General features: G+C 38.6%; 2 protein-coding genes across 2 annotated transcripts; one reads left to right on the top strand and one right to left on the bottom strand.

The window, feature by feature from the left end:
* Nucleotides 1–7,223: 7,223 nt before the first annotated feature.
* On the bottom strand, nt 7,224–63,053 carry Oprm1 (opioid receptor mu 1). Its single transcript, XM_058583188.1, has 4 exons — nt 62,535–63,053; nt 26,857–27,209; nt 25,562–26,082; nt 7,224–7,685 (listed from the first exon to the last, which is right to left on the bottom strand). Exons 1-4 carry the CDS (start codon nt 62,822–62,824, stop codon nt 7,647–7,649), a joined length of 1,203 nt encoding a protein of 400 aa, XP_058439171.1. The 5' UTR covers nt 62,825–63,053; the 3' UTR covers nt 7,224–7,646.
* A 31,894-nt stretch (nt 63,054–94,947) lies between these two features.
* LOC124100951 (sperm motility kinase Z-like) lies at nt 94,948–96,183 on the top strand. The gene has a single exon (XM_046456606.1). The coding sequence runs from the start codon at nt 94,948–94,950 to the stop codon at nt 96,181–96,183; it is 1,236 nt and encodes a 411-aa protein (XP_046312562.1).
* The last annotated feature ends 25,713 nt before the right edge of the window (nt 96,184–121,896 follow it).

The raw sequence follows: 121,896 nt of genomic DNA, 5'->3' as shown, positions 1-121,896 counted from the left end.
GATCAGGATTAACCCCACCCCCATGTTTTTCCTGCGAATAAATGGATGGGATCTATTTAAAACAAACAAAAACCAAAAGCAATGGAAAGTTTTCAGGTAAACTCAAATTTTTCTCAAGTATTTTTTTTCCCCAGCCTTTGCAGAAGTTATGCAATTGATTCATAGATAGAAAGGGGATTCTGAGAACACTTGCCCAACTACTCTTTCCAATACTGAGTTTATAAATCCTGAAAATAACCTGTTATTTGAATCTAATTTTATAGATGCAGTAGCTTGCATGGAAAATACCAGCTGGGTAGGAGGCCTGTTGGCTTTCTCTATTCCCTGGTGGAAATAAGGGCCCTAAATTTCCATAAAGCAAATGAGTTTTGAGTTAATACAGTAGTGATCAGTAGCAGCTCCCCACTGAGTTTGAGCAGGGGTGAGCCTGGGGGCAGATGGGAACAAATTGTATCATAGCCAAAGGAGTAACAGGAAGCCTTGTTATTCTCCTGTTTTCCGAGTGGACCCCTGCAGAGGCAGGAGCAGGCAATTGGAGTCAGGTTTCCCACCTGCAGAGAGGCAGGAGAACAAGAATCAGCTGATGGGCTTCTAGTGCTGGTAGGATATTGGACATTGAATTCTGACTGGCTCTATCAAAATGATGGACAGAGGGAGACCTCAGGAGGAGAGATGGGGACTGTGGGTGGCCTGCTATGGTGTCAAGTCATGGCATAGGCACCTCTCAACTGGTGGCATTGACCTCCCACAGAGGTCACTGCAAAAGAAAATCCATTCAGGAGAGAGAGGAAAGGCTGTTGGGTCTTATTCTAAGGAGAATATTGTCATGTGATGAGAGGCATTTTAGGGAGAAGGGAAAAACTCTGAATACAAGGACAAATAACAAACAACATCCACCTCAAATCTCCAAATCAAAAAGGAAACAAAGGACCACAAAAACCTCTCAAAAACTGGGCAAATGAGGAAGAGGCCTTTGGAAACCCCTAATGGCTCCTTTTACCCAAATGCACATTAGAGATGGGGCCGTCTCTCTTTTGAAGGTCTCTGGTAGTCAGAATCCTTAGACAATAATGCTCAGTAATTTTAAAGTAAGATGTCTTGGAACATGGCAAAAGAAAAACCCTGTGTACCATCTGGGGGTGGAAGAAAAGCACAGAGTTTAATACTGCTCTCAAGTCTGTGTTGTGTAATGGTGTTTTCTCATTAAGGGAAAGTGAGGACACTGATGTCACTCAGAGTCCAGAAGGGTCCCCTGGCTCACCTCTTCTTGGAGAACTTCAGAGGGCTCACAGAGGACCCAGCACCTGCAATTAGGCTTCCTAATGCAGAACTGCCAAGAACAGGGCCAGCAACTCCACCCAGACTTGCAGATAGAAAAGGCATCTGCTAATTCATAGGCATGGTTGTTTTGATATCACAGAAGTGAAGGGTGGTGACATGGCCACAGTAACCAGAAATGAACTAAGAAAAGCATCTCTAAACCAGAAGCCTGTCTCCAGAGGCCACCAGGGCAAGGAGAGCCCGGCAAATATCATGCAGTGGTGGGGCACATCTGCTACCCTCCAAGGGGAGAAAAACAGTGGCTGTTCTCTTTCTCAGAGTCCTCTGCTTTGTCTTCTTGGGTAGGAAAATCACAGCCACCAGGTCACATACATGTAATCTCCTCTCCCTTCTCTCTGGTATTCATTGACCAAATTAATTAAATTAATGAATCTCACTCTTGCTGATGGGCATATGTGTCTATGTTCAGCTTCACCGGGGATCTTAGCCATCACCTCTGCCCTTCCTCTTCTACTTATTTCTTCCTCAGTTCATACCACTTCTTCTCTCGTCTCCAGTTAGTATTTCGTAACTCTGTGTATTCATGGGAAATTTCCTAATATCGGGTAATGCAAATTTAACACTTATGCATTTAAAGCAAAAGGTAAGAGCCTGCTTTAAAGATCTTGGTCTTTTCAAAACCCAAATTTCAAGACAAGAAGGAAGTGGTAGACAATATTTTAAACAACCTTTTCCTGAGACACCTTTTGTTGCTAAACATTTTTATTATGGTGCACGCCAAGAGGTGAATTTCCCCTGTCTCCAATGTGCTTTAGCTAGGCTCCCTCTCTGAAATCTTAAAACTAATGCATTTTTCTTTACAGGCAATGCATATATTGCTAAGAAGGTAATACTATTAGTTGGAACTTGAACAGTTGATCTCTTTTTCAACGAGACAGGCTAGATTTCACACACATGATGACGGGCTGAGAAGTAAAGTACGTTTGATTTGTAAAACAGTTCTGGGTGACCATAGTGATTAAGACATACAGAGACAGGCAACTTCAATTACCACAAAAATGGTGGTTATCCTCCTTTGCAGGATATGATTAATATCACCATTTTTTCAAAACCAAAAAGGAAGACACATCACCTGAGAATAGAGTTACTTTAAATTAGGTAGAGGGGAATGAAAGGAGGGGAGGGGGTAAATAGGTAGGAAGGATAGTAGAATAAATCATACATTATTAGTCTATGTACATATATAATTATATGACAGATAGGATTCCACATCATGTACAACCAGAAGAATGAGAAATTATATTCTGTCTGTGTATGATGTATAAAAGTGCCTTCTATTCTCATGTATAACTAATTAGAACAAATAAAAAAATAAAATAAAGTTTTGAAAAAGTCAGTTGAAATTTTTTTCTAATTAGATTCAATTGGCTCCTGGACAGATGTTCCACAGTCAGGCCCTTTGATGGGCTTTTGCCTTTGACCTTGATGATAGTATTCTTAAACACAACCTGGTTGAATTGAAACATCTGGAACCATTCTGATCAATCTTGGTAATTTTTACAATACCAGAGGACTGGGTTATCTTCTGTGGTGTTCTAATAAGAACAGAACTTTTCCTGAAAACCCGGTCAGTAAAACCATCTAGTGAAGCTGCTGGTGCTCCAATGTGGCCCTGAAAGATCTTACAGAATCTGTGCAATTTTGACTAGATGGCTACCTACTCTACAAAACAGCTGAGTACTTTTAAAGATGATTTCTTTGGATAAAGGGTGATCATGCCAACTATTTTCTTTGAGTGCAGTAAGGTGTGAAGCTAACTAATTCCAAGGGGAGGAAAATAAAAATGGCAAGTGCTCCCTTCCTTTCTTACCCTGCGTTGGTTCTACTTGGTCCCCATTCCCATTTCCCAAATACCCAGTCCTGCCTGCCTCAGACCCCATGGTGTTTCTAGGAGCATCTCACTCGGTTGCAGCAGAGTTTTAATTGTCTCAGCGTAATGAAATGCTCTCAGTTGTGAATGGATCAGAGACATGCTGAATTTCTAGAGTTTGGGAGATAAAGGGGAACTGGCTTCCCTGGGTGCCGAGTCCAGGACTTGCAGATATGAGCATTTTAAGCATTATTTCCAGGTGGTTTGACTCTGAAATGCAAACCTGAATCTCTCAAAATGCAGAAGAAGCAGGAACTGTCCCAACTTCCTCTGTAGCTTTGTAAAGTATAAGTGCAATTCCATGTGCAGACTTCAGTGAACTTCTTGGTTACGCCAAGCTAAGAGGAAATGCAAAGTGAGTTGAAAAACATGTGATTAAATTTGTATCCAGTGTGTGATGAAAAGAATGCTGGAAGATTAATCTACCTTGGAATGTGTGCCCAGGGTGTAGAAGCATCCATTCATATATTTGAGTTAAGAGGTGCTTTCAAAGATTGATATATTTAATTTTAATGTTTTCAGAGTGCCAAAAATTCCTTTAAAATGCGTACACAGCATTTATTCAATGTTATTTGAAAAGTACTTTGTTACAAGATACGCATCTTCAATACCCCCTTAATCCACTTCTCATTGTCCTAAATCTCAGTGTCAATGGTGCCTAGGTCCTTTTGTTTGTGATGCACCTGCACATGGCACTGTATTGGATGAATGAAATTAACTTGACCATCTGCTTCCTCATCTAGGAAGTGCCATGACAAGAACTTGAATGCTGCCACACACTGTAGCACATGGAGCTGTTGGCATCTGGGTTGGCTTATTTCTTATTTCTTTGCTTATTTATTGATGTTCATAATTCCTTATATTTTAAACATTTTGATGACAATGGAGAACAATGACTGTGGGTTGAAATTTTTTTTCTGATTAAATTCAATTGGCTCCTGGACTGATGTCCCACAATTGGACCTTAATGATAGTCTTCTTAAATGCAACCTGCCTGCCCCGTTCTCTCACTATGATTCTGAACCATCTCAAACAGGGAGAAAAGGAGGCACTTCTCAGGGTTTTGTGCCAAAAGTGATCAGGGATGGTTCCCAGGGATGATTTCCTTGAGGTTTCATCTGCCTATTGTTTTCTTCAACATTGATAGTTTTCATTTATAATTTTCACGACACACAGGGAGCATTTACTGGTAGGCCAAGCTTTTTATATACGTTTGTTATGGTTTGGATGTGCGGTGTTCCCCAAAAGCTCACGTGGGTGACAATGCAAGAAGGTTTGGAGGAGAAATGATTGGGTTATGAGAGCCTTAACCCTGTCAGTGAATTAATCCTCTGATAGGGATTAACTGAGTGGTAACTAAGGTGGTAAGGTGTGGCTGGAGGAGGTGGTTCACTGGGGGCCTGCCTATGGGGTATAGATTCTGTATCTGGTGTATATCTGCTTCCTGATCATCATGTGAGCTGCTTCTCTCTGTCATACTCTTTGGCCATGATGTTCTGCTTCACCTCAAGCCCTGAGAAATGGAGCCGGTCTTCTATGGATTAAGACCTCTAGAACTGTGAGCTCTCAAACAAACTCTTCCTCCTCTACAATTATTCTGGTTGGGTCTTTTAGTCACAGCAGCAAAAACGTTGACAACGTTATCTTCCTTGATCCTGATCACAACCCAAGGAGGTTGCTGTTATTATCCGTACTTTTAAGAGAAGACAGAAGCTAGGAGAACTGAAATATACTGTTCAAAACCACAAACCAAAACACTTTCACAACGTGTCTTCAGATGCAGATCTTGTAGGACCTTAAAACCCAAGCTTTTAGTATCTTCACAAAAAACATTCCATGTCAACCAATTAAGATTAATCCAGAACATTACAGCAAAATGTTTAAAATAAAAGTGTGACCAGTCCCCTTCTGAGCTGCTCCCCAGGCTTCCTCCATGGATCCCTGGAGTCACTCTTACCCCAGCTGGGTCTCCCCCCTCTCTTCTTTCCTTTCTAGTGACTGGTTGGGAGAGAAGGACATGGGGGCAAGACAGCAGTGAGTTGAAGGCAGAGAGGGGAGCAAAGGCCACCACTGCTTTGGACACAGCCAACTAGCCCTCCTACCCCAAGTAATCAAAGTAGCAAGACTTCTGCTTCCTATCTGCAGTCTGTGTCCCTGGGAAACCACCCTAGGAAGCAATCCCATCCCTAAGGGGTGAAATAAGAAGGAAGAACAGATAGAACTCTGTGTTTTCTTTATCTTCATATTTACAAGGAGCTGTAGCCCACCTAAGTTGGGGTTGTTACCTCTCTGCTTGTCATGAATTTTACAACAAAAATGGTTTTCCAGGCAAAACGTCAACAATGTGTTATTTAGAGTGTCCTGTTTGCAAGATGAAGCGCTTCATTGTGCGTTCTATGCAGCATCTAAGAGATGGCATGGAAGAGCCTTTTGCATACATATGCGCTTGTAGGAAAAGTTGGACCAAGTCCTCTATCAAGACTGGACTGCCTCAACCATGTGCTGGACAATTCATACTGAGAGAGGCTCATCAGGCAGAAGGAGGATGGCTGAGAAACAGCCTTCTGCGCAGAAACCATCTCTTGAGAGAAATTCTATTATCATGGCATGTTCAAAGCAAGAATCCTCCTCCCCAGTACTTATGTACAAATACTTCATTCTCCCTTAGTGTGCTTCATTTGCAATTTTCTGCTTTAAAACTCTAAATCTTTTTCAGGCTCTGATTTTAATTACTTTTATCAGAAAATGTGAAAAAAATTAAACATTATGTGTTTCTATCTACTTGAGAAATGGAGCTCACTAGAGACCAACACAAGGCATCGTCAAGAGGAAGCATTAAAACATTTATCTTGGCTTTTCTTTTTCTCCTGTAGTGGATCCTGGGCTTGGGCCCACATGATTACAGCTGGCAGGATCTGAGATGGAAAATTCAGTCCTTCTGATCCCTGACAGCTGTCTCCTGTGTGCATTGCCTGTGGATGTCTGGAGTGAATTTGTGTCTTGTTAGATTGATGAAAGGATACACATTTTACAGTCGAGTCTCTTAGCAGCTCATGGGCTCCAGAACACTTGCAAGGGAAGCAGGGGCCGTGTTTTGTAGATAACTGCAGTGGCAGTGCCCTGGATGTATTTAGACAGAGTGCATCGTGGCTGCTCAGCAGGGCCGTCCAGCTCGCTGTCTACACAGATCAAATGAAACGGGCACTCACTAAATCTCCACTGGTATCATCACAAAGAAAGCCAGTCTAGGAGAGGAATTGTCTTAGAGAAACCACTCAGAAGACTGATGTTTTACAAAGAAAACTTGACTGTTAGCAGAGCTCAGAAAAGACCCAAATATTGGTGATGATATTATTACATAATTGCAGTGTTCAGGGAAACGGTTTGGGGCCATGGTGAATATTTCACATCCAAGTAATTAAACAAGGTTGGAAAGCAGATTGCCTGTTTGCCTCTGTGGTTGTTTGAGTCTTTCATGTTTTGTGATTAGGTTTATCGAGTCCATATTTTTTTAAAAAAAACATTTAAACTATTCTGGCACTCAACAGAAACATCTGTCATTTTATCACATCGATTCAAAAGGCGTATGTATTTCGAGCTGAGTTTTAAAAAAGGAAAATACTGTGTACGGCGTGGAGAGAGGAGTGAGAAGGGAAGAGTGTGTTCCAGCGTTCTGCTTTCTTGGGCATGAAGTGATGAGTTGGTGGGCTGACTGTTACCCTCCGTGAGCACTTAAATGAGAGCCAGCGAGCGAACACCGACAGCCCAAGGAACTGTCACCTCCTGTGACTCTCAGGAGGTGCTTGCCCTGTGGGAGATCAACCCTTCTGCAGCTGGTCTGAGCTTTTCTGTTCATCTCTTGCCTTTCCATTACTGTCTCTTAGACCACAGGAAACCAAGACATGGAAGTGGAAATGGTGTCTTAACCAGACGGCAATTTTAAGGTGAACATTGGGGTCACAAATAGATTACCTCACAAAAGATTAGAGAGACTGGGACTTTCCACCAGACGTGCGTGGTCAGAGGTAGCGTTTACTTTATGTGTTACTGTGGTGGATTTAACAATTGGTGGTTTTTCTTTGACCAGGTCATAAATATTTGCTGGCAACAGAATAGTAAGTACAGAAGGGTCACCATCAACGATGACCCCAATTCACATACCGCGGCAGACTGTGGTCCCCTTGGGAGACTTCCTTGTGATTATGTACACAAGCCAGGATCATGGGTGTGATGTACCCTTTTCCTTTCGAGGGCTTGATAGAGTTTGCATGTCCCTATAAGGTGCAGAGTGGGGAAGCCAGAGAGGACAGACTGGATGACTCGGAAGCAGGCGCTTGCCTAGGAATCTCAGGCTCCTGTGCATCTCACAGTGACTCGTTTCCACATAGATAGAGGCTTCTAAGCTCAGGGAGGGTCTGAATGGTGTGAGACTCCATTAGGGCAGAGGAGGGGTTTCTGCTTCCAGATTTTCTAGCTGAAAGGAGAGAAAAAGCAAAGACCGTGAGCACTTTAGATTTGTTGTAGCACATGTTAATTGAGCATCTTCTGTATGTAAGAACTGCATTGAGGGCCCTTATGTATACTTTCACCTGGAACCCTCGGATTTTTCCTAAATGTCAAGACATCAATTAATCCTTTCAGTCATTAGGAATACCTCTTGGGTCAGTATGAATATGCTTTAGCATTTGTGTGTGCAACTGAAGAAGAACTTATGCTGGCTATCACAGGGCTATTAAGGATGGTTTCCTTGAGAGAATACCTATTAAGCCAAACACATTTTCTCCCTCTATTCTTTACTTTCTTCCTCTTTTCTTATCTTCAAATCATTTATGACCTGGCCAAAATTTTTAAAGGAAAATCAAACCCTTTCTTTGCAATGCTTTTAGGATTTTTATTTTTATTTTTATTTCTAAATAAAATGTTCTCAAAATTAATGGATTTTTCCTTTGAATAACTGATTCAAAGTGCATCTGCTCCCCATCTTTACAGTAAAGCCAGTGTATATGTGGAGAATGACATCTGTTCAAGCACAAGAACATGTGGTTTGATCTTTAAAAAACAGGAGAGAAACACTGTGGAAATGAAATGTCTTGCAATTAGCAAATAATTGTTGACACCACTATACTGTAATTTTGGTGAGAAGAAAAGGAGATGTTTGCACAGTAAGCAAAAAGGATGCAAGATTATTATTTTTTAAGCTTTATTTTCATAGATTTCAAGTTTTAGTAAATGTGCAAAAGAATTCTGTGGTGCAAAGAACACTTTTCTATCTGATGTCCTGATTCATCTACTATGAACGTTCACTTAACTGTTGGCTTTCTCTTTCACTGCCCCCCCCCAATTGATACCAAGGTGACTCTTTACCTCTAAATATTCCAGTGTATATTCCTGAGAATAAGGAAGATTGGATCACTATCACATCAGGAGAGGAAGGCCACCAAGAGCCGGCACTGTCTCTGTACACACTTAATGACTATGTCCCAAAGCCTGTGACACTGGCCATCTTCGCAGCTAGGACACATCCAGGGAGCACAGCACTGACCCCCATGAGAGTGCTTGGTCCTGGAGAAGGCTTCTTAGGCTTCTTTATTGCTCCCCCAGGTGCTGTGACTTTGGCTTTGGGTCTCTCAACTGTGACAGAGCCACACTGCCCTGGGGTTGCAGGCGTCAGGGGAACTGGCACCACTATGCTGATGCTTCCCTTGCTCACTCTGCTGCCATGAACAGTCATTTGTCTTCCTGCTACAGTCTCCAGAGTTGCAACAAGGCACCCTGCTCATTGCTTGGTCATGTCCTTTAGAGTCTTGTTACTTTTTGCCATCTCTTGAGAGCCTGGGATTTTTCCCAAAGTGGCATAAAGTTCAGGATGCCAAGGTAGGTAACCCCTCTTTGGAAGAAAAAAGGCAGAGACGTTGGAAACTCCCTGGGGCTGCTAGCAATTGTTATTGCCCAAATGGTACAGAAGCAGGCTGGAGATGACCCACCTCTGTCCTACGTGTGAATGAGCACAAGTTGGAGGCTCCATGGATGGGACTGGAGGTGAGGGATGACATTTAATCAGCTGCCCTGGTGGCACATGCTCTCCTGTGGGACGATACTCACGGAGCATTCTGGGCCCCATCAGAGAGGAAAGCATAATTGTGCCAAGTTTTTTTCGCAACCAAGAATATCTGGAGGGCATTATGTCCCACAGAGCACATCCATTATGAGCGGGGAAGGAGGAAAGTGCAGGGGTGCTGTCCTCAACACTGAAGAGCTGTCAGAAACTGGGCTGTGGTGGTGGTGTGCAGAAGGAGCGAGAAGGTGGTGCTTCTTGGGTCAACAGTAGCACCCAGGCTGTGCCGTGGGGGACCCTGTGCCTTAAACCACTGTATAGATTCGTCTATGAGACAGATTCATGCCTCAGGTGGTGTCTGCTCTTGTAAATGTCTGTTTTAATGACTACATATGGCCAACCCAGGAGGCTTTCTTGAAGTCAGTGAGTTGCACGAAACACCACAGAGAGAGCAATTCAAAGCCTGAGGATGCCACTACGAGAGATTCTGTCTGTCCTGGCCACCAAGATCCAGGCCACAAAGACCCCTCACCAAGAGCATGACTGCTGAGGATTCAAGACTGCCCTCCTCTCTGCAAGCGGAAGACCCCCCTGCCTTTGTGGCTGCAAATCCTGGACTGGGAGCTCCGCTGACTCAGGACCACTGACGGCCAGGAGAGGGGCAGGCTGCAACCCAGGCAACATCTCTGCCGCCCAAACAAAGCTCAGGATGCAAAAGCCTAGTCCCCAAAGGCCCCAATCACAGGACAGTGTGGATATGCGTATATCCACAGGTAGGGCTTCCCAGGGAAGAGACTGACAGTTGATCTCCAAGGGAAAAAAAAAATAAGCATCAGGTTTCAGGCTATGGTGAGTCCTGCAAATGTGGTGTGTTCACAGATGAAATCACCTGCTTCTGTAGAACCGGATTCCTCTGAGATTAATCTCCTTCTAATGGAGGCACTAGGAAGTCACTGGGCACTTCACTCTGCTCCCCCAGAGGCTCACTGCCTGACTCTGCAGAGATAGGGGCCTGATATCATGGGAGGGCACAATGGAGGTAGGGGTGGGGTGAAAGTGAACTTTTTATGTCTCTTTTGTTTGTTTGGGTAGTAGGGATTGAACCCAGGGTCACTTAACCACTGAGCTACATCCCCAGCCCTTTCCATTTGGTATTTTGAGATGAGGTCTTGCTAAGTTGCTTAGGCCTCACTAAATTGCTGAGGCTGGCTTTGAACTCATGCTCCTCCTGCCTTAGCCTCCCCAGTTACTGGGATTACAGGCGTGCACCACCATGCCTGGCTTATATCTCTTTTCAATATTCCTGGTCAGACACTAGGTTCTGTTGAGGGGCCAGGGCCATGCATTTAACCGTCCAGATTAGAAATGGAATAAAACAGGGAAGGAAGTAACTGTGATCATTGTGCAGGACTGATTGGACCCCTGTGACACACTGCTTTTGCTGTTTCCATGGCTGACTGTATAATTGGTACCGGTAATTTATGTGCTTGGTCTGTGAATGCTTATGATGTCCAGGGGATTTTTTTCATGTTTTTCAAGAGCCACTTGTAGACAGATGATAGTGGGACATGTGCACGACAGGTCACAGCTTGGCTTTCGGCTCCCTTCCATGTTTTAAAAAGAAACAATTTAGAATTCTAAATTCTAAGAGGAAAGGCAACCACAGCCTCGATTAAGGACTTCAGTGCAATAAGACCTAATGAAAAAAAATGCAGTGTCTCTTACAATGGCCCTGTGTGGCCAATAACAAAAGCTGATGGGACCTGGAGGCTTATGATGCATGATTGTCAACTGGATTCACATTATAGTTCTGGCTGTTGCAGACGGTGGCCTGCAGTACTGGGTGTTCGGACACCGTGATTGCAATGAACCTATTGCTCAAGATGACACCCGCCTGGACACAGGTCAGGTCATTTTGCTCATTCTTTTTTACTTGAAGATAAAGACCCTTCTCCTGGTTGAGCCTCCAAAAATACGATGCCATGCTGCTGAAGAACTACTTGAATTCTCCGGCTATTTGCTACTAAGGGATGTTTCAAAACACAGGCCAAGTCTCTTTTTTCTGCAGGTGAGTTGGTCCTACTGAGTGAAAATATTATATTGAGAGGCCACAATAAACAGTAGATGCTAGATCACATGAAGTCCCAGAAAGTCTCATTAAATCTGACAAAAACACAGGAGTCAGCCATCAGAGTCAAAAGTCTTAAAAACAATGTGGTCTGATCCCAGAGACAGTTAAGAAAATGTTCTTTGCCCTGTGGTTCACCACTGTCAGACTGGAAGCCTGGTACTCAGTTGGCCTACTGAGGTATCAGAGACAATCTGTGATTTATCTAGTATCCATTTTGTTGAGTTGTATGTATAAGTTGATGGAAAATTAGTCAAATTTGACTGGGGACCTACATAGCAGATGACATGGAATCAGGGGACAGTAGACCAACCCTGTGGCCCTTCTGGGAAGGAAGTCAGCTTCCATCTGGATGTATCCCTAGAATTCCAGACTGGATTCCTCTTCAGTACCACTGCCCAATTCATTGAGGGAAGGAATACATTAGACTCCCAAAGTGTGGGAGAACAGAAGAATTAACATTTCTTTTTGCTCTTGAATTCCTGTCCCTCAGTCTGGAAAGACTATCACATGGTCCACCAGAGATAAGCAGCGGTCTGACAGTCCAACTGTGCCACCATTGGATTTATCACCTCCATCCATCTCCTGTGGGAGAAGCTCATGTCGGCCGCTTGGTCCTGAATTATTCTACCATACCTGATGTTATCAAAAGCAATTCCTGAAGATGAATCTCTCTTGTACATGTAGAAACACTCAGAGGTAACTTTGTGCTAATTAAGCTCATACAAATTTATGTGCTTCCCCTGACACCTGAGCACCTGGGGATTATGCCATGTATGGCTGTCCAGGCTACAGGTACTTGGTGACTCTGCCAATCTGATTTAGCAGAACTAATGTAATGGCTATCTGAATCACCTTAATCAATAAATTCTGGGAAGGAGTAACTTGTCTCCTTTATGCTTCTATGTGGGAGAGAAAGTGCCACAAGATATCCCTTCAAGGGGGCTGATTTTTGGCTCATCTTTGACTCCTTGCAATTATTGGCACTATTCCTTGGGTCATATTCCCTCCTTTGGGCCCCAGGTAAAGAGGGATGTTCTACTTGAAGGACACAGTTTTCTGTTTCCATACAGCAGTGTGAGTTACCTGTTACCTGGTCTCAGAGAACACATTATAGAGACAGATCAAAAATCTCTGTTTACGTCTAATCATGATAACCAATGAGATGGAACCAACCTAGAAATCAACAAGTCTGTCTGAACTCCCTGATTGTAGATGGATCGTTGATTGGCCTTAGATTACATCCTGAGCAGCAGGGAGGGTATGTATCTGTCTCAACTGGATGAATACCAACAGTGTGGTGGCTCTATCCATGAGTACCCTAAGGAAGGAAGCTACATGATTGTCTGAAATAAGACTTATTAGTCTTTTCTGGGACTTACTCACTTGATCCTAGAATACTGGAGTTCATGATTAAGTTTGATATTTCAGATTGACCTCATCCTGTGGATGGGATTCTGTTGATAGTAACCTTAATCCACTATTGGTTTAAAAAAAAAAGAAGGAAGAGATTTGGTCCTAGTGTTCATATGTTTAAAATAAACTGCTTATTGGGTAGCCAAATCATATGAATATTTAAATTCAACTACTCATATGCTGGGCTGACAGGTGAACTACTGGGAGACATAGTCCCCTGAGCATGGGATGCTGATCCTCTGACCCAGAATTGTTTCTACAGCTGGTCACGTAGTCAGTTTAGAACCTTCACTCCCTGCCTGGCCACATGAAGATGATCATGACCCACTGTGACCCTCACTTATGAGGGAGGAGGGTTTGCTTACTGCCCACTGCAAAGGCACTGACCCTCAGGTCTGGGCTCCGCAGAGGCTGTGCGATGCACTGTGTGCAGCAGCGATCTGTCTGATGCGTCGCACAGTGAGACGTGCCGGCAAGGAAGCTGGCATCACCATACTAATGTGCCTGCTGTTTGTTGTGCTGAAATAAACTCTTCTCTCTGGTCCACTGAGTCAGATTGTCTATTTTTTGGTCACCCATGGAGTAGTGACAAGCCAATCTGCTTGCTTGCTAAAATAATACTCCCTTTGGAGTCATGGAACTCTCTTCCATTTTCTAAGGCTGGGTTTCTTTCCCCAAAATAATCACAGTGCAGTCACACATTTCGGTGGATTTGACATTTGACATTAGATACCATACTTAGTGCATTGGATACATAGATATAATATGATTTCCTACCAACAGTTTTCCATTTTTTTTCAGCAGTTTTTTTAACTATAATTTTTTTTTTGCCCAGAAAGTCAACAAGCAAATCCTTTTGGGCTATCTTTTGGTCTATTAAAAAAATAAAATGCTTGAAAAGCTTTTATGCTTCAAACTGAAGCTGATCTAAGGTACTTTTAGTTTCTGTCCACACAAAGATTGATGTGTTCCTTCAGTTTCAAAGCTAGAGAAAATTTTTAAGAGATTATATTTTTTAACTTCATCAATCTATGGAAAAGACAAAAACCTGGAGAGAAGAAGTGACGTGCCCAAGGGCATTGGGTGAAAAAAGCCAGCTTAACATTATTATTTTGCAGTGACTTTCCTGAACTTCCGTTTTTTTTTTTTTCTTCCTTGATTGTGATGCCATCCAAATTTGCAATTGAAGCCAATCACAGAATTGGGTACTGTTGAAGCTGATCAGAATTTCAGCCAGTAATAGGCTTCAAAAATCTTATTCATTACAGAAACCAAAAACCAAAAACAACAACAACAACAAAAATAACCCAAATAACCAGAAAAACCCAGCAGAGCTTCACAAGAACCCCTTAGAATTGCTGACTCAGGGTAAAGATCTCTGAGTAGCTATGTAAGAGGGATCTCAGCCCTTCTTTCAAGCTCCATCATCTGAAGCAGACATATTGGGATCCTGAGCAGAAGAGTAGGACTTCAGTTAAGGAGAACTCAGGAGATGTGGAATAATTGATATCCATCCAGACTGGATTTGCCATATGCTTTCTCTTGCTTTTAATATGGACTTGTTGTGTTCAGTATAATAAATATTTTCTCTTGTAAAATAAAGATTTGGTGATTATTTTTGTGGTCCACTACAGAAACTGGCCTTCATAGTCTGAATGGAGCAATCAATCAATCCCAAATTATGGTCCTAATTCTTGGGCACTCAAAAGAAGCTAAGAAAATCCTACTTAGGAAGAGCTCCTTTAAGCTGCCCCTGGCATGGGATGCCAGACTCCCACAGGGGGTCATCATTATGGTTGGCACCAGAACACAGGTTCCCTGACTTCAAATCTTGTGTTATTTCACAAAAAAATATTATAATATTCAACCTTTGGTATGCTTCTGACAGTTTACTATAGAAGCCTTTTCAAATAAATGTTTCCTCCAAAGACATTTTATTCAAAACAAAAGAATATGTCAGTTCTAATGCTTACCCTTAGCAATGTGTAATTTAATTCAATAAAAACATATCCCAAAGCTATATAGACTCTTTCCCTTATAATTATAGCCAGAAAGTGGCAAGCTTCAAAACAAAGCAAGAGTGAAAACCCAAACAAAATACAGCCTTCTCTATTTTCAGAGAAATGACTTTTTAGTATTTTGTTTGTATAATGAAGTAGGCAGACCACTTATTTTACATGAGTGGGAATAAGAGCTCAACAGTTGAATTTAGGATTCTTGTCAATGTCATTAGACACTGAACTTTGAATAGATTATTCATAGCTAACTGGGAGTGATGGTCTACAGTAGATTTTTCTAAATGGCTTAGAGAAATAATTCTGTGAGATGGTGTAAGGTGTTCTGTGGAAATCTGGACCTTAATTTGAGAAACTTGGCTTAAAAATGAAATACACACACACACACACACATACAGAGAGAGAGAGAGAGAGAGAGAGAGAGAGAGAGAGAGAGAGAAACAATTTAAAACCCTTAGAACGCTAATACACAGTAACAATCCCCATAACTAAAATAAAAGCAACCTTCTCTGCGTTTTTCTTCAGGATCATTCTCCATGGACTACCTTACATTTCACTATAGTCATGATCTGCAAGAACCCAGCGGAACTAGTAAACCTGAAAACCTTAAAAACCTTAATTTGGAGAATCATTCCCTCTGATTTCTTAATTGCCAAATCTTAATACCTGACCTCTCTCTCAATGCCCCGTTGATACAGGCAAAATGCTGATGTCTGAATGTTAGAAACTTCTAGTAACAAGGAACTATCTATATTTCAAAGTAAGAAAAGGAAGTCCTTTCTGAACACAACGAATCATATACATTAGATAAGTTTATCTTTCTGTGTGTCAATCACACCACAATAAAGTGGTTTTAAAAAAAGAAAAGTTATTTTGGGTTGTATTGAAATATCTTTCCCTGTAATTTCTACCCTTTGGCTTTAATTAGTGGGGTTATGTTGGAAAGGGCAACATAACTGTTTACGTTCCTGTAAGTGTGTGATGACTCTCTGGTCCTCCGGGAGTCTCTGTTTCCTAGGTAGCCAGTGCAGTTCTAGTAATTCCCTTGGCCACCTCGTTTACTCATCTCTGAGCACAGTTTAATTTGATTACCTCATTCCTGAAGTGCAAGATTGGTCTGAGTGAGGCTAATATCTGATATATTCTAGACACTGAAGTTCTGTTAAAATAATCAATAATTCCAAAGGTTTGCAAGGCCTACAGCATTCTGTTGTCCATGAAGTAAAATAACCACGTTTTTTTTTTAAAAAAAATCTGTTATCACTCATATTCTATGCTTCTATAGGTGAATTTTTGGATTAAAATATTTCTCTAATAATACATTTTTAGTTTTGCCTTATTTTCTAGTATGGTTGGCTCCCTTTTCCTATTATCTGGGTTATTTCGCACTCCTCCATTGATAGAGACTTAGGGCAAGAGTCAGTTAAGTTTATAAACCTGCCTCATTGTACCACTACATGCAGATCATGACTAAAGACAGCACAATCTCATGGAAATTAACGAGAGCAAATCTCGTGTTGCAGACACTATTGATATTGATGCTACCTGGTCTCCCTGGTCAGGGATTCTATATGAAAATAAAATTTGTTTTGCCATAACTAATCTGATCTTGCCCTTAGAGGCTGCTGGCTTCCTTTCTGGGTGCTCTTGGAATAGTTTAATCATTGGATCTGGGTTTGAGGGCAATGCACACAAAGCTAGCTGTTTTGTGGTCTTCAGTTGCTACAATGTTCCCATTAATATTGGGGCTCTATTTCTTTGGGGAGCTTTCCAGGGCTCCTCTCATTCTTTGCTTCAGAGATTCTGATTTGTGTTTCATTAACTATGTTTCATCCACAAATTCTCTAATGTTTTAATATTGCAGGAGATTTGACCTCATTCAGGGCCTCCCAGGGTTCTCTAGCAATATCTTCACCTTTATTGGCCTTTAATTCTTTCTTAATAATGTTTCAAGCTGAAGATCATCTTCTCTGAGAGAAAAACCTAAAGTAACACATGGGTGGAGGAACTGTGTCTTCCTTCAGCTTGTCTTCCATGAATCCTGAGCCTTTTCCCACGCAACTGGGGAGCATGCCCAGGAAGGCTTTCTTTGGAGAGATCAGTGTGATGTCTCAGAGGAGGGTTCAGCTAAAATCAGGCCACCTGAAGTCTAGTTCCAGCTCTCCCAGGCACGGATTTGATGGCATCACGACTAATTTGGACCTTGATGCTTTTCCATCTGTTCAATGGTTGATCAGGTTGTATCCATGGTTCTCCCTGGGTCCCCTCATGTCCAGGAGACAGTAGACATTTTGGCTGACACAACTAAGGATGGGTGGATACTACTGGCATTTAGTGGGTAGAGGCCAGGGATGCTGCTGGACTTCCTGCAATGTATATCTGCCAAAAATGTCACTATGCTGAGGTTGAGAAGGCTTGGCTTACACCACCAATTGGCTTATTATTTCATTTCTTCGAAATATTCTTTACAAGAGATACAATTCAGTTATGGGAAAAAGGGAAGGGAAGAGGTGAGAATAGTAACACCTTGCCAAGTGGCTTGGCATAGTAGCAGCCAGTTACCTGGCCTTTGCCTGATCATCAGATGCCAAGCTCACATCAAGCCTAAGCTCTGGCCACTGTAGTCATCACCATTCTTACAGGTGGGGAAATTAAAACACAGAACATTTCAGAAAACTGCCCAGGGATACTCAGAAGATCAGTGGCAAAGTTTGGGTAAACTGAGCCATCTAAATTATTTTCGAGATTTTATACGATTCATGTATGTTATTCCTTATCTAATGGTAAAGTTTCCTTTTCCTGATTAAATTTTTAAATTAAATTTACATGCACCAGAGTATATGTAAAATCTAATTATCTGTTTTTTTTTTCTTTAGTTGCAAAAGTTTTCTTAAACTCAATTTGGTGTCTTTGGAAAAACTTCATTATCATTTTTTTATGTTTAGAGAAAAAGGCACATATTGAAAGTGTGTTTCTGGGCTACAGTTTCCCCATTTGTGAGAAGAGGTCTGGACAAGATGGGCTATACCATTTTTTTTTCAGTGCCAGTGTCTAAGCAATGTGACTATTTTTGCATCTGCTTGACAAATCCAGTTGCATTTTTGTCATTTAGATGTTGCTATTTACTTATCCTATAGCCATTTAAAAATATATTTGTCTCACTGGATTTCTGAGGCAATCAGAAAAATGTCTAGTTGGTGAAGAGCATGCAAGCCCTACAGCTACCCTCATTTGCAACAGTGTGAAATCCTGTGAAACACCGACTCTTCCATTTCCAAAGAGTAGCTCAAAGAAAGTTTTTTTTTTTTTAATGTTGATCCTTTGAATCTGAATAAGTCTATATTTAGTTATATTGAGGGATTTTTGATCATAAAGCTGTCTTAGCTGATGTGACAGAGAAACAGGAAGAACAGCAAGAGTAAGATATTCTTGCTTAGTTGTAAATTATAAGATGGGTTCAATAGGTGATTTTATTGTCAAATATATGGTAGTCACGTTCCACTCTATATCCACTATTTAATGCATTTTCTTGTTGTCAAAAGTTTAAAAACTATTTCAAGTTTTCTTGGCTGAAGTATTCTTATTTCATAACGTCATCTTCCATAGACTTTGCTTTTCTCACACATGTCTTAGAGGTACCCATTTCATCACAATAAGAAATCATCTATTCCTTCTCTTTAAAGGACTTGGGCATATCAATGGGGACTCTGGATTATACAAGTAATCTCATAAACATGTCTTCTTATTAAATTTTAAGACTTGATAATATTAAAAAGTAGAAACAATCCAGCTTGGATTTATTAGATTATTTTATATTTCTAGTATTCCTGAGACTTTTGGTTTCTGTCTGGAAAGCATAGCAGGGAGAAGTAGCTGGTTTCAGACACAAAATACTGGCAGGTTAGCTCTTTCCCTTTCTCCCTCTCTCTTTCTTTTTCTTTCATTCTTCCTTCCTCCCATCTTTTACTCATATAAATGACCCAGATTGTTCCTCTACATATTTATTCTTGGACTGAAAGGAACATTATTTCAAAATGTGATGAAACTTTCAGCTTCTATTTATTTGAGATTTAATGATTTTATGAAGCCAATTTATCTGGCTTATTATTTATTTGCCTGTGTTCCTAGTACGTTCAGGAGCTGTAGAAAGAAAAAAAAATGTTCCATTTTCTTGGTTTATAAACAGTAAAGCAATAAGCACCACATTAACTTCATACTTATCTACCATCCAGGTAAGGTTAATGCTCATGGATACTCACTCCCTGAGCCCACATCACGGGCAATGGGGGGACCAGACTCATGTGGGAGACAACGCGAGACCTTATGACTTCCACATATCATGAAAATAATTCATGTTTTGAAAAAGTACTGTTTAAATTATTTAGTACTTGAAATGAATCTTGTTTCTAGCCTCTCTCACCCCACATACACACATTATATAAATACATATACATGCATACACACACGTACACACATGTATGTATTGGAAAACAATATAGCTTTGATATTTCTTTCATTGTGAAAAGTTTCCATTCACTCCAACCCCATGAACTCTACTATAAAGGAAATATGTGAGTTTGCTAGGAGAGAAGGCTGACGAAATGCGTGGCTCCAGGTTCTTGATTTTCAGGTAAATAATTTGAAAGGGAAATGATCAGGAAGACATATTTCATTCAGCAAATCTGTAGTTCTCATGGTGTTTTTCCACATAACAATTTTTTCACTTTTTAAAGTCAAATTGTGTCAAATCACAATTATTTATTTCAGCCTACCGAAAGATTGGTTGTCAGAATGACAATCAAGAGTCAGGTGGGTTTGTGATAGTCACACTCTTTCAAATGGTCATTGAGTTCAATGTGAGGAAAAAGTGCAAATATTAAAAAGTACTAGGAAACTGCATTTCAAGTTTTTGTAGGTTTAGAAGTAAAAAAAAAAATGTGGTGTCATAGAAAGTTAAAAAGGAAAACTATCTACCTTTCATAGCTTCCCAAACTATGTGAGACAGCAAATAAAGATTGAGGTGTTTCAAAATATTAAATCTCAATAAATGAGAATGTTTTCATCATAGATGGCTATAAAATAAAAATTCACCACCTATGTTTAGTCAAATAAGAAGATATATTATTTTTAATTACTTTTTCAAAGAAAAATAGGCTGCTGTATTTTATGTTACTTAACATTAATTGGAACAATGAGCACAAGAAAATTCTGTACCAATTTTATTAGTTAACTCAATCTTTAAAATTGAATCTCCCTAAAAGATCAGTGATCACCCAGAGTGAAAACCAGACCAGGGGACAGTAGAGCATATTGAGTAAGAGCCTGGTTTATAAAACCCAATTTAATCCTCAGCCACTACTTTTTAACTATGGCCTTGGGCAAGTGACTTCCTTAAACACTGCTTTCCCTGACTGTAGGGACTTTAACCCATCCCTCATGTGATTGAGTAAGTATAGCTTCAGCTACAAACTGATCAGTAGATGCTATTAGTAATATTCTTAGAGCCAAATATTTTTTGAGAACAGGCATATTCTATTTTAACAATATTTTACTCACTCAGATTATAGCTAATTAGTAGAAAACACTAAGTTCTTATGTTATTTATGAGATATTATTTATTTCAAACTTAAACATACTGTAATTCCAATTGCTTAAAGGCAGATGTGTATGTGCACACTCATAACATGTGCACACACACACACACAAAGCGCAGATGATTGGAACCAATTTCCTTTTAAACCAATGAATTGACAGAATAGCCATTTGGGGTTCATTCACAAAATAGGCATTAATGTGGTCCAGTGCTGTAATTTTGAAAGCTATTCTCATTTGGGGCTTTTGCCACAGAAAAAAATGTCATTAAAATCATTTCCTTCCCAAATTAACTCTCCACAGATGTCTTGTAAAAAACCAATATCCAGCTTTTGTGAGTGATGTGGTTAATTTTAAAAGTCAGACTTCTGCTTTTAGTTTAGCTGGGAATAATATAGTTTTATATTTAATTCAAACACAAAGCTTCTGTTAATTTCCTGATCTGCTACTTGCATTGAAATGTCCAAAAAAGTGCATTAAAGATGGTAACGAGAGGGTTTAGGAATGGACTTGCCATAATCATGAAGAGGAATGAGCAGGGCACAGAGTGTTAAGTTGATTGCTGTTATATACTTTGTCCTATAAGGCTCAGTGACAGATACATTAGAAAGTTAAGACTTTTTCAGGGATGATTACATTGTTTTGCAAAACTCATAGTGTATTTGGTGAAGAATTTATCCCAATCAACTTGACGGGAAATAATTTTCCAGGTCAGAAAATAGTAAATTTAGTAGTGTTTGAAGATAAAGTAATAGTTAAATTAGAATTTTCGATTTTGTGTTTTATTCAAAATGCAGATTCTTGGCTTCTGTCTTCACACAATGAGCTGCAATTTCTTAAAGGTAATCTTAAGAATTTACGTTTCCTGAAGTCCATAGTAAGGTTTGAGAATCTCTGGTTGCAATCATACAATGCTAATTAAAAATGGCAGAACGCAGGCAAGTGGAGGAAGGCTGTGGGATGATGTTTGTCTGGACTTTGCCTCTTAGAGGTTGTTTGATCTATACAATTGTTTAACCTCCATGAGCAAGTTTACACATGTTTACACATCCTGATTGTTATAGTAAGCAGTTGTGATGGTGCTCATTAAAGTACTTTTTAATTGTACACTGTCATAAGTATGTATGAGAACATTATACTAAGGTTATAGTTTCACTAACTGCTTGAGTAATAATTCAACAGATGCAATAGAGTGGTTCTTTTTCTATGTAATGTTAAATATTTTTAAAGATCACCTCAATGCTGAGATAGGAAATGCATTATAAGTATGATTGGGCTGGAAACCAGTCGGGGAAGGCTGGTGAACAGTGAGCAGGGTTTCAGGTCTGGGTTGTGCCTGGATGGATCAGAGTGGTGGGGGAAGTGTTTTGAAGCACACTGGAGTTCAGTAGTCAACAGCAGGCTGGTGTGCTGTGTGGGCAGAGAATTCAGTTGCACTGAGAGCAGATGGAAAATGAGTGTCTATACCTGAATGTACCTAATAAAGATCAAGAAGCCATAAAGACAACAAGTTGAACATGAATCAGGCAGGCTTCAGCGGGAGCAGAAGCTGAGCCCCGGAATGAACAAACACCGAACGCGACCATGTCTTTCTGTCCCCTGAACACTCAACCTGGAAAAGACCTCTTTAGGGCACCAAATCAGCTCTTGGTCTCATCAAAACCACTTGTTAAAAATAAATTTAGAAGAGAAGCATACATATACCCAAGTTTTAGAAAAGTAGAACTTTTAATCAGAATACCAACGGCTGGGCAGGAGAAAACAAAGAAGCCTACCTTGACTATTTTCCTATTCGAACAGAGTGAGCCTGAAACCTTGCCAGAATCTGAAGCCATTGTCGCATTCTCAGTAGTCTGAACCAGAAAGAGGTCATTCCCATGTGCTCAGCGTGCAAGACACCATGAGCTCCCCCATCACTCATTCATTCAACAGATCTTTCTGGAGCACTTTTAATATGCCAGACACCGTGCTAGGTTGATTCTGGAGGCCTAAGAATGAGTCCCTGTGTTACCAGCTCCTGCATCATATGTCTGCTGTGGATTGTTAGCAAAAGTGGCCACAAGTAGCCACCCCTCCCCACCCTCAGCTCTTTGTGGGGTCCCTGCGGCTCCTATCAGCCCCCACCATTGAATCTAGGTTGAGGTGCTGACTTTACCTCACCTATAAAGAGCACAGAAATGGCTTTGTGCCACTTCTGACCCTGGGCCTCAGGAAGCTTTGTTCTCTTTTCTCTTTCTGAGTCCCTGGCCACTGTGAGAACAAGACTGGGCTAATGAGGACAAGAATCCATCTGGAGCCGGCCATTCCTTCTGAGGTCAACCCAAGATGGGCCGACAGCTGACTGGTGGCTGACACTGAAGTGAGCTCAGACAAGACTGGAAGGGCAGTCCAGGCAAGCCTGGCCCAAGTGACTCATGCGTCACAACTGTAATCAAGACAAGGGGGTGCTTCAAGGTTGGAATGATTTGTTAGGCAGCATAAACTTACAGAGATGCCTTTACCTACATAAGTCTGACTCCAAGTTTATTTGGGGCATAGCATTTTCTCATATGTCTTATCAAATTACCTTGATAACTGCCACATCGCCACTTCACTTTGCGCTGAATGGACGTGGCCACAGTATATAGTTGTCAGAAAACAGACACCCTGGGAAGGTTTGATATTGGACCTCTGATCTGCAGAATATGAAGTCGACTAATGTGTTTGAAACATGACATATATAGCATAATGTATTTCTTGGAGAAAATACAAACACAGAACATAAACCTGTATAACCACTGCAAACTTGTAACATGCAACTGAAAAGTTAACGCAAATCCAACGAGCTTTGTTTCCTTGCATGACGGCTCATGATGTCAAACAAACAGACAAAAAGATCCACAACAAAGACCAAACACCTGTTATCAGATTCTGAGTGGGTACAACAAATCAAATAAATCCTAGAGGCAAGACCGTGATGTCTCTGATTTCTCCTTCAAATCTAATTATGTCAATGTGGCCCTGAAACTATCACTATGGGCTTACATATGGTTCTAGTTGTCTGCGTGTAACTGCCTTCGTTCGAATGGTGACATATCAGTCGAGATCAGTGAAAGGGATCTTTGATTTATCTTGATTTTCAAATATGTCAGGGTGTCTTCCTCTTTTCCTGGCAGCCTCTCCTCTCTTTCCAGATCTCCCAGCTGGGCATTTGGGAAATGGCCAATTCCGGGGCTAATGTGTTTCTGCTGTTATCTGATAATGATACTGCTTCCCAGAGGCAGCAGTGAAGATAAGTTTTAATTGGGTGTATTTTTAAAGCAAACCTTTTAGTTACTTAAACAGAACTTCTCCAGTTAGCTGCAGTCTGGCTGTGCAAGAACCAAGCCTATGAGAAAAGCTGAATTTGGAAGGAAGTCAAGGGGAGCGTTGGGCTGGGAGCGGTTTCCATGTGAACAAGGCCAGTGAGGTGGCCGAGGCCCAGCAGAGGCCTGGGGTACTTTACCAAGCAGCTCGGCCCTGAAGGGTTTGAAAGAGGGGGTAGGTGTAGGCACTAAGGGAGAAGGAGCCAGCACTTTCTAGTTGACATCCTTTGCCCCAACAAAATATAGTACTCTAAAGCAAATCATCTTAACCCTAGCTTGAGACTAATTGTTTTATATGTTATCCCCATAATCAGAGACCCCAAATCCTTCCAAGTGACTCATAAGATTTTGAGAACCACTGAAAAGGAGAATTGCTTAGAAAAAGGAGCAGGTTTAGAGGTCTTGATGTGGAAAAATGAGAGAAGAGAAGCAGAGTAGAAAATCATTTCTTTCTGGCTTTTATTTCTGAGATGGAATTAAAAGTGAGACATGATAAGTTAATAATTTCCTTCTGGCTGGGGGTGGTTCTGCACCGCTACGGCACGCTCTCCAGGGTGCCAGTTCTTGGGTTCATTTTAGCATCTTTCCTATCAGGGTATGAGGATTAATGTCCCTTGAGCAGATCTAGCTGGGCCTCATTACATAAGTCCTGGGGTCCATTAGAAGGGTGAGCCTGGGCTGGCCTGAGTGGCAATAATGGGGACCCAAGGAGGGTCGTGAGGAGACGTGAGAGGGAGAGCTGAGCCCAGGGCTGCCAAGGCCTCCCTCTGACTCCTCCTAGACCTTGTTTCCTTCCCCACAAACCCTGCCCCTTCAATCTAGGAACTTTATCCAAAGTTCTGACCCAGATATTTACTTGACCGGAAGTTTGAATTTGAGTTCTGGGTTACAAAGTTATACCTGCTGTGAGTTTCAGATGCGGGGGTGATTTGGATGAGATTTTTGAAACATTTATTTATTTAAATGAACTTATGAGTATTTTAGTTATGTGTTTGATCGACTTTATAGGTCAGAGGTCAAATTTTGCAAAGCAGTGACTTAACAAGGGGATACTCTCTTGGAGACAGCTTTTTCTCTTTCCTTGTTACTGATTCCAATACTGTGTGTAAATTTTGAATCTTCTGTGCCAACCTCATCTTGACATCTCCTGGGCCTAAGAATATATCTCCAAAATACAGTCACTCTTTCAAATGTTAATTCCTGACTGGTTTGACTAGTGTTACACAATTAACTTAATTCTAACAATTAGGTAATATGTTTTGTATTTTTTCTAGAGTTCAGATATTAATATCTACTAACAAGAGTGGGAGTTGGCCATTTTTTCTCTTTTGTTGTGACACTGCTTTTCTGGAATATTTTGTGTCCCTGGCCGTGTGGACAAGGCTTTTCACCCACAGAACCCAGCAGGACTAGTTTTTGAGAAGCAACAGGGATACTGGAAGGATCTTTGAAATATAGAATATTTCTGGGGAAAATGATACAGATTTCTAGATCAGGATCACTTCCACAATATGGAAAGGTCCTTAATTTTGCAGAGAAGCAAAGGCCAGGAAGACAGTGATTTTTAGCAGTTTATGGATTTCTGGTTGGCATACCTCTTAGCCTAAATGAGCATATACAAACACACAGAGCACATTCTACCACAAAGCTCCTCTCTGCACCATGATCCCATTGTGTTCCCTCCTCCCTCTATTCTCCCCCTGGTTACTGATGTCCTAAGGCACCACAATCTTGGACCAGTACCAAGAGCTATCATGTTTATATCACCCCAGGAGGTATACCCAGCTAGAAAGCGCGTACCTGATGGTTAGTCCTATCCACCGTATTGGCTGTGGAGGGGTGGTCTCTAGTGTTCTGACGGATTCGAGTGGAGTTTTGTTGCTCGATGGTGGAAGAGGTTGGGATACAGAATTCTCTGAAGCATCGTTTGAAGTTTTCATCCAGAAATGCATAAAGGACTGGGTTCAGGCAGCTGTTTGTGTAACCCAGAGCAATGCAGAAGTGCCAGGAGACCGTCTGGAATGTGGTTTCTGGGATGGTGATCAAGGCCTTGATGATGACGTAAATGTGGATGGGCGTCCAGCAGACGATGAACACTGCCACCACCACCAGCACCATCCTGGTGATGCGCCGCAGGTTCCTGTCCTTTTCTTTGGAGCCCGAGAGCATGCGGACACTCTTGAGGCGCAGGATCATCAGTCCATAACACACTGTGATGATGAGCACGGGCATGATGAAGGCAAAGATGAAAACACAGATCTTCAGCAGGTTCTCCCAGTACCAGGTCGGGTGAGAGAAGGTCAGGGTGCAGTCTATGGAACCTGGAAGAAAAGCGGTTTAAGAAAAATTTAGCACAATATGGAGGTCTATCATCACATTTTAATACTGCCATTCTGTGCATGCGTTTACAGCCTTGATCAGGGCTAGGTTGAGGCAGAACCTGGTTGAGGCTATCACTAAGCAAGCCACCAAGGATAGATTGAAAGAAATGTGGAAGAAACTCAACTCTGCTGATTTTCAGGGAAAGTTAATTTTGGGGGGTTTCTTTCTGCAAATTTCCCATTTTGTGGTCTGCTTTGGGCATATTATGCATTCATTAAGTGAGTGATTATGGACCTTTCACCAGAAACTAGACACTCGGTGGGATTTGCATTGATGTAAAAAATACGAGCATTGTCCAAAGTTTCTAGAAGGTTCTAGCAAATGGATATTTTCATTCCACTTTGAGGAAGATAGGTCATTATTTTTCTGTTTGGTCTAAAAAGACAAATTTGTCATGTAGGCAACTGCCTGAAATTCTAAAACAAGCCTCAGTGGAATACTTTTGGGAGAGCTAGTTTCATATTTACTTCCCACTTTGATAAAGTAAGCCCAGAGAAATCAGAAACAAATAGATTATATTCTCTTTAAGATGTTTAGTAGGCTTAAAATTACAGGGGGGCTTCCCTCCTCAAAGGAATTTTGTTAGAAAGAATAATTAAAAATAATAATTGGAGGAAGACATTGGGCCACTCCATCCATTCTACTTGGCCCATGGCACTGCCAACATATCAAACTATTAGCCCTCCACCCTTCAGGCCTGCGATTCCACTTACCCTGCCTGTATTTTGTTGTTGCCATGAACATCACAGGCAGACCAATGGCAGAAGAGAGAATCCAGTTGCAGATGTTGACAATTTTGGCATTTCGGGGAGTACGGAAATCCAGGGCCTTGACCGGGTGGCAGACTGCGATGTAGCGATCCACACTCATGGTGCAGAGGGTGAATATGCTGGTGAACATGTTGTAGTAATCGATGGAGATCACGATCTTGCAAAGGATGGTGCCAAACGGCCACGTTCCCATTAGGTAATTGACACTCTGGAAGGGCAGGGTGCTGGTTGCCAGGGCATCTGCCAGGGCAAGGTTGAAAATGTAGATATTGGTGGCAGTCTTCATTTTGGTGTATCTGGGAGATGAAAGGAAAGCAGTGACAGTCAGTGTAGATGCCAGCCTGAAAGTCAGGTGAGCGTCCAGCAAGATGATTGCATGGATTAGTGGAGAACATTTGAGATTACAGATGCAACACTTTAGGTACTAGCTTGACTGCTTTCTTGTGCCTTTGGGCTAAATACAAAATTTCTCTATCAGTTTTCTTATCTGCAAAGTGGTTATAATAATAGAAAACATGCTGATTTCATTGGCAGGGTTTCTTTGTTTGTTTGTTTGTTTTAAATGTGGTGGTCCCTGCCATAGGTGTAATTGACACAGAGCTTTCTTTCAAGTTGTAGAGGCAGAGACTGAACAATAATTCTAAATATTTAACAGAACATTTTGCATATATATAGTTAAAATTATTGAACACTGCGCTAGTACAAGAGTATTGTGTATACACATACATACGCAGCACAAGTGCACATACACACACACAGAGGCCATCATGGGGAATGGAAATGAGCATCCCGCAGAGCACAGGCTAAGGAAATCAGACGAGTAGAAGGGAAGACATCCTGGATGTGCACATGCCTGGGATTAATCTGAAGTGTAAGAAAATGAATTAGAAAGTTGGTGGGAGGAAGTCACCTTAGGAAGAGAGGAAATAGTGAGAACCCTAACAAAGAGGTGGAGTTGAAATGGCATGATGTGTGTGCTGGGCACTGCAGGAGGGTGAACTTTCGCCAGGAAGAGGAATATTTCAGCAGGAATATGGAGGTCTGAATGTGCACAGATGTGTGTGCCACGGTAAAAGATTATGCTTCATCCAGCTGATGATAGGGAACCCAAATTTGTTTTGTTTTTATTTTTTAAATAGTTGTATTGAATTGTAATTGATATATGATTAGTGGCACATAGACAAAGTATAAAATTTGATAGGTTTTGACATATGTACACACCTGTAAAACCACCATAATCAAAATCAGGGATCAGAAAACTATAGGTTGTAGATCCAATTGGGCCATTGCCTCTTTTCATAAATAGCTTATTGAAATTCACTTACACCTATTTCTGTGCACTATTTTATCTATAGTTGGTTTGATGCTACAATAGCAGATGAATAATTGTAACACAGATCATGGGAACTGCAAAGTGTAAAATATTTAGTATCTTGTCCTTTAAAGAAAATGATGCCATCCCCTGATCCAGTTATTTAGCATAACAGCTCCCAAAAGTTTCCTCTGAAACTCTTTTTTTAAACATCAAATTGTATACTTTGTTTATTTATTTGTTTGTTTATATGTGGTGCTGAGAATCAAACCCAGTGCCATGCATGTGCCAGGCAAGCACTCTACCACTGAGCCACAAACCCAGCCCTCCTCTGCAACTCTTAAATCTCTTCCTCTTACCCTTCCCCTTCTCAACCCTCACCACAGTTTCCAAACAAATCACTTATAGATACATTTGCATTTTATAGAATTTCTCACCAAATATTATTCAATATGTGTTCTTTTTTTTAAATCTTCCTTGACTTTGTGTAACTATTCTGAGGTTCAACCATGTTGTTACATGCACCAGGGGTTCACCCCTTTTAGTTCTAAGAAGCACTCCATTGAATGGCTGTACCACAACTTCTTTATCCATTCATCTACTAATGGGAATTGACTTGTGTATGGCTTTTGGCTATTATATATCAACTGTTATGAACATTCATGTACAAATCTTAATATAGTCATATGCTTTCCCCCCCTCTCTGGCTAAGTATCTGTAAGTATTATGTCTTCAAAGCCTGCAGAAAGTAGAACTACCAACTAGAAAGCTAAGCAGGTACATTTGCAATAGAAAATTATGTAGAATGGTGGAGACATGTCTTGCAAATACTGAATATCTATTCTGTTTTACAGTCAACCTCTATTTACCACGATTCAGTGACAGAAACTCCATTTCTCTCTGGAGGGAGCACTCTCCCATTCTCAGACCATGTGCTTTGTAACAGGTTCTATTACTAGTGCAGGTGGGAAGACATTGAGTGAATACAGCAACAGTGAGTGGTCGTGTCATGTCTCAGCTGAGCTATTATGGTTTGGATGTGGTTTGCTGCCCAAGGGTTCATGTATCTGAAGCTTGGTCCCCAGTGCAGTGTTCAATGGCAGTGGGACTTTTAAGAGATACAGTCTGTGAGAAGTAATTAAATAATTGAGGTTTTGCTTCAAAAAGAATAAAGGTAGTTCTCTAGTTAGTTTTTGAGAGAGAGAGAGATGTTGTTAAAAATGAGCATAACTGACCTTTCCTTTGGGTCATATAGTCATTTGCCATGATGTGATGCATTTAGAAGACACCACAACAGCTAACTCCATGCTGTTTGGAATTTTAGTCTCCAAAATTGTGAACTAAATAAACTTTTTTTCTTTATATTTTACCCATTTTTGTCACAGTCATGGAAAATGTACTAATAAAAAAACTAACAAGACTTTTCTGAAGTGGTTTCTAGAGAAAGAGTATGTGAGTTTTCCCCACAGGGCTCAAACCTGATAGGAGATATGGTGTGTAGTTGCTGGAAAAGCCTAACTGCAAATGGACTCAACCCAGAAGATAGAGAATTGAAAGAACAAAAGAGAATCCCATACTTGAAGCCAAGTCTTCCTTAGACTTTTTACTTGCACAATACACTGAATTCTTTTAAACTTTAGCTGATGCTTACTGTTTTTAAGTCATATGAGGTTAAAAATCTAACTCATTTAACCCAAGGTGGTAGACCCATTGGTTTAAGGTCTTAATTCTGTGTTCGAGGAAAGCATTTCGGTTGCAGTGAACACCAGGAACTCAAATTATAATGGATTGCATGAACCTCCTATGGGGTAAGAGCTTGGAATTATTTCTTGAGCTCTAAGACTCAGATCTTGTATCTATGCTGCAATACATGGATGGAAAGTTGCCTTTACCATCTGAGGGGCTTCTGATTTTCAGTTTGGGGTTTTGTTTTGTTTTATTTTGTAAGTTACTTTAGAAATTTTACTTCCTTAAAGTATTTTAATGGGCAAAGGTAGGGAAAGCCATTTAACTTGATGATATAAATCAAAGTGATTTCAGTGAGGGCTATAAATAGGCAAATCTAAAAAGATAATTTAGACAAGATCATTCAAGACACACAAATAAGCAGAAACCAAAATTAAATCTGATTTTAAGCTTTTAAAACAACTGAGATTTCTTGAAATGTAAGAAGTTTAAACATTTTTTATTTTGTTTATAAACAGATGGTTCTTCCCAAAAGCAAAAATAAATAAGTAAAATAAATCACTCTTGCTAGATTTACTACTGATTGTAGACCTGTCTGATCCAAAGGCACACTCAGCTGCATCATCAACCACAATTGACTTGTTTGTGTGCGTCCTATTGAGAAGCCCTCACATTTCACATCTGATCTTCAATAGAATGTTTTATGTTAAATAATTGGGCTCTTTAGGGTCATTTTTTTTTTTTGATTCATCAGGCTTTGAACCTTCTCTTTTGGCTTGTCTGAGCCTGAGGTCTTCAAAATGTATGCTTATTTCAATTTAATAAAAATCAATTCTTCTTCTGGAATGAGGTGTTTATGAAACAAAATTAGGATAGGGCCCATGATGAAAGGAAAAGTGAGTGAGTGCGTATGTTGATCAGCTTAATTTAGACATTCTACAATGCAAATGTATTTCAAAATGTCATATTGTATATAATATATATATATATATATATATATATATATATATAATTTTATCTGTTAACTAAAAATAAAATAATACAAAGTGAATATCTATTGAAACTATTTCAGTGATCATTTTATAGGAACAATGCTGTCTGATTTTTCTCAAGTTATCCATAGAGCCTTCCTCTAAAGATAGTCAGCATACTGATCCCAATTACACATGCTTTGAGTCTTAGCAATATATTAAAGAAAGCTAAGCTGTTTTCTAAATAGGTGAGAGAGAATTATACAAGACGGGAGGTTTAGGAGTTTCAGTTGCCTTCAGCACACACCCAAAGGTTTTTATCTGAGATAGTCTAATTGGACAAGGGGAAACGGCATTCAACACACACAGGCTTCTTGTTCTGCTCTGCTCTGATGTGGTGGTGGGAATGTTGTCCCTGGGAAGTTAGATGCATGATGAAGACCCATTAGAAATTGTCCTAAGGGTATACACTTGGTGTCAGCAAGTGGGCATAGGATTTTGTGTTCATCTTACCCGAGTGGGTCTGAGTAGAACCATTGGAGATTTCCATCCTCTGTGCCCACTCCTCCCCTCTTGGAAAGTATTGTGCTACTCCCAGAGCCTTCCTGGCATTGGCTGCTCCCACTATACCGCTTGAACTTGGCCTTCTAAGCAGTGGCCCAGGCTACTTTTTAGTCACTAAAATTTTTTATAATAGATATTTCTTTAAGTTTGTTTTAGATGATTAACTTTTTTGTTCTATGAACCCCAAATAATTACCAAATAATTCTTAAAAAACAAAAAACCAACCTTGGGTTCTTCTTAGGACCTTCAATGTTTGATCCAGTGATTGTACAGAGTACAGGTGCCATGTTGGAAAGAGGCTTCGCAAACCCTCTTTCATTGGAAGCTCACCAGAACGCTTGGAGATGTCCATCCTTTTTATGTGTTTATCAAATCATTCCTATCTATCATCATGTTCATTCTTCATACAATCTCTTAAAACTATTCCTACTTTCTAAAAATTCATTGATTTTTGACCAACTTTTACCAAATGAAATTCCACTGAATAAATTATGGGGTCTTACCAATGGACAGTTTAATTTTGTTTTGTTTTTGAACTAATTCTCCTAATTTTGGTGCGTCTATCTCAGTTCAATAACAAAACTAACAAAGGGAGCCTAAAAGAGGGAGAATATAATTGAGAATCCAGCTTGTTAGTTTTATACCAAACCACACCCATCATGGTCAACTACATTTCAGCCCACTAGGATATCCGAGATTATCTCCTTGTGCTTTTTCTGCCCTTTTACATTTTTACCTAGTTGAGTGAAAAAGAAAGATATTTCATTTACTAAGGGTTCAATGAGCCTCTTTTATATATTCTGCGTTGTACTTGGACAGGCAAATTGCTGCCATGACTTTTATGTCCACTTACCTTTCATAGAAAACCATATTTTTGATGCTGAAATCCCTCTCTGGAGTATCTTTTTAATTCTCATGATTAGTTGGCGAAATCCATTTTAATAAAGTGCTTGTCCTACATTTTAGGGACATTCCTGAAGAATGTGCTCAAATGAGTACCTTTCTGATTTCTCTATATTATATCCCAGGTATCTCTGTGTCTGTGCACAGTGTGTGTGAGTGTGTGTGTGATGCACATGTGTGTGTGTGTGGGGGGGACCCCAAAATAATAAATCCAAAAGTAACTAATGATATAATACTCTCATTTTCTATTAATACAGAAAGAGACCATATATTAGTTTGTTATTTTCTGTTGTGCTCTCACTAACCCAGAGAAGGAGGGAAGGGAGGATTTCGCAGTTTGCTGTAAAATGTTCTGACAGATTTCATTTATATTTACTTCAAAGTGGTGTCACGTGTTCACTGAGCACAAGGAGCTGGCACCAGCAAAGGTCAGCACCAGAGTAGTGGCTTCACACACCTGAGCCATGCAGAAGGAAAGTGGTTATTGCTTGCCCGTTTGCCTCCAAAAAGAAGAAAGTTGCTAGTTTGCCTCAGAAGGGAAGAAAGTAGAGCCTTCCAGAAAACGAGACGCAGAGGAACCACCTTGCAGAGGTCAACTAGCTGTCCTCTGTGTGTCACCAGAGTGGATGATCGATAGTCTTCTTAGTCGAGTGTTCCTCTCTTTATCTACATCCTTTTCAATTTTTTTTCTCTCCCTATTTTCTCTACTTTCTTCCTTCCATGTCTATTTTTGACAAGTCATGAGAAAATTATCTTTCAGACAGAGCAGGGGAATGTTGTGCTTTTTTGGAGTAAAGATGAGCTTTATACCTGGAAAATGTACAATGAACAATTGATCACATTTTCATTTTTGTACTTGAAAAAATCAGCAAAATTTGTCTCCTCTGAATAATTGTGAAGAATCTAATGGTGCACACTGCTGTCATACTAACTCTCCTGCTAATTTCACCACTCAATTCTCTTTTGGTTTCTGTTTGCCTTTTTTCTTCAATTCTCTTATTTTACTGTATACCTTTTGTGATGCCCTCTTTATGGAATTGGAAGTTGGGTGGAGGCTGGGGAGGGCACATGTCCACATTTCAATATACCACTCCTCTTGGACATGGGGAAGGAAGTTTAGGAAAAACTCTGCCCATTAGGCCCCAAGACCCCAAAAAAACTGTTCTTTGAAGAGCCCGTTTCCTGTTTTATTTACTTTCTGAAAATTTTACATCAGGACATGACTAGCACTTGCCTCATTAGAAATTGATATGAATAATCATGTTTTGTCACTTTGATTTCTGTATTCTGTGATATTTGTATATTATAGAAAGGCATTACTATGTTACATTCTCTGATGGATACAAACAGTTATAAGTGCATGAAATGTTCTTATCTGTGACTTTAGGCTTTTTTGTAAATATATAGATTATTATTTTTTGGTTTAAATGACTTTAAAAACAGCATCAGAGTATTCATTTCTGGAGACAGAGCTTTGTGGTTCATGGATAACCATGTTTTGCTTTTATTCTAAAGACCTGTCTTTTAGAACTCAGATACAGCTTTCAAAATTAGAACTTCTAAGAGAAAAGGAAATATATTTTAGGATATGAAAGTTTTACACATAAAAATAATCAAGTGTACATTATTAGCAACTTCAGATAATGGCATCTTCCTGAATATTTCTTTAATATTTCAGGAACAGTAAAGAATGTGATGTTTTTAAAACATATGATAAAACAATGCCAGCAGTATTGACAGAAGTTTTTTTTTTAAATACCAACACTGATATCAGAAAATTTTTATAGCAGCTTTTTGAAGCTCAAATGTATGCTGTAGATGATAAATATTAGAAAGCATAGACTGTCCATAAAACTTTCTTTTCAACTTAATTCAATAAACACAAGGCTTCAGATATACTTTTGGTGATAATATGGTACCAACATCCTGTTTGGTGATGATCGTATTTTGGCAGTGTGATGTCAGCAGTCCATATAAGTAGAACAAACAGCAGCATAAATAGAACATCAAAGCAAACAAAAACAAAGGGTTCTTATCTGTTGGGCAACAAAACCCAGCACAAGAATAGTATCAGCAAATAAATGCTGGTTGAATGGAACTGAGTAAAGAAAGGAATAAGATTTTTTTTTCCAAAAAAATTTATTGTGGTAAAACTAAACAGATATTTCTTGGGGTATCAGCAACTTCTGAAGTAAAAAGAAAAATGGACTATTTTTTTGACCTTGACAAGCCATGGTCAAATTAAAAAAAAAATGAAACCAACTTGAGAGGGAGGATCCAAGTGACTGTCTAGACCTCTTGTCTAATCACTGTATTTTGGGGCAAAGGCCCTGAGGCCCAGAGAGCCACAAGTATTCACAGCGCCCCTCTGCCCCCACAATTTCTCCAGACTCCATCTAAAACTGAAACACACCTTCTATAGTCTATTGTGAACCATGCATATTCCTGAAAGTGCTTTGCCAATAATGTTGCAAATAGGTTATCCCAGAAAAACTCTGCCCACTGTGTAGCTAAGCCAAGGCCAGAGCGCCAAGCATTTTTATCTTCCTTTCAACGATGGCTGTGCTGAATGCATCCAGGACATCTTGAGACGTTTTCTCATTATAAATGTGGAAGGATGCTTAAGGAGAAAATACAGCCTCAGCAATTCAGAGAGGCCCTCAACAACTTAGTCAGACTCTGTCTCTAAATAACATAAAAAAAAAAAAGTTCTGGGGATGTGGCTCAGTGGTTGAGCACTCCTGGGTTCAATCCCTGGTACCAAAAACAGAAAAAGAAAAAGAAAAAAAGAACACTTAAGGAGAAAGTATGTAATGGAGAGGGGAGGGCCCAGGTGAAGTAACAAAGGAACAGCCAGAAAATGTAATAAGAAGCCCAGAGCTGGGATCAAGGAAGCCAAAGAGGAAAGAGTCTCATGAAGTCCTGGGTGGTCGAGTGTGCTGAATGTTGCAGAGATATTGTGTGACACAAGGATAGAGATAGGTCCCTGGGCTTTAGCAAAATGCACACCATTAATGACCGTGACAAGTTCTATGGTGTGGTGGGTTGAATGATAAATAGATTTGAGTTAAAAATCAAATGGGGAGTGAGTACCTGGAATTGGATGCTCTAGAAAACTTTCAAGGTATTTTTGCCTGAGGAGAGATAGAGATAACTGTGATTTCAAGAGACAAATCTGACACATGAGTTGATATATACTAGAGCTGTATGTATGCTATTGAATAATAATGTAATGGTGGGATATTGATGAACCAGGAAAAACTGAGGATACTAGTATGAGTGATGCCTTGAGAGACTGAAAAGAGATGGGATTCACGGCACAGGTGGTTTGAGTGGTTGGTCATTGTTGGTTATCAATGGCAACAAGGCTAAATGTACTGTCCAGAAAACTACTTCTTTGCATATATATATATATATATATATATATATATATATATATATATATAATTGAAAGCCCTCTCTTGACTTTATTGTCTGTTTTGTGATTTCCATTTCTGTTCATTTCCCCCCCCCCACCCCCAGCAAAGCTTCTAAAAAGAATCCATACTCACTGTCTTGGATCCTATTGTGGAGACACACAAAAAACATTGGTCAAATGAGTAAATGAAGACACTCCGTAGAGCATCAATGAAAGGAGATGGTAAAGCAAGGAAGAGGGGTGTCAAAAAGGGAGGAGGACAGGAAAATACATTGGTCAAAGAAGCATTTGTTGGGCAGTATTAAGGGTTCATTTGAGGTTTGTAGTTTACAAAACTAGAGGTTAGGATGACGAAATGTCTGTTGGGAGGGGGGCATCAGAAGAGGGTCTGCAAAGGAGGTGGGGCTGGACTGAAGGGGGCCATTCTCAAGGGGGAATTTTGGAGTTACTGATGATGACAAGTCCTAGGATGTGAAATGGGAGGCTGATCCAAAATTTAACTAGAATAAAATATCAGGAATGAGCCAATTCAAATACGATTTTTTTTCCTTGAGGTCTCTTGATAATTCCTGTGTCATTCCTCTGCACTGTTCTCCTAATATTGCTTCTGTGATCACTGCCACTACTGCCGCTTGTTCTTCTTGTTCTTGTTCTTCTTTCTTGTCTTCTTCTTCCTACTTCTGCTTTTCTTCCTTCCATTAAATCTGCTTTGCATTTTTGTTAGATGTTTACCATATCTCCTTAACACATGTAATTCTTGAAAAACAAGTATCATTATTCTTTTTTAAATCCAACCTTAAAGTTTAATTTTAATTAATTTGTGATACAAGCTCCAAATAAAACTAAAGACCCAAGTCCAATATCATGTGGATCTTTTCCTCCAAAACACGCACACATTCTTTGTGAATCTGGTTTGTTATTTTGCATTTGTAAATAATTGTAAACATATCTATGTACTTACAGAAAATATGCAGTGCTGCACGGTTAATATTCTGAACTCAAATATGGCTATACTTTATATATTATTTTTGAGTTTAATTTTTTAGTTAGCAATATCATCTTGTGGAATTTCCATTTTAATCATCACAGATTTGAGTTATGATTTTTTATGTGGTATGCCTCAGTTTATGTGATGTTTCTGCTGATTGCATTTACAGTGTTCATTTTTTTCAACATTCCTAACCATGCTAGAATGGATGTTGTCTGTTCTCACATTCTGAGGGAAAGTCTTTCTCTGGGCTGTCCTTAGGAGACCACAGAGGACCCTCCTTTTCTGATAATAGAGGGCTACCTGAGTCACCCGGTTCAGTGGTTGTATTCCTACCTGTGGTCCAGGCTTGTGACAGGTGGGTTAGTGTATTTCACTCTGGGATTAGAATTGGGAAGCCTTTATCATGCACACCTAAGCCACATACACCAGCAAGATATGTGTCAATAGAAAAGCTGATATTTCTTGTCCATCTACTAGTTCATTTTGTCTTCTCTTTTTCTTTTTCACTCATAGCCAAATGCATTTATTGCCTAAAATAATAATGCATTGCATTTATCACTTGTGTTTCTCAAAAATGTAGAGATACCATAGATTAGTTTTTGCTGAGACATTTTCTTTTCCCCCACATTTTCTATTGGTGCATTAGAGTCGTACACAATGATGGAATTCATTGTCACTTATTCATGCACACACGTGATATACACTATAACCTGGCCAGTGTCTCTCTCCAGCATTTCCCTGCTGCCTCTCCAGCTCCTATCCCCTGGTTCTTTGCCTCTATTGATCTCCCTTTGATTTTCATGAGATCCTCACCTTTCTTTTACCGTTTTCTCTCTAGATTCCATGTATAAGAGAAAAAAATACAATACTTGACCTTCTGCATTTGGCTTATTTCATTTAACATAATGGTATCTAGTTCCATCCATTTTTCTGCAAATAACAAAATTTCATTTTTCTTTATGGTTGAATTGGACATAACACTCCAGGGTGTGTGTGTGTGTGTGTGTGTGTGTGTGTATGTGTGTGTATATATATATATATATATATATATATATATATATATATATATATATCACATTTTTTTTACCTGTTCATGCATTGATGAACACCTGGTTCCATAGTTTGGCTATTGGGAATTGCACTGTATAAAGATGGGTATGCAGGTATCACTATGGAATGCTGACTTTGCTTATTTAGGATAAATATTGAGGAGTGGTACAGCTGGGTCATATGGTGGCTCTATCAGTTGAAGAATTTTCATTATGAGATATTTCCCAAATTATTCAAAGATGGTGTATTGTCATCTCTTCATTGGTTCAAACATTGGCAGTGTAAACAGGTGTAAACTTCATGAGTGCCCTGTAAAATGCCACACCATCCAATAAGAATTTATTTTATCATTTTTATAAATTTATATATAGGCATCACTAATACATTAATTTATGTTCCTTCAAAAATAATTTTTAAGGTATTTTGGACTTTGAGGGGCCAAGAGCAGAGTTTTCTTAAAAGTGAAAGATTGTATCGACTTTAAATAAGCATTTAGTTTGAAGAGTGAGCCAAGGCAAATCTTGTGTTATTAATGAACTTGAGAATATATTTCAACTATTGTTTGCTTGCCCTTGAAATCTTAGTGCTATACAGTGTATGTAACAATGGCAGTAGTCTCATGTGCTTGGTCACATAGTCTATAAGCATCATCTGCACTGCAGAACTCCATTCCATTCAGCCTGCCCTTTACTACCTGCATCACTACCTGATGGCCATGATGTTCTCCTGACCCTGACACTTGCATTATTCTCTCTTGAATTATGATATTCCTAATCATCACATAGTCCTAAAAGACTTTTCTCCTATAGGAAGAATCATACCTTCCCATCCCATGTCATTTTACCACTGCCGCGTGGATCCTTATTTTTATCCCTTCTCTATGCCGGAGGAGAATATGAGAAGACATATAATGGCAGTGAGGTTGAGTAATAGAAAAAGAAAACTTAATTGCTGACAGTCAGTGTGTGTTGTTCCTTTCCATAGAATATACAGAGGATTCTCCATAGCTGTGATGTGGCAAGGCAGAACAAGTCGACTTTATGAGTAGGCCTGCAACAGAGGCAATAAGCCACGACCATAAATACTAATTAGTCTTCTAATTAGACCTAGATAAGAAGTTGTTGATAACCATTCATCAAGTTACCCTTGTTTGGGACAGCGCCCCATCTAGATAGAACTTTGCTTCCTTCAATTCTGTTCTAGATCATCAAACATATACTTAAATCCCCGTGGCTCTCTGTCTTCCTTTCTTCAACGAGCTCAGTAAACCTATTTTCCCCCTTGACTATGGACATATTCCTTGTGGGTTTTGGCTGGTGAGTATCAATGGTAGAGTGTACTTGGAGAAAACAATGAGGATCAGGAGGTAGCAGCATCAGCAGGCCAACTAAGTTTACAATTGGAGTGAAGCATTAGGAATTTTCTAGTGATGTTCACCCACAGGTACAGGCCACTGAGGGGTGTGACAGGTCCAGAAGCTGCTGTTTGATTGGCATCTTAGCACCTAGACCTCCCAAGGTCTTTCTGTGGTAGACATGGGGGTTATAGAAGCTAGTGTTATGTACTATTTCACTTTTTTTCAGAATTGCTCTTCTCTTTCAGAGCTGATGACCCTGTGCTGTGCTGGGAGCTAGGTACAGAACATGCTCAAGGATGACGCACTCCATCCTGTCAGGTGTTAGCTGATGGGCTCTAGCCCTAGAAGTCATCACAGGAAATTTGATGAAATTCCCATAGCAAAGGGAGAGAGAAGGAAGGAGATACTGTTTAAATGAAGACCTGCTTGCTCATTCAGGATCAACAGATTATATTTATAGCGGGAAATTTTGATACCTTCTGGGGATATTTTACATTTTACAGTGACTTTCTAATAGTCCATTAAATAAAATATTAAATGTTGGGAGACTGAAGAAGAAAAACCTACCTTTGAAGGTGGAAACATTGCCTGAGTCATACTAACTGCACTCTAAGATCAAGACCAACCCCATTCAAGTGTTATGAACCCAGAGACAGGGAGTAATAAAAACTACCCTGATTTTGTTAATTTCCTCTAATTTGGTTTCTTAATAAAGTTAGGAATAAAACACTCTGGTATAGTCTAATGGGAAGAACATTGGGTTTGAAATGAGAATACATAGTTCTGAACACTGTCTGTGACACTAGCTGAGTGGCTGAGCCTCTATTCCCATAACCATAAGGTGATTGTATTACCACTAAAGTTGTCACTAGAATGACCTAAATGATAATGGAGATGAATGCTGGATTTTTTGAGCATTATAATCACAGGCGACATTTGTTGACTGCTTACTTTGTTAGGCATTGCTCTAAGGAGCTGACTTAAATTTTCCTTCTTAATTTCTGTTTCAAATTTATGAGATACATATTATCACTTCTTTTGTGGATGAACGAACCAAGATTCATGGGGACTAAATAACTGGCTCAGGAATGATGGTGGCAAGGAATCTATGCAGATGGCTGAGTAGGAAGCACCAAGTATCTCTCTCCCCCACCTAGATAACAATCGCAGTGGCATAATCTGTCTTATGTAAATATTTTGGAACTTCAGAGCACATTGAAAGCTTACAACTTCCAGAGGAACATTTGGGTAGTTAACTGTAGTTAATTTTGGTCCATGCAGCCCTTAGCAGGCTAGCAGCTTCCCAACTCCCACCCTTAGACTGGTGGTAGGCATAAGCTGAAGGACCAGCTTGCACATAGCTTTTGAAGAGTCAGGGTAGGCAATAAGAACCCTAGACACCAAATATCATAGACTATGTTCTGATGACTGACAGCTCCTCTGATCATACACTGAAAAACATGAAGGAAAAACATGTGATAATCTCATTTAAGGCAGAAAAAAGCATTTTAATAATTCAACTCCCTTTCATTGTAAAACATTCCACACAATAGGAATATAAGGAAAGTACCTCAACATATTAAAAGCTCTATATGAAATTCCCATAGCAAACACCACATTCAATGCTGAATGGTGAAAGCTTTTCTTCTAAAATCAGGAATAAGGCAAGGATATCTATTTTTTTTTTCTACTTCTATTCCGTATAATATGGCAAATCCTAACCAGAGAAAAGAGGCCAAATAAAGAAATAAAATGCATCCAAATTGGACAAAAAGAAGTAAAATGATTTGTTTGCAGATGAAAAAGGTTTGCAGCATGCGGAAACCCCCAAAGATTTCACAAAAAGCCCCTGCTAGTGCTGATAAACAAATTTAGCACCACTGTGGTAGTGGCCTAAAAGGTCACCATGAGAAAATCAGATGCGTTCCCACACTTCTCTAACAATCAACAAGCAGAAAAGAAAATTAGGAAAACAGTCCCATTTACAATAGTATCCAAAAGAATAAAACTTAAGAATTAACCAAGAATGTGGAAGACTTACACAACGAAACTATAAAACATCTCTGAAAGACAAATAAATGGAAAGTCTCCCTTATTTATGGATTGGAGAAGTAATATTATAAGATGTCAATAATATTCAAATTAGCCTATAAAATCAATGGGATAATTATCCAAATATCAATGAAGTTTTTCAGAAACAGACAAATCATCATAGAATTCACATGGAATTTTAAGGAACTGACATAGAATCTTTAGGCATGCAGGATAGCCAAAATGACCTTGACAAAGAACAAATCTGGTGGCTGTATGCTTTCTGTTTTCAAGCTTATTCAGAGCTAAAGCAATCAAAACAGTGTGGTACCAGAATGAAAACAGGTATATAGGTGAATGGAATAGAATGGAGTAATGAAAATAAACCTTTAATTTCTTTTGTCTTGTCTGATTGCTTTGGCTAGAATCTCAAGACAATGTTGAATAGAAGTGGTGAAAGTGGGTATCCCTGTCTTGTTCCAGTTTTTAGAGTGAATGCTTCCAATTTTTCTTCATTGAGAATGATGTTGGCCCTGGGCTTAGCACAGATGGCTTTTCAAATGTTGAGGTATGTTCCTACTATTCCTAATTTTTCTAATGTTTTGAACATGAAGAGGTGCTGTATTTTATTGAATGCTTTTTCAGCATCTATTGAAATAATCATATGTTTCTTATCTTTAAGTCTATTGATGTGATGAAATACTTTTAATGATTTCCATATGTTGAGCCAACCTTGCATCCCAGGCATGAACCCCACTTGATCATGGTGTACTTACGACTTTGTCAATATGTTTTTGTATGGGATTGGCCAGAATTTTATTGAGAATTTTTGTGTCTATGTTCATCAGGGATATTGGTCTGAAGTTTTCTTTCCTTGATGTGTCTTTGTCTGGTTTTGGTACTGGGGTGATTCTAGCCTCATAGAATGAGTTGAAAGGATTCCATCCTTTTCTATTTCATGGAATAATTTGAGGAGTATTGGTATTAGTTCTTCTTGAAAGGTCTTGGCTGAGAATCTGTCTGGTCCTGGGCTTTTCCTGCTTGGCATCTTCAATTCTTTGCTTGAAATTGATCTGTTTAATTGTCTATGTCCTTCTGATTCAGTTTGGGTAGATCATATGTTTCTATAAATTTGTCGATGTCATTGAGGTTTTCTTTTTTATTGAAGTATAAATTTTTGAAAAAATTTCTAATTATCTTCTGTATTTCAGTAATGTCGTTTGTGATATTTCCTTTTTCATTATGAATTTTAGTAATTTGAGTTTTCTGTTTTTCTTTATTAGTGTGGCTAAGAAGTTATCAATTTTATTTATTTTTTCAAAGAACCAACTTTTGTTTTGTCAATCAGACAAAAAAAATTAAAGGGATTATGAATAGGAAAAGAAGAAGTCAAACTATCACTGTTTGCTGATGACATGATTCTATATTTAGAAGATCCAAAAAATTCCACCAGAAAATGTCTAGAACTAATAAATGAATTCAGCAAAGTAGCTGAATATAAAACCAACACCCATAAATCCGTTGCATTTCTATACATAAATGATGGATCTACTGAAAGAGAAATTAGGAAAACTACACCATACAGATGGATAAAAACAATGTGGCATGTATACACAATGGAATATTACTCAGTAATAAAAGAGAATAAGATCATGGCATTTGCAGGTAAGTGAATGGAGTTGAAAAAGATAATGCTAAGTGAGGTTATCCACCCCCCCCCCAAAAAAAAAAAAACCAAACCAAACAACAACAACAACAACAACAAAACCAAATGCCAAATGGTTTCTCTGATATAAGGAGGCTGATTCTTAGTGGGGTAGGGAAGGGGAGCATGGGAGGAATAGACAAACTCTAGATAGGGCAGAGGGGTTGGAGGGGAAGGAAGCGGGCAGGGGATTAGAAATGATGGTGAAGTGTGATGGACATCATTATCCAAAGTACCTGTATGAAGACACGAATTGGTGTGAACATACTTTGTGTACAACCAGAGATATGAAAAATCGTGCTCTATATGTGTAATATAAATAGTAACACATTCCACTGTCATATATAAAAAATTAATAAAAAATTTAAAAAAATAACAAAATAGCCTCAAAAAATATAAAATACTTGAGAATCAATCTAACAAAAGAAGAGAAAGACCTCTACAATGAAAACTACAGACTACCAAAGAAGGAAATTGAAGAAGACCTTAGAAGATGGAAAGATCTCCCATGCTCTTGGGTAGGCAGTTACTTTTGTCAAAATGGCCATACTACCAAACCTGTTATACAGATTTAATGCAATTCCTATTAAAATCTCAATTTCATTCTTCATAGAACTCGAAAATGTGATCATGAAATTCATTTGGAAAAATAAGAGATATAGAATAGCCAAACCAATCCTTAGCAAGAAAAGTGAAGCAGGAGGCATCACAATACCAGAACTTAAACTATGTTACAGAGAAATAGTCACAAAAACAGCATGGTATTAGCACCAAAATAGACCAATGGTACAGAATAGAGGACACAGAGACCAACCCATATAAATTCAGTTTTCTCATATTAGACAAAGGTGCCAAAAACATACATTGAAGAAAGGATAGCCTCTTCAACAAATGGTGCTGGGAAAACTGGAAATCCATATGTAGCAAAAATAAATTAAACCTTTATCTCTCACTATGCACAAACTCAACTCAAAGTGGATCAAGGACTTAGGAATTAGACCACAGACCCTGAATCTAATAGAAGAAAAAGTAGGTTCAAATCTTCATCACGTCAGATTAGGCCCTGACTTCCTTAACAAGAGCCTCAAAGCACAAGAAATAAAATCAAGAATCAATAAATGGAATGGATTCAAACTCAAACACTTATTCTTAGCAAAAGAGACAATCATTGAGGTGAAGAGAGAGCCTACAGTATGGAAACAAATTTTTATCACATGTACATCAGATAGAGCTCTAATCTCCAGGATATATAGAGAACACAAAAAAAACTTAATACTAAAAAAACAAACAACCCAATCCATAAATAGGCTAATGAACTGAACAGACACTTCTCAGAAGAATATATATAAGCAATCAACAAATATATGAAAAGTATTCAATATCTTTAGTAATTAGAGAAATGCAAATCAAAACTATTCTAAGATTTCATTTCACCACAGTCAGAATGGCAGTTATCATGAATATAAGCAACAACAATTGTTGAAGAGGATGTGGGGGAAAAGGTACACTCATATGTTGCTTGTAGTACTACAAATTGGTGCAGCCACTTTGGAAAGCAGTGTAGAGATTCCTCAGAAAACTTAGAATGGATTCACCATTTGACCCAGCTTTCCCTCTCCTTGGTCTATATCCAAAGGATTTAAAATCAGCATACTGTAGTGACACAGCCACACAATGTTTATAGCAGCTGAATTTACAATAGTTAAACTGTGGAACCAACATAGATGCCCATCAATAGATGAATGGATAAAGAAATTGTGGTATAAAAACACAATGGAATATTACTCAGCATTAAAAGAGAATAAAATTATGGCATTTGCAGGTAAATGGTTGGAATTGGAGAATATTATACTAAGTGAAGTAAACCAATCTCCAAAAATCTAAAGGCCAAATGTTTTCTATGATTAGTGGATGCTGATCTATGATGGGGAGGGCATGGGAAGAATGGAGGAACTTTGGATTGGGCAAAGGGGAGGGTGGAGGGGGTTATGAGAATAGGAAAGATGGTAAAATGAGATGGACGTCACTATCCTAGGTACATGAATGATTCCACAAATGGTGCGTTTCCACATTGTGTACAACCAGAGAATTGAAATATGCTCTTCATTTGTGTACGATGAATTGAAATGCATTATGCTCTCATGTACAAATAAATAGAATGAATAAACAAATTTTAAAAAAAGAAAGGAAGAAAATAAGTCCTTGTGTGTCCTTGTGATTTTCAACAAGGGTTCCACTATTATTCAGTGGGGAAAATGACAGTCAACATCTGGTACTGGGAAAACTAGATATTCACATATGTATACTGAAGTGGAATCCTTACTTAACATGTTCTGTAGAAATTAACTCAAAGTTGATTAGAGCTCTAACTATTAGATCTAAATGATAAAACTCTTAGAAGAATTCATAGGGCAAACCTTCATGGCATTGGAACTGATGAAGAATCCTTGGAGGTGACACCAAAGGTATTGGCAACAAAAGCAAAAATAGACAAGAAGTGAACTTTTAAAAGTTAAAAGTTTTGTGCTTCCAAGGAAATTTCAAAGTAGTGATAATAAGTCTTACAGAATGGAGAAAGTGCTTGTAAATCATTTATTCGATAATGACTTAATATCCAGAGCATGTTAAAAGATCTCCTAAAACTCAGTGACACAAAACACTATTTAAAAATGAACAAAGGATTTGAATAGATGTTCATCCAAAGAAGAATGAGAATGACCAATAAACTCTCAATACCACCCAACATTAGGCAAATGAAAATTAAATCAACATTAAAACTATCTCATAACTGTTAAACAGAAAAAAATCAATTGTTGCTGTGAATGTGAAGAATGTGAAGTTCCTCTGCACTATTGGTGGTCGTGAAAAATACTGCTGTGGAAAGTTCCTTAAAAAATTAAAAACAGAATTGTCATAAGATCCATTTATTGCAGTTCTGGGTGTAGGTCCAAAGAAATTGAAAGGAATATATACATGGAATATATACACACCCATATTTGTGGCAGCATTATTCACAACTGCTGGCTCGTGGAACTCACTAGTCCGGAACTGGATGAGTGGATGAGTAAAATGTGGAATGGACATGTAGTAGGACATCATTCAGCCTTTAAAAGAAGGGGAATTCTGACATATACCCCAGTGAAGATGAATCTTGAGGACATTATGCTAAAAGGAAATAAACTTATGACTGAAAAATAAAGATGCAATGATCCCACTTACATGAGGTACACAGGCTAGTCAAAATCAAATCTGCAGAAAGTAAAATGGTGATTGCAAGGGACTGTGAGAAGAATGGGAATTACTGTTTGAGGGAACAGTTTTCATTTTGGAAGATGAAGTGAGTTCCATTTGTGGTGGTGATGATGGGGGCACTGGTGATAATGAGTGCACTTAAGGCCAACAGACACTGTGTTAAAAATGTTCACAATGGCAAATGTTACATCGTGTATATTTTACTCCAATAACAGAGGTGTTTGTGTGAAAAGAAAAGAAGCAATAGCAAAGACAAAATTTAAATGCATATCTGTAACCAGGTTTTGCTCTTTACTACTATATTGAAATCGCTGCAACATATGTGCTGTGTGAGACATGAGCTCCATGATAGTTTTTTAAAATACAGTTAAGCATACAAACTTCTCTCCATACATTTGCACAAATTTATGTTCTCAAACCCTAGCAGTAGCTAAGACAACTGATTATAATTTCTATTTTAAAAAGAAAATAACTGAAGCTCAGAACAATTTTCAAAACCAAGAATGTTTAACATTGCACGTTAAAATAGATGGTGTTTTTTGCTATGCAAGCAAAATATATGGGTAATCAAGATGTTTAATTTGTGCATGGGCACGTGTGTGTGTGTGTGTGTGTGTGTGTGTGCTATGTGTCCTGAAGTTACAGCCATGTGCAGTATTTAATAATAACACACGATAATAATTATGTATCAGGATAGATGAGCAGGGGGGTGAAATTGAAATAAAAATGTTCTCATTGCTGCTAAGTTTTGCCAGAGAGTTTTAATTAAAATCCAGGATGACTTAATTTCAAATTACTTTTGCAGAAATGATTGAGAATTACCTTCTTATCCTTTTTTATGTGTGCGTGCCGTGGTACCTGTTGATACATAAATATTTTGGCATTGCATGAATGCTTTCAATAGGAGCTTTCTGAAATCTTTCAGGTCCAGTCAAAAGAAAAATAAAAGTAATGCAATTAGTCCCTGCAGATCTTGATTTATTCATAATTATGTATTGATGAGGACTGTTTTTCATCCAAGAATTATACAATCCTTTATAAATGAACTCTCCTACTGACCTGAGATTTTTCTAGGAAACAGAAACAACTTAATTGAGATCTTTTTCTAAGTACTTTCAAACAGAGACATTTTTTTGGAAGATATTTTCCTTCCCTTGTGGTGAATTCAATAGCATTTGTTAGGAAAAATTATAATTCATGTATAAACTAGTAATTTAGCAATGCAAATAGGTCCCATTAGTTTTTAAAGACTGAAATTTTAGTCTGATGGTGCAATAAGGGTTATTAAATCAATATAGAGCTGTCTTCCAAGTTGGAATGAACTCATTTGGCACTAACAAAATTTTTAGTCACAAATTAAAGTATGTAACTCTGTTTTTAATGGGAAAACTTCAAACATGACCTTGATTTATATTTTCTAGAAAAGCTATCCAGTGCAATATTTTATGTCCTTTTAGTATCAACTACTATTTTGAAATTCCCCTTTTATTTATTTTCATGTAACTAATTGTGTTCTTTTCCTCCTTATATCATTGCACGTTCATTTTTGAAAATTTGAAAAAATACTGAACTATATAAAACTAAAATATAAATTCCTGTTAACATGAACAAACTCTGAGAACATCTTGGTATACTTAATATCTGGGTTTTGTGGCTAAAGTTATAAACTTCACAACTTCTAGTGAAAGATAAAATTTTTACTGCACTTTATGTACACAATAAATCATCTTAAATATTATGGGCATGCTTTTCATTTTCATAAAGTAAACATTTTTATAATTACTTTTGTTTCCCATGAAATCTTCTTAGTGCCTACACTGAGTCAGATATTTATCTAAATATCCTTCCTACTTTCATTTTTGGTGGGCACTGGCTCTCAAGTGAGATAGGTTCTGCTGCCTGTGAGCAGTTTGTTGAAAGATCAGAACCAAGTTATTTCTAACTTGTTTATTATATATTATTCCAAGTTTGGGGGGAGATAAGCAAAGGATGAGAAGAGTAGCTAAACTACATTTTAGAAATTTTGCAATTATTAAAATTTGTTTTTATTACGTGGAGAAGGCCCAGAGATATTCTGTTTGCTTCTTGGGGTCATATGTCTGACCCAGTATGCCAATTTTGTCTGTAGGATGGCAGGAAGCCAGGACCAACTCCAAATAAGCCCATTTATGTTGTTTTTCCAGACACAAATGTAAATCTAGTTTCTCTGATTAGCTTGTCATTGTTCATTTACGAGAGACACACTAAACCTCTGTTAAATATATTTGAATGCACACATTTTAATACCCATTTCTCTGATTATGATATTTTAGTACACTTTTCTGCCAGTACCTTTTCCTTCTGTAAGGGAAGGATTTCTTTTCTTGTTTTAAATTTTGCAGGTTTAGAGGTTTGTGAAATGGTTGGTGCATAGTAGAGGCTTGAAAGTTCCTTCATCACCTAGTGTAGCCTCCTGTGTGATATATCTCTCAGATGAATCTGAATTCTGTAGTCACACATTATTTTGCCACTTCTGTCTTCCCATTTCCAGGGAAGAATCCCTTTTCTATTATCCCTCTTTAATGCACATCACTCCCATCCTCCTTCTCCTGGTGAGGCATAAATCTACCAATTTTTTTCAGGGGGAAAAATTCACAACCAAGTACTCTTTCCTCAATATTTGTCAGTTTTCAGTCTATCATACTGATGCAATAAAGCAGAATCCCATTTAATGAAAATATCCCCAGATACCACATTTTCTCCAATCTGCCTCTCAGCCATGGAATGTGGAATGAACTAGAATAGTCTGTGGGAAGGATGAGCCTGGGATTTGAAGGTTATGTTTTCATACGTTTCCCAAGTGACTCCACCCACCATTTGAGAAGCGAAAAAACAGTTATGGGTAAGAGGCAGGAGTGACAAAGGAAGATTTCAAGTACTTTTGATGTCTGTTTATGCTCTGTAGTGGCACAGACATGCCCCGTGACTTTCTCTTGGAAATAATTCCAGCCAACTCACCCCCAGCCTGTCCATCTGGTGTTTTGCTCACCACAAAGGCAAGAGCATGGAATAGAAAATCTTTCTTCAAATTTAATCGGGTGGATGCTTTAGAAAAATCCTTGAGTGAATTTTCCCCTTCTTTCAGACTGATTCTTCATGATTTCTGCAGATTCAATTTTTGTCAATCATTATTATCTCTTCAGAGCCCTCTCCCATTTGTACTCATTGGGACCATGAAGCAGGGGGAGAAAATGGCAGATACTTTACGGGCTCATTTTCTCCTCTCAGTGTGAATGTGGGAAATAGCACAAGAATTTACCTTTGTTCCCAAATAGGTGGCTAATCCTTCTGTAAGAATTTTTCTTTTGAGAATTCCCAGTTTCTTTCAGCTATCAGCTCTGGAGGATCAGTAATATTTTCATAGTCCAGAAACAGGATTGTGAGATATAAGGGCTTAAATAGATGCAACATTATACTTAGTTCAATACCAGATCAGTTCAGCTGCCTTCTGTCCCTTGAGCATTTATTACTCTATTGGATTCTTAGAGTGGAAATGCAAAAATACAGTGTCTGTCCTCAAGGAGCTTACATTCTCCAAAGTGGAAATTTTCTGTTTCCAAATAATCTAGAAATGCATCACTGATGTAAAAGGAGAAATGAAAATGTCAGAGTGCTTGGCTGAATAGTGGACTCAGAGAGCCTGACTACATCTTCAGCCCTCACCACCCAGCCCTGCATGGTGGCTGCCTTCTGACCAGTTTATTGACATGAATTATTAGCATCCTCTGTCACAGCACAAGAAATGATGCTGTTTGGGATAGTTATGAGTAGGAGAGAATCTTTGGATCACACTGAGCTTTTGTAATTAGAAGCTGCACAAATAATTAATGACTTCCATTTTTCCAGGCAGAAAGGCAGACTCAATTAGAAGCCTAGATCTAGTTAGCCCAAGACAAAGGGTCAATTAAAAATGTCATAGCCTAATATGAAGAAAAAACTCTAGATTTAGACTTGTAAGAAGACAGATTTCCTATTTCCTCCATTCTCATTTCTGTGAAGCAGTCTATCAATAAAGGAAAAGTCATAACAGATTGCCTGTTAGGGAGTAAGATAGAGAAGCTGTAAATAATATACCTGTCAGCTCTTCAAATGAGTTCTCAATAATTGGCTTGAAAATCTTTCCTTGATGCAATAGGTTTTAAGCTTTTTTTCTCTTATTGCTATAATTTTTATTAGTGTGTTAGAACTATACATCATGGTGGGATTCATTTTGACATTCATAAATGCATATAACATTCTTTTCTCCATTTCAAATTCTAGCACTTTCTTTTTCCTTCCTCGTCTCCCTCCCCAGCTTCCCTTTCTATATTCAAATGGTCTTTCTTTGATTTATTTTATTATTTATTACTGCATTGTTCTTTATATATAAAATTGGAATGACTGTGATACACTCAAACATGCAGTTTTGAATAACCTGTTTTACTGTCATATTGACCTTGATTTGAATATTAGTTCCATCATTCATTAGCTAGACAGATATGGGCTTACTACTTAAATTGCCTGAATCCTATTTTTACCACCTATAATAGTTGGGAAATATTAGCACTTTCATTAAATCATTGTTATTAGGATGAAAAATTTTAAAATGGTAGTGTATTTAAGAATTGTTAGTGTGGAGTCTGGCATGCAGTAACTCCCCAAAACTAATGATGGCAACGATATGGTGATGATGATGATAGCCATGATGATGATGATGTTTATCATGGGTTTTAATTTAATAATGCAGACACATTCTCCAAGACAGATTTTTAGGAATCACGTATTTGATTTGGCTCATGTATATTTGCCTTCAGAGTAAAGGCCCATAACTATATTTACTGAATGTTCCTTTTGTTTTGGTGTTATTTCATTGTCAACAGATGTTATTCATGTGTGTTAAAGATAGTTAACACAACCTGATATGTAATTGTTCTGAAACCACAGCTGTTTTCAAAGGACTTCTTGCCCAATTATCTTTCAGAAATTATTTTGATTTTTTTAAAATTCCATGACTTCATCTATTTCAACTAGAATGCTAACCAACACAATTTGCTTTGAATATAAACTTCAAACCACTGTGTGAATTAAACATGGCAGCTACACCAAAGCACATTTTTATCATGGTACTAGAGTTAGAATAATTTTTGATATGGCCTATCAAGTGTAAAGTAAGAATAAAGGTAGAATATATTTAAAAGATACTTAAAAACAAGGGTATGTATTCATTTATGTATTATTATTTGAAGTTCCTAAGTTGCTGAGAGAATAATACTCTTTTGTGGGATGCTCATTGGTGTGGTTTGTGTGTATACATTATTCTTTGTGGCATTGACAATGTCTCCTCAAAATATGATGCATTTATTTATGTGCAGGCTCTTTCTCCTTTGTTAAGAATAGGAATCCCTTTTTAAAAGATGGCATTGATTTTTTTTCCTTTAACATTTATATCTTAAGTTTCACAAAACTTATAAAATAATTTAAAAAACAGAATTTTCAAGTCTGTTTTCCAGATGGATCTTTTCTCCTCTCCTGCCTGTGTTCACGGGGCAGGGTATTCACAAGTAGGCTGACCATTGTTTCAATAGAGTGATGTGCTAATTAATGAATGTCCCAAAAGATTAAATTTTGAGATTTGTTTCTTATGAGTTCCATATATTCAGTACTCTCTATTATTCTATTGAAATACACTTATTTGTAAAATGTTTACAATTTCGATTTTGAGAATACTTATAAATTATGGTTGATATACTCTCTTTAATTTTCCTATGAAAATTAACCAAGGCCCTTTCCACTAATTTTTCCTGTCTAGTCTCTGATATCTAAATAAAATCTTTAACAAAATTTTGGAACTCGGATAAAGATTGATAGAGGAGTGATCCCATTAATGAGCTTGGTAATGCAGGAAGATGAACTACATCTTGAGCTATCAACCATCTTGAGAATAGGGTTTTTATGATACTGTGGTTGGAAGAACCTAATGTTCTAGCAAGGATGTAGTCCTATCTCTGGCATCTATTAGCTGGTGACATGGCTTAACCATCTTCTCCACTAGACTGAACATTTGGAGGAGGAAGGGCCATGTCTATTCTGCTTACCTCTGTATATGGAACACATAAGAAAGTGCCCAACAAATGTAGCAAATGTGTTCAATCTTCTTTAGCATTAGTCTGGTTAACAATTTCTTCCCTGACTATACTCACAAAAATTTAATGAGAATCAAATTACTCAATATAATGAAAAATTTAAAGTTGTATGAAATTTTAAGCAGTATCTCCAGTCCTGAGATATTGGCTTTGTTTATTTTACAAAGAAATTAATTAAGCTGCTTTTTGTTATCAGAAGGAAAAGACTATTCCAAAGAGCTCAATTAGTGCTGCCTGTTTTTAATGGGACCACTTATTTTAGCGGACTTAGATCACCAACATTGTAAGAAGCAAGCTCATGTTTAATTTTATTCGACACCTGTGGTTTTCTTTCCAGAGCTGATGGGGGTTGAGTAAGTATAAAATTACACTGTCTGTCGATAATAATTTCCCTTGTTCTTCTTGGCAGCACAATCAGGTTCTGTTTGGGCTGTATTGCTGGCAACATTTTTCAATTAACATTTCATCCTCCCCCACAAAAAGCTCAACCTCTCACTGGCCCTGAACCCAGTGTTTCAGTGGGAAAGTGTTTAGAATCAAAGAAGGCCTCCCTTCTATTGATCTCCTGTTCCCCACAGCTTCTGTACTTGGAAGAGATTTAGTTCTCAGAGGGCACTGGAAGCCTCAGGGGTGTCTTTTCTCCCTGACACTCTGCACTTGTTTTATTCACAGAGTTTATTGCTGTGATTTTGGAAGTTGGCAGACATTGTTTTGCAAGTCCTGGAAAAATCCATTATGAAGGTGTTAGGAAGAGACAGACATGTGGACTCAGAGGGTTGTCACTCATCATCTTTCATGGTGCGTTCCATCTTTTGACCAACTTTACTTTGATTAGAGAATCAGACTCACCATAGGTCAGGATGATGAGTTGTGGGGTGGAATTTTAAATGCCTAAATTTCCAAAGCCAGAGTTCAGAGAAGACTGTTGTTATAAGTGGCTTCTTCTGAATCAATGAAACAACATTGCTGGGTAAATAGGAGTTTAACTGCAACACCCATTTGAAAGTGAAAGATTTAAGTAACGAAGATAGCGGTTCTAGGAATGATAGAATTTTTCAGTGGATAATATGTCACCCAGTTAAAACTCTCCTTCAACTTGGCTTTCCTTGCAAACTTCTTCCTGAAGGCCATCTGGATAATCTAAAGAATTTCTGTACATGCCAGACGGTTTTCTCTGAGCACCATTGATCAAAAGAGGAGTCATTTAGACAGGGATGGATGGGGGTTGGATTAAAGATGTGGAGCCAGGCAGGAAGGAGATTTTGGTGAGTTTTTGTGAAGACATTAAACAAAACCATGAACAGAAAGCCAAGAGATCACACACATCCTCAGAGCACTTGGGCCAACCCTCGAGCTTGTTTTGATCCATCTGGACAGTCTGAATTATAAAATATAGGAAAATAATAATTTTCAAGGCATCTTTTGACAACTGCAGAAAATAAATGTTTAAAATATGAACAAGTTAGTTATGTAAGTCAGAAAGAAAGAAAAAGAAAATAATCTCCCAAGCAATGAGCTCTTGTGTTTGAAATGTCATAAAGAGAGATTGAGTGAGAACAAACTGCCGCTCACCTCCTGGGTGCATGTGGTGGGTGCAGCATGGCTGGTGGGCGCAGCATGGCTGGTGGGCAGACATAGGTGGCTTCGAGGACATATTTTGTATATGCGAAAAAGTTAATAAGAATTTGCAGATGTTTCAGTTTTTTTTTTTTTTTTTGTGAAAGCTTCCAAATGATTGAAGATGGAAAATACTGTGAGAAAGCCTAGAAAATTGCACTGAATTGAGATAAGCACAAAGCATATTCTATAGAGAGAAATTCTTCAGAAATGCTCTTTCCTAAGACTTGTTCCTTAATCCCTGGCTAGGGGTAATAATGAACATTGCTAGTAATCTGGGCCAAATAAAAAACTAGGGATTAGAGATAGGGTCATGGAAAAACGTAGGAAGAATCCTGTGTCATTGCTATTAGACCTCAACTTTAACATCAATTTCCAGAAAATCAATATTCTGTGTCAGGCAATCTATGATAACTGTTGGTTTGTATTAACATCATATGTGTATTTTATTTTCTGAAGTTGAAAAATTCTGGAAGTTGTTGAAAGGTCATTTTAACAAAATTCTTTATCTTTATCCATTAGACAACGTGTAATCAAAATTGCCAAAGAAAATACTATGTTTTTATTCCATGACCATGCAAGAACATAAGTTTTGTTTTGGATCCTCTATACTTGTGTTTGGCAAATGAGAGGTTGTGGTTCAAATCTAACCCATTGCTTCTTTATATGACCTACCAGCTAAGAAGGGTTCTGCATTTTTAAATGGTTGGAGAATAATCAGAGGTAAAACATTTCAAAATATTTGAAAATTATGCAGAAATTAAAATTTCAGTGTCCATACGAAGTTTTAGTGGAATGCATTCGTGCCCATTCATTATGTGTTGCCTGTGTCTGCTTCTGATTGACAGGCAGGACTTAGTTACTATGATGGAGACCATCCGGCTGCAAGAACCTAAAATATTTACTTTCTGGACTTTTATAGGAAATATTGAGCACTCTTCATCCAATGTGTGTGAGTCATAGGTACTTCAAAATGGAGTAAAATGAGGTGAGATTCTAACCCTGAAGTCATTTAAATTCAAACTTTGCTTTAGCTAATGATAGTATTTTCTACCTAAAATAGATTTTAATGGTCCAGATTGAATCCCTAGTTATTCGTGCATTCTTGGGAAGGAGGCTAATCAGCAGACCTGGGGTCATTAAATTGTAGACAGAGCCCTTGTTGGTATACTATAAAAACTAGAATAAGGGAATCAACTTAATCTTGAGAATTTTATTTCAATATGGAAATAAAATTTCCAATTTTATCACAATGTTCCATGCCTGTTTAAAATTTGTGGTGTGCCCAAGTGTCTGATGGTAAACTGATGAGTGAATCATTGGAGAAAGGATTTGGTTTTCAAGCTATTTCTTCTGATTATAATAAATGGTATTAAAAACATAAAACTTTCCAAAGTCATCAATTTGCTGCCACATTTAATGTGAAGAATAACTTCCTGATTTTCTTCTTCAGTTGTGTTTAAAAAATACAACCAGCTTTCTGTATCTGGTGGTTCCAAATCCATGCAATTAACCAACTGAAGATCAAAACTATTTGCAAAAAAGTTGTGTCCATATGGAGCATGTACAGGATTTTTTTGTTATTGCCTGAACAATAAAACACAACTATATTCACATAGCATTTATACTTCATTATAGATATTATAATTAATCTAAAGATGATTTAAAGTATATGGGAGGATGCACATGGTTTTATGCAAATACTATGTCATTTTATGTAAGAGACTTGATCATTTGAGGATTTTGGTATCCACAGGGGTCTTTGGACTAAAGTGCCATGGATACCAAGAGTTGCCTACATTTCCTTGAAAGTTGTTGTATATATATTCAAACCATATCATATGAGGATTCTGTATTTGAGACTTGACTAAAATGATTTGGAATTCCAAAATAATACTTGTGGGCTTTTGCATATATTCAAGGGCTTGTGTGGACATGTGAAAGCAGTGAATGATTTAAACTGCTCTGTGTTCAAGGTCCCAGGTGTAGTCAGCAGGGCCATGCTGTGTCTTCTGGTTCCGCCTCACACTGGGAACAAGTGTCCTTTCTGCAAACTAGGTTTTGCAAGGTTTGTTGCATTGTAGTGTTTTTGTCCGTGATTTCACTGTTTATAATAACCCTGAGCACATTGTTAAAGTTCTGTCTAGTGTTCCTAATACACGTTAAAGAGAAAGTATGTGTGTGAAATAAGCTTTGTTCAAATAGAAATTCAGGCGCATAGTATTGATGCTGAGTTCAGTATCATCAAATCAACAACCCACATTCAATAAGGATCTTTAAACAGAAACACACATGAAACAGATTCAAGGATTGAATAGTTGGCTCAAAAGTTGCAACTTTTACTTTCTGTGTTTCCATTATAAAAATAAACAATCAATTCCTTATTCAAAGTTTATGGAGTTATATATGGGTGCACAGATGGATTTATACGTCTGTATTCGAGTTTCTGATTTGTAACGTCAATCCACAATATGAATTATTTTTCATGACAAGTGAGAAAAAAACTAAATAGATATGAACAAAACAATGAATTGGGAAAATTATCTGAATTAGCATTTACAACAGATTAATCTGAGGTAAATTTGAATTGCGTAAAACTTTGAATTACATTGTATTTTAGAGGTGCATCATCATGTTGGTCAATTTTGTTGAATTTCTTAGCTAACATGAGAATATATGTGTAGTTCAAGTCTTCAAGGACTATCGAGTGACATTTTGGAAGGCCTAGATAAAATGAAAAGATTTTTTCACAATAGTAGTAGATATTTTTGGTTTCACTACAGGAAAGTTGGTCCTATGAGTTCTCTGGGGAATCTGCAAAAGGAATAGATTATAGCTGGAAATTGAAAAATAAGAAAAATTTTGATAGGAAAAAAATGTAGAGAAATAATGTGAGTAAACAGGAGAAAAATTTAAAAAGAGTATAAGAGAGATTAAATTAAAAAAAGAAGACAATGAGTGGATCAGTTTAATTTAATTTATTCAGACATTACTTCAAATTATATTAATACTTAGTATTTTTGAAAGGTTGTATTTGTATCACTTTAAGATCAATTATATCTCCACAGAATACAGGTTTTGGAAACTAATCTCCAATCTGATGGTACTTAGAGGTGTCTCCTTTGGGAGGTGATTAGGTCATGGAGATAGCTAATGAATAATAAGTGCTTTTATAAAAGAGGTCCCAGAGAGCTCCCTGGCCACATTTCCCATTTGAGGTCACAGCAAGAACATAGCTGCCTGTGAACCCAGGGTGGACCCACACCAGGTAAGACATTTGTTGGTGAAGATTATCCTAGCAGTTTATGGTGTTCTGTTGGAGCAGCAGACTCAGACACCTACTTACGTACAACTAATGAGTGATTCATTAATTGAATTAAAAAAAAAAGAACAGTACTTGACATTATTGACATTTTTCATGTCTGGATAGAAACCCACCTAGAACAGAATGATCTCTCCCTTTATTAGAACCCCTCACACAGTGATTCATGTGCAAGAACTCTGACCATATTTCCTTGGAGGTACCTGGCAAGAGCCTCATCATGGCTGCTCAATAAGAAGACCTGTAAACAGAGGCCTCAGGTTAGGGCTGCATGTATGCCTAAGAGCATAGTCCCAGGGTGGAGGGCATGGCACACACTCTTCCTCCTTCTGCCCCTTCTCTTTTTAACTCATGGGAGAACATTTAAATGTTTGCTTTCATGTATTAGTTATATTCTGAATTTTGCATCTTAAATTGATGCAGAGAGTTAGTGGGCTTCACCAGATCAAATTAAATGGAACTTTGTAAACCAATTTTTCTTAGGTCAGTTGAACGTTTTCAGGAGAAATGGTAACCAAGAATGTTTGCTCATTGGTTTTTCGTTCTGTTTGATATCCAGCTTCTATCATTAACTTGATCAAACTAGAACTACTTGGGGTAAATAGTAAAATTATGTTTAGTAACTTTGGTGTGCACTACACTACCAATTATAAAGCTATAAGAATGTATAAAAAAGACAATTTGTTTGTGAAAATACAGATATATAATACAAATATGCATATAAACAATTACCACCAAGTTCACAATAGTGGCAGTCTCATGGGAGGGAGGATAATGAAAGCAAAGAAAAGATTTCAACAGCTCTCTCTCTCTCTCTCTCTCTCTCTCTCTCTCTATATATATATATATATATATATATATATATATTTAACATAATTGTTGATAGTTTGTGTAATAATATATATGTAATATAATTAGTAATATTAATTTATATAATCATAACACTATACATACAATCTATACATAAATTATTAAAATATATTTATATATTTGGTGCTGGGATTGAACTCAGAGCCTTGGGCATACCAAGCTAATATATAATTTTCAGTACAGGAGAATCATTATATAATTAAACACTGTTTTATGTTCAAAACATTTCAAAAATATAAGGTAATTTTTTAAGGAAGAAAATAATTGAGAGAGCAAGAAGAATTTAGAAAACTTAATTATGCAAATGACAAAGTTAGTTTCCAATTCAGGAAAATAAAAGCAACTCAATATATTCAGGAGACTTCCAGGAAGAGGGTGAGGTGTTCCCTACAGAATTAATATCCTCTATGGAAAATAGCAAAGTTAAAAGTGTAATAGATATCAGAAGCTTTCCACTGATGAATGAAAGATATGCAATTAAGTTGGCATACTTTGATATTAACCATTATGTTAAAATTAGAATTTTATTTAGGAGTTTTTTAAAATTCATTTTATAATCCATCTTCTAATTAAGATATTTTCGTGGTCTGCAAAGTGAAAGAGAATATCATCAATATTTGAATTTTTAAATAAGTAATCATCTTTTTATTTTATGAAATTCACTAGTGAATATATTCAGTGACATACATTTAAATTAACTCAAATATACATGCGTGCACATACATCCTTAAATCAAATGAAATATTATTATTCTTATGTTCTTGGCCATGTTGATATGAATTAAGTCTAAAATATTATGCTTTTGTTCTAAAAATCGTGACTGATACTTTGGTAATTTAAACCTGAGCCAAATATTTAGTACATGGATCAATAATAAAATCATAAGATTTTTTTGAAATTAGAAATATATTTTAGGAAAGGAAAATAGCAATGACATTTTTTATAGCTTTAAATAGTATTTTCAGATGTCTATTCATATTGAGAATTTAACCAAGTTAAGAATCAATCTGAAAGATAAGGCAATATCATTTGATAATCCTCCCCCCCTCCAAACCTGGGGTTTTGTATTCACTGTACCCCCAACTCATTTTGTCATGCCTTATTGAAATTTTACAAAAAGAATAGTTTCTATAGTCCATAGGAATCTAAAACTTTCTAGTCTTCCATTGTCTTCAGATGTCTTCGCACAACAATTTCAAAGGTACTTTGCTAAGTCTCTTTGAAAACAAAATCTCACCAACATATCTGGAATTCTATTAGTTTTTATAATTATGGTTAATTCGATAGTTCATATAATATCTTCAGTTCATAAAAAATCTCTATTGGCTATAAACTTTGTGTATTATTTTGATATTTTTTATTAAGATGCTTGTCAGTAATGTCATCCCATTTAAAACAAATGCTACTTTTCACATTATTTTCATCTTTACATTTTCCCAAATCTTTGTGGCATTTTTAAAAAATATTATCCTGCAAACTTTTTTTTTTTCTCTTTAAATCCCAATATACTTTCAGGGGATGGCTACTTGTAGTACTTCTTTCGTTTAACATCTGGATTTTAAGTCTTTATATCATAGGACACTATGCCTTTCCCTCTCTTACATTACTTAGAACAGCACTATGTAAAAGTCCATTTAAGTTTTCAAAGCATTTAATAATACTGTTGATGAAGGTGGGATGGCGGTGATGGTGGTAATGGTGATGATGTTAGGAGACCCAGAACACAGAGGCCTGACCACATTTGTAGTACCTGCAGTACCTGTTTCCATAGTCATCTTAGTCTCATGATTCATTCCATATATCAAGTTATTCTTATAAATACTACCTAAATTTGGCCTGAAAACTGTACTTAATCAACCAATATTATTTGTTAACTGTTAGGGAGTCAAAAAAATGAGCACTTCTCCTTAATACTTCAAAAGAGAGAAATATTTCCATCCTTTAGCAGGGCTCATAATATCCCTGAGCTGATCATTTTGTAGTTAAAACTCTGTGGCCTAGATACTCTGAGTAGAATATCCTCAGCTAACTGGACGAAGACCTCCAGTCCTCAGCTGCTTTGTCCATCCCTTCATCTGTCCCTGAACTGCCCATTTTGCTGTTTCACTGCCAAATTCCCAGAGGGTTATCTGACCTCGGAATTAAACACCCAGCCTGCCACAGGTGGGTGTTTGGGTTGATCCTTCAAATAGTACTGCATTTGGTCAGAACTCTCAGTACAGAGAGTAAAGCATAATATCATGTTCCCAGGAGGATGCAATGTCACCATGTCTCTCCCAGTGAACAATAGGTGACAGCTAATGCCTTTAAAGCAAACTCACTCAACCAGCAACCTCTTAGACACTGGGATGGGACCAAACTGCTTACTTCTCAGCTGATTGTTGCTCTATCGGCTCTCTCTTTACAGCAAAACAAAAACTGAAGGGGAGGAAAATGATGAAGGAAAATGACAAGAAGTAATAACAGAAATAAAAGATTGTATTTCAAAAGGCATGATTTTTCTATGCTTTAGAAATTTCTTTCTCATGCTTTTGTTATTCAGGATTGCATATATACATTTGGGGGTTATTTGTTATTCCCACATTATTACTGCAAACTAAACTTACTCTGTCAACCTAATTGTTGAATTAACTCAAATCATGATTTGCTACCATAATAACATAAAAAAATTATGTTAGCTAAGAGACATTCAGTGACATTGAACTAATGAAACATCTGTTCTTGGACAAATAATTTATACTGTGCCTCAGATTACTCATCTATCATAGATGATCTCTCATCCCTTCTATTTCTGTTAGCTTATGATTCTACAAAGATCTTTTTTTTTCAAGAAAAAATGAAAAAAAAAACATTTTATTTTGTAAGACAGGCCTTTAATTATGCTTTTTATTGTCATAACTGCAGAATAAAACTTGTTTTAGTCTCTGATATGAGTGTTTGTTTTGAATTATAGAAGCTAAATGTTTTCAAAGCTAAATTCTTTGAAAAGAATTTTCTTTTCCTTTTTTTTCTCTGTATTTTTCTCTCTGTTGTTAGCTTTCCTTTCAATAGATGGTGCTCTTTTCTCAGAGACACTACTGATCTTATTTCCCATCAAAAGATCAGGAAAATTCGCTTTACTCTTTAACAATCATTAATTAAAGAAATTAGACATAGAAGCAGAAAGAAAGTAGAAAGACTCAATTGCATGCAATTTACAGCACCTTGGGGATAAAAGCGAAATGGGGAGACTGATAAATGATTCAAGAGTCCCATCTAAATCTGCAGTATTTGCTGAATAGATGAAGCAAATACTGTAACTAAATATGACAATGCCATGTTCACAATATACATATAACCCAAAGTGGAAGGAAAAACTCAAATCTGGAGCCATTTTGAAGTGTTAAAATATTTACCTACTTTAACAAAAATGAATGTGTTAGTATTTTACACTCACATATAGAATTGAATAGACACGTCAATGTCAACACAATCAACATCAATCCAAGTATTGAGAGTCTCAATACTGAGATTGTAAACACTTTGCCAAACACACATGGAACATCTGGGCAAATAACATGGACCACTAACTCCTTTGAAATAATTTTATTAGATAAATACACTTTCTTTCTTTTTATTCCCCAAAGCACCTTGAACAACTTTCTAATAATAGTCTGTAATGCTGATTTCTGCTGCTTTTAGTCACTTCAACTTGTGGAGACATTAAAAAATAGTTTTGTCCTGCAGTTCTTCTGAGCCATCTTATATGTTCCAGATGCAATTTATCATTCCTCTAATAGATCTGCAGCTAGCAACTGCAAACTCATCTAGGCAACACAACTGTCGTGTTTGCTTCAACAAAGTACAACTACCTACCAAAAAGAAATGCCAGGGAAACTCCCTCTCCCTAGTGTGGCCTCAGGATGGAAGAGAGAAGGACATGAAGGATACTATGACTGGGGAGAAGGGGTGGGGCTGTAGTACATCCTAAAGCAGCCAGTGTAGGAAAGTTGGCAAGGTGCATCTCTTAAAACAAGTGAGAAAATTCCGCAACTCAATTAGGGAAAAACTCCTCAGAATTCCACCCCCATTATTCACCAACTTTATTTATCCATAGCTCATGCAGAAGGGCAGACCATACATAGGACACTGTACCAAGAGCCCCCTTGTCTCAGTATAAGAGGGCTTTACCAAAGAGCACCCCCACCCCACTTTTAGACCTTTAACAGCTTTTATCAAAGGAACTTCTCTGCTTTTGGGATTTGGGACTCTTTCTTAATCCAAGGGAGGGAAAAATAGGAAAATAGTTTGGGATACACAGACAGCATCACTCTGTCCACCGGTGGTGCCCCTGTTAACTCCCCTCTCACCCTCCCGCTTTATGGCTCAAGTGTCGCTTGCTTTTTCAGTCTGCGCTCGGAGCCTTCCTTACCTGACGATCACGTACATGACCAGGAAGTTTCCGAAGAGCCCCACCACACACACGATGGAGTAGAGGGCCATGATGGTGATGGCCGTGATCATGGAAGGACTGCCGGACGGAGGGCACTGGCCGGCGCTCCCGCCCAGCTCGGTGCGGTTCGGACCGCATGGGTCGGACAGGTTGCCATCCAAGTGGGACAAGTTGACCCAGGAACTGGTGCTCGGTGCTGGGGGGCAACTCGATCGCGGGAAGGGATAGCTGCAGTTGCTGGCGTTCGCGGGGACGGCGCTGCTGTCCATGGTGCTGAAGGCCTGCTGGGGACCAGGACGCGAGGTAACCCGGAGCTCCTGGACTTTTCGGGTTCCACGCGCCTCAGCCGCTTTCTCTCGCCGCTGCCACAGCTCCGGCTATTTCTTACAGGGACCAACTCTGGCGGAACCAGAGGGGAGCGTCAGGCAGAAGGGGGAAGCTGCATCTGACATTATCTTCCGCTTGCTGCCCCCTCCCACTTTAGTAGTACACAGAGGCACGTCCCCAACCCCACAGCGACAGGCGCGGGGAGGGAGGGCTGTGGGGGATGCGGAGTCTGGAGAGGAGGGAGAGGAGAGAGGTGGATTTTGCGCAAAGCAATTCAGGAGTCCAGCTCTTCCCTGGGCACTGTGCTCTGCAAGCACTTCTAACATCTAAGGGGGGCGGTGGCAGAATGCAGAAGGGAGTTGGGGAGACAGGCTGGGGAGAGACACAGAGTTTCTTGGCAGCAGTAAAGCATAAGAAAGGGGGCTGACATCACTCCATTTCCCCAGCACCGTTCTCTCTCTCTATAATCAGACAGGAAAGACACTGTCCCACAAAATCCTAACAGCCCTCACACCCCAAGCCTCAATGTTCTCCCATTTCTACTTCCATTTCCCCTCTTTTTGATATTCTTAATGCATCAATCCCTCACATTTGAAAAAAGGAAAATGGTGAGCCTTAAATTTCCAACCTTATAGACTTTTCTGAAACAAGAGTAATCTTTTTTTTTTCCTGAAAAAGAAATAAGAAACAAATAAACTTTGTTGAGGAAACATGTTGCTTTTACCCCCAACTCTCCAATGTCTCCTAGAGTGAAAGCTCTTTTTGCCTTCAATTTTGTCTTAGTGAGAAAGGGGCACAAGAACTGGTTACAAAACCCAGGTCCACTAAAGAGAATGTTGATGCTCCATGTCTTAAATCTCAAGACCTGTTTGGAACAGACTTGCTAGAGAGACATATGCTTCTAAGAAGGGCGATACAATTCAACAAATCTGCATTGTTTCAGTGTGTTTTCTAGTGTGAAACTCCAGGAGGAGTTACATAGGTCACTGGAACCAAAGTGGCCCACAGCAAGGTCCTTGAGGGACACTAATGGATTTTTAGATTTATATCTCATTTCTAAGTTCACAGGTGTTTCTATTTAGAAATAAACTTATAAGTACAACAGGAGTAAGGTATTTTGTGAAGTTAATATTCACTAATTCTGAACTCACTCTCATTCCTACACATTTTTGTCTTTGCACATATCTATACCTTTTAAACATAAACATCGGAAATAAATATTCCCAATTGTTTGTGGAAAGTTATCTGTATGCTGTGAAGCAGGGAGGATGGAAGCTTGAAAGGAACATTTAATTTCAGTATTATTTTTAGGCATTTGTCTTAAAAACGGATAACTCATACGTAAACTGTATTAATCATAGGTCATTTTGTCAGTGTTCAGTAATATTTTTATCCATTTGCATGAAAGGGTATAATTTCAGCAATAAAATGTTTCAAAGATTTCCTAGAGACTAGTAAAAACGTCTTATTCTCCTTTGAAGTAATGTATCCATTCACTTGCACTGAACCTGCTATTCACCCATCCAGTCCCTTGAGAACCCAGGACCAGTCTACACTGAACTTTGTGTGAAAGACAAACAGGCATTCTGCAGCAAGCCCTACCCTTGGAGTTAAATTACTTTGTGACACAGATTTGTAATTTGGGGACTGTATAAATTTGAATATGTTACTTCATCTCAAGAGTGATAATTTTCTCATCAAAGTAAGAACTTGAACTTTAGGCTTCAACATATATTCTCAACTGAGATTGATGTTTTTCTTCTATTGCTCTTTCTCATGGTCCACTGAGGATAATTATTATCCTTTTATTTTTAAGGCAAATTTTCTGGGCATTATCATATGTCCTCCCTTAATTTATATTAATGTATGTGTCTCAGTATCTCCTAACCATTCAATATACCATTTGAGAATATACAGAACACATTTAATTTCTCTTCCAAATACATGCACTAAGATAGCTTTGAGAAACCCAGAGAAAAGTTATATAAAAATAATATATTAATACCATCAATGTATAGCATGAAAAGATCTCAAATTCCAGCTTCTGTTATTTATTAGTTTTCTTCATAACTGCATATTTCCTATGAGAGTGGTCTAAAATCTTGTGAAAGTTTGAGTCTTTCATAAATGAGGTGGACTGAATAAATGAGTTGATTAACTATAATCCTAATTGTTAACTCTAACCTAAATTCTAACCACATGAACTTTAATACCCTGAACCTTAATAGTTTATCCATATAATAGGAACATCTGATTTTTTTTGTTGAGGTTTCTTGCTTATACCAGACTTTCTACTTGAAGTAAGAATAATCTATCTAATATCTAATAATCTATTATCTCTCAGTCTAGATCATTGGGATCAAGCCTGTATTATAAAACATTATTCATGAAAATAGTAAATTTCAAAGCAATGCCTTTAGTCATCACATGGATGGATTCCAGGAAAATGCTAAGAGTCACTCCTCTTCCTTGAGTTTCAGAATATACTGGCTTTTGTTCTTCATGCATTTGTCATCATCTTACACTTATTTTAATACCTAGGCCCTGATTTTTTTTTGAGTGTCTGTTAAGGAAACACATGATTAACAGCTATTAATGAGGAACAGAAGCATAGGTTCTCTGCATGAAACAATTACAATGGTTTGAAGCCCAGAAAAAAAGGGGCATCCAATGAAAAGGCAATTGTATTATGACACAATATTACCCTTCATCACTGGATTGATGCATAATTATTTAGTAAAATAAAATAGCCACATTTTTTTCATTTACATGGTAAAAAATAAGTAAGTAAATAAGAACAAAACAAGCAAAAAAAAAATCCTCAGCAGCCTCCACTGGTTAAAGCTAAGAGAGAGGTATCTGGGAGTGGACAAAAGCCCTGGACTTTACATCAAAAGGCAGTTTGGAATGCAGGCTCTGCTATTTACTTTCTTGTGACTTAAATTACTCATGCTTGTTGATAGCTGGTTCCTTTTCTGTAAAGCAAAAATTTAAGCATCAACGATAAAGGAGTTTTTCAGGACTATAGTATATGAAAGAACTTAACTTTTGCATTTAAAAAAATATTTTGTTGTATGTAGTCAGCAAATTAGCAAGAAGAATTATTTAAATTAAATTACATAAATGATACAAAACTGACTTTAGGAATTGATTCTTTTAAGGACCTGAAGGTGGTACCCCACTCAACCAACTTATTTAGTAATGCATTTAAACAAGTACCTTAAGTAATCCTTAGTTCTAAATATCTTTCTTAATATTTGGAACCTCATTTTTCATTTAGGTATTGTTCTTCAATTTCCATTTGTAGAGGTTTTCTGTTACCCCAGTATATTCTCTTATCTCTTTATATTTAGATAAAGAGTTGTAGGATTTTTAAGTGTGTGTGTGTGTGGGGGGGGAGGTGGGGCTTACTAAGGATTGAACCCAGAGGCACTCTGCCACTGAGCACCATAACCAGTCCTTTTTATTTTTTTATTTTGAGAGAGCATTGCTAAGTTGCTAAGGTTGGTCTTGAACATGTGATCCTTCTGCCTCAGCTTCCTGAGTTACTGGGATTCTAGGTGTGTGCTACCACACCCAGCATCTGTATCTTTGACTGTTATTTAAAGCCTCGGATCTTAAAGAGTTAGGTATGCACTTTCACTGGAAATGCAACATGTCCAAACTATTGTTACCTTCCTATCCAAAAATACTTCTCATAACACTATTACTTTCCCCTAATTTCCCAAGCCAGAGTCTGTAACTGTCCTTGGCACTGCTAGGTAGGCAGCATTGCATAGTGGTTACCACCATAAACTCTAGTTTCCATTTCTTGGTAAAATCCTGTTTTATCCATGAACAACTGGTAAGACCATGGACAACTTAGTTAACTTGCTGATGGTCTTTTTCATCTTTAAAGTATTATTTACAGTAGTGTCTATTTCATAGGGCTTTAATAGGTATTCGATGAGTTTTTCTTAATAAAGCATTTATAAGAGTCCTCAGCACATGTAAGGTGATATAAATATTTGTCAAATAAAGACATTGACTGTGTTCACTCCTTTTTCATTCCAGCATCCAATTATGATAATTGATTCTGCCTTTTAAATTTCTTCTCCTTCTTGGTATCACTTTTCTAGTTTACACTTTTAAAGTCCATACAGAATTATGCAGTAAGCTCTTGGGTGACCTACTCCTTCTCCATACATTTACCCTATACACTGTTGCTAAAATGAGATTTCTAAAATGGAAGTCAGACTGTTCCATTGCTGACCATGCTTGTTGGCTCTCCACAATTTGCAGGATGAAGTTGACTCTCCTGATATCGAAGGGCTTTCATGACCTACCTTTCTAACTGAATCTCTGGATACTCACTGTTTACATTTTATTCTCTTAATGACTGAAGAGCTAATAGTTTTCTCCCCATGAATATACTGACCTGATACTAAAGAGCTTGCCAAACTCTCTTGCCTCTCTTTTTGCTCATTTTTTTCTTTAGCCCACAGTAGATATTTAAGAAACATTTTCTGACTATGAGCATTGTTTCCTTTCATAATATAGGAAAGCTTCAGTCAATTCTATAGCTACCAATTGGTAGGTCAGTGGTACAGACCCAGTGAGTAGACATATGGTGAGGAAGATCTCAGAATCTGTGGACTTGTGCCAAACACATAATTTCCTTTAGGTATCTTTAGTAAGACAATAATTTAAAATTGCTTAACTGCCAGCATTTTTATGTTATTATTGAGACTACTCACCTCCTTGTTTTTGAGAAAAAGGAAAAGGAAATTTTATTACTTTGCTAGCAAAGGTGAAACCCAGGAGACTCCTGTCCCAGAGGCTGTGATTCTGCCCATCAGCAGGAACAGGGGGTTTTTAAACTGGTGGTTCAAAGGCTACATTCCATGTGTTCTCTGTTGCAGTTGTAATTCACTTGTTAATTTGGGAGATAGCTATTTCTGAGATCTTCTGATGCCATCCTCAAAGTCTGGATTACTTCATTTCTCTGGTGGGTATGTACTCAAGGACAGATAACTCTGTCTAGGTTGGGGAAGAAAGGTAATCCTGTTTCCTCTGAGATTAGAAAGGTGGAGAGATATGGGAGGATCAGAGAAAGAAGAAGAGAAAGAAATATTTCCATTTTAAAAATAAGTTGTAGTGGCAGAGCAGCAAGGGCTACATTCAAAGCATAAAGTGAACCACGGTTACATTTCTCCACTGTCAATTTCCACATTTCATTTCTACAGAAAAATGGGTGATGACATCTCCAAGCTGCTTCCTGTTAAAAGAGAGTAAAGTTGGGAGAAATAACCCAAATTCCTTGTTCTCTATCAGGGGGGATGTGTAGAGTCAAGGGTATTCATCATCATAGAAGTCCAGAGGTTCACAGTGTCAGATGGCAGGTGACCGGATAAGGTATACATAGGGCAGGAATCATGCTAATCCAACAATAAACAAGACAGCAAAGCATTACTTTTTTTGTAAACAATTAGCACAGAAGCAATTAGTATTTTAGCCAGTCTCTGAAAACCATGTAGACAGTAACTCATAGTCATGTCAGTGGAAAACAGATTAAGTTTATCAATGTAGGAGGTTAGGAAGATTTGTTTAGGTTTGGGAAGATCAGGCTCAAATTAGCTCAGGACAAATTTGTGACTCTAGAGTTCTTTGTGATTATTATTATCAGGCACTCCCACAGAGGAACCCTTCCTCTGTAGCCTCCAGCTCTACTTACTTTTGGCAAGGCTGACCCAGTGTACATCTTAAGTTAAATTAAAAAAAAATTGACATTTTTTGCTGGGCATGGTGGCATGTGCCTGTAATACCAGTGGCTCAGGAGGTTGAGGCAGGAGGATCATGAGTTTAAAGTCAGCCTCAGCAAAATTGAGGTGCTAAGCAACTAAGTGAGGCCCTGTCTCTAAATTAAAAAATTACAAAATAGGGCTGGGGATTTGGCTCAGTGGTCGAGTGCCCCTGAGTTCAATTCCCAGTATCCACCCCCCAAAAACACAACAATAACAAAATTGTTTTCCTTTTAAATGTCCATACAGGACTCTGCTTAGGCTATACTCTCCTGCCAGGTGCTTAAGACCAAGTTGGTGAAAACTGACCTATTCTTATCTACTCTTAAGAGTCAGCTGTGATTCCTCAGAGATCACCCTTGGGGATGTGTGCAAAACCTTCGGGACCCTTTATCTTTCCTTTATTTGTGGTGCCATCTACTATGATGAGTCAGAGTCCTACTGATCATTCATGGCTTCTGTTAGAAGCATCAGGGACATTTCCATCTACAATGACCCTCCTCTTTGCAGAATGTGTACTAGTTGGCTTCCTGTTCTCTAGGGTCCTCTCAATCTCTCTGATCAGCAGATCAGGTGTCTCATCAAAGTTTCAGAGATGGGTTCTGTCATTCTCTGAGTCCTGGCTGACTTTAGAGGGCAAGGAACAAAATGTTGGCTGCACTTTCCTTGGCACTTTTACTTCCTTGACTTACGTCTCCAAGTTTTTGATTTTAAACATCCAGTAGGCCAGTTTTGCCAGTTTTAAAGTGGGAGTAACAGGTTATAACTGCAATATCTATAATTTTACAGATACCTCTTTCATTTAATTGTTGGAGAGCCAACAAGCATGGTCAGCAATGGAACAGTATGACTTCCATTTTTGAAATCAGCCTTATGTCCTATATGTCCTATAGGTGATGGCTTATTGTCTTGCAACAATTCAGATTGTTTTATTAGAAGCAGTACCTCTGCAAAAACAATAACAGGCAACAGTTATAAAGTTTACAAGGAAAATACAAAATAAAATTAATAGAGCAAAATATTCATTTTGAGTAACAGCTATGAACCAGGAAAAATGATTTTTATAATCTTAAAACTTTACTTAGTTATATATTATATCCCTGTTTATTTTGAGATCATAGTTATCTTTACCACAGAATCTGATCTTTTGAACACAACTATAAATGAACTCAAGTCTAGCCTGTTTTGGAGCCATTCTAAAATGTAATAAGGTGGGAGGCAGAGTTTGATCTCAGGTAATGTGGGGTTCTTGATGAATAACAAAATACAACATTATATCTAAAAAAATGAATCAAACAAAGGCTAAGAGAGCTTTTAATTTTTTTGTGTATGTGTGTGTGGAAAAAGTGGCAAAATGCTTCCATGTTTTACAATGTCATCTTTAAACAGATCAGGCTCTCTTATTTACATTCCAAAGATACATTTAAATTTCAATTCCAATGTGAAGAGTAACACCAAATTGTATATATAGCTTATTGACAACAGATTACTTCACCCAGCTATAAAACATCAGATGATATGAACAAATATCAACCAAAGTTGTTATTTCTATACAAATCTGAGACTATTGCCTCAGATAATTTTAGTTTGGAGAACAGCTAGTTGGCAAAATAAGCTTAGGAGAGCCTAAGCTTTAAATTTAACTAAGTTAAACTTTTAAAGTATAATTTAGAATACATAATGTATGGATGGTAACAATAAACACAGGTCTGCCATGAGTTAGCAAAAATCAAAGGGTGGCTTTATGTCTCTCATACATTTAGGAAACAGTGTTAATGATCAAAAATTGACTTAATCAAAGCAAACAAATATAAGACAGGTCTTCAAATCACAGTGTGGTACTTCTATATTAGATACCTTGTATAAAAGTGAGCACTTTGGTTATCTTGCCAGTAAACTTTAAATACATATACCTAGTCACATATATTTAGAGTATCAACTATATTGTTATAACTTAAAATTGTTTGTTTAACCAATTACAAAGTGATCATTTAAGACTTTAAAACCTTAATTCCTTTAAACATAGTTTCCCCAAGTAATAAAACTTAACAAACAAGAAAGTTTTTTTGATAGATAAGAGCAGATCAATGTTTCAGACTTTGCTTCATATCAGTACATTAAAGTTCAAATAACTTTAACTGACTGTGCTAATTATAGTCAATTTAATAACAACCACAATCTTTTTGAGATGTATAGTCTGCAAACCTCTGCGACTTACTTAAACATTCACAACTTCTTTACATCCTTAGTTTTGTCCTCTTTCATCTTGAACTTTAGCACAAGAATATTACTTTATCAGACAAAATACTTTCTCATCCATAAACCTTTCATTTACCTTCTAATTTTTTATACTAAAATATTTCCATACCTATAATTTTCTTTTGTCTTTTTAGTTTCAGACCCTTTCTTAAATTCATATTCTGAAACAATCCTTATGAATGTGATCTGTGCATGAAATCCACACAAAAAAATTCTTCCCAGGATAGGGATCAGACATTGGCATATACAAAAACTATTTCTTAATCTTTTTTCTTCCAGGTGGCATTCAAAGGGCTAGTTAGTTCTGAGAACTAACTAGTTCTGAGCCTGACCTGTCTCCATTATCATTATCACAATGACATCAACTTTAAGTGAATTCTCCCCTGTCATTTGTACCCAGTGGCTCCTTTTGGGCCTTTATCTTATACTAGATGAGATTACCTTTTTGAGATAAGATTTCAAGGAATACAAACCCTTGCTCACAGAGCTTTTGATTGAATTAAACTAATGTAAGAATTTAGAATTTTTATTATTGTTTGACTATAAACATGAGTTGAACTCCTTTGATAACCTAAAAATTAACTTAGATTCTTTGTGGCAGGAATTTCCACCCATTGCTTTGGATTATATATTCTAGCCCTCATCGGCATCCATTTGTAGGTGGACACAGCTGTGCATAACTTTGCCTTGCTTTTTGTTTGCTCCATGACCCCTTTCTTATAGGAACAATGAAAGCAGCAAACACATTTTAATGTTTTCCACTCTGGATCTTTTTATTTTCTTAGAATGTTTATTTTTTTCAGTAGAGATATCACATAAATTTGATACATGTATGAATATATATGTACATGCATGGATGTATGTGTATATGTATATACATATGTACATGCATGGATATGTATGTGTGTATGTACATATATGAATGTACACATATAGGTATATACACAATATTTTCCCCACAAAATGTGTAAAAAAGGGAGATGATATATTATATATATCTATATTACATACCTACTTATCTATGTGTCTATAATAGTTTCCCTAAAGGATATATACACATATTCTCATATGTGTACACACACACACACACATATTTATTAAAAAATGAATTTCCCAGTGAGAAAACTGCATGCAGCCTGGTGCTGTGGTGTATGCCTGTAATCTCAACAGATCAAAAGGCTGAGGCAAGAGGACTCTGAGTTCAAAGCTAGTCTCAGTAACTTAGTGAGGCCCTAAGGAACTTATGGAGACCCTGCCACAAAACAAATAAAAGAGTGGTGGGGATGTGGCTCAGTGATTAAGTGCCCCTAAGTTCAATCCTTGGCTTTAAAAATAAACAAACAAAAAACCCCAAACTTGAGTTCATATATTTGGTTAATATTATCTAGTATTTTTTTTATTGCTTGTATTTTTCTTTCTCCTCATTTTTATTAAAAGAGACAGGCAAACAGTAAGACTTTGGATTAAAGGAAGGTCCCTTCCGATCTCACTCTAGACAATACTCTGTTATAACGAATTTAGCTTCTTCTTCTTCTTTTTTTTTTTTTACGAATTTAGCTTCTTAAAGGAACATAGCCCTCTTTTGAATCCTTTTAAATTTTCTGGGTATAAATAATGTTCTGAAATCCAAGTATCTCCACAATGCTTGTCTTTTTTTTTCTCCTTAATCAAATTGAGAACCTAAAAAGCAAAAACAAAACAAAACAAAACAAAAAAAACCCCAGAATTTACACTTCTTTGGAAGTAAGTCAAAATGTTTTCTTCTTAAATGTAAATTTATACAGAGGGGAGGCTCAGAAGCAAGCAGTATGTCAGGTATTACTTTACTCTTTAAGAGAATGTTCTTGAGTATATGCTGTAGGAGGGGTATGTGTTCTCTTCCATATTTCCTAGCAGGAGGCTACAGTCATCAATAATAGCCCTTAGTATTCCTAGAAAACATCATCTGGAGGTGTGCTTCCTTAAAATTATTGGCATGTTTTTTTAATCTATCTGCAAGTCTTCATTCTTTGGGGGTAGAATTTATTTCCTGAAATACTAAAAAGTCATTCAAAGCAAGTTTATGTATGATTTTATTTTGGGTTTAAGAAATAATTTAAGAAATAATCAGAAAGAGTTTGAAGATAAATCTTTAAAAATTTTGCCTTTAAAATTTTTAGGGTGATTTTAAGATTGGTTCTTGAAGCATCAAATATTTCTATAAATATATAATCATACAAAATTACAAATTTGAAAGTCAATTTTCACTTCAATATTTATGTTCTAAGCTGCTTATTCTGTTTTTTAAAGGGGAACATTTCATTTGCTATCATATTTCAGGTATATTACCTTAGAAAATGTCAATCTTAATTATTTTCAAATGTTTTAAGGGAAGATAAAAGCCCAAAGGAAGCCCTTTTAAATGTGTGAATAGATACTTGGGCTCAGCAAAGCCCAATGAAGGAGATGCAAAGATCCATATGAGAGAAGGGAGCTGAAAGCTGGACCACAGGAGATGGGGATGCTGTTAAGAGAAATTGAGAGAGAGTGAGTAAAACACTGTGGCAGAAAAATTTTGTGTTCATAAAGAGAAAAGAGGGATATTAATGGGGCAGAGGGTGTGGTGCATAAGTGCAGAATCTAATCATGGTTGTAAGGGAGGTGGGCTTTTCACCCAGTAGAAAATGCTTTATTTTTCAGGGATGTAGAACCATGAAGAGAAAGGTTACCTTGATCTGAGGATGTAGGTGTTATAGAAGTTGAGTTCTCATTTCTGGGCCTACAGATTAGATAAGAGAAAGATATTTTACTTACAAGAGAAGATTTAATGCTTTCTCCTGGTGTAATGTAAATAGACTTCATCTATTATTATTATTTACTAGAACTAGAAATAGGTTTTAGGCTTCCACACTGTCAACAAGTTGGTACAGAAAAAAAGAATGCAAATTATTGGGGCATGATATAAAAGGAGAAGGAACTTTAAACTTACAGATACATTCCTTATAGGAAAAAAAAATCTCTGTTTACACCAGGGTGACAGTAGATAAAAATCAAAAGTTGGGAGAAGTTAGTGAACCTTTTATCTGCAACTTACCTGGGGAGTGCCACGGACAGCCACATTATCCTTCAGGGTAGGGGGTTTGGTTTCTCTCACAGGTGTGTGATCACAGATACTTTCTGCTGTTTGATTGACTGAGAATCTGACTTAGTGGATTAAGTGAACTGAGTGGTAAGAAGACCAGGGACAGCAGACCAGTCATATAATAACTGAACTCCTTCACTCACATGGTCTAGTTTGAATTTTGGTTGAATATAAAATACTTTTGTTCCCATTTTTCTAATTCAGAGACCAATGTCCCAATCATTTCATCAACAGTCACACGTAGGGGAAATAGCTGAATAGGGACTTGAGGAAGAGATATGAGGATGCTTCACCACCCCTTCAGACTTCTTTCCTTCATTTCATCTCACAATTCATGAGCATGAATAAGTCATTTGTTTTCTTTGGAATTGACTGTTTCATACTCTGAGTTGGGTGCTCTACCAGGAAAAACCCAGTTGGGCTATCACAAGTCTTCTACTCAGGTGTGTAAAATGGTCTCTATGAGAAGTTGGAAGGAATTTCTCCAGAGACTATTCCCTTTAGCCCTTGGATTCTGCCATGATCTCAGGTACCTCTAGGCAACAGTATCATTAACCGCCCAGAAGAGATGCAGTCCATCCTAATCACTTGGTTATAATACATGCCCAAACCTGTGACTATACCAATTCTGAGGTAGGTTTTGGCTGTGATAAATGAATAATATCCACACATTCATTTATTTAATGAATATTGATTGGGTATCAGCCATGTGCTAGGCTCCAGCATCAGGTACTTGATTAAATAATTCAATAAGACAAAGTCTCTGCTTTAGTGGCACTTACATTGTAAAGGGAGGGAGGGAAGGGAGTTGGGAGAGAAACAGAAAGACAGGCAGAGAGAAGGACAGAGAGAAGAAAAATTAGTTTGTGATGTAATGTCAGGTGGTAATAAGTGCTAGGGAGGAAAACAAGCAAGTTTTGTGTCATAATCAGGTTAGTAGTCAAATGAAGCACTCCACTAAAAGATGTATTGGGATATTTGCATTTGATTATATAAATGAGATCAAAGTCATTAAAGAAATAAGCTCCAACTATATTTGTATTTCCAGATATAATTAATAATGATCGGTATTTTTTGTTGTTGTTGCCAAAGAATCTTTTTCTGCCTATTTGGATGGTCACCTGATTTCCAGTTGAGAAACTGCCCCAGACTCAACCTCTTTCTCCATTATTTCTATGTTAGAGCACTCTCACAGTGGCAGTGTACACGTTTGTTGTGCTACATGGACATTTGAGGGATACTTATCCAAACCATAGCATGGGTTATAGAAGAATTTACCTATGCCAACTTACACGACTACAATATTTTGGAATCTACTTTTTGATCTTTTTGGAATTTATGCTCATGTAGATTGAAAGCCATAGTATTAATTATTATCTTGTTTTCATCTGGCTATCCAGTTAGCTCCATGCCACAGACTAAATAGATCATTGTTTTCTTTCAGACTTGAGATGCCATCTTTTTCTTTCTCTATTACACATGTTGCATGTACTCATAACAAATTGATTTCTATTTTTTTTCTGCTCCATAAGTCTAAAATTCCATTGTTGAGATTTCTAGTGTATTTCCACACTATCACAATTATTCGTTTTCCCACTTCTTTTTAATATTTTTGCTTTTTTTTCAAATTAACTTTATGGATGACTTGTATAATTTTAAAAAAAAGAAAGCCCCACAATTTTTCATTGGTATGTTATTAACTGTCTAAATTGCCTTAGGGAGAGTGGATATATTTATAATGTTAGTCCTTTCCTAAGTACATGGAATATATTTTCATTTGTTTGAATTTATTTTTGTGTCATTTAAAAGTGTTTCACAGATTTTCTCTTAAAGATATGGCCTATTCATATTAGAATTTAGCCTAGAAGTTTTATATTATTATTATATATTTGATATTATAAATGTGGTTTTCTTTTCCATTATAACTTCTACGTATGTACATGCAAGCTATTGCTTTTTTTATGTCAACATTTTATACCCTGTGACTTTATTCAACTTCCTTATTATTATTCATGGCAACATTTTTTATTTTGGGGTATTTCAGTTTAGTTTTTGTATGTGGTTATGTATTTTGAGCATGGCAGTGAAAATGCTTCACTTTAAAATTAAAAATTCCATAACACTCTTTAGAAATGCATATTCAACAGAAATAATAGGACATCTGTGCTCAATGAGCCTCGCAGTAATATATCCAAGGTTGTACCTTGGAATGAAGTCTCTGCTTAGCTGGGTAAATTCCACATAAGCAAATTGTAAATCACCTTACCTTGAAAAATCATAACATTTTGTTTAAGGCACTATATAGATACAGTTCTTTTCTTTATGATCTTGAATGTAGAATTTATTAGTTCCATTCATTATTGGTATGCATTTCTCTATGGTTCTTGATCTTCATTTTTCTTGACAACCATGAGCCTGCCCAGCATTTTGTCCATAGTAAGAAATTCCTTAAACATCAAATCATGTCTTTCCTTCTCATCATAGTTAGAAGTCTTTACATCTTAAATTTCAGTTGTTTCAGTGACCTACAAAGTCCTAGAAGATCTGCACCTTGAGCTATCCTCTCTAGTCTTCTTTCTACCCACCCCTCCACCTCACTTCCTCCATATTGCCTCTTGGTCTTAGTATTTGAAATACCCATGTGTCTCTGTGGCTCATACCTTTACCCCCCTGAACATGTTGTCAGTTAGACCAAAAGATCAATGATCCAATTGACCTTTCTTTTTAGAGCAGCATCCACACTATGGTAGAGGCATCATGTCCCTATATCTTATTCTTGCCTGTGTCTATACTCTTTACAGTACCATTCTCTCCCAGTGGGTAGGGTGAACTGCCCTGTTATTTAACTCTAGGTTCAGCAACATCACCATCTTTCGACCAATAGAATGAGTTTTAAATGACAAAGCACAAGATGTAATATGAGGTCTCAAGAACCCTGGGCTGTTTCTGTAAGTACTCTCACACCTTTTCCAACACCCTGAGAACATGCTGAGCCTGCTGGAGACTGAGATGTGTGGGTTAGAGCAGAGTTGCCCTATCACCTTAGCTGAGGTCAGCCTTGATCAACCCACAGCCAGCCAACCTCAGCCAAAATCAGGTTCTTTCCTGTTCCCAGTCTCACGTGCAATGAACATGTGCTGAATGCAGCAGCACTAATGAACAGACACACCCTCAACACTTTATTTTACTAAGACTATTTAACATTTATCACTATTTAATTGATTAAATTTTACTTGTGTATTCATTTTCTTCTACCTTGTAACATTCAAGGCAGGTATTTTCTCTAGTATGAAATTGTTTTAATAAACATTTATTGGACAAATACATTCACAAATTCTTTCTGTATGTTCTGCTAACGTGTTAATTCTTTTGGGTGCTTGGGTGATAGAATTTTTCAAACAATTTTTTCTCTCTGTCATGCAGAACAAAAGGCAAATCAATAAGTTACATTCTCTTTAGAATTTTCTATATTACTTTGTGGAAGGTTTCCACTGCAAGTGATTGGTACTTCAACATAACTTCTTTCATTATTATTACTCTCTTGATTATTGGCTCAATTAAAAAGGTGAAAATTAAAATGTTTGAGACTCACATCTAATGTCCACTTGAAAACTGTTCTTCCTCTCTTTTGTAGGTCTAAATCATCAAGAACTTGGAGCAACAAATATTACTAAAGAAATTCATTCATATGTTATAGACTGAATGTTCCTATGTATGCATTGAAACCTTTCCCCCAGTGTGATGGTACCTAGAGGTGGAGTCGTTGAAGGAAATTAGGTCATGAGGGTGAGTTCTCATATCATATTAGTGTCCTTAGAAGATGGAAGAGGGCTTCCTTCCCTGCTCTGTTCCATGTGAAGATTCATCAAGAAGATGGCCATCTGCAGGCCAGAAAGAGGGTCCTCATCAGAACCTGACTGTGTTGGCACTCTGATGTCAGACTTCTGAGTTGCAGAACTCTGATAAATAGTTTTTTGTTGTTTCAAACACCCAATCTATGCTACTCTGATATAGCAATCCAAACTAACTTAGATATTATAGTTCCTTAACTTTTAGAAAATATTTCATTGAACTTATTTTTATTCCCAAATGGTGTTAAGAATTAATACAGTAAAGATAGAAAAGAATTTTTGGTGCATATTAATTATACAGGATAATAAGTTTTATTGTGTCATGCTGGTACATGCATATAGCTTAGTATAATCAATTTCACTTCCTAATTCCTTCCCTGAGTCTCTTCTCCCACCCTTCCCCCATATCGTTCTTCTGCCCTATTAGTTTCCCTTCTACATTCATAATATCCCTTTTACCCTCTTCTCTCTCCACTAGCTTCCACATATGAGAGAAAGCTTCTCTTTCTGAGTGTGTGGCCTAACATGATGTTCTACAGTCCCATCATTTGCCTGAAAATGGCATAATTTCATTTTTACTTATGGTTGACTAAAAATCCATTGTGCAGGTACACGAGTTTATCCATTCATATATCAATGTACATCTAGGCTGATCCCATAACTTGTCTTGTGAATTATAGGTATGCATAGATCTCTAAAAGATGCTGACTTTAATCTTTTTGGAAAAATAACAAGAAATGGTAGAGCTGGATATTGAAGTATCTCTTTTTAGGTTTTTGAGTTACCTATGTGGTGATATCCATGGTGGTTGCACTAATTTGCATGTCCACCGAGAGTATATAAGAGTTCCTCTCTCCCAAATTCTTGAAATGATTATTGTATTCTTTTTTTTTTTTTTTTTTTTTTTTTAATTTTTTTTAATTTTTTATTGTGGGTTGTTCAAAACATTACAAATTTCTTGACATATCATATTCCACACTTTGATTCTAGTGGGTTATGAACTCCCACCTTCACCCCATACACAGATTGCAGATTCACATCAGTTACACATCCATTGATTTACAAATTGCCATACTAGTGTCTGTTGTGCTCCGCTGCCTTTCCCATCATCCACCCTCCCCCCTCCCCACCTCTCCCCTCCCCTCCCCTCCTCTCTCTCTACCCCCTCCACTGTATAACCCTGAGGGTCTCCTTCCATTACCGTGCAATTTACCTTCTCTCTCCCTTTCCCTCCCACCTCTCATCCCTGTTAAATGTTAATCTTCTTCTCCTGTTCTTCGTCCCTACTCTGTTCTTAGTTACTTTCCTTATATCAAAGAAGACATTTGGCATTTGTTTTTTAGGGATTGGCTAGCTTCACTTAGCATAATCTGCTCTAATGCCATCCATTTCCCTGTAAATTCTATGATTTTGTCATTTTTTAATGCAGAGTAATACTCCATTGTGTATAAATGCCACATTTTTTTTATCCATTCGTCTATTGAAGGGCATCTAGGTTGGTTCCACAGTCTTGCTATTGTGAACTGTGCTGCTATGAACATCGATGTAGCAGTGTCCCTGTAGCATGCTCTTTTTAGGTCTTTAGGGAATAGACCAAGAAGGGGAATAGCTGGGTCAAATGGTGGCTCCATTCCCAGCTTTCCAAGAAATCTCCATACTGCTTTCCAAATTGGCTGCACCAATCTGCAGTCCCACCAGCAATGTACAAGTGTACCCTTTTCCCCACATCCTCGCCAGCACTTGTTGTTGTTTGACTTCCTAATGGCTGCCAATCTTACTGGAGTGAGATGGTATCTTAGGGTGGTTTTGATTTGCATTTCTCTGACAGCTAGAGATGTTGAGCATTTTTTCATGTACTTGTTGATTGACTGTATGTCCTCCTCTGTGAAGTGTCTGTTCAGGTCCTTGGCCCATTTGTTGATTGGGTTGTTTGTTCTCTTATTGTCTAATTTTTTGAGTTCTTTGTATACTCTGGATATTAGGGCTCTATCTGAAGTGTGAGGAGTAAAGATTTGTTCCCAGGATGTAGGCTCCCTATTTACCTCTCTTATTGTTTCTTTTGCTGAGAAAAAACTTCTTAGTTTGAGTAAGTCCCATTTGTTGATTCTAGTTATTAACTTTTGTGCTATGGGTGTCCTATTGAGGAATTTGGAGCCCGACCCCACCGACTGTAGATCGTAGCCAACTTTTTCTTCTATCAGACGGCGCGTCTCTGATTTGATATCAAGTTCCTTGATCCATTTTGAATTCACTTTTGTGCATGGCGAGAGAAAGGGATTCAGTTTCATTTTGTTGCATATGGATTTCCAGTTTTCCCAGCACCATTTGTTGAAGATGCTATCCTTCCTCCATTGCATGCTTTTAGCCCCTTTATCAAATATAAGATAGTTGTAGTTTTGTGGATTGGTTTCTGTGTCCTCTATTCTGTACCATTGGTCCACACGCCTGTTTTGGTACCAGTACCATGCTGTTTTTGTTACTATTGCTCTGTAGTATAGTTTGAAGTCTGGTATCGCTATACCGCCTGATTCACACTTCTTGCTTAGCATTGTTTTTGCTATTCTGGGTCTTTTATTTTTCCATATGAATTTCATGATTGCTTTCTCTATTTCTACAAGAAATGCCATTGGGATTTTGATTGGCATTGCATTAAACCTATAGAGAACTTTTGGTAATATCGCCATTTTGATGATGTTAGTTCTGCCTATCCATGAACAGGGTATATTTTTCCATCTTCTAAGATCTTCTTCTATTTCTCTCTTTAGGGTTCTGTAGTTTTCATTGTATAAGTCTTTCACCTCTTTTGTTAGGTTGATTCCCAAGTATTTTATTTTTTTTGAAGATATTTTGAATGGAGTGGTTGTCCTCATTTCCATTTCAGAGGATTTGTCGCTGATATACAGGAATGCCTTTGATTTATGCGTGTTGATTTTAAATCCTGCCACTTTGCTGAATTCATTTATTAGCTCTAATAGTTTCTTTGTAGAGCCTTTTGGGTCTGCTAGATATAGAATCATATCATCTGCAAATAGTGATAATTTAATTTCTTCTTTTCCTATTTTTATGCCTTTAATTTCTTTCGTCTGTCTAATTGCTCTGGCCAGTGTTTCGAGAACTATGTTGAAGAGAAGTGGAGAGAGAGGGCATCCCTGTCTTGTTCCAGATTTTAGAGGGAATGCCTTCAGTTTTTCTCCATTCAGAATAATGCTAGCCTGAGGCTTAGCATAGATTGCTTTTACAATATTGAGGTATGTTCCTGTTATCCCTAGTTTTTCTAGAGTTTTGAACATAAAGGGATGCTGTACTTTGTCAAATGCTTTTTCCGCATCTATCGAGATGATCATATGGTTCTTATTTTTAAGTCTATTGATGTGGTGAATAACATTTATTGATTTCCGTATATTGAACCAGCCTTGCATCCCAGGGATGAATCCTACTTGATCATGGTGTACAATTTTTTTTATATGTTTTTGTATCCGATTCGCCAGAATTTTATTGAGGATTTTTGCATCTAGGTTCATTAGAGATATTGGTCTGTAGTTTTCTTTCTTTGAAGTGTCTTTGTCTGGTTTAGGTATCAGGGTGATGTTGGCCTCATAGAATGAATTTGGAAGTTCTCCCTCCTTTTCTATTTCCTGAAGTAGCTTGAAAAGTATTGGTATTAGTTCTTCTTTAAAGGTTTTGTAAAATTCTGCTGTATACCCATCGGGACCTGGGCTTTTCTTAGTTGGTAGTCTTTTTATGGTTTCTTCTATCTCCTCAATTGATATTGGTCTGTTTAGGTTTTCTATATCCTCCTGACTCAATCTGGGCAGATCATATGACTTAAGAAATTTATCTATGCCTTCACTATCTTCTAATTTATTGGAGTATAAGGATTCAAAATAGTTTTTGATTATCTTCTGTATTTCTGAAGTGTCTGTTGTGATATTGCCTTTTTCATCCCGTATGCTAGTAATTTGAGTTCTCTCTCTTCTTCTCTTCACTAGCATCGCTAAGGGTCTGTCGATTTTGTTTATTTTTTCAAAGAACCAACTTTTAGTTTTGTCAATTTTTTCAATTGTTTCTTTTGTTTCGATTTCATTAATTTCAGCTCTGATTTTAATTATTTCTTGCCTTCTACTTCTTTTGCTGTTGTTTTGCTCTTCTTTTTCAAGGATTTTGAGATGAAGTATGAGATCATTTATTTGTTGGTTTTTTCTTTTTTTAAGGAATGAACTCCAAGCAATGAATTTTCCTCTTAGAACTGCTTTCAATGTGTCCCATAGATTCCGATATGTTGTGTCTGTGTTTTCATTTATCTCTAAGAATTTTTTAATTTCCTCCTTGATGTCTTCTATAACCCATTGATCATTCAGTAACCTATTGTTCATTCTCCAATTGATGTATGCTTTTTCCTTCCTTCTTTTATCGTTGATTTTCAGTTTCATTCCATTATGATCAGATAAGATGCATGGTAATATCTCTACTCCTTTATATTGTCTAAGAGTTGCCCTGTGACATAATATATGATCTATTTTTGAGAAGGATCCATGTGCTGCTGAGAAAAAAGTGTAACTGCTTGATGTTGGGTGGTATACTCTATATATGTCAATTAGGTCTAGGTTATTAATAGTGTTATTGAGTTCTATAGTTTCCTTATTCAACTTTTGTTTGGAAGATCTGTCCAGTGGCGAGAGAGGTGTGTTGAAGTCTCCCATGATTATGGTGTGGTGGTCTATTAGACTCTTGAACTTGAGAAGAGTTTGTTTGACGAACATAGCTGCACCATTGTTTGGGGCATAAATATTTATGATTGTTATGTCTTGTTGGTGTATGGTTCCCTTAAGCAGTATGTAGTGTCCCTCTTTATCTCTTTTGATTAACTTTGGCTTGAAATCTATTTTATTTGATATGAGTATGGACACGCCTGCTTGTTTCCGAAGTCCATATGAGTGATATGATTTTTCCCAACCTTTCACCTTCAGCCTATGTATGTCTTTTCCTATCAAATGCGTCTCCTGTAGGCAGCATATTGTTGGGTCTTGTTTTGTGATCCATTCTACTAGCCTGTGTCTCTTAATTGGTGAGTTTAAGCCATTAACATTTAGGGTTATTATTGAGATATGGGTTGTTCTTCCAGCCATATTTGTTTATTTCTGTTACTAAACATTGTTTGTTTTCCTCTTTGATTGTTTCCCCCCCCCCTTTACTGTCCTACCTCCCACTGTTGGTTTTCATTGTTATTTTCCATTTCCTCTTCCTGTAATACTTTGGCTAGGATGTTTTGAAGAGATGGTTTTCTAGCTGCGAATTCTTTAAACTTTTGTTTATCGTGGAAGGTTTTAATTTCATTCTCCATCCTGAAGCTTAATTTCGCTGGATACACAATTCTTGGTTGGAACCCATTATCTTTCAGTGTTTGAAATATGTTATTCCAGGATCTTCTAGCTTTCAGAGTCTGTGTTGAAAGATCAGCTGTTATCCTGATTGGCTTGCCCCTAAATGTAATCTGCTTCCTTTCTCTTGTAGCTTTTAAAATTCTCTCCTTATTCTGTATGTTGGGCATCTTCATTATAATGTGTCTAGGTGTGGATCTCTTATGATTTTGCACATTCGGCGTCCTGTAGGCTTCTAGGATTTGGGATTCTGTCTCATTCTTCAAGTCTGGGAAGTTTTCTTGTATTATTTCATTGAATAGACTGCTCATTCCTTTGGTTTGGAGCTCTGTACCTTCCTGTATCCCAATGACTCTTAAGTTTGGTCTCTTAATGTTATCCCATATTTCTTGGATGTTCTGCTCATGGTTTCTTAACAGTCTTGCTGAGCTGTCTATGTTCTTTTCCAGTTGAAATACTTTGTCTTCATTGTCTGATGTTCTATCTTCTAAGTGTTCTACTCTGTTGGTAGTATTCTCCATTGAGTTTTTAAGTTGGTTTATTGCTTCCTGCATTTCTAGGATTTCTGATTGCTTGTTTTTTATAACCTCTATCTCCCTGTATAGTTGATCCTTTGCTTCCTGGATTTGTTTGCGTAATTCGTTGTCGAAGTGATCTTTCATTGTCTGATTTTGCTGTTTAATGTCTTCCTTGATACTCCAGATCATCTGAAGCATGTATATCCTGAATTCTTTATCTGACATTCCATCTGCTGCAGCTGTTACCTCTTCTAAAGTTGCGTTGACCTGCATTGCTTGTGGTCCTTTCTTTCCTTGTCTTTTCATACTGCTTGCGTATCTTTCCTGCAGGTGCGGGCGGCGGCTCTGCTCTCTCCTTATTCCAATTGGGGTGTCGTGGCTACCACGCCGGCAGGTCACTGGGCCTGTTCTGGGAGCTGGTGGCGGCTCTGTTCTGCCCCTACTCCAATTGGGGTGACGTGTCTGTCGTACCAGCAGGCCACTGGGCCTGTCCTGCTGGTCGGTCGCAGATCTGCCCACCTTTCGGGCACGGGTGGAGGCTCTGCTTTGCCCCTACTCCAATTGGGGTGTCGTGACTACCCCGCCTGCAGGATGCTGGGTCTGTTCCTGGCAAGGGAGGCGACTCTGCTCTGTCACTACTCCAATTAGGGTGGTGTTTGTACCCCGCCGGCAGGCTCCTGGGCCTGATCCGCCGGTCTGTTGTAGGTCTGCCTACCTTGAAGGCGCGGGCGGCGGATCTGCCCTGCCCCTCCTACCACGCCTGCGGACCCCTGGGCCTGATCTGCAGGTTGATCACTGGTCTGCTCACCCTGCGGGCACGGGTGGCGGTTCCGCTCCACCCCCACTCCAATTGGGGTCACGTGACCACCACACCGGCAGGGCCTGATCCGGGCGTGGGATAAGGATCTGCTCTGCCCCTACTCGAGTTGGGGTGACGTGTGTACCACACTGGCAGGCCACTGGGCCTGACCCGCCAGGCTGTCACAGGTCTGTTTACCTTGCAAGCGCGAAGGGCGGCTCTGCCCTGCCCCTCCTACCACGCCCATGTACTACTGGGTCGTGGGTCTGCCCACCTGGCGGGTGTGGGTGGCGGCTCCGCTCCGCCCCCTCTCCAATTGGGGTCACGCGGTCACCACGCTGGCGAGCCGCTGGGCCTGCTCCGGGGGCTGGCGGCGGCCCGGCCCCTTCCCTCTGGCTCGAGGACAAATTGAGGAGACTCGGGTGACTGAGCCTCACCCCCCTTACCAGGAGACCAACTGCTTATGTCACCGCTGGTATTGATGAAGATCTCTCCTCCACCGCTTTCTGCTGACATCAGATCTCTGCCATGTTGGTATCCTATGCGAATGGCAGCATTTCGTTCCCCTTGCCAGGCAACCCAAGCAATGGGTGAGTCCTGACCTGCCCTCAGCAGGACCCGGACCGAGACACAGTTTCCGCGGGCTCCTAGCCCCGGTCCAGGGCAGTTCCGGGAGCCGGAACTCGGCCGCTCTGTGCTCGGTGTAAGCTCCTATAAGTGTAGGCTCCAAGAAGCAGCCCCCGCGGGCTCAGTTCCGGGAGCCGGAATTCGGCCGCTTAGTGCTTGGTGTATGCTCTGATAGTAGCAGGGTCCAAGAAGCAGCCTCCGCGGGCTCCGCAGCCCTGAGCCAGGGCGGTTCCGGGACGGTTCCGGGAGCCGGAACTCGGCCGCTCTGTGCTCGGTGTAAGCTCCTATAAGTGTAAGCTCCAAGAAGCAGCCCCCGCGGGCTCAGTTCCGGGAGCTGGAATTCGGCCTCTTGGTGTTTCGTGTTTGCTCTGATAGTAGCAGGGTCCAAGAAGCAGCCTCCGCAGGCTCCGCAGCCCGGAGCCAGGGCGGTTCCGGGACGGTTCCGGGAGCCGGAACTCGGCCGCCCCGCGCTCCGTGTTCACTCCGATAAGATCAGATTTTAAGAAGCCCCCAGGCGCTGAACCCTAGCAATCTGTCTGCAAGCCGCAGGCGAATTGCAGCCTGAAATTACCTGTTCTATGGCTGAATGAGCTGCGGTCAGTCAAAAACAGGTGTGGTGACGTCAGTTTACCAACATGGTGGCTGCTGGCCTCCTCTGTGGTCTGACCGGTGTGGAGAACCGAGATGGACCGCTTCCTTCCCCGTCTCGAACCCAGAATTCAGCCCTGAGTGCGGTGCTTGCGCGTCTGGCAGAAACTGCAGCGCTGTAACCCTGCGTCTCTATCCCAGCGCGCCTTGCAGACTCTAGCCGCGGGGCGATTTGCTGAATAAGCAGTGTTACCCTCCGTGCGACAAACCTCTCGCGTTTGAGTCCCCGTAGCCGATCCTCATGCGATGGAAATCCTTCCTCCAGGTTCCGGCGCACCCCACTATTGCTGGAAATTCCTAACAAGATATCCTTTAGCCGTCCTGACTTGTCATACTCCCACACAGTGAAGCAGCACACGGGGGTAATGCACTCCCCTCGCCGCCATCTTCCTGTATTCTTAATAATCATTAAAAATGACTGTAGTGACAAAGAATCTCAGTGTGGTTTAGATTTTCTAGCTCTGATGGCTAAAGCTATAGAAGATTCTTTTTTTCATATAATTGTTGGTCAGTTCATTTTCCTATTTGTTGAACAGGTTACTTGGTTTTTTTGGTGTTGAGTTTTTTTGAGTTTTTTATATATTCTGGATATTAATCCTTTGTTGGAGGAGTAGCTGATGGAAATTTTTCTCATATTCTGTAGTCTCTCCACATTATTTCCTTTTCCCTTTGCTGTGCAAAAACTCAGCAAAGCAAAACAAAGCAAAACAAAACATTTGACTCTCTCTCTCTCTCTCTCTCTCTGTGTGTGTGTGTGTGTGTGTGTGTGTGCGTGTATGCATTAACTAGAGATTGAACCCAGGGTCTCAAACTTGCTAGGAAGTGGTCATCACTAAGCCACATCTCTAGCCAAGAAAAATGTTTTTTAATTGATCAAAATATAATTGAGAACAGAGCAATCACAGCTAAAATTCTTCCTTTGTGTCTGAGACTCTATTCTGGGCTCACACTTGAGTGCTGGAATGTGGAGTCTTTGCCACTTTGAGCCTTTGGAGAGATAATAAGTGTGCTTGGAAAATAAGATAGCCCCATAAAGACCATTGTGATACTCAACTGGAAACTCTGAAACTTTTTATTTTCAGTAAAACTGCCCAACAGCTCTTAGGGTACAGATGCATCCTAGCATCATTCAGAACAAAGGTTGATTATCCACCTACTATTCCTTTGTGAGAAATAATTCTTAATAATTTATGTTATGGAAAAATTTCATCATGACAATAATTAGAAGACATGCTTATTTCTGCTGTGTCTTACCCATTTGAGATTATTTCAGAAGTTTGTCAGCTGTTCAAACCACTTATTAAAGACTCCTCTAGTCTGCTACACTTCTATTATTTAGCTCATAGTAAGCCTTTTGTTGAAGAAATGGTTGTACATACTCAATTCCGTTGGTCCCATCCACCAGTTATTTGTTAAATTAATTGCTGAAAGTGCAATTAGTTGTTTCCTTCATTTGTGTTCTCGAGGTCTTTAGATACCATGATATATGGGCTAGAATTGGAATTAGTTTTTACATTTGGAAGAGGAAGTTCAATAAGAAATCATTTAGTTCAGACTTGAAGCATTTCTTGAATTCTTTGGAAGGTTGACTCATCTCAATTCTCAAGTATGATTCTTTTCAGTTGTGAATGAATATTTTTTCATGTTTGAATGAAACCTCTGCAACTTCTCTGCAAACATTTCTGTGACATGATTTCAATAGTGCCATCTGTATTCATAGTCCATCTGTGAAAGAAATAAACAAATGGGGCTGTTTTGTTTCTTATTCTGATTGCTGCCAAGATGATTTTTTTTTGAATAGGAAAAAAATATTCAGAAAGAGTCTACATGTGAGTGAAAGGGGAAACTTTAAAATCATTTTAAATGTTATTATGGTCATAGTAGTTTTTGCCTTTTCTTATAGCACTCAGATAATTGAGACTTACATTAATTTAATTGAAGTTATTTGCACCTAAACTCTTTGCATATGTGACCCTGTGTGAATTCACATTCATGTACACAACAAGTGTGCAGTTATGAGATGGTTAATATTTACACTGAAAAAAACAACACTTTTATGGAAATTTCCATGTGTTCAAGCTTTCTTATCTTTTTCTTCTGCCCTTTGTTTCTTTTCTTAAAAATTTAATTTCTACAGCTAGGAGTCCTAGATTTCTTTATAAGTCATTCAAACTCCCAAATGTATGATATAATAGAGACGTAACCAAAGAAACTCTGAACACACTTTTATAAAACTATAATAGGGCGTAAATAGCACTTATTCCATAGCAACACTGAGAAAATGATCATTTGACTTCCCCAAATTGTAATTACTACTTTTGTGCTTATTGTTCTTCATTTGCCTGCTCCTCCATCACAGGGACCAGGTAGAATTTATAATATTCAAGAGAGGAGTGCCAAGTAGCCCTTCCAGCAAATTCAGTAGAAAAGATTTCTACAACAAAGAAATCAACCTCATCTCCTGGTCCATGCTTTGTTAGGTGCACTGATGTTTCTGTACCAATGTGAGAGGATATCAGAGTTCTGTTCTCCAAGCTTCCAGGAAAGGTTTTGATGGGATTTGATTTAGTCAGTTTTTTCATGGGTGTGACTAAAAGACCAGACCAACACAATTGTAGAGGAGGAAAAGTTTTTTTGGAGGCTTGTGATTTCAGATGTCTCAGTCCATATATAGCAGGATCCATTCCTCAGGGCTCAAGGTGAGGTAGAACATCATGGTGGAAGACAATGGTGAAGGGAGGCACGCCCCCAATGCCCCAAATCCTCCAACCATACCTCATCTTCCTTCAATTACCACTCAATTAATTTCATCAGGTGATTAGTTCACTGATTGGGTTAAAGCTTTTGCAACCCAATTATTTTTTCTCTGAACCTTCTTGTACTATCTCATGCATGGCCTTTTGGGGGACACCCCACGTCCAAACCTTGACAAGATCCAAGGGCTAGTCCTTCTTATTTATTTATAAACCCCAAATTGTATCATGGCAAGTTATCCAAGTCTACTTCAGGAAGAAATGGGAGGAAAGATACATAAGAATATTGTTATGGTTTGGATGTGAGGTATTCCCCAAGAGCTAATGTGTGAGACAATATAAGAAGGTTCAGAGGAGAAATGGTTGGGTTGTGAGAGTCTTATTCCAGTCAGTGGATCAATCCCCTGGTAGGGATTAACTGAGTGATAACTGAAGCTGTGGCAGGAGGAGATGGGAATTGGGGCATGACTTTGGGGCATATATTTGTATCTTATGAGTGGTTTCTCTCTCTCTGCTTCCTGATCATCATGTGAGCTGCTTCTATACTCTTCTGCCACGATGGAGCTGGCTGTCTATGGACTGAGATCTCTGAAACTGTGAGCCCTAAATCAAACTTTCCTCCTGTACAGTTGTTCTGGTCAGGTCCTTTAGTCACAGCAGTGAAATAGCTGACTAAAACACAAACTAAAAAATCATCTGCCTTTACAAACCCCTTCCTCGACCTCATGTTTCCCTCTCTTTATTCAGTTGACCAGTTAACGTCTTTATTTTCAAAACTCCTAGTTGGGCCTCCCGAACTTCAGAGGTACCAAACTGAACTGATTTCATCTCTGAAACATTTTTTTCTCATTTGGCACTTTCCTATCTCACTAAGTGAAATCATTGTTCATTTAGTTGCCAAGTCAGAATCTTAAGAGTTGAGCCGCTTCTTCCATCTCTTATCCCGACTCATCCATCCATAAAGGAACCTCTGTCCCAAATCATCGTCATCACCCTTCCTCCTTCCCGCCACCACCAGCACCACGCGCTCCAGTGCCATTGTCTTTGCTCCCACTCTAGCTATCATCCAGTGCAGTGTCCATCTGGAGCACACGTAGCATCCTGCTGCTGGTCCCTGCTTTAGATTGTCCAGTGACTTTTATTCTCAGACCCTTGGACTGTGTGGCTTTCCAAACTCATCTAGCTCTTCTTCTTTTCTGCAAAACACCAGTTCTTGTGTTATTGTCACAACACAAACAGATATCTCTACCTACTCCCCCTTGTGCTATTCCTCTGACTGGTTCCTTTCATTTGGCAGGTGACTTTATACATACGATCTTCAACAGGACTTCCATAGATTTGCAAAATTGATGGTCTGTTTTATTGTCTAACGTAGCCCCTTATTCAAGCCTCATTTCTTGAAAGAAATGAACACAATTTGTATTTAAACACGTACTCATTTTTCCACTTGTGTTTCCTATGTGTTCATTAAATTACATATTTTATTAGCATAGAGAATACTATTTTTTCTTTCATGCATTATATACTTGGTGTCTTACACAGTGACTTGACATAGTACATGCTCAATAAATATTTACTAAATAATACATAAGCTAAATGCAGTTGAAAATTGTTTTGAGATACAGTGTGTGCCAGCATTCCTTTGGGCAGAAGAATATAAAGAACAAACGCAGTTGTGGAGTTCAGGACATGCTTTATGAGCTCCCAGGGTTTACATTTATTAGAACCTCTATGAAGTTCAATCCAAGTACAATATGAAGTCCATAAAGAAACAGTAAAAAAGAAACACAACTGAGCACTGTTCATATTCTCTGATCCTCCACTGATTCCCAGAGTGATCCTCTATATGGTTCTCAGGACAGAAAAAAAGACATTCATAAGAAATAAGGGCTTTCTAGGCCCTATGTTGGTGAAATGTTCTCCCTTTGATGTAGCTGATGGAAGATTAATAGATCATAGCAGTTTAGGAAATAGAAGTAGAGGCAGGTTAAGATGGCTCTTGTGGAGAAATACTTCTTTTCCATTTGTTGTGCATTGAGAAAAATGCCAAGGAAATGCTAATTCTTATCATGCTTACTAATCATTTAGCTTCTTTTACAAATAATTAAATACTTTGCCAGAATCAGAGTATACAATGTCAATTTAGCTTTTTTTTTTTAAAAAAACTCAGGTTCAGCATTTTGTAAATTTAAAATCTCAATCCAGGAATTCTGTTTCCAGTAGAGATGGAAACATAGGAACTAGACCCTTATTAAAAAACAAACAAACAAACAAAAACACTAAAAGTATATGTGAGCAGTTTTCAAGATTTTGGACACCAGGCAGCAAAACACCATGGTTCCTGGGAGATGGGAGGCACATAGGGTGATCCTGAACATTGTCCCAACTTCCTCCAGGAATTCCCAGGAAGCCACACAGGGAGGCAAAACCCAGACAGAACCAATGGAGGAGAGAGCTGAGGGGCCACAGGGCTAACGCAGCTGGAGTTGTCAGGGCAGGGCCAGAGAGGAGAGTGCTGCTCACAGAGAGCTGTGTGGGTCTCCCTTGAGTCTTCAGGTGCCTACTGATAAGCACATGCATGCAAATTGTCTGAGGGCAGATGAAGAACCCCTGGAAAGAATTCGAGCCAGCAGTACTTGAATGAGGGTTGAGAATATTTCCTAGTCCATCCGTGTGGAAGGCCTCGTCATTCATGGGGCATTACGAGAAGTATATGAGTCTTTCACCTCAGTGGAGGGGAAAATTAACCTTAGTACAATATGAAGTGCCCTGGTCCTGCCTAACAAAGCTTAAAAGCAAAGCCCAGGAGGATCATACTATTTCAAGTAACTTGTGAGTATCCCAGAAAAGAGGTTAAGGATGTTTATAGAAATATAAAACTATTCAGCTCTTAACAAGGTGAAATTCTTTCATTTTTATTTTAATTTTTTAGTTATAGGTGGACACAATATCTTTATTTTTATGTGATGCTGAGGATCAAACCCTGTGCCTCATGCATTCTAGTTGAGCACTCTACCTCTGAGCCACAACCCAGCCCTAACAAGGTGAATTCTTTAACGTTGGCCTAAACTAACAGAACATTACCAGCTATTCTAAAGGAGTGGCAAAATTGGATCAATAATGAAGAAAAAATCAAATCAATCAAAGCCAATGCAAAATAATACACATGATAGAATTAGCAGACAAGGATGTTAAAATAGTTTTGTAATTATAATCCATGTGCCCAAGAAGTGAGGAGAAAGATGGAGAATATTAGGGAGAAACATGGAAAAAATATGTCCCTGTATCAATTGCTTGAGATGAAAACTACAAGGACTGAAGTATCGAATACACTGGATAAGGTTAACAACATTTTAGATACTGCAGAAAAGAAAGTTAGTGAACTTATAGATTTAGCAATGGAAACTATTTAAAGTGAAATTCAGAGAGAAAAAGAATGAACAAAATGAAGACAGCATCCTACAGCAGCCTGATATATATACTAGAATCCCCAAAGGAAAAGAGGATAAGAAAAAAATAAAGAAATATGAAAAATAAAACAGAAAATAATTAATAGTGAAGTGCTGGAAAAGTTTTTCATGTTAACGGTAATGAAAATAAATCTGAGATGGCTGTTTTAATATCAAAAAAGTGGATTTTAGAATAATAACATTGCCATCAATAAAGAGAGCCATTTCATGAAACATAGGGACCACTTCACTAAGAAAGCATGTGATCCTAAATATTTATGCATTTACTCAAAGTACCTAAAAATATATGAATAAACACTAAAAGAAAATGGAGAGAACTACAAATTCACAATTACAGCTTAATATTTCAATACTTAGTGTTGATAGGTCAAGTAGACAGAAAATCAGTAATAATGTAGAAGGCTTAAATACTCTCATTCATCTAATTGACATGTATAAAAACTGCTCTGCACATGACCAAATTATATATTTTTATAAGTTAATGTGGATATGTTCAGGATATTCTAGAACATAAAATAAATCTCAATGATTTTAAAAGGTTTGAGTCATGCAAGGTAAGTTTTTTGAATACAGTAGAATTGAAGTAGAAAATAATAATCAAAAGAAGTATTTCTGGAACCTTAGTGATCTTCTAAATAGCCTACAAGAAAAAGAAGAATTCATGAGTAGAAGTGAAAAATATTTCAAAGTGAATGAAAACAATCAAAACACTTAAAAACTTACGTGAGGTAGCTAAAGCAGTAGTTGGAGGGAAAATTGTAGCATTAAAGTTCCAAAGTGAAAAAGATCCTTAAATTAATGACTTTGGTTATCACGTTAAGATACTAGAAATAGAAAAATAAATGAATTCCAGAGTAAGCAAAAAAAAAAAAAAAAAAAACAGGCGTGTGGGGAGGAGAATAAAATAATACACATCAAAGAAAATAACGGCAGTAAAACAAAAGTAATAAAGGAGTTCAATGAAAGCAAAGATTAAGTTTTAAGAAGATAAATAAAATCGTAGGAACATAATTTCCCTTTCCAAAGGTGCATACCAAACTACGTACTTTTGTGAGGTTTTGAATACCAGGTTAGAGAACCTCCTGAATTTTCTACCCAATGCCCCATAAAATCTGATATTTCCCAGTCTGGCCCGTAGGAACAGGTGTTATTCTTGTGCACTGCGTGAGTGTCAGGTATTGTTCCCTCTGACTGATTTGAGTGTTTTTTCCCTCAGCCTCCAACCATTTCCTTACACATGTTTTGTTCAGTACTATGCTGAATTCTCAAGAGAGAACCAGCAGATTCCAGGGTTCCTTTTGTATGCAGACCTTTCCTCTATGGTATTCTGGTCAGTGAACTCCAGTCAACTTCTTTTCTTGGATTCTTAATCTCTTAAATCACATTTTCTGTCTTGATTCCCTCTCCTGTGCGATAGCCTGAGAACTCCCAAGGCTCCAACCTGGGGCAATTGTAGGCTCACTATGTGTCTTGCCTCACTCAGGAATCTTAGTTCTTTTCTAGCAAAAGCCCAGTGTCTTGAAGACTTTTGCTTTGTATATTTATTCACATTTTTTTTCCTGGTTGATTCAGATAGAGGATTCTTTGTTACTCATCTTCTCTTTTGTTTTTGATGCATTTGGATCATGCCAGTCCTATTGTTTTGTGTTTTCTCTTTGTGTACCTTTCCTGTGCTCCCGTTAAGTTTTCTGCCCTGTTTTACCATGAGTTTGGGATTGTGCCTGTCTTCTATACTGAATTGGACTTTAGCTACCCAATGTGGTTAATTCAGTATGATTAATATTGCTCTCTCTACACATATATGGATCCTCTGATTATGGAGGCTGGAAAATCTGTAGAGTGGCCCAGTAGGAAGTAGACCAGGGAAGAGCTAATGTCATAGTCCTTGAATGTGTCCTCTCTTACGAGAAGGTTCTATTCAGTCCTTCAGCTGAGAATGAGGCCTGCCATTCTCCGAGACTCACAGCTCACCTATTCAAACATTACTCGCATCTAAAACCTTCATAGAGACATCCAGAATAATGTCCGACCACATGCCTGGATTCTGTGACCCAGGCCAGTTGTCACAAAACTTCACAACTGTAAAACGTGACACACTTGCTGAAAGGGGAGCAGCAGTAGTGTACTAGCCAAAGCCAGTTGTGCTAGGGTGAGTGAGATAGGTTGCCACGAGACCAAAGAAGACGCTCAGAGATGAGACACGAGACATAGGATTTATTAAGAAATGCTGACAGGGAACATCCAGAGGTGACAGACAGACAGACTGCCCAAACCCCACTTCCAGTGGACTGCACAGGTACACCTCTGTTTCACAGGGTGCCTTCAGGTGCTTTGCCACAGTAGTGCCTCTATTCTCCCATCACACTTTGTCTGCTGGTGGCAGGCTGGAAGAACACTTCCCTCTCTCTGGTGCTCTGATCCATACCAGTTTCTGTGGTGGGGAGGGTGCTGCTGCTGGTGGAGATTTATAGGGTGGGTTCAGCTCAGCTTGCTTTTATCTCATTGTATAACCGGTCTCCCAAGGAACTTGGCATGCAAGAAAAGAGCTTTTGACAAATAAGACTAACTTGCATTAATTCCCAACACACATGAGAACAGTCAGTGTCCTTCAACATAATGTTTATATGGACATTCCAGTCTAGAGTCACTCTCATGTCCCCTTTAATCAGGTAGGTTCTGGGGAACATAGGGCAGTAGCTTAGGGATATGATGCTTATTTTTCCTCCTTTCCTTCCAAGGATAACCCAAGCAGTTAGGTATTTCACAGAGAACAGACACTAGTGGCTCTGTGGAAGGACAGTTCTTCCTGCTACTGAGATGATAGATAGATTTTCTTGTTGGCTTTCAAAAAATGAATAAACATGTCACCTGGCTGTCAATGGCAATATCAGTCTGGTGGGGGACAGCTACTTGAGCACATCCCCCCTGGTGGCATGCAGCAGGAGGAGGCCTGCAGACTCTTCAGGCAGATCGTGTGTGCCCTGGGCCACTGCCACGACAAGGGCATCGTGCACAGGGACCTGAAGCCAGCGAACATCATGCTGGATGCCAGAGGACATGCAAAACTTATTGACTTCGGCTTCAGCACCAGGTTCACGGCCGGGCAGAAGCTGAATGACTTATGGGGTACTCTGGCTTACATCGCCCCAGAAATTGTCCTGAAGCAAGAGTATGAGGGCCCCCCAGCAGACATCTGGAGCCTGGGCATCATTCTCTACTGTATGTTGATGGGGAGCCACCCATTCAGGGGGGACACCCCTCAGGAGATGCTGACGAGGATCCTTCTGGCCAGGTTCCAGGTGCCCAGCTCTGTTCCCGTCAAAGCACGAAGGCTCATCCGCCAGATCCTGGTCCTGAACCCCAAGAAGCGACCCACAGTGAAGCAGATCCTGCAGCACCCATGGCTGCGGCAGGGTGAGCCGAGTGCACCCCATCCTTCCAGCCAGGCCCTGCCCACACGCCCAGACCCCGCCATCCTGACCATGCTGTTCGACCTGGGTTTTGATCCCTACCAAACCTGGGTGTCTCTGGCCAAGAGGAAGTTCGATGTGGTCATGGCGACGTACCTCATCCTGAAGCACCAGCAAGGCCAGGGGGTAGGGAGCACCTTCCAGGGGCAGCCTGTGCCTCAGTGGCTTAGGCCTCGCCAGCGCCCCGAGAATCTCTCCAATGTCCCTGTCCTCCCACAGAGGAGCGCCAGCCAGCCTGCCCTGCGCACCTTCCCCTTGCCCTCTGAGTATCTGCTGCCCGAGGACGCCCAACAGCCAGGGCACAGGGACATCAGGGGTGGCAGCCTGCCTGCCATTCCTCTGCGCTGCCCGCCTGCAGGGGCCCCCACTCTCCGCAGCTGCTCCCAGTCTGACTCTGGCTTCCCCAGGCCCGAGCCCTCCAGGGTCCTCGTCTGGTGGTCCAGGGCACACAGCAGCTCCTCCTCCCTGGACACAGCCCCGAGGCAAGGCCCTGGCCACACCAATGGCTGGAAACAGGTGAGGAGCAGGATCGCTGCCTGTGTCCGAGCCCTGTGCTGCTGCTGCGTGCCACGTGTCAGCAATAAAGTGGCTCCAATGTCACAGAGAAGCGACGCGCCACATCCATAGACGGCCTGCCTCCAAGGAAGTGGAGAGCCAGACAGACAGCGCCAGCAGACGGCCGTCTCTCCTCTGCCCCCACCTGCAGAAGACCTCAGAGGCTGTTCTGCCTGGGACACTTCGCCCTGCCCCTCTCTCCTTTCCCACAATTCTTCTCAGATGTTTCTTAATAAATCGGTTCAGATTGGCTCTCTTTGTCCCTGTGTAGAGGGAGTCTCTCCCCTTGAGCCAGTGTAGACATGACTTTTACTTGGTGACCTTGGCCAGGAGGAGTCGCTACCTGAGCATTGTCCACAGGGTGGGTGGCAACTGTTGAACAAATCACCTCTGAGAAGACCTGGGCGACCCCAGTGTTCTATGGCATCGTCTTCATGATACTGTGTGCAGGGAAGGGAGATGGGATCCCGGGCAGGGAGGGCCTGCCTGAGGGGTCCTGGGCAGGGGTGAAGGGACTCAGCACAGGGACAAAGGAGGAGGGTGTGCAGAGCTGTGGAAACATTGCCAGTGCCGGGAAGGAGAGACGCAACAGAAGGTGCACCCAGGCACGTGTGTGCCCACCTGGCATGGCGGGGTCCTCTGTCACTGCCCCATTGGGAAGCATTCTTGATGACTCCAGTGGTCCATGGCATGCCTGGTCACTTCCTTGGTGACTAGAGGGCCTCTGGTAGATAAGCATCAGGACAGGTAGCAAGTCCTAAAGCCGCTGTGTGCACGTGCAGACACCTCTGCGGGCCTCAGGAGGCCTGCCACCCAGGTGCTCAGCTGGCTCCTCAGTGGCCCCTTTGATCCTGGGTATTGGACGCCCCCACCCCTGCCCATTGCTCTCACATCGCTGTCCCTACCTCTCCTTCCTCTGCTTGACTGGGCCATCTGGCAGCGAGGATCTGGGCCAGGCTCCTGGTCTCCAGATGCTCAACACTCTCATAGGTGACCGTGGCCAGATTCAGTGCCCCCAGCACAATGCAGAGCTTGACACTGACACAGAGAAAGGAGCTTAGCCAAGGCCTTGAGGAGTCCAGGGCCTCCCCACGTGGGCACTGGCAAAAGCAGCTTCCCCACATTCTCCAACACAGGGCCATAAAGAGCTGGAAGAGGAGGGGGAAGGCAGAGCTGTGCAGACCTCCAGTGCCCTGCGTGACGTAGCAGTGGCACAGAGAGTCTCTGCCACTGCCCAATCCTCTCCGAAGAACAGGACTTTTCCTTTTAAGAAAACAATGATTTGGGCTGGGGTTGTGGCTCTGTGGTAGAGCGCTTGCCCAGTATGTGTGAGGCACTGGGTTCAATTCTCTGCACCGCATACAAAAAAGTAAATAAAATAAAGATCCATCAAGAAATAATAAAAATATTTTTTTAAAAAAAGAAGTAAACAATTATTCCATGTTGCTGATGAAATCAAGTCAGAAGATGCGCTGGCTGGAGGTACCATCACTGAGCAGGAACGCAGGGTAACTGAGTGCTCCCCATGGAAGGAGCCCAGCCAGTCATCCCGCCCTTTGACCAGGGAAATCACACTGAGAGCGAAGGCTGCCCAGCCAGGCCTGGCCAGAAGCAGCACCCTCCACCAACCATGTGGGTCCAGACCTGGCTGCTTCACTTAGGGACCTTCTGAGATGCTGCTGGCAGCTGAGCAGGCCACGACCCCAGCTCCCCGTGTCCTGAGGGTGGCAGCAGTCAAGGCCACTTCTGCTGTCTGGGATCTTCTTTCCTCTCCTGGAGAGAATTGTTTTCCCTAAGTCCTTCTTAATGTCATCAGTGTTTTTAAATTTAATTTATATTCTTATTGTGACACAAAAGAAGACATATTTTTGGATGATCCTGAGGACGTAAAACAGAAGGGTTCAACTAACAGGTCCAGGTCAAAGCCCTCCCCACCGGCCTTGCTGGGACTGTCCTCACAGGTCTGGAGTTGATGAAAAGGCTGCACAGGATTGGGAGAGATAACGCAGCCATGCTAGATTCCTACAGATTCAAGTGACCTTACTGGATTGGCCTGTCTGGATTCATGATTAAACTGTCCTCTCAGGATTGGTATAGGTCACAATGGCCTCACTACATGGGTATTGAGTGAGCTCTCTTCACAGGGCTGGGATCACATATCTTCTCACATGATGTTTGGGGAGGAATCAGCCCTATCTGTGTGAGGGGCCAACTCCTAGCCCCTTGTTTTGAACTCCTAAGCCAGTAGCTGAGAATATGCCCATATGGGGAGACAGGGTCTTTTCGGGGGTTATCTAGTTCAATGAGGCCATCTGGGTGGCCCTAATCCGATGTGAGCTATGCCCTTGTGGCAGAGGATATCAGGGCACAGACTCCCAGAAGTACCACTGTGAGGACACGGGCAGGAAGGCCATCTGCAAGCTCAGAGAGGGGCCTCAGTGGGCACCAGTCCGGGCCACCCTGGCTGTCAGACTCTTGTCCCCAGAAATGTGAGTGAATGCTGAGCTGGCTCTAGGGTGGGTTTGGCAGGGGTTGTAGCTTGTGCAATCTGATAAATGCTTGTACATGAAAGTACATCGCTTAGCTTCCTGTTCCTGTGTTGTGTCATTTTTGACAGGCCTAAGTGAGATTTTCTAGAATCCCCATTTCTGGGATAGGACTGAGGGGCAGATGTGTCTGGGAGGCCAGCCTTAGAAAGATTACGTGCTGACTTCATAAGGAACTTCCCTAGCATCTCTAGGTCACTGTACCAGTCCTGTCCAGCCTGCTCCTTCTCGCACCTTAAGACCCTTTTCACAATGACCACCCTAACCCCTGAACGCCTGTTCAGGTCCTTCTCAGTATCCATGAGGCCATCCTGACAGCCTTGACCACTCCTTCCCTCCTCCTACTGCATAGACACACCAGTCTCTCCTGCAGGCCAGCTTCCTTCTTCCCCTGCTCCTCCTCATTTCCTGATATTTTCAAGCAGAGAGGAGTCCTCCCCTGCATGGGGAAGTTGGGTCTTCTCAAGCCCTGTGACAGCACCTCGCTAAGTGCTGAGGCTGGCCTTGAGCTTGTGATTCTCCTGCCTCAGCCTCCTGAGGTGCTGGGATTACAGCTGTGGGCCACTGCAGATATGGGGCTGTGCTTTCTAGTTTGCAATTTGCAAACTCAAGGGAGCTCAGTGGAGCCAGCAGCAGGAATCCAGAATTGAAATACTACTCCTGGCTCAGACAACTACCTGCAAACACACTCTCCAAAAGTAATCACCGTGTACATGAGAACTGTTTTTCCCAACACATGTTTAGTCTTAGGAAACAGTAATGTACCCCCACCTGGACAAAATTCAGAAGCTATTTTATTTTATACTATCCCTTATCCAAGGTTCCTCATTCAAGTCATTCCTTGGACTTCAGTATTTGTTATGCTTTGGTTCTTAGGTAACTGTCCAATTTGAGCAGACTATTTGCCAGAGAGTAATATTTATGTCAATATAAAAAATGGATTTAAAGCAATTGTTCGTATATCTCAGGGGGAAATAAAACCAAACATTCTCATTGCAATCCTGTTAAACATCTAGAAAGCGATTGTATGGACTATTGTGGGGCTAGGTAGCCAGTTCTTTTCTTCACTTGGAGTGCATACATATTTTTGAAGATTCTGCTGCCAGGTGGGATGGCACACACCTGTATTCCCAGCATTTTAGGGGACTTTTACAGGGGCATTGTAGATTCAAAGCCAACCTCAGCAACTTAGAGAGGCTGTAAACAACCTACTGAGACCCTGTCTTAAAATAAAAATTAAAAAAGGACTGGGAAGCTATGGCTCAGTGGTTAAGCACCCCTGGGTTCAATCCCTGGTACCAAAAGAAAAAACAATTGTGCTGAGATGTATCTAGCTATTGTCTACAATGAAGAAAAAAAAAGTGCCAAAGAGCACCTGGAAATTTTATTTTTTCCAATAACTGAGTTGAGGAGATAAGGCAGATATCAGACAGTACTCTATAAGTATAAATTGCTACATTTTATCTATTTTTTTCCAATAGCGTGATATCTTATTTTTCTGCATTTCTTTTAATTATGCGAAGTAGCAAGAATACTGAGCAAATAATTATAAGAGACACTTTTATGTTCTGGCTCCACCACTTGTTATATATTTGGCATTAGACAAGTCACTGTGGCTAGAAGACTTGGGTTCTTATGTTAAAAAAGAAAAATTAATTCCATGTCTGCCTGTTAATGCAGTGTTTGAGAGATGCAATATTTGATGGGCCTTTATACATAAGATACTAGTAGTATAAGGTGACAGAAGTTCTATTTGTCTCTCAGTCCTGCCGACACAGGACAATTTCTTGTCCACTAGTCTTGCACATCTGACTTTATTTAAGTGTGCATTTCCTGCAGTCCACCTGAGTCAATAAATACACTTATTGGCTGAAACATCCGGGATAATAGTGATAGCACGGAGATGAAGAAAAAAAACCATGGAGGAAATTATTGAGTTAATTTAGAATACTTGTATGCTTGTTCCTGGCCTTTCTAGAGGGTGGTAATTAGTATTAGAGAAGTCTGCATGGACAATAGCCCACAAGATCTGGTGGGTCATGCTAAGGACCTTGATATCCATTGTTAGAGTGGTAGAAACTGTTTGGTTGTTGAGAGCTGAGAGTGACATTCTCTGATTCCTGTTTTTAAAAGATACCTAGAGAATGAGGAAGCTGGTTTTCAAACTCGGGATTCCAAATGCACAATGCTTTTCAGAATTCATACTCTGTGGACTCCTCTCCACCATGATGAATATGGGTTTGACTTATGTCCAACAAGCAAGTATGACATTCCTGGTCTACCTTTTATGAAGGTTTTTCTAGCTTCTGCTTCTTCTCTCTTGGAACGATCTCTTTGGGGACTGTTAGCTATCATGTAATAAGCTTGGATATTCTGTTGAAGATTTCACATGAAGACTAAAATCCTTAAGACTACATGGAGAGAGAGGCCCAGCCTTCCCAGTTTCCCCATTCATTATCTAACAGCAACTGTGCTGAAGTCACCAAGTGCACCAGCTGAATAACTGACCATCTGAGCCTACTTAACACAGACAGGAAAAACAATGCAATTCATGTCTGCAAATCACTGTGCTTTGATAAGGTTTGTTATGTAAAAACAGAGAACCAGAGCACGGATGTGGGAGGCAAGAGCAGCAGAGACCTGCTAGAGGGTCATTCAGTTCTTTTGGTGAGAGATGATGGGGTCTTGGATGAGTTCAGGAGTTCAAGAAATTGAAGTCATATGAGAGGTTTGGATGATGGACTGCTGGTGGGGTCTAAGATGAAGAGAAAAATCAAATATTAGTTTACATTTATTGGCTGAAGCATCAGGGATAATAGTGATAGCACTGAGATGAAAACAAACAAACAAACAACAACAACAACAACAAAAACCTTAAGGAAAAGTGAATTTAAGAAGAGCAAAAGTTTTCTAGTAGATATTACTATTATTTTGTTTATTTGATATTGGGTGGATCCCAAGGAACATGGAGGAGCTGAGTTTTAATTATTGAAGTCACTAATATATGGGAGATATTAAACATGTTAATAGGTGAGATCATGCAGAGATGGAGTACAGTTATAGAAAAGATATGGTCCAAGATCCTGACCCTCTTTTCTGCTCCTACAAGTTTGTTGTTTTGTCCATTGCAATGGTTCAGATTTGGTTTGAGTGTATCCCCCAAGAACTCATGTGTTGGAACCTTGGTCCACAGAGTAGCTATGTTGAGTGCTAGAGCTTTTTAAGAGGTGGGACTTACAGGGATGATTAGATCATTGGGATGCTCCAGAGGGTTGTTGTAAGAGAGCAGTACTTGGCCCCTCCCTACTTTCCAGCTTGTTGTTTGGTCACGTGATTTTCCCCTCACACATGTGCTCCACTATGATATCATCTAGTATGATTGACAGGGACAAGGGGGTCCAGAACCCAGCAGACATCAGTGTGATACTCTTGAATCTCTAGACTGTGAGCTAAATAAACCTATTTTCATTATAAGGAATCTATCTAGATACTTTGTGGCAATGAATATCAGATTGCTATAGGCATGGCTGGAATTGTTCTGAATTAATATTGCCATAGATTTAAGGCGAGTGAATTGCCTTAAATCCCATATCTGTTGGGAAAGATTCAGTGTGAGTGCACCCTTGTATAAGATACTGGTGAAGATATCTCATTAGACTCTGTGGAGGCATACTGTCACAGTACCTTTGTTACTGTGGAAGTTTTAGCAATACCACATAACAGAATTATTGCAAAGTCTATGTTTCTATGTTGGAGAGAGAAAATGAATTTGCTCTTCATCTGCTGAGTTGTTGAAACCATTCAGCTAGAATCAAAATGGCTCCTTGTTCTTTGGTGACTATAAGTTATTATTTTTTTATCAACTGTCTTGCTGCACCAGCATTCCTGCCAACACATTTTCATCCATCAAAGAAGGTGCTTTTGTTTTTCTTTCTGGCTTTTCCTTATTTAGCTTTTAGTTATTCAGGTAGTAAGTAAAAAAAAAAAAGAAAAGAAAGAAAAAAATTCAGCAGATGCTTGTCTAAGCTTAAAAAATGGGCTTTTTAATATGTATCATTTTAAATAAATAGAAGAATTCAGCATTGTAGAGGACATAAGCATGGATGGCCTGGTGATGGAACCCCTGGGTAAGTAGGAGGGAGATGTCATTGGTCTGTCATAGGTCAGAAAGAAAAATGATGACTACCTATTTTTTAAGGTGTAATATAGGTTAAAGTATAGTGTATTAAAAGAAGATCTTAATAATAAAGACTGGTATGTCTTGCAACACAATGATACACAAAATATATTTTAACAAATACATTTTTGGTGCTAGTTCAGACGTACTCAAAGTGTTCTGATGTTCAACACTTTGCCCCATTTCAAAATGCCATTTTCTGCACTCTAGTATATTTGTAATTTTAGACTAAATCTAGGGCTTTTCACATGGGGATAGAAACATCTGGCTTTGAGTCACCGAATTGTCTAATGGAATAAGCAATAGAAGCATTCCAAAGTGATAATGGACAGACAATTTAAAGACGCTCTTCAGCTCCCTGAGCTCCTCTAGGGAATAAGTATTTCATTTTGTGGAATGTGAATTATCTGTTAAAGTAACAGTGATAGCACCACAATTTCCCTAGCCCCTTGCCTCCAGAGACACTGTCTAGTCCAAGTAAGTGAAGTGGGACTGGTGAATGTTCATAGGCTGAAATTTAAATTCAAACCAAATACACCCCTCAAATAAACTGGTGTGACAAGGCATAGCCAGACATCAATTATTCTGAGGACCCTGGGGTGGGGTCTAAAATTATGAATATAGAAGGAATTGAAAGCATGCATTCTGAATGGTAGGATTTTAGTAACCTTCATTTTATTTCAGGAAGAAGATAAGGTTATTATACCGTAAGAAAGAAAGTAAAAATAAAAGATAAGTAAAGAACAAAGTCATTTATAGATATTGTGTTATTTACAAAGATTATATTTAGATTATTAGCAGAAATAAAAGTGTTCATTAACTCAAAACTTATTACATTCTTGGACACCAGAAAGTAGGTTAGGAAATATAAATTTAAATGCCACTTAACAATATTGAGCAAAAAAGAATTGAAGCATTTTTTCATCCCTGATTTCAAAATCTATTACAAACCTACAGTAACCAAAACAATGTTGAATTGGCATAAAAACAATGGACAGACCAGTGAAATAGAAGAGAAAGCCCAGGAATAAGTCCACACATCTATCGTCAACTTATTTTTTAGAGGATGCCAAGAAAACGCAGTGGGGCAAGGGCAGTATCTTCAGTAAATGGTATTGGGAAACCATCTATCCATATGCAGAAGAATGAAATTGGACCCTTTTCTGAACCCATATACAAATACAAACTCAAAATAAAGACTTAAATATAAAACCTGAAATTTATGAACCTATAAAAATTTAGAAGAAAACATAGACAGAAAGCTTTTTAACATTGGTCTGGGCAGTGATTTTATTTATTTATTTTTGGTATGAAATGAAAACTGTAGGTGAAACAGTAAAAATAGACAGATGGAATTGTATCAAACTATAAATTCTCTTCACTGCCAAGGTAATGACCAACCCACAATAAAAAGGCAGTCTACTAAATTGGAGGGAAAAAAAAAACTTCTAAAATAATTAAAGATTGTTACCTAATTATCCAGCAATCCCACTGCTGGGTATATCTGTAAAACACATGAAATCAGTATGTTGATTATCGTACAGCTATGTGTTGATTACTGTACTTCTATGTGTACATTAATCAACAATGTTGCATTGTTGTATATGTGAACTTTGTAAATGTGGATGTTGTATATGTGAATTTTGCTAAGAAGAAAATATAGACAGAAAGCTTTTTAACACTGATCTGGGCAGTGATTTTTTTTTGGGGGGGTATAAAGTCAAAAGCATAGGTGAAACAGTAAAAATAGACACTGTTGTGAACCTGAATTTTGATTGATAGGAGTCTAAATCTTAGATGTTCTCCACATACATACATATACAAAAAGTAACTATGTGAGATAATACATGTTAGTTTGATTGTAAATATATTTATTTTTTATAACATATATACAATATATTGCTTAGAATACATAAAGAAAGCCTATAAATCAATACAAATGAATGCAATTTAAAGAGTGCAAGAAGTATTTCACATACGCACTATGTAAAAATCTCATAAAAATTTAGGAAAAAATTGAAAAAAAAAAGAATGAGCCAAAATAAATCAGGAAAAGCAATTTATATAATTACAGTTAGAAATAAATGAAGATAAAAAAGACAAATTTATTAGAAAAAAAATTAAGCCCAAATCCTGGTCTTTGGATAGGTGTAACCAATAAAACAGATAAAACTGTGCCAAGTACCTACAGGGAGAGCAAAAATACACTACTTCAGGAATGAGACAGGAGATGTAATCATGGATGCGGCAGGTTATTGAAATAATTAGAACAAATATTACTTAAAACTTATGGCCAACTTGAAAGTCTAAAGGGAATTAGGTAATGATCCAATGAATGATGATGAACAGGGGGTTGATAAGTAACAGGGAAGTGTCATCAAGTGTCTATGAGTGTGTGTGTGTGTGTGGGGGGGGGGGCTTATGTGTGTAATTATTTTTGCCTTCTGTTCTAATTCTGTCCAGTGCTGTTCTTTGTCACTTTTCAGAGGACTACTAACAACCATTTAAAATTTTTAAGTCATGATTTATACGTAATAAAACAGATACATGCACATTGGATGACTTTTCGAAATGTGTTCATCTGTGTGTCCACCACCCTCATCTGGACACAGAACACTGCATCACCCTGGGTGAAAGCTTCTCTGAATAAAGAGGAAGTACACAATGGTGCCTGTCAGGTAGCTTAGCTGAATGGGAGACAGGTGTCAGAGGAAGGAGGAAGAGAGGCAGCGCTGAGCAAAGCGGGTAAAAACACCAAGAAGAGCTAGTGTCTACACAGTAATAAAACAGGAGCAGTTAGATTGAGAATGGGGGTCCCAGTGTAGACCTGAGATGGCAGGTGCTCTTCCATGGAAGCAATCCAGGTGGGAGGTGAGAGAGAACAGGCCAGAAAACACTCGGAATTCTCAGTAATTCCCCGGCCCCTCCTGCCCCACCCAGAGACTCTAGACCAACCCGAGTGAAGACGTGGCAATTTCCACATCAGTGGACATGTCCTTCCTTACAAGTGCTCACGGGAAGACCCACTGGTCAGAGAAGCAACCTAAAAGAGTGATAAAATCCCCAGCCCTGTTTTCCTTTCCACTGGGAACTTCAGCTGGGAAGCCAAGAGTGGCCTCAGGACTCATCATTTCAAACAACTCAAGGAAATGCAGCTGTGAAGACTGTAAGAGGGAAAATGGAAGAGTTCTTTTAGAGAGGAAGGGGAGGAGGAGGAGGAGGAGGAGGAGGAAGGGGGCAGGAGGAGGAGGAGGGCTACCGGGCACCATGAAGGCATGAAGGTTCTGGATGACATTTCCCCTCATAAATGACACCCACCCCCTCCTTGAAGAGGTCTGTTACCTCCGCCCCCTTCCCTTTTTCCTCCTTGGCTTTGGAAGAATAGAAAAGAGAGAGACCAGAAGCACATGGGGTCAAAAGGCAGGGCTGGCTCTCTCCAGGGCCACAAGGAGGCTCATTGAAGTCCACCACCTGAGGGAGGTGTCTTGCACTGGGACCACAGTGAGGGTGAACCCTGGCAATTGGAGAAACAGCAGAAAAGATTCTGCCAGCCAGAATTTATCTGGTGTAAGTGGGATCTTCCAAACCATGGGATAACCCACGCTGTAGTTACAAATTATAATGAAAAATTACCAGGCCCCAGAGAAGCGGGAAGGAGAGATCAGTGGAATTTCAGCAGGGAGAGCAATTCTGACAGAGTTCAATAATCAAATACGTGCCATATTGCAAAAAAACCCAGACAAATAAATAAACAAAAAGCTAGAGCAACGATGGCCTGCCATTGTGAAAGCAAGCTGAATTAATAAGAAGGGGAAAAAAGAAAAGAAGAACACAAGCCAAAGAAATGTGAGTCTCTTCCAAGAGACCATCCTCTAACAAAAAGGGGACATATTCTCACGAGAATTCTACAACACAGAAGGACTCGATGAGGTAGCTCCAGGCCCTGGGTATACAGTGGAGCTCGCTTCCTTGGGCTGTGCTAGTTGTCCCCATTCTCCCTTGGGTGGATTTGGAAGTGGCTGACACCTTGATTGACAGTTGAACCTGACATCATTTCTTTTCTACTGTGATGTGTGTAAGTTTTTTTTTCTTCCAAAAAATACCTGCGGGTGGGGGTGGGCAATCCACAATGCATGTCCAAGGTCAGTGACTTTCCTTGAACTCATCTCTGTTTAATGGTGATGGCCCATTTTTCCCCTCACAGGAGGAGCTGTTTTTTTTTTTAATGGATATATTTTAATTATATCAATCAAGAAACACCATTTAATAAATTACACCTTAACTTTAAACAGGCTCATTTTAAAAAGAAAGCTACTCACCCGTTTTTGTTATACATTTTTTGCTATAAAGATCTACCGAAATGTCACATCCATGTGATTCCTGCTTTGCAATGGTTGAGGGCAACTATGAAGCTTATATTAAGGTAAAGTGACCTTTTATAAAACTCGTGTTCTTGCTCTGAATTTTGTGTTTTAAGATGTCAATGTTGAAAATTTAGCTATATTTTTTCTTACATTTTATATGAAAATTTGCTAAGAAATCATTTCAAAGAATAATGTTGATTTTTTAATTTTTTTTTTTGTATCAATGTTCTCTCAAGTACTTGAGGGTCTTGGGGGCTGGAAGGAATGATGGGCTGGGAAATATATAGTGACAGAACAATTGCATTAGAAATAGCTTTCTAACTGGAAAAGAAATATGATATTTAGTCCAGGATTTTTTTGGTCAGTTTACTTTACTAAAAAAAGAGAAATAGGAGGAGCTGAGGGCCCTAGGGGTGGGACCCTCTCTTGGCTTTTTTTGTCCCTTCTCCAAGCCCTATCTTCTACCTAACAATTGGATCTGATAATAAAGAATGATAGAGAGATTGGCAGATTTCCAGTTTTTGAATAGCAGAGTAAGGATTATGGGCTTATTTTTTCATGTTCTAAATGAGGACAAAGCAAGCAAAGGAACTAAGTAAACCAAAAGAGAAACGAAGGACAAACTCCATCTTTGATACAATTAAGAGACATCTGTAGGCCAAAGAGGATATGTGAAGGGGGGGGGGTGTTAAACTCAATAAAGGCCAACCAGGCGTGGTTGGACAGATACCAAAGTCTTTCCAAAACAAATAAATGACAGTTTGCGTATCCAGGCCTGCTCTCATCCAAATAAAAAAAAAAAGAGAGAGAGAGAGAAAGGAAAACAAGAGTTCAAACAGGTAGGAACTCTGAGAACGTGGTTTCAGGAACTTTTTTTGAAGAAACTACTTTGTGGAGAATAATAAAAATACGTTGATTTTCTTATCTTTTGTTATTGTTGATCAAAAGATGTTCGAAACAGATAAATCAAGTAGTAAATAACAACATTAAGCAAGTATATTCCCCCAAACTGAGAAATAAAATAAAGAAAAAGAAAAAACAAATAAAAATCAGGGCAGACAATGAAGTAGAAGCTGAAAATCACTGCAAATAATGAATACATCTCATGTTAGTTCATTGGGAGGAAAAGTAGACCATAAAACTGTTAGGAAAACCAATCAAAGTGAACAGAGCAGGATGCCAATAAAATATAAAAAGTGATAATGAGGAAGTAACAAAAAAATGTGAAGGGAATTTGAAGACACAGAAGAGATGACTCTACCCATATTGTGCAGTTTAATTTGATGAAATACATTTTCTACAAGAAGATAAATTGCCCAAATTGCCCCCAGAAGAGACGAAATAATATCACTAAAGGCTGTTTAATCTGTGTCAGATGACACTGTTCTGAGGGCTTTACATACCTTAATACTTTAAAAAATTTCCAACAAACCTATAAGTATTATCATCATCATCATTATTACTATTATTATAATTATTTTATGATTCTCATTTTTCAATTGAAGAAATAGAGGTACATTAGGACAGGTGGTCTTCCTGAGGACAATAGCTAATCATCATGTAACAATATTTTTAACCCCAGGCCTCTGGTACCAGAGTCTCTGGTTTCAGTTTATTACATTGCCTTAAAGAAAACATAAGTAAGCTAGATGCTGCAGAATAAGCAGGGCTTGCTCTCAGAGTTACTTCCTAAAAACAGGATCAGGCTGGAGAGTGGCAAAGAAAGTTCTCACCGTGCTTTGAACCAGACCTAGTCAATACTATTTGACCAATTCTAGAGAAGAGAGGCAGAAAAAATTTAATGTCTTTTATAAACAAAATGTAACCTTGATATTAAAGCTCCCCAAATATAGCGTATACAAATGTCAACAAATCAAGCTTGCCTATCAATAGCAACAGAAACATTCCAAGTAGACAGTGTGGTAATACATTAACAGCATAATACACTGCATTGAATTCTAGTTATTTAGCAAGGGGTTTACACTAAGAAATCTGGTAACACATTAGACAATGAAAACATTAAAATAAAGAATTTTATGCATAACCAGATGTTGAAAATAAAGTTGATTAAAGTTAATATACACATTAGAAAATATTCTTAAATAATAATATCTTGCTGGATCTGGTGTTGAACACCTGTAATCCCAGCTACTCTGGAGACTGAGGCAGGGTATCACATGTTCCAGGTCAGTCATGGCAGCTTATTAAGACCCTCACTCAAAATAAAATAAAAAAGGGCTAGGGTATAGCTCAGTGGCAGAGTGCTTGCCCATTATATGCAAGGCCCTAAGTTTGATGTCCAGTACTAAAACACAAACAAAAACAAAAAATGGTAATAATCTTCTCTTGGAACAGGAAATTGCCTGGGGCATACTGATTGTCCATGTGTACTAATTATTACAGTAGCACTCTCAACTTAATGTTCCTCATACCAATTAGTTAAAAACCAGAGAATTGAAGTTAAATATTTAGACACAAAGAATAAGCACAATATGATTCTGTTAAACACTCATGAGAATGGCTATAATCAAGAAGACCAACAACACAAAATCATGGCAAGGAACAATTAGAGCTCTTGGATATTGCTCTTTGGAGTGCTAACTGGGACAACCACTTGAAAACTGGTTTTGTAATACCTATTAGTACCAAATACATACACATCCCTTGACCTAGAAATTTTATATATCCATAGCATTATAGAAAACTTTATTAAAGAGAAATGAGTGCATGTATCCACTTAAAGATTTATATACAAAATGTGTTTGAAAAGTCTGTTATATATAATATATAACAGTTTATAATAGCACCAAATTGGAACCATTAACTTTTAATTAATGGATAAATTGTGGTCTATTTATGTTATGGTTTAGATATGAGCTGTCCCCAAAAAGCTCATGTATGAGACAATGCAAGAAAGTTTAGAGGTGAAATGATTGGTTTTGAGAACCTTAACCTAATCAGTGCATTAGTTCTCTGATAGGGATTAGTGGGTGGTAACTGTAGACAGGGTGAGGCCAGAGGAGATGGGGCACTGAGGGCAAGCCTTTGGGGTTTATATTTTGTCTGTGATAAGGGTAGCAATCTCTCTCTGCTTCTTGGTAGTCATGTCCTGAGCTGTTCCTCCTCCACACCTTTCTGCCATGATGTTATGTTCTGCCTCATTTTGGGCAGAAAGCAAGAGTCCTCTGTCTTTGGACTGAGACCTTTGAAGTCATGAACCCCTAATAAACTTTTCTTTCTCTAAAATTGTTTTCATCAGGTCTTTGGTCACAAAGTGAAAAAGCTAACCAAAACAATTTATTCAGTGTAAAACTGCACATGGACAAATAGAACTTCTGTTGCCCACAATGTATAGGAATCTCACTGTGGTAGCAATGAGTGCATGAATCCAGACACGAAGGATTGCCTAACGTATGATCCCCTTTATATGAAGCTGAAGAACAAACATGTGAATGACAGCATAGGACAGAGGGGGAGGACAGGAGTGTGGGTTTTTTTTTTTTTTTGTAAAATGCATATAAGAACCTTCTCAGATGCTAAAAATGTTCTATGTGTTGCTTTGCGTGATTGTCACAAGGATTTGCACATATGTAAACATTCATTGGAATCTATGTCTTTTGTGCATGTTAAACCTCAAGAAAATGTAAAAACATAAAAAATGCATAAAATACAGTATATGAAGAGAAAATTTGAAGATTTTGAATAACACACAAGTAACAATTTCTATTATACCAATCATTCCCATGGGCAAAAATAACAAGACGGGTCATAGACTAGGAGATGATTCTAGTATACAATATGAATAAAAAGGATTACAATCTTGAATATATAAGAAATTCTTTCAATTTAGAAATAATGAGGCAGGAGTGCTACTAGTTAGCCAAGAAAGGATGTAATTTAAAAATCTGTAGGAAGGAACATAATAGCTAAAAGATGATAAAGATTATTCAATCTCATTAGTGAGGAAAATTCTCAAACTAATAAAAGCAAAAGCAATGAAATGCTACTTTTTACTGCTAAGATTAAGGTCAGATATAAGTGTGGGAAATTGGATCTCTCTCTGTTTCTTAAATATAGTTAGGTCCAACTTTTCTGCAGGGTGAATTAGTATCTGTACACAGAATGTGACTTGACGCTATTCCTTGAGATATATTCTTGAGGAAAATTGTTCTACACAAAGAGACTGTCCAGCATGGTTAGACAACCAGAGTGGGCAACAATTGTAAGGTCTGTCCACAATACCTGGGTAGATAAAATGTGGTATTGGAAATGATGGGGTACCATGTAGCAGTGTAAAGGAAATTACTATACTTATGAGGGACAGTGTGAGAACTCACAGAAATATTTCGAATGAAAAATTTGAAAACATAAAAAGATAAGTCACCAAAAGCTATCATGTAAATGGGATTCACAAAGTGTATGGTGACTTGATGATTTGGGGTGAATATGAGGTGCTATTAGGGATGTTCAAAGGGATGAAAGTGAGGAAAATAAAGGCAAAATGAATGAATTAAATATGAATATAAGAAGTAAGAAGTAAGTACTATAGTGTGAAATATACTGTGGCTGATTATGTCACTTCTATGCACCTGAATTCTAAAGAATAATAACTTTATTTCTTATTTTATTAAATTTATGCAGCTAAATCATATAAAATTATTCCCACACTGAAGATAGTTGATACTCACACACAACTTGGCCATTCTTTGGAATTGTGTGATGGGTTTCACTTTGAGCAAATCATGGGACATTTGTTGAAGGTGATGGGCTGGAGCAACAACTATAGAACCAGGTGCCTGACTCCTCACTTAGCCCTCTGTGTCACTCTGCATATGGCATCTGATCTTTCTGTGCCTTCGCTTCATCATGTGTTAAATAGAAAGAATGTCCTTATAATTGCCTAAAGAGTCCAGTTAATTTGTGCCCAGCACATTGTGGAAAGAGTCAGAGTCCAGCACTAGGGAGCTTGGCCAGATACATCTTACCACTTGTTGCTTCTGCCTTAGCACAAACCTCCCTGCAGAACTTTTCCAAGCATAGCTGTTCTTTCTCAGTTCTCTGAAGGTGGCAAGCTGGATGAATGCCATCTGGCCCCCATTACCTCACTGCCACACACTGTTCAGCAGTCAGTCACTTGATGACTTGAGCAGCCAGTTAGAGTGTATTGCTGTTCATCAAGTAAAGAGGGCTGTTGTTGCAGGAGCATATATTTCAGGTACCCAAAGGTTAACTCATGCAGTTAGAGAGATTATCCAGCAAGGAGGGCAGGGACTGTTGGTGAGGGAAGCAACCTAGATCCCTGAATTTCTGTTTTCACAAAGAGCATACAGGTATCTGTCTGGGGCAGATATTCCCCCTTTATAGTGTTTATGCTAGTTTCAAGATGTGGCTACAAATCAGACCTCATCGTAATTTGAAACAGTTGACAGAACTGAATTGGATTCAAAATCTATTCCCATTTTCATGAGCAATTTCAACATTGATTTGTCAAGAAAAGGAAAAAAATGTTCTTGGAATCTTCAAATACAAGTTCATCTGTGGTCATTTTGTTTTCTTCCTGCAAATTTATTATGCATCAAGTTTTATTAATGATCATATCAAGAACTTGAAAATATCATCACTTAAAATTCTCCACCAGGAACTGCATCTTACTGATTCAAGTGCAAGATTCTGATATTAAAAAGACATGTCCATAGGGCTGGGGTTGTGGCTCAGTGGTAGAACGCTTGCCTAGTGTGTGTGAGGCACTGGGCTCGATCCTCAGCACCACATAAAGATGAAATAAAGGTCTATCAACAATTTGTGAAGAATTTGTTCACACACAAAAAAAGTTCAAATTTCTCATTTAAATTTGTCAGTTTTCTGTGATTTACTGGCCATAGAAAGCAGCAGCACTCTACATGGTGTAGCACTTGTCATTTGGGGCCCTGGAGTAACTATGTGGAAAAAATAGCTGTCCCCAAACCCAATGGCCTGCAGCACATCTAAGTATTTTTGTATACATCTATTGATATGTAGAGTTTTTTTTTCCCCACCAGCATATCCTGATAAACTCATCCAAATATTAACAAGAAAGGGTTGAAACATAGGATAGGGATTATATCTAGACTATGTGAAGGGTCATTAAAGATAATAAAGATAATCCGGTGAAATTAAGGACAAATGTCTTGAACACAAAAGAAGATACACAAATGTTCATCAAATATATAAAATGTTGCTTGACTGCAGAAATTAGAAAAATGCTAATTAAGACATAACAAATGACCACACGTGTACCATAATGGCTAAATGAAGCAAACCGATGGTACCGAATGTTAGCAAGTTCAGGACACAATGGAAACTCCAGTGGAAATGTAAATCAGGACAACTTTGTCAGTCTGGTTGGCCTTAATTGCTGAATGTGAATGTTCTTTGTCCCTGTGATCCAACTATTCCACTGCTCATTATCAACAAAACAGAAACAAATAACTGAATGATGATATAGTCATACCGCAGTGTACTAGTGTACTATGCACCAGTAAAGGCAATATATATATATCAATACATAAGTATCTGGACAAATCCCATAAACAGAATACTGACTTGAAAAACCAGAAGATGACATGCTATATTATTCCTTCTCATAAATCTCAAAACTTGCAAAAGTAGCTATATTCTGGTAGAAGCAAGCATCACGGTACCTTTGACGAGGAGGGGGTTTAAGGTAGGTTCTTGCAATGTTGTTCTCTTGAGTGGTGGCTCTTAGGGTGATTATGCTGTGGTAATCCATCAAGGTGAATGTGTTTTCTCTACCTGCTTTTCTGTATTTGTTACACTTAAATAAATGATGTTAAAAAGAATAAATAATATTAAAGCAAAATCTTTCTGAAAGACATATGTGTAGGCAAAGAAAATAATCTAACAATATAAATTTTTTAAAAATTATGTGTAGCTTTACATTCTTCATAATATTTATTTTATATATTTTGTTAAAACAATTTTACTTTAAATTATTACAATTAAAAACAAATACCTCAAGCTTATGGCAAACCACAAAATTACCTTCATAATTTTTTTAAACTTTTTTAACTTCATCCACTAGGTTTTTTTTTTTTTCTGCAGAAGTATTAAATTTAATGTAGCATTCAAAAAGGTATTTCTGGGGGCTGGGGCAGTAGCTCAGTGGTAGAGTGCCTGCCTTGAATGTATGAAGTACTGGGTTCTATCCTCAACATCACATAAAAATGGATAAATAAAGATATTGTGTCCATCTGCAACTAAAAAATATTTTTTAAAAAGGTATTTCTGCATTTTCATTCTATGTAATTATTTTTATTTAAATAATAGTGATTTTTTTCTAAGTTGTATTGCATCATCAGTAATTTTGACTTTATTGATAAAATTAGCAGGCTTGATTAGGAACTTAGCTACTATTTTTTTTAATTAGTTTCTGTTAGTAAGTAACTTCTGAGTTATTAGAAGTGACACAAATTTTTAAACATAAAACCCCTTTAGTAAGTTGAAGCTTTAGTTTTTTTTAAAAGAATTTGTGTAAATATCTCCTACAGTTGGTGTCATAGGAAGGCCAATCTGTTAATTGCATGTAAATATAAATTTAGTTTATTCCTCATAGATTGGGTGATTTTTATTTTAGGGAAAATTTCATCATAAGAAGGTTATAACTAAAATGGTGTTTTTCAAAAACCATGTTGAAGGGATTATTCCTGAGGGACAATGCACACATATGTCAATCCCCCACCCCATATTGTCTTCAGATGGTGTTTGGAAGGGTGAGCTTGTTAGCTCCTCTGGGAGGTTAACAGATTACATTAGAATATTCAGGACTTGAAATGGCTCTACAGAAAATGAGCCTTCAACACCAGGCTGAACACAGTCTTCTCCAGATTTATTTTTAAAACATTTCTCCACCGACTATACTCTCAGCATCCCTACTTTACAATATCCTGGCTTACATCTAGGGCGTATTCTCTACAGTTTTATCAGGTTTTATCAAGCAGGTTGTCCCTCTTCATTCTGCAGCTAAACCATAGAGAGATTCCTTGCCAGAAATCCCAAGAGAAATGGAAATGATTTTCATGGTTCTCCTCTTTTCCCCTCAAATGCCTTTGTTTTATTCAGTTTTAACTTTAGTCGGAAAACCGGGATATGTTCTGGGTCAATCATTTCACAGGTTTTGTTTGACCTCGTGTTCCCTCAAGCCCCAATTTCCACACCCCTCCCTCACCTGTGTCTCCTCACTCTCTCTCGCCCAGCCCCTTGCCTCCTTAGGACCTCTGGCTGATAGCACTGGGCCCTCGAGACTCCACAGGGCCTTTCTCTGTGGGATCTATTATATAAATGGGGGCTTTCATCCTCTCATCCACTCCATTAAAACTTCCATTTTCTGGGTACAGTTGTTAGGGGAAATCATTTTCACAATTTCACATAGTGAAAGATAGCATAGCCTAATGCATTTTTTCCCGCTTTAGAATTTTAGCATTTTTTTTTTCAGTAGAGAATGAGGTTTCCAAGTACAGAATTAGAGCTGCTAAAGTAGTCAAGTTCACCTCATCAGGAAAGGCAGGAGGTATTTTCCAGATTCCATGATTCAGACCACCTAGGAGTGACAGCTAATCTTGTCTGAGTTGGGTACTGGGCTCGGCATGGTTCCAGTGACATTTTCTGCCTTGGACAACAGGACCTAATTCCAGTAGCACATTTCCAGTTACACTTGGAGTATCTAAAACAGGGGTTGGAAGCTATGGCCCAAAGCTTGTTTTTAGAAAACCCATGAACGAAGAATACTGTTTAAATTCTTATGTAGTAAATTTGAAAAAAATAATAATATTTTGTGACAGATGAAAACTACAGAAAATTTATATCTCAGAGCCCACAAATAAAGCTTTATTAGAACACAGTTACTGTTATTTGTTTACAAGTTGCCTATGGCAGAGCTTGTGCCTTAAGAGCAGAGTTGAGTAGTAGTGACAGAGACCATATGGCCTTCCAAGCTTAAAATACTTGCAATCTGGTCCTTTATAGAACAAGTTGGCGTACCCTAACCTAGAAGACAGGAAACACATAAATGGAGTTGTAGGGGCACCTCGCCACCTCCTGTTCTAGAATAATACTATGTGTCTCCTATATTCACATTTATTCTACTATGTAAAACCCCCGGGAAAAGCTATTTTTTTAATTTGTTTCTCGAGGCCCTAAAATTTCTTTCTTACATTACCAAAATAATCCTTGCTTCTTGTGACAAATCAGAGTAAAGAGATGTTTTTAAGGAAAAAAACCAAAAACCTTTCTAAACTTATAAAATCCTGCTATGAGAAATAAGCAATGGTAGGCATTCTTTGACTTGTGTTGCACTTAATCAAACAGAAACAAGCATGTATGGAAATGAGGTATTGTGTGTGTTTGTTTTAAGAAGCACTAATTGGTTATGAATCTGTACCCTGAAGAGTAGTCCTTAATAGGTTATATATGAACCATCTCTTGACTATTTCTACTAGCTTCGGGCTTGGGTATACCAAATTCATGCAGCCATTCACTTTTGGATATATACACGTTCCCCCTCCGCCCCCCCCCCCATAGTCTTCTAATCCAGTGGTGGTAAGCACATTACATGCAAATCCTTACATAAGTGCAGCAATGAGTCCCAAATGAATTGCTAGGTTGAAAGGTTTGTGCAAATATTATCATTATTATTATTTACAAAAAGGCTACTTCTCTTTCTATTAATACAAAGAAATACAAGGCAAAAGGTAAACACTCTTTTAAGAATAACTAAAAGTTAAATACATTTCATAACATTTTCTTTTCTAAGAAGGAGTCAGTATTATAGAGATGCCAAATATTTCTATTTCTAGAAATATTTGTAAATTGTGTGACCTTCTTTGATTTATGTGATATTATCTGCTGTGAATTTAACCTTGTTTAAAACTATTATTGTCATTCCAATTTACTAGTATTATTTTGCCAGATTTAATGTTTTTATCCTTTTAATCTATCAGAGGAACTTAAGTTTAGTTATGTCATTTATATTAAATATATAGCTAAAATTTTAGTTTATTCAACAAATTTGCCTACCATTTAAAATTACCAACAGAACATATATAACTGTAACTAATTTTTTTGCTTTTTTATTTTTTAATTTTTAAAAATATTTTAGTTTTTTATATATGACAACAGAATGCATTACAATTCATATTACACATATAGAGCACAATTTTTCATATCTCTGGTTGTACACAAAGTAGACCTCACATCCTTTGTGTCTTTATACATGTACTTAGGGTAATGATGACCACCACATTCCACTGTCTTTTCTACCCCTATATCCCCTCCCTTCCACTCCCTCCCCCTTTCCCCTTTGCCCTATCTAGAGTTCATTTAATCCTCTCCCCAGCCCCCGCAGCATATTATGAATGAGCATCCTTTAATCAGAGAAATTATTCAGCTTTTGATTTTGGGGGATTGGCTAATTTCCAATATTCTTAGCTTTATATTCTCCAGCTCCATCCATTTACCTGCAAATGCCATGAATTTATTCCATTTAATTATGAGTAATATTCCATTGTGTATCCATACCACATTTTCTTTATCCATCCATCTACTGAAGGGCATCTAGGTTGCTTCCACAGTGTAGCTATTGTGAATTGTGAGACTATAAACATTGATGTGGCTGTGTCCCTGTAGTATGTTGTTTTTAAGTCCTTTGGGATTTTAGGATTGGGATAGCTGGGGCAAATTGTGGTTCCATTCCAAGTTTTCCAAGGATTCTCCATTTTGCTTTCCTTATTGGCTGCACCAGTTTGCAGTCCCACCAGCAATGTATGAGTGTGCCTTTGCCCCCCCCCCCCCACATCCTCATCAACACTTATTGTTGTTTGTATTCTTAACAACTGCCATTTGACTGGAATGAGATGAAATCTTAGAGTAGTTTTGATTTGCATTTTTTTAATTACTAGAGATGTTGAACATTTTTTTGCATATTTGTTGATTGATTGTATATCTTCTGAGAAGTATCTGTTCAGGTCCTTAGACTATTTATTGATTGGGTTATTTGTTTTTTTGGTGTTAAGATTTTTGAGCTCTTTATATATTCAAGAGATTAGTGCTCTATCTGACGTGCCTGTGGTAAGAATTAGTTCCCAATTAGTAGGCTCTCTATTTACCTCACTGATTTGTTTCTTGTGCTGAGAAGAAACTTTTTAGTTTGAATCCATCTCATTTAATGATTCTTGATATTAATTCTTTTGCTATAGGAGTCTTATTAAGGAAGTGGGGACCTAATCCGACATGATGGCGATTTGGACCTACATTTTCTTCTAATAGACTGTCTCTGGTTTAATTTCTAGGTCCTTGATCCACTTTGAGTTGAGTTTTGTGCACAGTGAGAGATAGGGGTTTAATTTCATTTTGTTACATATGGATCTTCAATTTCCTCAGCACCATTTGTTGAAGAGGCTATCTTTTCTTTCTTCATTGATTGATGTTCTTTCTTCCAAGTGATCTAGTCTGTTGTTATGCTTTGTATTGAGTTTTTTATTTGGTTTATTGTGTCCTTTATTTCAAGGATTTCTGATTATTTTTTTTTTCCAGTCTCCATCTCTCTCTTGAAGTAATCTTTTTCTACCTGTATTTGCTCTCTTGTCTCTTTGTTGGAGTGATCAGTTTTTGCCTGTATTTGCTTATTTAGGTAATTCTTTAATTCACAGATCATTTTAATTATGAACCTTCTGAACTCCTTCTCTGACATTTCATCAACTTCACTGTCCATGGGTTCTGTAATTACAGTGTCCTGGTTTGTTTGGGGCACTTTCCTCCCTTGTCTTTTCATGTTGTCTATGTGTCTTCCTTTCTTACAGTGTGGATCTGAGCTATTGAATTTTCTACCCTATATTCTTCTAGTACCCAGGCAGATTGTCTGTACCTCACCTTGATGTCGGGCTTCCAGACCCTGCTGGTGTCCCTCAATATATGCTACTGCACTAAAGTTGGTGGCAGCAATAGCCAAGGTAACTTGAGATAATAGTGGAGGTGCCCCAAGATGGATGAAGCATCTTACAGAGATGGGGCTGAAAGGGTGGGCCTTGCACTGTCTTTGGGATGCCTGCTCTGAGATGCAGCTGCTTCTAGGCCTTGTCTGTTGTCAAAAGGTAGGGGTTACTGTGTGGGGAAGGCTATGGGGATGTCTGCAGTGTCCTAAGATGGACTTGGGCTTCCAGCTGGGGGTGGCAAACTCGAACCTACACTGGGCCTGGGTTCTTTACAGGTAGGTGTGGGCAGATCTGGGCCAGGCCTGAGCTCCTGCTGTGGTCTGCTGGTCAGAAGAGGCAGTCCTGTGCTGGAGCCTGAGCTCTGGCGGTGTCTGTTGGTGGCGGGATGAACCTGGGCCCACCCACTAGTAACTAATATTAATTTTAAAAATTTATCTTGTTTTCTGTGAACAATACTTCTTGCCTTCTATTTTTGCCTAGTTTTATTTCCTTCTCTGATTTGCTCTATGTGTAATAGAGTGAGTGTGTCAGTTCCCATGTGATCGTGTCCTAAGTTTCCTAGTTGAATTTTCCATCTTTTAATGGATCTTTTTTTTTTTGGTCCATAACACTTGCTCATCTGCCTCTGTCACTACTGCATACAGCATCCGTCAGGGTCTTACTGTGACAGACAAGAACATCAACTTACACTACTTCCGTTCTCTTATTTTTATGTTTTATTTCTTCTGATTTAATGGATTTATCTAATTCGCTTACACTGTTCTTTTTTTAATTTATTCAGTATAAGAAGTAGTTATTAAATTGCCTTTTCAAAATATAAGAAAATTCTACATGTTCTTCAATTAATTTTCTATCACTATCTCAGGTTTTACTTTTTATAATTTTAAATACCCACTATATATAGCCTTTATCTTTTGTGGCCATAGAGCCTATGGTTGCTGAGATTTATCCCCTGTTATTAGAGTGGAGCTGATACTCATAGCCCTTAGACTTTGACTCTGTCATTTCCTATTGGATGAATCCTTAGGGTTTGGTAATTTTTCTTTTTTTTTAAATCCTGTCACCTGTTTTTATTGTGTCACCTGATTATACTTTCCTTCTTTACTTTGTTCTTCTATCTGAGTGTTTCTCATCCAGGGGAAACTTTAACCCCACCTTCCACCATGGGGTCATTGGGCATCTGGGGAAATGTTTAGCTGCCATGTCTGGGGAGGGAAAACAGCAAGCGCTGGCATCTTGTATGGATGGAGAGGCACTGGGCAGCTAGCCCCTCCCAGAAAGATCTGCTGTCCCACAATACCAACATCAACGGGTGTTGGGAAGTCTTTATTCATTTATCCCAGAATTAAATACATCTGTACAAAAATATAAAGCTAGCTTGATTTTTATCTCTTTGCAAGTCACTTGATGTTTTGCTATCTATGTAAAGAATTCATTTTCCAGCCATGAAATCCATTCTTGCATAGTTACTGTTTCACTGCTAAATGTTCTGACTCAACTTTTATTTAAATTTCTCTTTTGGCTGTCTGTGTTAGCCATACTTTTAAGGAGAGAAGTTTTGAGGTCTCAAAACAACTGGAAGGCCAGGTGTTCAGTAAGGCCTCTGCACTTTGGATGGCACCCTGCCATTTCTGGGTCTCCAGTCAGCTGACACCTGAGCCTGCTTGGGCATCGCTTCCCTGGGTGTGGTTTGACAGTTGCCACAAGCACCTGGGTGAACTTTGAGATGATTCTGGTTTTGCTTTCTCTCTGGCATCACTCTTCCATGCTTGGTGCTTAAGGCCTAAAAGTGGTTCCTTCTTATGTTTTTTTGTTTTCCGTGAATACTGGATAAATTTGATATCTGTTTCTCCATTGTGGCTGGAACTGAAAGGCAGGTTTTTGCACTTAAAATTTGTACTCCACATATAAAGGTGTTCTCTTTTATTAAAACATTTTTATAATTTTTATTTTAATATTTCTCTTTAACTGTTATGGATTGCATTTTTAATATGACAAGAAATATCCTAATTTTAATTTCAATCTTCCATCTATTGAATTAAATTTTCTAACACCATCTCTGAATCAATTCTAGGTATGCCAGGAGGTGTTAGCACATCCTAAAGAACTTACATTAAATGCAGTTTTTCTGATATGAGGTGATAAATTCAGAAATCAGTCACATAAGTTTAGCATAAAAAATCTCGTTTGTCTAAAACCTAATAAAATAAACTCTAAATAACATATTTTTTTCTCCCTGTGATTGTCACTTTTATATATGGAAATGTTACCTCCTTGGGTTGTTATTTCAAGCTTTTTAATTAAATTTGCCTCATGCATTGGTAAAGTAAACATGTAACATATGCCATATTCAAGTTCTATAAAGAAATTTTAATAACATTCAGACTTTGGCCAGTTGTTAAATAATTTTATATTAGCAGTGGGAAATAAAAAGCATCTTTTCATTAGTTCTTGCCACTAACCTGGGGAGGAGAAATAGCCAGGAAAAGTTTATGTTGAGAAATACACACAGATGCATATTTTGTAAAGTGCATGTGTTTTTATTTTTTTATGAAAAAATAATTAAAGTACCTAAAAAGAACAACATAATACTTAAAAGGCACTCATCACAATCTGGATGTGCTGCAAATTATCCATCAATGGTTATTAAGTTATTAACCCTTTGAAAACCCAAGTTGTGAATTCTGCAAGTATTTAAACAAAATTGACACAGT

The sequence above is a fragment of the Marmota monax genome, unplaced genomic scaffold, assembly GCF_021218885.2.
Source record: "Marmota monax isolate L192 unplaced genomic scaffold, Marmota_monax_Labrador192_F-V1.1 WCK01_AAM20220418_F8-fsc00164, whole genome shotgun sequence".
Lineage (NCBI taxonomy): Eukaryota > Metazoa > Chordata > Mammalia > Rodentia > Sciuridae > Marmota > Marmota monax.
The sequence above is the reverse complement of the archived record's forward strand: the minus strand, read 5'-3'. Positions and strand labels throughout refer to the sequence as shown.

Coding starts and splice junctions, on each gene's coding strand:
- Oprm1 (XM_058583188.1), bottom strand. CDS start 62,824: ATGGACAGCAGCGCCGTCCCCGCGAACGCCAGCAACTGCAGCTATCCC. Junction 27,210..62,534: donor GTCATGTACGTGATCGTCAG/GTAAGGAAGGCT, acceptor TTCATCTCCCAG/ATACACCAAAATGAAGACTG. Junction 26,083..26,856: donor AACAACAAAATACAGGCAGG/GTAAGTGGAATC, acceptor CTTTTCTTCCAG/GTTCCATAGACTGCACCCTG.
- LOC124100951 (XM_046456606.1), top strand. CDS start 94,948: ATGTCACCTGGCTGTCAATGGCAATATCAGTCTGGTGGGGGACAGCTA.